Source organism: Pleurodeles waltl, chromosome 3_1 (assembly GCF_031143425.1).
Source record: "Pleurodeles waltl isolate 20211129_DDA chromosome 3_1, aPleWal1.hap1.20221129, whole genome shotgun sequence".
In the NCBI taxonomy this organism is placed as follows: Eukaryota; Metazoa; Chordata; class Amphibia; order Caudata; family Salamandridae; genus Pleurodeles; species Pleurodeles waltl.
Genome location: NC_090440.1, coordinates 377,951,100 through 378,095,278, shown reverse-complemented (window position 1 = coordinate 378,095,278; position 144,179 = coordinate 377,951,100). Strand labels below are relative to the sequence as shown.

The 144,179-nt window shown below is 44.4% G+C and overlaps 1 protein-coding gene across 1 annotated transcript; it reads left to right on the top strand.

Moving 5' to 3' along the window:
- The first annotated feature begins 24,731 nt into the window (after window positions 1-24,731).
- BNC1 (basonuclin zinc finger protein 1) lies at window positions 24,732-141,681 on the top strand. Its single transcript, XM_069222566.1, has 6 exons — window positions 24,732-25,142; window positions 113,132-113,270; window positions 122,220-122,322; window positions 122,408-122,643; window positions 124,130-126,030; window positions 138,802-141,681. Exons 2-6 carry the CDS (start codon window positions 113,214-113,216, stop codon window positions 139,481-139,483), a joined length of 2,979 nt encoding a protein of 992 aa, XP_069078667.1. The 5' UTR covers window positions 24,732-25,142; window positions 113,132-113,213; the 3' UTR covers window positions 139,484-141,681.
- Window positions 141,682-144,179: the final 2,498 nt, after the last annotated feature.

The window sequence follows — 144,179 nt, the reverse complement described above, 5'->3', positions numbered from 1 at the left end:
ATAAAAGACCAGTGCCCTGTTTCAGCGATTAACTTGAAATCACAAGAAGAACAGTCTGGCGAGACTCCCCCAGTAACGATGGTAAATAATAATCATGCGCGAGGTATATCACAGTTATTAAGGATGGAGGACGGGGAGGGGACTGCCAGGTTCCCTCCTATGGAAGAGATGATAAAAAAGTTAGCAGAGGAAATTAAAAAGGTTTTTTTTGTGTCCGAGGCAAATCACGCCAGTATAAAAGAGGCGTGTGAAATACTGGAAACTAAATTTGATTTATTGACTAAAAGAACGCAGTTCTTGGAAGAGACAGTGGAGTCTTTAAAAGAAGATGTAGTACAGATTGAGCAGGATTTGTGGAAATCGAGAGCTTGTGAACAAGACCTACAGGATAAGTTATGACGGTTGGAGAATGCAGCAAGGAGGAATAATTTGAGAATTCTAAATATGCCGGAGGTGGAGGAAGGGAACGATTTAAGTCATTTTTTGCCTCACCTATCAAGAATACCCTCCAGTTGGAAGAAACGGAAAAGGATATTGCTGCGGATATCCAGAGGATACATAGGGACCCGTTTAGGAGAGATCCCGGTAGAAAAAAACCTTGGAAGGTCTTGATTAATTTTTTGACCTATGGTTTAAAGGACAAGATCCTGTTAAAAGCATTAAAACAAAAAACTTGAAGGGGGAATGATTTCTCCTTTGAAGTAAGATAGGATCTTTTGAGAAGTACCCTTAATAAACAGTGTGAACTGGGAAATCGCCTCGAGGATTTCAATAAGTATGGTGCTTCAGCGCAACTCAAATTCCCAGCCACCTTGAGAGTGATGCATAACAAGAAGATGTACAATCTAAGAGATACAAAAACAGCGGATGATTTGCTAGACACGATCAGAAATGGACCATCTTAAGATATGGGGGTTGGGTCCTCCTCTCCATGACCCTCTGGTCAGGTTTTCTTGAAGCGCTCCTAATCTGGGGTTTATTATCCAGCCCAGTTTGAGTCAGGGATGGGTTCCCCAGGGGGGGGAGGGTTGGGGGCACATGGCAGGGTAGGGGGGGAGCACAGGGTCGGGAGCATTAGGGAGGAAAAGAAGAAGAAAATAATAAAAGAAAAACCTCTTTCATCCCAGATACACCAGGATACAATACAGTTGGAAATGAGGAGAAGATACGATGGGTGAAGATGATGAGATTCCGGGTAGGGATAGTAGCCTCCAGCAAGTTATGACATGGAATGTAAATGGGTTAAGAATAAGTGGTAGGAGAAATAGAATTTTGCAGTATTTGAGGGATAATCCAGCGCACATCTTTATTCTGCAGGAGACCCATCTGACGGGGAGAGAATGCTCTAAGTTATTTAAAGCCCAGCAGTGGGTTAGGGATGTGGTGGCCACGGAAAATACTTCTAATATTAGGGGGGTGGCCATAATTATTAAGCAGCAACTCAATGTAGTAGTGTTAAAAGCCATAGTAGATAATATGGGTCGCTCGGCTATTGTTGAACTTCAGATTTATGACATAGTGATAATAGTGGTTGAGCTTTATGGCCCAAACTCTGATGACGTAGAACTAATGAGGAAGATGTTTTTCCACCTCTTGGACTTTCCTAGTCCAGTAATTATAGCAGGAGATTTTAATGTGTTGTTGGATAATGACTTGGATAGATCACAAAGTGCTAGGTCCACAGTTATGTCAAAATCCCGGAGTTTCTTGAGGTCTAGGATGAGAGAACTGGGTTTGCAGGTACTCAACAGGTTTTCTCTTTTATGAATAAGAAATACGGCCACGCATCCAGGATAGATTACTTTTTGATAGATCAGGGATTAGTGGAAATGGTTGACAATTTAGAGTACAAGGCTGCCCATCTGTCAGATCATTCGGCGGTGGTTTTAACAATAAATCTCAACACCAGAAGAGAGGTGAAAAGGTGGACATTAGATCGAACTTTATTGATAGAGAGCGACGTTAAGTCTCAATTGTTTATAGAGACAGAAGAGTTCTTTAAGCTTAATATCGGAACAGCCTCAATTAGTATGGTGTGGGACACGTTTAAGGCGTTTTTAAGAGGCAAAATAACAAGTCTCACCATTGCCAGGAACAAGAAGTATAGGATGGAAATAAGTATATTGGAAAATAAACTGAACAAGTGCGATCGTCTAGAGATGGGTGGCACAGAATCTTTAGAAAAGCTGGAGGTCGTTAGGTCCCATCTGAAATTGCAATTGCAATTGGGCATTATTACAGACTAGGTTAAAGAAAAGATGGGAGACCAGTAAATTGGCCAATTGTTGGCTTGGAAAGCCAAGACAGACATGACAAAAAATGAAATTAGAGAGATTTTTAATCAAATGGGGCAGAGACGAACTAGCTCTCATGATATAAGGGAGGCTTTTCAATTGTTTTTTTCAGACTTATATAAGGGGATACTGTGGTAACGAATGAAGAGGTACGAAGATGGTTGGAAGCCGATACACTCCCAAAAATTACAGCTATATAGAAGGAGACGATGAATCAGAAAATTACGATGGAAGAGATTAAGGCCCTCATTACAACCCTGCCGGTCAGTGGTAAAGCGTCGGTAAAATCGCCAAAGGCCGGCAGTAAAAAAAATGGAATTATGACCATGGTGGAAACTGCCAACATAGACAGCCACTTTAACACTACGACCGCCACAGCGGTACAAACAAACAGCATGGCGGTCACCGCCAACAGACAGGTGGAAGACAATGTACCGCCCACACTATTATGACAGGCCAATCCGCCACCTTTTCCGGGGCGGATTCAATGCAAACAAAAACACGGAGGAAACAGGTCTTGGAAGGGAAAACACTCACCTCTACACACCCCACGAGGAACCAGGACGCCATGGAGCCTGAACGCCAAATACTCCCTGCGATTGTCTTCCTGCTCCTCTACCAGGAGCACGACCAACGGAGGTGACGACCATGGTGAGTACAGCACCTACGACACAGGGGACGGGGTAGGGAAAAGAGAGTGATACACACACACAACACGCAACATGCAACACGCGCACCCCCACCCTCACCTACAACAACACACACACCAATACATGCTGAAACATTACATATAGACCTCCCAACCCCCCTTGAAGAACGCAAGGACCAAAGAAATTATTGTAACCATTGTAATCAATAAACATCCATTAGTCAAAAATGTATATACACTATAAACAAATATGTACACCAAGAATTCAAGTCCAGGTACTGCACCTATATAGTCCTTGGACCACTGGGCCCAAAATGCATGGGAGAGGCCCACACAAGATACCCGATCGAAACTGAGAGAACAATGCAGGGGCATCAGATCGAAATAAAACAGGCACCTCAGGGGGAAGGGAAGAGGGTCACCTTAGCTGGATGAGTGCACGACACCAGCTCCACGAGGGGGCTCCATGCCCATTGATGTATAGCCACAGTCTCTCAAGTCTCTCAAGTGGGTGGGTTGGCCACTGATTTATCCTGGGGAGTGCAAAGCCACAGTCTCTAAAGTCTCTCAAGTGGGTGGGTTGAACCAATGATTGGTCCTGGGGAGTGCAAAGCCACAGTCTCTCAAGTCTCTCCAGTGGGTGGGTTCCCCACTGCTTTATCCTGGGGAGTGCAAAGCCACAGTCTCTCAAGTGGGTGGGTTGCCCACGGATTGGTCCTGGGGAGTGCAAAGCCACAGTCTCTCAAGTCTTTCCAGCGGGTGGGTTGCCCACTGCTTTATCCTGGGGAGTGCAAAGCCACAGTCTCTCAAGTCTCTCAAGTGGGTGGGTTGCCCACTGCTTTATCCTGGGGAGTGCAAACCACAGTCTCTCAAGTCTCTCAAGTGGGTGGGTTGCCCACTGCTTTATCCCGGGGAGTGCAAAGCCACAGTCTTTCAAGTCTCTCCAGTGGGTGGGTTGCCCACTACTTTTTCCTGGGGAGTGCAAAGCCACAGTCTCTCAAGTGGATAACAGTCTCCACTGGTTCTGGAGGGGGATTTGTGCCCAGAGTGCTTCATCCTGCCAAGGACTGAGATAGTGGATGCCTTTCTCCACTGGTTCTGGAGGGGGCTTTCTGCCCAGGGTGCTTCATCCTGCCAAGGACTGAGGTAGAGGAGGCCTTTCTCCACTGGTTCTGGAGGGGGCTTTCTGCCCAAAGTGCTTCATCCTGCCAAGGACTGAGGTAGTGGATGCCTTTCTCCACTGGTTCTGGAGGGGGCTTTCTGCCCAGAGTGCTTTATCCTGCCAAGGACTGAGGTAATGGATGTGATACTCCACTGATGGTGGGGCAACATGGAAGCTGCCCAGGCCCCTGGAAGTGACCACCAGCCACGTATGAATGACCACTGGGGATGGCAGCCATGCCTGCGTTGGTGCCACTGGATAAGGTTGTCACGGGGCCGCTGGCGGGGCTGGTGGCGGTGTCATTAGCGGCGGTGCTTGCGGCGGTCATTGTGGCGGTGGTGCTGGTGGCGGCCTCACTGACTGCGGTGCTGGTGGCTGGCTCACTGATTGCCGTGCTGGTGGCTGGCTCACTGATTGCCGTGCTGATGGCTGGCTCACTGATTGCCGTGCTGGTGGCTGGCTTACTGACCGCGGTGCCGGCAGCGGTGTCTGTAATGGCGGTAATGGTGGCTGGCTCACTGACCGCGGTGCTGTCGGCGGTGTCAGTAATGGGGGTGCTGGCGGCGGTGTAAGTAGCAGCGGTGCTGGTGGCGGTCTCACTGACTGCAGTGCTGCTGAAGGGCTCTGTATCTGGGCTGTTGGCGGCGGTGTCCTTGGTGGCGGTGCATGTGGCGGTGCCGGTGGCAGTCTTGTCAGCCATGCAGGTTGGCGGCGACGTTGATTTGCCTTTCTGCTTCAGGCTCTTCCCCACCTTGGATGCTGGCGCAGCTCTCTTGCCACTCCCCACACTTGTCTTGGCTGAGCCCTTGGTGGCAGGTGTTTTGGCCTTCTCCCTCCAGGATGTTGGCAACTTCTTCTGTTTTGAAGGTGGGGGAATGTCCTTGGTCTCGCTCCTTGGGACACTGGCAGCCCTGTTGCTTGGCGCACTCCAAAAACCGGGTATCGCTGGCACCACTGTGCCCGGTGATGTGGTGGCTGAGGTGCTTGGTTGGGACCTGGAAAGGTGGGCCCTAGGGGACGGACGGGGGGAGGTGTAGGGAAGAGGTCAACATTTAAGAGGAAAAGTTTTTTTGACACACTGGGACGGGTAGATGGAGGGGGTTTGGGAGTGGAGGAAGAGGTAGTGGTTGTAGGAGGTGTTCGTTTGCTGACTTTGGGTGAAGGTGCATGGGCTGGAGGCTGTCGTAAGGTGGATGGCTGTTGGGTGGATGTGTGACTGCGTTTGTGTGGTTTGGGAGGAGGGCTCACAGACACACTGGGAGAGGACACTGGGGATGTGTGGATGGTAGGGGGGGTGAGTGCACGTGAGCGGTGTGTGGTGATGGGCATGCTGGTGATGGAGGTAGTGGCTGAAGATGTAGTGCATGCAGGTGTGAGTGGAGACGTGACAGGGAGGGAGGAGACAGACGTGGAGGAGGGGGACACAGTGGAGGCAGTGGATGTTGGTATGTGTGCATGGGTATGATGCTTGTGTGAGTGCTTGTGGGATGTGTGATGCTTATGTTTGCCAGAGCCACCCTTGTCTGTTGAGGTGTGTGCATGCTGGTCTGATGGTTTGCTTGGGATAGGCTGAGGTACTGGGGATTGGGTCTGGGTGGAGGAAGTTGGAGGGGGGAGGCTGGACACAGGGACAATGGCTGCCATCAGTGCTGAGGCCAGAGCCTGAAATGCTCGCTGTTGGGCTGCCTGGCCAGAATGAATGCCCTCCAGGTATACATTTGTCTGTTGCAACTGCCTCTCTACACCCTGGATGGCATTCAGAATGGTAGACTGCACAACAGTGAGGGATCTCAGGAGGTCAATAGCCTCCTCACTGAGGGCAACAGGGCTGACTTGGCAGGGCCTGAGGTGCCTTGGGCGAAGGAGATGCCCACCCTCCTGAGTGAGCAGCCACAGGACACACACTGAGGGGCTGCTGGGAGGGCGGTGCTGGTAGGGGAGATGGCGGCTGTACCTGTAGATGCGGTGGGCACAGAGGGGCCCACGACCACAAGGGAGCTCCCATTAGATGAAGAGTCAGTGTCGCTGGTCTCAGCTCCTGTCCCCGCCGTGGAGCTCCCCTCGCCCTCCGTCTCACTGGTGAATTCAGACTCCAAAGTCTGGCCCTCCAGGGCCATGTGGGATGGAGCTCCCTCCTGCACCGGTGGCACAGCTCCTCTGCCTGATGATGCTAATGCACACAAGAAAAGGGAGACCACAAAAAGGGGGGGAAGAAAGACATGTTCAGTGCATACAATACCGCTACCGCCGGCTGACAATACAGACACAGCAGCCCTATGCACTACGTCATGCACTTGGAGTTCCCTAATTAATCACAGGGACATGGGGTACATGGCCTATGCCCAATTGCTGCACACATGGAAGTCACAGGAGCCTGACTAGGTGTAGATGGCTCTTACCACTGGTGGGGATGGGGTGCCACTTAGCCTGCCTCACAAAGGGTCCTTGCCTACAAAGCTCGCCCTAGCCTAGGGGAACCCACTGCCCACCTCCCCCACCCAGACACCTCCAAAGCACGCAGTCAGCTGAATGTGAGTGTACTCACCCCCTTGTGGCTGCTGTGATGCCCTCAAGCGCCCATCCAACTCCGGATACGCCACCGCCAGGATCCGGAACATCAGTGGGGTCATGATGCGACGGGCACCCCTCCCACATTGGGAGGCCATCCCCAGCTGGGCCTCTGCCGTCTTCTTGCTCCAGCGGCGAAGGTCCTCCCATCTTTTACGGCAGTGGGTGCTCCGTCTGTGGTGGACCCCCAGGGTCCGGACGTCCTTGGCGATGGCACACCAAATACCCTTCTTCTGGTGGGCGCTGACCTGGAGGAATAGTACAGTGGAAAATGTAACACTTTTACCGTCCGGACCGTCATAGTCATTGTCCCACGTTCCCACCCTTGCCCTGACGCACATACACTCACTATCTGATCATGCAGGCCTCATTTCCCTCCTGTATCTTCCATCCACACCACTCCAAACAGGCATTGCCCATACAGCATGCTCACAGTGTACTCACCTGTATGTCTGGAGGACCGTAGAGTACCATGTACTGGGGAGGACCCCATCCACTAGTTTATCCAACTCCTCCGATGTGATGGCAGGGGCCCTTTCCCCAGACACATGAGCCATCATCTCTTCCAGACTGCGGTCACAGCAGCACTTGCAGTGTAGGTCCTCTCCTGCTGAAGATCAGGTATCAAGTCAGTGAACAGAGAGAAAATGGCGGTCACGTCCGGGGCGGTGCGTACCGTCACCGCCGGCGTACATCGTCATTGGCTCCTGGGACCCATAGGTCCCAATGTTAACCAATGCAGGATTGCGCCGCGGTCTTTGACCGCCTACCGCGACGGTGTACAACGCCAGCGCAGTTACCTCATATCCCCTTGTCCCACATTACAGGTCAGGCAGCCGCCATTTCAGGTGGCCACATGGCATTATTTTTTAATGTGTCACACATATATAGGCCTTGCATATACACAGAGACAGGAACATAGCCTATTGACAAATGTGTGCAATACTATTGTTTTTTTCCTTCCTCAGTGTTGGTTGACTCTGTGCTCGCTGTTCTCATCCACAGGGCACGTCTGCTGGGGCAGGTGAGGAGATGGCAGCATCCTCCGGTGTACAGACCGCTGGTGGACCTGTCGACAATGGAAGAGCGACATGTAATAGTCACCTACAGACTAGATTGTGCCACAATCCAGGAACTGTGTGCCCAGTTGGAGCCATACCTGATGTCAGCAATCCGCCATCCCACAGGTATCCCCCCTCTAGTGCAGGTCCTGTCAGTACTCCATTTCCTGGCAAGTGGGTCTTTTCAAACAACAGTGGCCATTGCATCAGGGATGTCCCAGCCTATGTGCTCCAAGTGTTGTCCAGAGTTTTGTCTGCCCTGCTGAAACACATGCCCAGCTACATCGTGTTCTCTCAGGTGGAAGATTTGCCTACAGTGAAAGGTGACTTCTATGCCCTGGGACATATCCCCAACATCATAGGTGCCACTGATGGTACACATGTGGCCTTGGTAACCCCCCCCGCAGGAGTGAACAGGTGTAAAGGAACCGGAAGAGCTACCATTCTATGAATGTGCAGATGGTGTGTTTGGCTGACCAGTACATCTCCCATGTGAACGCCAAGTTTCCTGGCTCAGTGCATGACGCTTACATTCTGCGGAATAGCAGCATCCCTTATGTGATGGGGCAACTCCAGAGGCACCGTGTGTGGCTATTAGGTGAGGACAAGGACCCTATAGCGTGTGAATAGTTGTGTGGGTCTGGGGTTGTCACTAAGGGTAAGTGTGTGTCTAACAGTTATCCCTAGATATTTGCAGGTGACTCTGAGTACCCCAGCCTGTCATGGCTACTGACCCCAGTGAGAAATCCCAGGACAAGGGCAGAGGAACGCTACAATGAGGCACATGGGCGAACTAGGAGGATTATTGAAAGAACCTTCGGCCTCCTGAAGGCCAGGTTCAGGTGCCTCCATATGACAGGTGGTTCCCTATACTACTCATCAAAGAAGGTGTGCCAGATTATCGTGGCCTGCTGTATCCTGCACAACTTGGCTTTGCGACAACAGGTGCCTTTTCTGCAGGAGGATGGTCCAGAAGGAGGTCTTGTGACAGCTGTGGAGCCTGTAGACAGTGAAGAAGAGGAGGCAGAAGAGGACATAGACAACAGAAACACCGTGATCCAGCAATACTTCCAGTGAGACACAGGTAAGAAGACATCACTGCCTCCTACATCTGATAAACTTGTTAGACCTATCATCTGTATGTCACTTTCACCCAGTGTATGCATCCTGATTTGTCACTTTGCCTTTCAATTTCACAGATGTGGGTCCCACTGTGTGACCTCTGCTATCTTACCTCATGGACTAGAGCTGTGTGACATAGGTATGTAGACATTAGAATGGACATTGGGTTTTTCCACAGTTATTGCAAATACACAATTGTGAAATGGCAGACTGACGCCAGCTTGTTTTGTGATTCAAGGGTGTTTATTTAAGTGCAAAATAGTGGAGGGGGTTGTAAAATGGGCAGGGGTGATGGTGGAGGAACGTCCATGGCAGAGTCCAGTCTATTTGTCTCACAGGTGCATTGTTCAAAGGGGCATAGGAAGTGGAGCTAGGGCAGTTTAAGGAAGGACAGGGTAACAAAGTGGGACAGAAGGATGACATTCAGGGTGGTCTCATTTCTTGTCGGTGGTCTTGGCATTGTTCTCTGTCTTTGTCCTGGATCTCAGGGACCCCTGGTGGGGTGGTTCTCCATCTGCAGGGGGTGGGGTGCTGGTGTCATGGTCCTGTGGCGATGCCTCTTGTCCACTAGCGCTGGCAGAGGTGGTGGGCAGTTCATCGTCCAGGCTAGTGTCAGGGGCCCCTTGTTGTGCTACAGTGTCCCTCCTGGTGTTAACAAGGTCCTTCAGCACCCCTACAATGGTGCCCAGGGTGGTGTTGATGGACTTGAGTTCCTCCCTGAACCCCAAATACTGTTCCTCCTGCAGCCGCTGGATCTCCTGAAACTTGGCCAGTACCGTTGCCATTGTCTCCTGGGAATGATGGTACGCTCCCATGATGTTGGAGAGGGCCTCGTGGAGAGTGGGTTCCCTGGGCCTGTCCTCCCCCTGTCACACAGCAGACCTCCCAGTTCCCCGGTTTTCCTGGGCTTCTGTCCCCTGAACCGTGTGCCCACTGCCACTGCCCCAGGTCCCTGCTGTTCTTGGGGTGGTGGGTTTGCCTGGTGTCCCTGTAGTGGTGGACACACTGCTGCTTGACGTGTCCTGGGGACAGAGGTATGGGCCCGCTGGGTGGGTGCTGTGCTGGTGTTTCCTGAGGGGGGAGACTCTGTGGTGGCCTGTGACTGTGTCAGGGGAACCGACTGTCCCGAGGTCCCAGATGGGCTGGGCTGGTCATCTAGATCCAGTTGGACAGAGCTGCTGTCATCACTGTGGGCCTCTTCTGTGGGGGGAGTGGACATGTCTGGAACCTCCTGTCCGGTGACGTTGGGTAGGGGTTGTGAAGGGGTGTAAAGGCATGAATATTGCATCTGTGTGTGCCATGGTGTGCAATGGGTGGGTGACCCTGTACCCCAGTGCTTACATTCTTGTGTAGGACCTTGTGTGATATTTGGTTTGGGGATCTGTGTGGGTATGTGTAGTGAACAAGCATTGGTAATGGGTGTCCATGCTCTGTTGTTGCATGCAGGGCTTGTTGTTGGGATGTGTGGTTTGTGATAGTGGGACATATGTGAGGAGTTGGAGTGATGGGGGTGAGGGAGGGGGTATGTGATAGCATGCAGGTAGGGTGGGGTATATGGTAGTTAAAGATTTGACTTACTAGAGTCCATTCCTCCAGCTACTCCTGCGAGGCCCTCAGGATGCAGTATAGCCAAGACCTGCTCCTCCCATGTTGTTAGTTGTGGGGGAGGTGGCGGGGGTCCGCCGCCAGTCCTCTGAACCGCAATGTGGTGTCTTGAGACCATGGAACGCACCTTCCCCCCTAGGTCGTTCCACCTCTTCCTTATGTCATCCCGTGTTCTTGGGTGCTGTCCCACTGTGTTGACCCTGACCACGATTCTGCGCCATAGCTCCATCTTCCTAGCTATGGAGGTGTGCTGCACCTGTGATCCAAATAGCTGTGGCTCTACCCGGATGATTTCCTCCACCATGACCCTGAGCTCCTCCTCAGAAAACTTGGTTTGTCTTTGCGTGCTATGGGGTGGTGTGGGTGATGTGTGAGGTGGTGTGTGTTGTGATGTGTGGGGTGATGTTTAGGGGTGTGTGGTGTTTTGTGCGTGGATGTGTATGAGTGAGTGATGGTGTTCTGTGCCTCTGTATGCTGGTGTGGTCTTTGCTTTTCTGTCTCTCTGCTTCTTCCAAATTTTTCGTTGTAAGTGTTTGTGGGTAATGTGGGTGAGTGTTTTATATTGTATTAGGTGTGTGGGAGCGGTGTGTGTATGTGTATCAGTTGTGTGTATTTCAATTTGTTCAATGTGGTAGTGTTTTGTAAATGTGTGTGTATTTTGAGCGCAGCGGTATGTACCGCCAATGGAATACCGCGGTTGAAAGACCGCCATCTGGATTCATGGGTCGTGATAGTGTGGGCGTCTTCCTGTTGGCATGACGGTGGAGGTTTCGTTATCCCCAGTTTATCACTGACCTTTGGTGTGGCGGACTTGTGTGGGTGTCTAGATTTTGGCGGATTCCGAGCTGTGGGATGTAATAGCTGTGGCGGAATTCCGTGGCCGCGGCGGTGTGTTGGCGGTCTTCTGCATGGTGGTAAGCGGGATTTACCACCAACATTGTAATGAGGGCCTAAGTCTGCTATTATGTCAAGCAAGGGTGGGAAAGCAGCAGGACTGGATGGTATTCCAATTGAACTCTATTAAATATTGGGAGATGCGATTGTCCCAATAATGTTGGTTCTGTTCGAAGAGATTTATAAGGGGGAGGAACTCCCTGAATCTTGGAATAACGCTACAATCACAGTGATTCTCAAGCCAGGCAAAAGTCCATTTAGATGTGAGTCTTACAGACCAATTTCACTACTAAATGCTGATTATAAGGTTTTTGTTAAGGTACTGGCGGAAAGATTGAATAAAGTGGTGGGTGCTCTTCTTCACAAAGATCAGAAAGGGTTTATGAAGGGTAGGCATCTACATGAATTGACAGTTAGTTTAATAGGGGCCATTGATATTGCTACAACATTTAGGTGGTCATTACAATCCTGGCGGTCGGTGTTAAAGCGGCGGTAAGACCGCCAACAGGCCGGCGGTAAAAAAATTGCAATTACGACCGTGGCGGAAACCGCCAACATAGACAGCCACTTTAACACTCCGACCGCCACGGCGGTACAAACAAACAGCGCGGCGGTCACCACCAACAGACAGGCGGGAGACAATGTACCGCCCACACAATTATGGCAGGCCAATCCGCCACCTTTTCTGGGGCGGATTCACCGCGGATAAAAACACAGCGGAAACAGGAATCCTGAAGGGAAAACGCTCACCTCTACACACCCCACAAGGAACGAGGACGCCATGGATCTGGAACTCCAAATTCTCCCTGCAATAGTCTTCCTGCTCCTCTACCAGGAGCACGAACGCCAGAGGCGAAGACCACGGTGAGTACTGCACCTACGACACAGAGGAGGGGGGAGGCAAAAAACAGGGACACACACATGCAACACCCCCACCCTCACCCTCACCCACTACAACACACACACTAATGCAAATCAATACATCACAGTTACACCCCCAATCCCCCCGGAAGAATGCAAAGACAATAGAAAATGAGTGCAACCAATGTAATATATTAAAAGCAAGTAGGCAGAAATATATATATACACCATGTACAAAATATATACCAAGCATAGTAGTCCAGGTAGTGCTCTAAGAACGTCCGTGGAACACTGGGGCCACACGGTATGGGCGAGGCCCACACAAGATCCCCAACCATGACGGAGAGAACACTGCAGGGGCATCAGAGAGCAACTAAACAGGCACCTCAGGGGGAGGGAAAGGGGGGGCACCTCAGCTGCTTGAGTGCACGACAGCAAATCAAGGAGAGGGCCACATGCCCACTGTTCCATTCTGGGGAGTGCAAAGCCACAGTCTCACAAGTCTCTACAGTGGGTGGTTTGCCCACTGACATATCCTGGGGAGTGCAAAGCCACAGTCTCTCAAGTCTCACAAGTGGGTGGGTTGCCCACTGACATATCCTGGGGAGTGCAAAGCCACAGTCTCTCAAGTCTCACAAGTGGGTGGGTTGCCCACTGACATATCCTGGGGAGTGCAAAGCCACATTCTCACAAGTCTCTACAGTGGGTGGTTTGCCCACTGACATATCCTGGGGAGTGCAAAGCCACAGTCTCTCAAGTAGATAACAGTCTCCATTGGTTCTGGATGGGGCATGGTGCCCAGAGTGCTTCATCCTGCCATGGATTGGGGTAGTGGATGCTTTTCTCCACTGGTTCTGGAGGGGGCATGTTGCCCAGAGTGCTTCATCCTGCAAAGGACAGAGGTAGTGGATGGATCTCTCCACTGGTTGTGGAGGGGGCATGGTGCCCAGAGTGCTACATCCTGCCAAGGATTGGGGTAGTGGATGCTTTTCTCCACTGGTTCTGGAGGGGGCATGGTGCTCAGAGTGCTTCATCCTGCCAAGGATTGGGGTAGTGGATGCTTCTCTGCACTGGTTCTGGAGGGGGCATGGTGCCCAGAGTGCATCATTCACCCCTTGACTGGCTCAGTTGCGTCAGTGCCCTTGCCGCTCATGGGCCTGCGTTGCTTGAGACGGCGGTGCCCTGTTCAGCGGTGCTTGAGATGCCGGTGGCCTGTTAAGCGGTGCTTGAGGCGGCGGTGCCCTGTGCAGCGGTGCTTGAGATGGCGGTGCCCTGTTCAGCGATGCTTGAGACGGCGGTGCCTTGTTCAGCGGTGCTTGAGATGGCGGTGCCCTGTTAAGCGGTGCTTGAGGCGGCGGTGCCCTGTGCAGTGGTGCTTGAGATTGCGGTGCCCTGTTCAGCGGTGCTTGAGATGGCGGTCTTCATTGCAGGGTCTCAGCTGCTGTTGGTCCTTCATGGCCCAGCGGGGCTTTTGCTGGCGGTCCTTCATGGCCCAGCGGGGCTTTTGCTGGCGGTCCTTCTTGGCCCAGCTGTGCTTTTGCTGGCGGTCCTTCATGGCCCAGTGGAGCTTTTGCTGGCGGTCCTTCATGGCCCAGCAGGGCTAGTGCTGGCGGTGGCCTCCTGGGCAGCTGGGCTGGTGCTGGCGGTGGCCTCCTGGGCAGCTGGGCTGGTGCTGGCAGTGGCCTCTTGGGCAGCTGGGCTGGTGCTGGCGGTGGCCTCCTGGGCAGGTGGGCTGATCCTGGCGGTGGCATCCTGGGCAGGTGGGCTGGTGCTGGCGGTGGCCTCCTGGGCAGCTGGGCTGGTGCTGACGGTGGCATCCTGGGCAGGTGGGCTGGTGCTGGCGGTGGCCTCCTGGGCAGCTGGGCTGGTGCTGGTGGTGGCCTGGGCAGCTGGGCTGGTGCTGGCGGTGGCCTCCGGGCCGGTGGGCTGATGCTGGCGGTTGCCTCCTGGGCAGCTGGGCTGATGCTGGCGGTGGCCTCCTGGGCAGCTGGGCTGGTGCTGGAGGTGGCCTCCTGGGCAGCGGGGATGATGGCAGTCTTCTCCGTCGTGCTGCTCTTCCCAGACTTGCCAGGTTTCTTGTGGCCCTTCCCCACCTTGGAAGGTGTCACAGCTGACTCCACACTCCCAGCGGGACCCCTGGGAGCGGCTTTGGTGGCTGGAGTCTTCCCCCTCTCCCGCGGGGCACTGCCCAACTTCTGATGCTTCACAGGTGGAGGACTGTCTGTGCTGTGGCTCCGTGCCACACTGGCTGTCCTGGTGGGCGGTGCACTCCAGATTCCGGGTACTACAGGCACCACTGGTCCCGGAGATGTTGTGGCTGAGGTGCTAGTTCGCGACCTAGGAGATGGGCGGGGTGGGGGAGGTGTGGGAAAGAGGTCAAGGGTGGACAGGAAAAGTTTTTTGGACACACTGGGACGGCTAGCTGGAGGGGGTTTGGGAGTGTAGGAAGAGGTGGTGGTTGTAGGAGTGTGTTTGGTGACTTTGGGTGAAGGTGCTTGCGCTGGAGGCTGTCGTGAGGTGGATGGCTGTTGGGTGGGTGTGTGCCTGCGTTTGTGTATCTTGGGAGGGGGCGTCACAGACACACTGGGAGAGGACACAGGGGACGTGTGAATGGTAGTGGGGGTGGTGACTGCATGTGAGCGGGGTGTGGTGGTGGGTGTGCTGGTGATGGCAGTAGTGGCTGTAGAGGCAGTGCATGCAGGTGTGAGTGTAGACGAGACTGGGAGGGAGACGACGAGGAGGGGGACACAGTGGAGGCAGTGGATGTTGGTGTGTCTGCATGTGTGTGATGCTTGCGTGAGTGCCTGTGGGATGTGTGGTGCTTATGTTTGCCAGAGCTTCTCTCGTGTGTTGAGGTGTGTGCATGCTGGTCTGTAGGTGTGCTTGGGATAGGCTGAGGTAGAGGGGATTGGGTCTGGGTGAAGGAAGTTGGAGGGGGAGGCTAGAGACGGGGACAATGGCTGCCATCAGTGCTGAGGCCAGAGTCTGAAAAGCTCACTGAAGGGCTACCTGACCAGAATGAGTGCCCTCCAGGAATGCATTTGTTTGTTGCAACTGCCTCTCTACACCCTGGATGGCATTCAAAATGGTAGACTGCCCAACAGTGAGGGACCTGAGGAGGTCAATGGCCTCCTCACTGAGGGCAGCACAGGTGACTGGGGCAGGGCCTGAGGTGCCTGGGGCGAAGGTGATGCCCACCCTCCTGGGTGAGCGGGCACGGGGCAAAGTCTGAGGGGCTGCTGGGAGGGCGGTGCTGGTAGGGGGGGTGGCGGCTGTACCTGTAGATGCGGGGGCACAGATGTTGCCGCCACCACAAGGGAGCTCCCATCAGAGGACGAGTCTGTGTCGCTGGTCTCAGCTCCTGTCCCCGCCGTGGAGCTCCCCTCGCCCTCCATCCCACTGGTGAACTCTGAGTCCGTAGTCTCGCCCTCCAGAGCCGTGTGGGATGCAGCTCCCTCGTGCTCCGGTGCCACTGCTCCTCTGCCTGATGATGCTAATGCACACAAGAACAGGGAGAACACAAAAAGGGGGGGGGACGACAGAAGAAAGACATGTTGAGTGCATGCATTACCGCTACCGTTGGCGGACACGACAGACACAGAAGCCCCCTGCACTACGCCGCGCTCTTGGGCTCCACTGTTCAATTCCTGGGAAATGGCCTACAAGGCTATGGACGACATCTGCACACATAGATGACACAGGGGCATGGCTAGGTGTACTTGGCACTCTACAAAGGTGGGGAGGGGTGCCACATGGCCTGCCTTACGGAGGGGCCTTACCTACGGAACTCGCCCTGGCCTAGGGAAACCCACAGCCCACCTCCCCCATCCAGACCCCTCCACTGCGCGCAAAGTCAGCAGAATGAGAGTGTACTCACCCCTTGTGGCTGCTGTGATGCCCTCACGCGCCCATCCAACTCCGGGTAGGCCACCGCCAGGATCCTGAACATCAGGGGGGTCATGGTGCGACGGGCACCCCTCCCACGTTGGGAGGCCATCCCTAGCTGAGCCTCTGCCGTCTTCTTGCTCCGGCGGCGAATTTCCTCCCATCTTTTCCGGCAGTGGGTGCTCCGTCTGTGGTAGACCCACAGGGTCCGGACGTCCTTGGCGATGGCACGCCAAATATCTTTTTACTGGTGGGCGCTGACCTACATGAAATGTAAAGGGGAAAAAGAGAAGTTATTACCAACAGCACCGTCAAAGTGATTGGCCCCCATCCCTACCCTTGCCATGTGGCACAAGCATTCACTCTCCCCCCTTCCTTCTTACATCCAGCCCTCTCCACACAGGCATAGCCCATACAACATGCTCCCTGTGTACTTACCTGTTTGTCTGGAAGACCGTAGAGTACCCCATCCACGAGCTTCTCCAACTCCTCCGAGTGAAGGCAGGGGCCCTTACCCCAGACACTCGAGCCATTGTCTCTTCCAGACCGAGGTCACAGCAGCACTTGCAGTGTAGGTCTTCTCCTGTCGAAGATCAGGTATCGAGTGATTGAACAGATAGAAAATGGCGGTCACGTCCGCGGCTGTGCGTACCGTCACTGCCGACGTACATCGTCATTGGCTCCTGGGACCCATAGGGTCCAATGTTAACCAATGCAGCATTGCGCTGCGGTCTTCGACCGCCTACCGCGATGGTGTACAACGCCAGCGCAGTTACCTCACATCCCATTGTCCCACTTTACAGGTCAGGCAGCCGCCATTTCAGGGGCCCACATGGCTTCATTTTCAACTGCGTCACACATACCTAGGCCTACACTCTACACACATATAGGCCATCTTTTGTGTATGAATGGGGTTCTGTGTAAACTGTGGGAACGTACCTCTGAGTTGTTTGACTCTGTGCTCGCTGTTGTCCTTCATAGGCACTGTCCGCTGGGACATGTGAGGAGATGGCGGCATCCTCCGGTGTATCGACCGTTGGTTGACCTGTCGACAATGGAGGAGCGACATGTGATTATCACATACAGGCTTTACCGTGCCACAATCCAGGAACTGTGTACCCAGTTGGAGCCAGACCTCGTGTCTGCAATCCGCCATCCTACAGGAATCCCCCTTCAAGTGCAGGTGCTGTCAGTGCTCCATTTCCTTGCAAGTGGGTCATTTCAAACAACAGTGGCCATAGCATCAGGGATGTCCCAGCCTATGTTTTCCAACATATTGTCCAGAGTGTTGTCTGCCCTTCTGTAACACATGCGGAGCTACATCGTTTTTCCTCAGGTGGAGGATTTGCCTACAGTGAAAGGTGATTTCTATGCCCTGGGACACATCCCCAACATCATAGGTGCCATTGATGGGACCCATGTGGCTTTGGTCCCTCCCCCCACAGGAGTGAACAGGTGTACAGAAACCGGAAGAGTTATCATTCGATGAATGTACAGATGGTATGTTTGGCAGACCAGTACATCTCCCATGTGAATGCCATGTTCCCAGGCTCAGTGCATGACGCCTACATCCTGCAGAATAGCAGCATCCCTTATGTGATGGGTCAACTCCAGAGGCACCGTGTGTGGCTATTAGGTGAGCACCTGGAAGCAAGTCAGTGGGAATGGTTGTCTGGGTCTGGGGATATCCCTCCAGGTTAGTGCATGTCTAACAATTGTCCCTTGCCATTTGCAGGTGACTCTGGTTACCCCAACCTGTCATGGCTACTGACCCCAGTGAGGAATCCCAGGACAAGGGCAGAGGAACGCTACAATGAGGCCCATGGGCGAACTAGGAGGGTGATCGAGTGGACCTTCGGCCTCCTGAAGGCCAGGTTCTGGTGCCTCCAAATGACAGGTTGACCCCTATTCTACTCACCAAAGAAGGTGTGCCAGATCATCGTGGCCTGCTGTATGCTTCACAACTTGGCTTTGCGACGACAGGTGCCTTTTCTGCAGGAGGATAGTCCAGATGGTGGTGTTGTGGCAGCTGTGGAGCCTGTGGACAGTGAAGACGAGGAAGCAGAGGAAGAAGACATGAACAACAGGGACTCACTGATCCAGCAATATTTCCAGTGAGACACAGGTAAGAGTAAAGACCGTCCTCCTACATGTACTTTAGCACTACTACCTCTCTACTGTCTGTCGTTTTCACCCAGTGTATGGTCACTGAGTTGTCACTTTCCCTTACGATTTCACAGATGTGGGTCCCACTGTGTGACATCTGCTTAGATTCCTCATGGACTAGAGCTGTGTGACATAGGTGTGTTGACATTACAATTGAAAGAGCATTTTGTCACTGTAATTGCTAATACACTATTTGGAAATCACAGACAGACTCCAGATTGTTTTGTGCTTTAGATGTGTTTATTTAAGTGCTCAATATTGGAGGGGGTAGTGAAATGGTGAGGGGTGATGGCGGAGTAATGTCCATGGCAGAGTCCAGTCTATTAGTCTCACAGGTGCATTGCCCATATGGGCATAGGAAGTGGAGCTGGGGCAGTTTAATTATGGACAGGGTGACAAAGTGGGACAGTAGGATGACATTCAGGGTGGTCTCATTTCTTGGCGGGGGTCTTGGCATAATTCTCTGTCTTTGTCCTGGATCTCAGGGACCGTTTGTGGGGTGGTTCTCCCTCTGCAGGGGGTGGGGTGCTGGTGTGGTGGTCCTGTGGCGGGGCGTCCTGTCCACTAGCGCCGGCGGAGGTGGTGGGCAGTTCATCGCCCATGCTAGTGTCAGGGGCCCCTTGTTGTGCCACAGTGTCCCTCCTGGTGTTGAGTACTTCCTTCAGCACCCCTACAATGGTGCCCAGGGTGGAGCTGATGGTTCTGAGTTCCTCCCTGAAGCCCATATACTGTTCCTCCTGCAGGCGCTGGGTCTCCTGAAACTTGGCCAGTACCGTTGCCATTGTCTCCTGGGAGTGGTGGTAGGCTCCCATGATGGAGGAGAGGGCCTCGTGGAGAGTGGGTTCCCTGGGCCTGTTCGCCCCCTGTCACACAGCAGCCCTCCCAGTTCCCCTGGGTTCCTGGGCCTCCGTCCCTGGACCGTGTGCCCACTGCCACTGCCCCCAGGTCCCTGTTGTTGTTGGGGTGGTGGGTTAGCCTGGGTTCCCTGTAGTGGTGGACACACAGCTGATTGACGTGTCTTGGGGACGGAGGTATGGGCCTGCTGGGTGGGTGCTGTGCTGGTGTTTCCAGAGGGGGGAAGGTCTGTGGTGGCCTGTGACTGGGTGAGGGGAACCGACTGTCCCAAGGTCCCTGATGGGCCGGGCTGGTCATCCAGAGCCAGTTGGACAGAGGTGCTGTCATCACTGTGGGCCTCTTCTGTTGGTGGTGTGGACATGTCTGGACCCTCCTGTCCGGTGACATTGGGTAGGGGTCCTGCAGGGGTATAAAAGGATGGTTATTACATCTGTGTGTGGCATGGTGTGCAAGGGGTGGGTGACCGTGTACCCCAGTGCTTGCATTCCTGTGTGGGACCTTGTGTGATGATGGATTAAGGGATTGTATGGGTATGTGCAGTGGGCATGCTTTAGTGATGGGTGTCCATGCTTTGTTGTTGCATGCAGGGCTTGGTGTTGGGATGGGTGGTTTGTGATGTTGGGACTTATGTGAGGAGTTGGGGTGCTGGGGGTGAGGGTGAGGGTGAGGGTGGGGGTATGTGCTGGCATGCAGGTAGGGTGGGGGATGCAATAGTTAAGATTTGTCTTACCAGAGTCCATTCCTCCACCTACTCCTGCGAGGCCCTCAGGATGCAGAATCGCCAAGACCTGCTCCTCCCATGTTGTTAGTTGTGGGGGAGGAGGTGTGGGTCTGCCGCCAGTCCGCTGAACCGCCAGGTGGTGTCTTGAGACCATGGAACGCACCTTCCCCCGTAGGTCGTTCCACCTCTTCCTGATGTCCTCCCGATTTCTTGGGTGCTGTCCCACTGCATTGACCCTGTCCACTATTCTTCGCCATAGCTCCATGTTCCTTGCTATTGAGGTGTGCTGCACCTGTGATCCGAATAGATGTGGCTCTACCCGGACGATTTTCTCCACCATGACCCTGAGCTCCTCCTCCAAGAACCTGGGGTGTCTTTGCTGTGCCATGGGGTGGTGTAGGTGATGTGTGGGGTGGAGTGTGTGGTGATAAGTGTGCTGATATGTAGTGGTGTGTTGTGTGAGGTGCGTGGAAGTTCTGTGGGTGATGGTGTTGTGTGCCTGTGGATGCTGTCTCTCTCTGGCCTTCTTTCTGAATTTTTGGTAGTAGGGGTTTGTGGGTGATGTGGGTGTGTGTTTTATATTGCAATGGGTGTGTGGGAGTGGTGTGTGTATGTGTATCAGGTGTGTGTATTTCGAATTGTCCAATGTGGCTGTGTTTTGTGAGTGTGTGTATTTTGAGCGCGGCGGTGTGTACCGCCATTGAAATACTGCGGTTGAAAGACCGCCGCGTGGATTTGTGTGTCGTGATAGTGTGGGCATTTTTCTGTTGGCGTGACGGTGGAGGTTTTGTTATCGCCAGTTTATCACTGACCTTTGGTGTGGCGGACTTTTGTGGGTGTCTGAATTTTGGCGGATTCCGAAATGTGGGTCATAATAGCTGTGGCGGAATTTCGCGGCGGTGTGTTGGCGGTCTTCTGCACGGATGTAAGCGGCTTTTACCGCCAATGTTGTAATGAGGGCCTTAGTCTCCTCTTAGTAGCAGTAATGTTGGATGCCTCAAAGTCTTTTGACAGGGTGAACTGGGTCTTCCTATCTACTATTTTAGAACAATATGGTTTTGGGGATAAATTCTGTTGGATGATGTGACAAATTTATTTGAAACCAACAGCTAGGGTCTTAGTAAATGAGAGTTTGACTTTTTCTATCCAAATTTTTAGGGGTACGAGACAGGGATGCCCACTTTCACCGTTACTGTTTAATTTATATATAGAACCTCTGGCCAGAAGAATTAGGCAAGAGCAGAAAATTCCATCTTTTGCGTATGGTGAATGGGAGAAAAAAGTCTCCCTTTATGCTGATGATCTGTTCGTGTGTACATCTGATTTACATGTAGCGCTACCAGCTGTCTTGGATATAGTTAAGAATTTTGGTAAAGTTTTGGGTTATCAGATAAATGCCGATAAGACAGTTATATTGGTATGGAATCAAAGCCCGGAAAATTTATCAATAAAAAGTTAAATGAGGTACCTCGGTATCAAGATAGTACAAGATATTGAGCAAATTGCAGACGCCAATCTTAGAATAGTGCGGAGGGATTGTTCCAATTTGATGAGAAGCTGGATGTATTTACCTCTGTCAATCTTGGGTAGAATAAATGTAGTGAAAATTATAATTTTGCCTAAGGTTAGTTTTCAATTTAACTCAATCCCTTTGCAATTTGATAAAACTTTGATAGCCAAATTTCAGCAAGATATAAATTCATGTATATGGGCACAGAAGGGAGTAAGAATCGCTTGGAAAAAGCTGCGGAGAAAAAGGGAAAATGGTGGATTACTGTTACCTGATCTGCAGTTATATGGTTTGGTGTTTCAACTTAAAAATGTTAGGATCCTTGCCTCCTCCCTAGATTCCACAGAGGTGGGGTGCATGTTTAAGGCTATGCTAGCGGATGTAAAGGAGGGTTTAAACCATTATTTGTTTAAATTTGGAGATCCCAAATTTTTCATCTCTACAAGAAGGACTCCTTGTGTGGCAAAATTCGACGCACAGCCTGCCAGAAGCAATGCACAGCCTGTACCACAGTGAAAATTTCACTGCACGCCGAACCGGAATGACGAAGCCCGACTTTGCATTGAGAAGATGGACTCAGCGCCAGCGTAGCGACCGGAAATTTGATGCACAGCCCACTGGATCGACGTACAGCCGAGCTGGAACGACGCAGCCCAACTTCCAGAGAGGAATCGATGCAGCGCTTGCCATGTGGTAGAAAATTTGACGCAACACCCACTGAATCGGCGCAGCTCCTATGACTTCGTCCTGCCAGCGCAGGAAATCCACTCATCGTCCCCGAGGATCCGAAAACCCTGCAACCTGAAGAGGATCCACGACTGAGCACCGGAAATCGACACACAGCCGTCCCTGCGTGAAAACTAAACAACGCATCGCCGTGTGCGGCCCGAGAAATCGACGCACACTGTCAATATCAGGAAAGTGCGCTCTCTATGGGCGACAAAAATGCAAAAACCCAGTATTTGTGCAAGAGCATAATTCATGCATTGTCTTTATATGCAGTATGTTAACCTTTTGCATTGCAGAGTTTAACCTTGAAAAACACTGTTAATGATGTTTGCAATAACTGTTCATTTGCAAGGTATTGCTGCAGGCTGACTGAGTGTGTTAGGATGTGGTCCCTTTCTAGGACCTTTTAGAAACTTTCCCTGCAGCATGACTAGGTGTGGTTTGTGGGCTGGGCCAGACTCTATATAAGAGAGCCAGCCCAGTTCTACGTGCTCACTATTCAGAGGTCCCAGTGCAGAGCAGCAGCAACTTCCTGAGCTCCTGTTCCGGAGGCCTACCTTGATGTTCCAGGCCTGCCCGCATTATATTGGTGATCCTTGAGCAGGGCAGTAAGGCGGAGTTCAGGCTGGACCCCGACCCCATTCTCAAAGACTCTCGAGTTTTGGGCCTACTTGTGAAACTTTCAGAGTGCGCAATTCATTGCTCTCATGTAAACCTTGGCATTCAGATCTGCAACAGCTTGCGCGATCATTTCATGGCATTTGCATATTCTTGTTCGAATCGGCAGAGTGCACGATTCATTGCTCTCATATAAATCTTGGCATTCAGATGGTCAACAGCTTGCGCGATCATTTCTTGGCATTTGCATATTCTTGTTCGAATCGGCAGTGTGCACGATTCATTTCCAGCATGTAAAACTTGATTTTCAGATTGGCAACAGCTTGCGCGATCATTTCATGGCATTTGCATATTCTTGTTCGAATCGGCAGTGTGCGCGATTCATTTCCAGCATGTAAAACTTGATGTTCAAGTCGGCAACAGCTTGCGCGATCATTTCATGGCATTTGCATATTCTTGTTCGAATCGGCAGTGTGTGCGATTCATTTCCAGCATGTAAAACTTGATGTTCAGATCGGCAACAGTGTGCGCGATCATTTCATGGCATTTGCATATTTTTGTTCGAATCAGCAGTGTGCACAATTCATTTCCAGCATGTAAAACTTGACGTTCAGATCGGCAATAGTGTGCCCGATCATTTCATGCCAATTAAAACTTTGGTGTGTTGTGTTTGTTGAGGTGCACACATTTACCCAGAGCTTTTGGATTTTCTGTGAAGATGCTAAATTCAAAAATGTGACATTCTTTGTGCATATTAAGTCCCTAGTACAATTCCTATTGTTTTCCAGGGACCTGGTCTCCCTGACACACACACCCTTTGATTCCACGCATCTCCTCCTCTACGTTTCTTTGTGGAGATTTTGCAGGCGAACCAGGTACTTTGTGCTGGAAAGAGACTTTGATTGCTTTTAAAAGACTTAAGACACTTTATATCACTTTTACTGTGAAATCTCAACATGTACCTATTGCATTTTGATTGTTTTGACCTGCATCTTATCAGATAAATCTTATATATTTTTCTGTGTGGTGTATTTTTGTGGTGCTATATGGTGTTATTATATGATTTATTGCACAAATACTTTACACATTGCCTTCTAAGTTAAGCCTGACTGCTGAGTGCCAAGCTACCAGAGGGTGGGCACAGGATAATTTGGATTGTGTGTGACTTACCCTGACTAGAGTGAGGGTCCCTGCTTGGACAGGGGGTAACCTGACTGCCAACCAAATACCCCATTTCTAACAGAGTGCCACTAAATTGTGTAGAAGGATGCCTGAAACTATTGACTTTATTTCCAATCCTTATCAGTAGACACCAGTATTCTGGGTCCATTTCACCTGTACTCTGAAACTACTGCAACACCAAGAAAGACAACTTACAACAGTCATGTGTTGACCTGCCCTTTGTTATATGGTTTATTGTGGCCCAAACAAAAGAAACATATGATGCACCCTCTCAGGATCATCCATTAGTTTATCTCTGCTCTAAGGAGTAATGCGGGGCAATTTACCAGTAATCTTCATTAATCCGAGTTGTGAACTTCTGCCTCATGGTCCTTACTAATGATGTAGGAATGGGACGAGGAAGAGAGATAAAGATGTAATGTGCCACATGCAAATTATTCACAATATCAAACTTAAACTAGTGTGGCCTTTAAAAACAGGACTAAGGAGCAACTGTGGTCTCTCAGTTTCTGGTTTGACTGAGTTGTACTTTAAAAATAGAGTGTTTTTAATAACCCACAATGTTTTGTGTTCCAACTGTGTGTTTCCGCTGGAACCTTGTTCTTTAGTTAAATTTCCATAATGGTGGACCCCCGTACCTGTTATTTAAAAAAAGTGTTCAGAAATGCAATCCGTTAGATAATAGTCAAACTTTTTACACAAAAATAAGTTTTAAAAACAAAACAAAAAAGTCCGATCTTCGTGTACCTTATAGTTTGCACGCTGATAGCTCTGTTCTTGGGAAGAAAAAAAAAACAACGCGAGGCCTGAGGTCAGCTGCATTGATTTAATGCATTACTTGGGCTGCCAGAGCCGAGGTAGGAGCTGCTCGTCTGCACCAGGAGTGCCTGAAGCTTCTGCGATTCCGTTTGATCAAATCTCTGTGAAAGATGAGTGTCATGCCCTCTCCCAGCCAGCTGTGCGGGGACTGCCCTGCGTCTCGAGGTATGCCGGGGCTCGGAGGTGAGAGCTGGCTGCAGAGGTGGGAGGCAGGCATGGCTCGGGAGTAGGCCCGAGCAGCACCGAGGGGGAGGATCCCTTTCCACTCCCCTGTGCCGGCTAAGCAGACATCAGACGTGGAGGTGCTCGGAATCAGACAAGAGTGGAGAGGCGTGTGACGGTCCTGCCTTTCTACTTGTACAGACACGAGTCTTTCAAGCGCTCCTTTGTGAGCCCATGCCTGGCAGTCCCAGAGGCACACGCGCTGTGAGAATGTCGGCGGTAAGACAACTTTGAGAGCCTTTCTCACGATATTGTTATGTCTTTTCGGGACAACAAGAAACTTGTATCTGGGTTTACTGCTAGGACTTTAAAAATGTGATAGACTGGGCGGGGTGGGTGTGTGTGAGAGATTTGTGATGCTGAAAGTACGAAAAGCTGTGACCATGTTTGAGTAGATTCATGCACATAGGAGCATGTGTTAGTTCGGCGCACTTGCATTGCGACAGACATGTTTGACAGTGTTCTATCTCCAAGTCCACTAAATAGCAAAACATTCTCAGATTTGTGTCTTGACTGCATTCAGAGGGAAGTGCTTCAAGCAGATATATTTACGCAATAGTTTGTGATGTATAAACGCGTTGACAAGCGGGAAGTGTAATCTGGCACCCCTGCACCCCCCCGCAGTTCAGGGTTAGAAAGTGTTTTGTAACGTGTGCCATGTGTGCCTGTAACGTACGAGCCATTTCCTGGCCCGCGTGGCATTCTGTGAAGGGCTTAATTTTTAGGGCACTTCTCTGTAATGCTTAAGTTTACACTTTTTTCTGGCACTTGTTTTTCTTTAAATAAACATACTCCCTAGCACGTTTTGGTGGTTCCACTTGGTACTAATTAGGAGCTCTAGCTCCGGGTTTCCTTCCTTCTGACATGTAGATCAGATTTAATGATGCAGTAGGTTGTTCATGCACTCAGAACTAGTTATTCTTGTGCCTCTTGGCAGGGGGCATGGTTACACTATTACGTTATTGTCTGTGTTTTCTTTTGGGGTGGACGAAGGGATGTAACAACCCGAGGGACATTTTTACTGGTCTGGTGCAAAAGGAACCTTCTCGAGTAAAAACGTGCACAAGTGCAAGTGTTTCAGGGCGGTTGTTATGCATCGGAAGTCACGTCAAGTAATTTTATAGCTACTGTTATTTATAATACCACGTTAATCTTTTAAAGATTGCTGTTTCTTGCAGGCTAGAGTGCACTCGCTTCAATTGGTTTTCATATGACTGCCCAACTTGCTCTTGTTTGTTTACTTTGGTCATTTTGGTTGTCCCAGTTTGCATTCATGCCTAGATTTCCCGTTAATTTGCTTTCATTCGACTTAGTAGGTTGCTAGAGTGCCTTTGCGTTTTTTGCAACTGCTCTGACTTTCTGGTGTGTATGCTCTAAAGTTTCCGTTTAATGTGGCTGACCAGCTTTCTGATGTGCACTCGCTATACTTTGTTTTTGAGTGACTTCATGTGTCTGCGTGGCTTGATGGGTGCATTATTTGTGTAGTTTCTTTACACGGTTTGCTCATTTTCAATTATGTGAATTTATGTGACTACCTGTAGTGCCTCTGACTTTCTTGGTTTTCTGCACTTTTTGTTACTTTCAAGTGACTGTCGGTCTTGTTGGGGAAAATCTACTTTTTTGCCTTGTTTGCTGGAAACATTGCTTTCATTTTGCTTTAGTCTGATAAGCTAACTTTCTTGTTGAAGTGCAGTTTCCCATAGTGTGCATTCACTTTAGTTTGCTTTTAGGTGACTACCTGGCTTGATGGTTCTTTCTTTTCTGTTTGATTTCATATTACTCCTTGTCTTGCTGGGTGCATTGTGATTTAGATTGTTTGTAGTAACCGCTTCAGATACGGGTTACATTGGTTTATGTTTGCCTGGCTTACTGACGAGCACTCGCCTCAGTGTTTCTTCAGTTTGTTTTCATGCTACTTGTTGGGTTGCGTATTTCTCAGTTCACTCTCATGTCTCTGCCTGATTTACCAGTGCATTGCTTTCATAAGTGATACACAGGTTGGGTTACATTACCTGCGATCCAGGTGTTGGCGGTGAGTTCATCTAACAGTTGAGAAAGCCAGAGCTGCCCTGTTCGTGGTATCAACACCAGTGTGCTAAAGCTCATTACAGCTCCTTCACTTAAAGTTGGCTGCCACCGTGCTCTTAGTTTTTGAGTCAAACTCCTGCCAAGTCAGACCTAGATCCTGGCCTGTCTCCACAGTTGCTCAGGATTAAGGAGCGCCTTCACGTCTGTCATCCCAGGCCCTGCTGTAATGGCTCCCAGTGACCTGAGGATTTACTTTTGGCTCGAGAATCAACTAGCCAAAGGCCCTTGTTCTTATTTAAAGCTTTAGGATGGGCCTGTCACTCAGCCATGAAACGCTCAAAAACTATTCTCAAGAATTTTCCACCTTTACCTTGTGTGTAAGTTGCTCGGTGGCACTGATCATAAAGAGGAACATCCCTGACAGATGGCCCTTCATATTACTCCTCCCTCCACTCCACCCCCCTTTTGCCCTTACTTCTTCCCTCCAGATGCACAGGGCAAAACAACTATAGGGTACACAACCTTCCCACCTAAGGTGACCCAGTAGGCACAACTGCCATCCTATCTAGCGTGTGTGTGCTTGGTTTGTTGGGGGCATAGCCTCCAGTTTTCTTCCATGTAACTGTATGACTGTTTTGGTGCATTGCTCTCAATTTGCTGTTATGTGAATGTCTGGCTTATGAAGGGGCGTTTCTTTCAGTGCGCGTTTGCTTTTGTGTCACTAACTAGTTTGCCCATTGCTTTCAATTTTCTTTCATTTAACTGTTTGACTTCCTTAGTGCATTTCTTTTTATTTGCTTATATGTGGCTGTCTGGCATGCTGAGGTGTTTTCTTCAGTTTCATTGTATATGACTGTTCTGTTGAAGAGCACACCGCTCGCATGGTGCTGACTTGCTTCAGTTTGCTTTTGTGCGCTTGACTGTTTTGCTGGATGCATGCTTTCAGTAACCTTAATGCATTGCTTTCAGTTTGCTTTCAAGTAATTGCCTCTCTCGCTGAGATTTGCTCTCATTCACGTTTCTTCTATGTGGCCCGCTGGCTTGCTCAACTGCGCTTGTCGCAGTGCACACAAGCTTCAGTTAGCTTCGTGTAATTGACTGTCTTGCTTTCATGTGACTGCCTGGCTTGCTGTAGCGCGCTTGTCGCTGGCTCCGTGTCTTGTCTTGTCGCTCAGCTTCAGTAAGCCCGCGCTTGGCTGCCAGTCCCGCAGGCATGTTGTGCTCTAGCCGCAGCTACAAGTGAAGGCAGCTTCATTAGGTTCACGATGGCACTTCAGTGCATGGCTGGTGTTTGCCGCTCTTCCTCCCAGCCACTCCCGGAGTATGATCCGGGCTGCTTGCGTTTGGATAAGCTTGTAAGGATTTGTCAGCCAGATGTGACAGGATTGTCAAGAGGCAAGGGAAGGAGGAGACCTGATATTAATCAGCACATAGCTCGGAGCCAAACTTTCTCAGACGCGGTGTAGTAACATGTTCTCTTCATTTGCTGCCTCCCTTTGTGGTCGCCGAGATGCCACTGTCTGAGCCTGCATGGTTTAAGGGGGGTGCGGGGAAAAGTCTTTAATTGTAGCAGCACCTTTCGGGTGGGGGGGAGGGGGGGCGGGGGGAGAAAGGCTCGATATTGTTAATTGTGCCAGTTAAATAAGGTGTTCTTTTGCTGTCTTTATTTCGCAATCGTGAAAAGAAATGAGCACCTGAAGCCAAGGGCTGTAAAGACACGTGTTTCATCACGTACAGTGACATTTCTAAAATACTAAACGGGTTTAGTTAGCACTTAAGGAGTCCGAGCTGCCGGGCCTTGTGCAATTTCAACTCCAAGGCAGAGGCGTACTGGAGGTTATGACGCTGTCGCCTGGAGTGGGTGTCTCTGTTTACCCCAAATTCAGCAACGAAGGACCACTGAATATAGAAACAATTGCAAGGTTTAATGAGCAGTTTTTTATTTTGTATTTACATTTTTACTGATGGCATAGAAAGACACACATACATGGTGGTGTAGGAAGCCACCCTTGTATGACCTCCTACATACCGAGGCATGTGTGATCCATGTCTGTAGTATGCCATGTGCGTACCTTGAATGCAGTGTGTGTGCCTTGTCATCCGTATTCAAAATGAGCCGTGTGATCGCCGCATATGAGGTGAGTGTGATGACCGAATGTTGTATGTGTTCTTGGTGTGTAATGAGCCATGTATGATGTGTGTAACGGTATTTTGTGCGATAACTGTGCACATGAGCCATATGTGACTGATGTATATAGTAAGAAATGTACAATCACTATATGTAATAAGCCAATACGTTATGTTTGTGTAGTGAGCTGTCGGCGCTTATTGTGTGCTGTCATTGTGTGTAGTGTGCTATGTGTACGTGCCATATATATTTAGGTATTGCGAGATGACTGTGTGTAAGTGAGCCATGGGGCCTCATTTGTAGTGAACCACGTGTGACCGCTGTACACAGTGAGCCATGGTCAATGTCAGTATGTAGTCAGTGGCTAACAAAGGCCCCATAGTCCCCGGGAGATGGGGAGGGCGAACCTGCGGGGGGGGGGGGGGGGGGGGGACGGACAGGGCAGGGGGAGTTAAGTGCTCAGCCATCACCCCGGCCTGACAACTCTTGAGTGAGTCGGTTGGGGGAGCTCCATGTTGTTTGCAGGGAGGGGGTCAAGTTTCGCTACGTCACTGTATGTAGTCCATGTACAGTTGCCGTCTCTAGTGAACCATTTTTGAGCAGTGTATACTGTGACCCAGGCGTGATGTTTGCTTTCTACCAAATTCTGGCATCACAGTTTATGTTGTGCTGCAATGGTCCGTTTCAACCAAAGTTCATTTCGAGCCTTTATGTTTTATCAGTATTCTTTCCTCGAAAGTACATCTAATAATATAAAGTCGAAAGGACCCATAGGAGTGACAAAACACCCAAGGGTCCCGTGGTGGCATTCCCCATGAAGCTGGCACTGTTCTAAAACACATTGCTTCTTAAATGTTGATAGAACCCAAGATGTGCTTTTTAAGGCATCTAGTCATGTGTCAGAAAAAGACTGTTCAATCTGTCCCCAAAATAATGCAGTTTGAATACTGCCAGCAATATCGGCCTTTTTTAAAAGCCACAAGAGTGAAAGTCTCATGGTAAACTACATAAACCTCATATTTAACAAGGCTTTAGTAAGAAGTACAAACGTGCACATCTTGTGCATTCCAAGCACACACACTGCTAAGTGGAGAGGGTGTAATGGAACTGGGTGTTTGTATTTGCACAGGTGGTTGAATGCTTAGACGTTTATGTCTCTGTTCAGTGTGCTTTGGACGATATTTCTTTTTATCTTGCTTTATAGTATTGCTGCAGCAGTGCCATACTTATAACAGTAGCATTATGGTGCACCCCTCATCTGCATGTAACACCAGTGGAGACAGTGTCTTCATGCCCTGAAGCTCGATTGCATTATAGCTGTTGCAGTTCATTGTCCTCTTCTGGGTGATGATTGGATGATCCAGCTTTTATTGAAAGCGTTCAACCCAGAATATAGGCAAGCAAAGCAACAGTTTTACGTTTAAATGAAAGCTGTCAGCCAGAGCTAAACTTATGTAAAAAAAAAATGAAAGTACCATACATTCTCCTTATCAGGGCGCATTAGCAAGTTCTTTGAGGGGTACACAATTTTGGTTCATAAATATGCTGGCTGTGCACCTGTATTTAAGCTTGGCCTAGTCCTTATTGGTCTGTTTCAAGCTGATTGACGTGTGTATTAGGTGAGTATATGTATTTGGATTGATTTAGTTAAGATATAGCACATTCATAAAGATTTCTCAGTGGGTGTGATGCTTCCAGACAGCAGGTTGGTGCTACCTACTTTGTAAGGGTATGATTTGTCTGATGAAGATGTGTGGGAAATCTGTGGCTTGAGCAATATATTCTAAAACTCAGGTTTGTAAAAGTAACTTCGAAATTTTTAATTGTCACTGGGTCCACTCCTACAACAACACACGGCAGGGAAATTCTACTTTTCAAATTTGTGCCATGCAGTTTTATTTATCCGTGTATTCCAGGTCAGAAAATTGAATTTCCCAGAGCGTGTGCATTTTATTATCCATTTCTCAGTGTTGCTATAATTGATGGTAATAGGCTTTTTATATGCTTTTCTATCGCTCACCTAGGAGTCTCAAAAACCTACATTTGTCTACAGTATGGAATTTGTTTTTCAGAGAAATATGATTTTTCAAGGAATGTTTTTTTCTATTAGTAGAGCACCAACTAACAACTGAGATTCCATTTAATTACATAAACCAAATATGGCGCCTTGCCCATAAATTTGTAGTTTTCTTTAAGGGCTCAAGAGCTCCTTCTGCCACCCAAATAATCATTTTGTTTACCTTCCCAGTTTTAAAGTTAGGAACCTGATGATGGATAAGGATTTTCAAACACTACTTGAGATTAGCTTCATTTTTCTACAAAGTAATAAGGTGAATAGACTGTGGAGATCTTATTGATCCAGCTCTACACAAGAATCAAAGCTTGTGGATTCGTATGTTTGTGTAAGCATGTATGACTTGTTTGTGTTGTGCAAACCTAGCAGAAAGACAGTGTAGTGCTGTACAGGGTCAAAGTCGAAGACAGTGTCAATAAATTACTTTGTCTTGTGGTGTCTTAACCTCTTTCATAAATTGTTGAAGGGTTTGTGCTGTCTAAAGTAATGCAGGAATGGCATTCCAGATTGTGGGTGCAAAGATGGCGATAACCTGTTGCCTTTTTTTCTGTTTTGCACCTCATTGTCTCCAACCTGATGAAACCGTGGCTACTGCTGTGCAAACAGTCACTGGAGATGGTGAGTATGTTGTCTAGGAAGGGTGCTGGTGTTGATGACTTTGTGGATAACTCAGGTGGTTTTCAAGAAGGTAAGGGTCAGAAAAGGAAGGGAGAAGAGTTCCATCAGGTCGGAGGTAATGTCCTATTTCTTCAAACCCTTGGTGAGGCATGCTAGAGCACATAGGATGCCCTAAAAAAGTGCCACTGTGGAATTTGGGAGGTCTTAAAGCAGGGGTTTGCCACAAGCCAGATACAACAGTGCAAGGTCTTGAGAGGCTTTTCGGAAGCCACTTTCTTGTCGGAACCAGGCTGTCTTGGTTTTCTTGGGATTTTGTTTCTTATGTTTGAGGTTTGGTGCTTAAGTTGATTCCCAGTGAATTGGCTTTGGGTAAAAGTCGTTGCTCGTTATTCTTAGTAAAAAGTAGAAATGCCATTTTGGAGGGGTTGAGCTTCTGGTTGGTGCTGGACATCCAGGTTCGGATGAGGTACAGGCAGTATTTTAGATGTTAGATGTGTGGCAAGGGGGGGGGGACTTTAAAGCAGAGTTGTGTGCTAGTGGTGTATTGGTGAATGTTGTTGCAATTATCAGTCAGTAGAATCCTAAGGGTATCCATCTAGATGTTGAAGATGACAGGGAACAAAATGGGACTATGGTGGACTCAGTAGGTGATATGATTGTTCTTAGACCTGAACGTACCCATGTAAATGAACAATTGTCAGCTGAGTAGGTAGGTAAAGAGCCAGTAAAGGCCATTGCTAGTGAACCATATTTTAGAATTAAGGGTTTGGATAAGGGTGGGATCATCAATGGGGTTGAAGGTGCATTGTCTGTGATTTGTAAGGTAGCGGCAGCATGCTTCAGCACGATCTAAAGGTGGTTCATACCCTACCCTTTGTGGAAATCGCAGTTGTCTGTCCACTATTTTGTTTGATGACCTTGCTGATGAAAGGTAGATGAGTGATGAGATGGTAATTGGTGAGGTCATTGAGGTGTACTGTGGATTTCTTCAAAAGTAGGAGGATTTGGCCTGTCTTAAGAGTTTCCGGGAAGAAGGCTTTAGTGATGAAGGCATTATCTATGTTGTTCAGGGTTGAAAGCGCTTTTTCAAAAAGGGCTTAGAAGAAGAGTAAGATATCTTCTTCATATGAGGTGGAAGTTGTCAACATTCTTCCTTTTTGAGTGTGCATTGCCTCTGTATTCCTCTGGACACACCTATCATAAATACATTGCCATTTGTGCCTTTGTAGCAACCAATCCTATAGCTAGTCCCCTGTGGACTGCAGTAGCTAAACGTATATGAAGGAATTGTAGCACTGAAAGAGCACATGGTATTATTCCAGCTGGCATAACACTGATATGTAATCCCTCATGGTCCAAACTAACATGGTTGTCAATGATATACACGTTTATTTCAAAAGCAAGTCACTAAAGGAAGCCTTCTCCTAAACTTTGTACTTTCAGTCGTGCCTGGCAAGCAGAGAAATCCTATACAGTTTATTCTATTTTTACATAGGGCAAAATTTAACTCCAGGCGCCTTTAAAAAGTAAGAAATTCCTTTATGATATCGAAACGAGGTTCCTGTTCTTAATTTTTAATGTTTTTGTTAAGTCACAGTCCTTGTAACACAGAGCTGGTGCAGGAAATGGCTGTCTCATTGAAGTCTGAAATAATAGACCTTCTAGTGATCATACAGCCACCATTGAGAGATAAGCTGCAGGTGCTTGACCTCCTACTGCAGTTCAAGACACATTCAAGGAACAATGTTGTTAGTTCACAGACCAAAGTGAGGCCAATCAGCTAAAGATTCTTATTTCAGCAGGTACGTTATGTATTCCTTCTCAGTTAGTCAGTGCTGACAATTGCATATGTTTTTTTTATTCAGTCTGAACCAGTGACTTAAGAGGGTTTAAAGTCTACATTTTGAACTTGTGAAATGTAGTCTTCTTGAGAGCACCCTAAAAAGAATTTGTTTGCAGCTCTTGAGGATTCCTGACACTCCTCTCCCCACAACTGAGACATCCATTCAGGCTATTATTTTCATGAAATTCTTTAGTTTCTAGAGTCTAGGTTTTAGAGTTGTTCATCATTTGTAGACCTGACATGGTGATGACTCGGTAATAACAGTAGGGAAAATGCATTCAGAAGAGAGTGAATGAGAAGAACTAAAGATGGCTATGGGAGAGATAATAAGTGACGGGTAGTAAAAAACTCAAACCTCCTGTTTGGGCATTTCTGTGTATGAGAACTTTTATCTGTAGGTGATCGGGAGAAAGTAGGCTTTATGGGGATGGGAGGCTCAATGCAACCCAGTGTAGATTAGGGTTGTCACATTTAAAATCCTGTTTTAGGGTGCCTTCCAGTGGCCGAGTAAGTAAAAAGGCAGTAACTGTCAAGTCCTGAAGAGAGGTCTCCACGTCCTTTACAATAATCTTTTTTTACCCACCTTGAGACATGTACAACTGATTTGATGTCCGTGTCAAGGAGATTTTCCTAACCGTAAGAAGCACAGTGTTCCAAAGTTTTGCAGCAGAGAAATCCTGCCCCCATATTTGACACAACCAAAGCTGGGCACAGATAGGAGCCAAGCATCCTGGGACCGTAAGATGCGCCCTGGCACATAGATGTTGAATTTCTTTCTCCGGTAGAAGGGACCATTGTGATCAATGACTCTATGCACCAAGCAAAGGAATTTAAAGGTAATTCTCTCTGTCATAGTAAGCCAATGTAGCCTGCCTAAGGCAGAGGTGGAGGCAGACGTACAGCATCTAGGTATTAATTTAGCAGCTGCAGTTTGCATGCCCCAAAAAAAGGAAGTTGTAATAGTCAAGATGACTAAGGGTAATGGTCTGGACATCCATCCACTGGGTGCAAGAGGATAGGAGAGGGACAGTTTTCCTTAGTGTTCTCAGCAGAAAAATAAGCATATTGCCCCTTTTCTCCAAAGACAAACTGTCTTCTAAAAAAAAAAAAAAAAATGCCTGCACCCCTCCCCGCTCACCTCGTCAAGGGACCAGGGCCGCCCATTTGCCAAACGCAACTCCGTGTAGGTCATGGAGCCGTTCACTGCTCCTATTCTTATTTCCCTTTACCCGCGATCAGGTGATCATGCCTACCCTGCAAACAACTAGACTGTTTTGCTTCTATGGTGCCAAAACGCGTTCGCCATATTGAAAGGACGTTGCTTGTCCTCTTTCTCCACGTCCTAGAGAGCGCGTCATAACCGCCGGCAGACAGGCTAATTCGCCCCTCGTATCCAGCTGTACCAATTAACAACCATAATGATAAATGAATTGAATTCCTTCCCAAGCAGCCGTGTCCAGGTGCTGTGAAGAATGTTTTGTTTTTGTTATTTTGCTCGAAAACTCGGAAAGATCACCATGATTGCTCGCCATTTTGAAAGTATACGGGCAAATACGATCCCCAATACTGATGGCCTCTGGATAAATATTGTTTCACTATCAACCTCCACTCTGTCGCCTAGTGTAGTGCAATTCACTAAATACCAGTTGTACTAAAGTAGAAATAAAGATTCTCTATGCATAAAAATATATGCCAATAGCACTAGGTTGTATATTATACACAGTACTATGTTCCATTATGGGGCCATATTGGTCCCAGTAAAATACTTCAGGAATCCCAGTCTAGCTAACCATGTGGGTGGTTTCTCTTCCTTTAATCAGGTAGTTCTAATTCTGTGGTCTACTACAATATACTACATATACCATCATTAGTAAGTATATTAATTGGAACTTTACATGCCACTTATAATTATGGCTATATATAACGCCTATGCCAAACGCATATCATTATGATGCAATACCAAAAATTGGTATATAAAATAAGGCCCTTAGAAAGGCTATAGATGTTAAAGGGGTGATTATTACCACTCCTATCCTTACACAGTACCCCCATCCTATCAACCTCATCTTAAGTTCACACTAGGATGCCCTCAAGTCACTTGGGAAGCTGTGCAAGTACATTGCACTCCGTCCAGTCGCACTAATAATTGCTAACAGTTCAGTTGGTGCCAGGGTTTGTCATCATTTAATCCCTGTTCATGACTTCGGACACAGTAGATCCATTGCTGTTCTCGCCTGAATACATTTTTTTTTCTATCTACTGTGTAAAATCTCCTGCATCATGACCCATTTCTAAAAAGTGGATAGTCATTTTTGTTACTGCTCTCTTACATCTGATATTACTACAATGTTACATAATACAGGTTTTTACCTTACGTGTAGTCATCCCAGTATTGTCAACACCAGAGCAGTACGCGCTCTATTAACGACAAAAATGCAAAAACCCAGCACTCTCAAAACAACGTAATTTATGCATTGTGCTGATATGTTGTGGTTTAACCTTTTGCATTGCAGAGTTCAATCCTGAAAACTTATTTTTAATATGCTTACAAATACTGTTCCTTTGCAATGTATTGCTGCAGGTTTTCAGAGTGTGTTAGGGTGTGGTCCATTTCCAGGGCCTCCCAGAGACTTTCCCTGCAACATGCCTGGGCGTGGTTCTGGGCTGGGCCAAGACTCTATAAAAGAGAGCCAGCCCAACTCCCAGTGCTCACTATTCAGAGGTCCCGGTGCAGAGCAGCAGCTTCTTCCTGAGCTCCTGTCCCGACGGCCTATTTGGATCTTCCAGTCTTCTGCCCTTCATCCTTCATTGGTGATCATTGTTCCAGGCGGTAAGACGGTGGTTGGACTATCCCGACACCGTTATTTAGAATTTTCATATTCTTGGTTTAATTCTTAAATGAGTAACAGATTACTTGCGCGCTACCTTTTCTTGACATTTATATGGTAGTTTACAAATAGGCAAGACGCGCGATTTGTTTCATAAAGGTCCGACTTTGCTATTCATTGCGTGTTACCATTTCTTGACATTGGCATGGTAGCTTAAGAATCGGCAAGACGCGCGATTCGTTTTATGGTGTTTAAACATTGTTGTCCATTGCGCGCTACTATTTCTTGACATTTACATGATGTTTTACGCTTTGGCAAGATGCGCAACTCGTTTCATGAGGATTTAACTTTGTTGTTTATTGCGCGCTACCATTTCTTGACATTTACATGGTGGCTCAAGAATCGGCAAAAGAAGCGCGATTCGTTTCATTGTACTTTTGATCTTGTTATTTATTGTGAGCTGTTATTTCTTGACATTGACATTGTGTTTTACGAATCGGCAAGACGTGCGATTCGATTAATGATGATTTGACTTTGATATTCATTGCGTGCTACCATTTTTTGGTATTTTACATGGTGACACTCGAATCGGCAAGACGTACGATTCTCTCCGAGTTTAATTCATGTTGTTTATTGTATGCCACTATTCTAAGATATTTATTTATTATATAATATTCAAGTTGACAAGTTATGTGATTTGTTTCCTGAATCCATATTGTGTTATTCATGGTGCACAATCCTTTTATGGTGTTTAATATATATATATATATATATATATATATATATATATATATATATATGCAATATGCGCAATTTGTGTTGAAACATTTTAATAGTACACAGAAGGCCAGAGTTTCTAGATGCAATACTGTATGGTCCTAGTATACATTCTCAAAACAGGATTTATATGACTGGTTTAAAATTTAGTCAGAATGTTTTTCTGATTCTCATGTAAAGGAAAGTACTTGAATAAGAAAGTTTTCATTTAATTCATCTTGATTCCCCTACAGGTATCTGGCCATCTTGAAACTTAGTCATTTTAAACTTAACTCTTAGATTGTTCATGTTTTCAGAGTGACTAGGCTTAGAATCATAGTCTAGTATTGATTTCAGGAGATATAATTTTCTTATTGTGTGTTCTAACCTTTTTCTTACTAAATGTCTCCTTCCCAGCTGTTCCCTTCCTAATCCCCTCTTCCCCACTTCAACGCTCTCAGTCTCTGTGATTTATCTATCAGAGTCTTGGAGCTGTTCAGTGGTGGACGTGTTGGGAACGTGCACAGACCCCAAGGATCTGGTGACTCTGACAAGTATATAAGAGGTGGCAGGGGCACTTAATCAAATAGATCACATTTTCAGAGTTGCAATTCGTATGTTTGGTCTGTATCCAAGGGGATGCCAAACCCACATCGACTATCTTAGTGTTCTTCTTTAAAGAACAAACACTGCAAGAGCCACAAGCTGTGTGACCCCCTCACTGGTGGTAGATTCCACATCATGGGTTCATTGTTATTGCACGGGCAAGGAGGTCTTGTATGTATCAGACGATCCCGTATGCTTGCACTTTTCTTAAAAGAGAACATTGGTGTTTCTAAATGAAGGTCGCCTGAATTAATGATTCTCCAGGGTCTTTTGATAATACGTTTCATTTTATTAGAGGCTGTGTTAAAAGTAGTTACACAGATAGGTCGGTCCATTTCTGGCTTTTTCTTCCCCTCCAAAAGCGCATTGCTATCGCATTTTCTTGCTCGCTTTTTAGCCCTTTGCACAATCGCCAAAGGGTAGTCTCGATCCATCAGTTTCTGCTCATGAGCTCTGGATTCCTGTTTAAAGTCAGCCATGTTAGAACAATTTCTCTGGATACGGAGGAACTGTCCAAATAGTGAGTTCTCTCTCAAGGATCTAGGGTGGAAACTTTTAAATGAGAGCAGACTATTTCTATCTGTAGGTTTATGATATACTCTAGACAGTAATTTGCCTTTCACTGGTCTAATGTCCAGGTCTAGAAAAGGTAAAGACTCTTTCGTGATTGTGGCTGTAAAGAGCAATGGTGGATTCCATCCGTTAAGCCATTTAAAAAAATGATCAAGGGATTGGGCGTCTCCTCTCCATATCAGGAGAACATCATTTATAAAACGGCGTCACAGTCTGATTGAATTCTTCCAAGATTGTTCCTGATTGAAAATGAACTTGTGTTAAAATTCTGCCGTATATAAACAGGCCAGGCTCGGCGCAAAGTTACTTTGGGTAGTGTAGGAGGCCATTAATCAAGGATAGATCACAGATAAGGAAGGGATGTAGTAGCCAGGTCATATTTAGTATGGCCAGAATGGTGATACAAAATCCTGCTTAATGGTGAAGTTGGATTTTATATTACTATTTTAGAAATGCTACTTTTAGAAAGTGAGCATTTCTCTACACTCAAATCCTTTTGTGCCTTCCAATCCACATCTGGCTAGGTTTAGTTGACAGCTCCCTTGTGCATTCACTCAGACAACCCCAAGCACAGGATGCTCAGTCCTACTTGCCCACATCTGCATATTGAATGGGTCTTCCTGGGCTGGGAAGGTGGAGGGCCTGATACTTACATGTCAAAGGACAGTACCCTGCCCTCTCACAAAGGACTGCCGCCCCCCCTACTGGGACCCTGGCAGACAGGATGGAACTGAAAGGGGAACTTGTGCACTTCTAAGCCACTCTTTGAAGTCTTCCCCCACTTCAAAGGCACGTTTGGGTATTTAAGCAGGGCATCTGGCCCTACCAACTCGGACACTTCTGGACAAGATACCACTGGAGAAGAAACCCTGAACCAGAACCTGCAACCTGCCAAGAGAACTGCCTGGCTTCCCAAAGGACTCCCCAGTCTGCATTTCTGCAAAGGACTACTGCTCTGCTGCCTTGCTGTCCTCTGGCTCTGCTAAGAAGTGCTGTCCAAGGGCTTGGATAGAGCTTGCCTCTGCCTCCTGTTCCCTAAATTCTCAGGACCAAAAGACTAAGGGGGTTATTCTAACTTTGGAGGAGGTGTTAATCCGTCCCAAAAGTGACGGAAAAGTGACGGATTTACCACCAGCCGTATTACGAGTCCATTATATCCTATGGAACTCGTAATACGGCTGGTGGTATATCCGTCACTTTACCGTCCCTTTTGGGACGGATTAACACTCCTCCAAAGTTGGAATAACCCCCTTAATCTCTGCAAAAGATCTCCTTGTGCGGCAAAAATCAATGCACAGCCTGCAAGAAACGAATCACAGCTTGCCTCGGGTGAGAAAATCACCGCACACTGAACCAGAACAACGCAGCCGACTTCCTGACGAGGAGATTGACACAGCGCCAGATTTGCAACCGGAAGTTCGAATGGCCCACTGGATTGACACACAGCCGAACTGGAACAATGCAGCCGACTTCCTGAGAGGAATCGACACAGCGCCTGCTGTGCGGCAGAAGTTTCCCCACAGCGCCCACCGGATTGACGCAACCCCTGCGACTTCATCTTGCATGCCCAGGATTTCAACGCATCGTCCCCAGGGCGTCCAAAAACCCCGCAACCCAAAGTGGATCCCAGTCTACACTCTGGAAATCGACGCAAAGCCTGCCCTGTGTGAAAACTCGATGACGCATCATCTGTGTGCGCCGGAATAATCGACAAACACCTCCTCATTCTCCACGCAACTCCTCCACTGTGGTCCCTTGCAGAGAATTTGAACGCAAACCAGGTACTTTGTGCTTGCAAGAGACATTGGTTGCTTTTTAAGAACTAAAGACTCCTTATATCATTTTCTAAGTGATATTTCAATGTGTACTTTTTGAATCTTAATCGTTTTGACCTGCATCTTATCAGATAAATATTAGATTTTTCTAAACAATGTGAGGTGTATTTTTGTGGTGCTATACTGTGTTATTGCATGATTTGTTGCACAAATAACTTACACATTGCCTTCTAAGTTAAGCCTGACTGCTCAGTGGCAAGCTACCAGAGGAGGGTGGGCACAGGATAATTTGGGTTGTGTGTGCCTTACCCTGACTAGAGTGAGGGTCCTTGTTTGGACAGGGGGTAACCTGACTGCTAACCAAAGACCCCATTTCTAACATTAGGCCTTCTTTTTCCAACCCTAGACCTCCTGAAAAGTATCCTCAACACCACAGCCAAATTTGTAGCCAAAATCCCAAACTCTGCTAATATCGCCACCATTATCCTAACTGAGGTACCTTATTACCTGCCAAAAAACAGGTTTATATAAGATTGTGCATATGGTTTAAATTTTAAAAGCATTATACAAATTATAATCGTATCTACTTAGTGCACAGAATAAATCAATACAACAGTGAAAAATACACATCCAAATTGTATTCAGTGTTCCTATATGATATTGCTGCTAAGAAGTACAAATTGACCAGAATGCCCAGGCAAGAAAGAATTGCTTTGGCATATTTCCAGCTTTTTCCATAATTTAAAAAGCCCACATTCAAGCAGTTTGTTTAGTTCACATAACCACTGTCTGCTCATCCTGGACCTTTCTAGGCACGTCAACCACACACATCCCAACTACAACACGCTCCTCGTAAATGCACTCTGCTTACGCTACTCACAATCTGCAAATTCCCCTTTGAGTCTATGACTTCCTTGAGTAAACCCTTTGTCATAAGAAAGGCTATGAAGGATTTCTGTCTTTTTATTTTAGTCTGCAGTAAGTGAAAGCAAATTCTATGAAGAGTACATGTGCAGTAGACTGAACAGAAAAACCACAGACTGCAAGGCGTACTTCTTTGCGGTCCACAGGCTGTTCAAGATAACTGGTCTTTGCATGATATGTTGGCTGGTGCCTATTGCTAGTATGATTTGATTGCTGAATAAATGGTGATCTTATTGGCCGCTCTTGCCACCAGCCAGAAGGGGATCCTTGCTTGGTGCTGGTCAGTCAGTATGTTGCAGTCCAAGGAGGTGTGGGTATTGCAAAGAGAGACAGTTTTTGATGTTTTGGGACCCAGACTACAGATCTATTCTTTTCTAGATTTCTCCCCCCCCCCCTTTTTTTTTTTAAAGACATTTTAGACGTTTTTTTTAATGGCTTAATATGTTCTAAGAAAATGTGCATACGTTGCACTGTTTCTGTGTATCAAAATTAAATGTGCATTAACATGTTTTCTGTAATCGATTCAACTTAAAGGTATGGAAAGTACTTTGATGCCCAGATCCTACATGTGGTTTGCAAACTCATAATTAATGACTGAAAAAAATAAGTTACAGCAGTAAATCTAATGCGTCATTCTTTATTAAAAAAAAAAGATAGACTTCAAAATAGAAGCCACCAAATGAAAAACCTATTTATTGCAGTAGTGTTGCCTCTATATGATTATCGCATTATTGGAACATATTTACAGGCAAATCTTCAAGCCCCCCGCCTTTCATCAATAATACATCAAATATCCTTCATTACTTTTACGTTCCAGAGCAGCCACCATGGAAATACTTCTGTACCTATCTCAACTGATCTCTTGTGTGATAGGTATGGCAAATAATTACTAAAGGACTGTATGTGATATGTAAGCTTACATCTGAAACCAGTAACACTGTGTCCTTCCCCCTCATTTTCCTAATGTGTCCCATTGATGAACCAGCTTCATTAACAATTGAGGCCAAGGTGAAGTGTTGAACAAATTGGACAGTTCAGAAGACAGATGTATCCACTGCATTGACTCCTCCTGCAATAAAACCTTTCAGAAGCCTGCATACCCGTTTTGGAGACTCCAACCACAACCTAGTTCGAAGATTTAACCCACCATAAATAGAGTACTTGCAGCTTCAAATTGGCAGCCTATTTAGTGGGTGTATCTGCCAATAGATGACCTGCAAGGTTTTGAAACGGTGTGGAACACCATCAAAAGTATTTGTTTCAGAATGACAGTAGCCTCAACTTGGAGAAAACTACAGCATACAAAACATAAACCTTCTCTAACACAATGCATGTATGGTAATGCATATATTAGTGTTGGATGTAAATGATTTCAATATGTCTTATTTCAAAGCCTTCAGATATAGTTGTTGATTCGAAATGCACCCCCTTTCCCCTACCCCACCTCCATTCTGGCTGATAGCTTGATATTATGTACATATAGTTTATATACACAAAAAGTATTTTTGAATTGGGTTCAAAGCAAGTTATCTATAATCAGGTAATTTTGTCATTGCTTTATTTTAGCTATAAAGAGACATAGCTCCCTCTTGTGGGACCTATGTTCTTTATAGCATACTTTGACCCCTGTCCCTGAGTACCTGTGGGTTCCCTTGTCCCTTATAGCGCATTGCTTTATTTTAGGACAGTTGAAATACTGTATCTGGATTTTGGGCTCTGCAAATGCAACTCACAAACATCTCTGTATTAATTCTTTGTCAAATATTTTCTCATGCTAAAAGGGTACTTTGTGACATATCAAGGATTCCAGTGTTGGTCCTTGAGAGGTGGCACTACCCAGATTTTCAGGATATTCCCTGAAAATCATGGTCATCCATCAACATTGCAGTCCCCTACAGGTTTTTACTGTTACTTTCACTTGGGTGTAATGCCAACAGTCCACAATTCTCTCATGTTGTGTACTTAATGTTGCTAGGTATTATCCAAAAACGGTGTGTGGCAATAGAAGATATAAATGTTTTTTAGAAGAGGCGTGCTGGACCCAGGACAGGCATTTCTGTTTTAGAACTGTTTAAATAGAGACCTTTATCCTTCATCCATGAGTCTTTGCTTTTGAGACCTTTACTTATAAACTTGGTTGAGACACCCTGTGGCTCATCTGCAGTGGCGTAGAATTGGGGTTGAACGTAGCAGATAAGGCCCATTGGAGGTTTAATTTGAAAATTAAAAGGGGAAGTGGGGATCCCTCTGGGATTCCACGTTACCCTATGAGTAGTTGAGCTGAAATCTCCTAATTCGACGCTTTATGTGCATTACAGACAGACGAGTTAAATCAGTTGGTAGCCTCTTTTGAGATGTTTACTACTCTTTGATGCATATAGAGTGCTGTGGACTACTTTATCGAATATAGCTATAGTTACCTATGCCCCTCATACACAATTTCAAGTAAATATCCACATACATTTACTAGTGTAGTTTGTATCTCATGTTTATGTCTGAAAAATATGCATATCAAAATGATCACAAAAGCAGTTACAAGCTAGAAAAATCATTTCTGATCCGTAAAAGGGCTTTTTTACATTGTAAAAGTCCATTTGTAGTGGCAAACCCTGTGGTATTGCAAATTATAATGTTTGAAATCGCTAAAGGAGATTGTACACTAAAGTACTTCATTTTAAATACGTTTCTGAATGACACACCTGTAGCAAATGCTACTTGTATACACATGATCAGTTTGTTGTTTGGAAAACTGTAAAATGATCTTTCAAATTTAAATTTTCTTATTATATATTTTTTTGCATCATTACGCTTATCAGATCAACCGGTCCCAAAGATATGAACATTTGTAACCATTCCTTAAAAGCTTCTCAGCCGGTAGCTGGACCTCAGCATGGTTTGCTGTCATTCCTCTCATGAGGTTTGTGCCACCTCCTACTGTATGAAGAGGTGACATCATTGTGCATGGCTCTTGTTAATTTGGAGGGTAGAGCACTGGCACTTTTCTTCTTAGTACTGTTGGTCGTTGGCTCTCTTTTTCAATGTTCCGGGGGTACATTTAAGCTCCTTGGGTTTATGGCCTTAGATCCAAGCATAAGGAGAAGCTGTGACCCTGGGGATAAAGGGTCAATTTGATACCTGCGATCAGTGTTGACAGCCTTTCTCCCACCGAACACACTTGGATGTTGTGTGGAAGACTTGGAGAAAGCAAATACGGAACACCTTCATAGGTTGTTAAATAAGTAAAAATGTATTTCAGATGCTTTTTTGTGACCTGGAAATTGGTGTGCAACTGTATTTCAAATTTTTTGGCCTTGAGTCTTTTTGTTTTTTTGTTTTTTGATTCTTTTATTGATTCTGAATGAAAGATGGATCATGTTTGCTTCTTTTACGGTCTTTTTGGAGGCAAGAGAAGTATACTGAAAACTCCAGTGGATAGCTTTAACTTATGAAGAATAGAGTTTTATATTGGAAAATGATGGAGCTTAAAATAAATTCCACTGATATTTTCTTGTAAATGCAAATTTCTTCACAAACACTGCAAATCAGCAGTGATGCATCATATACATGGTGCAAATAAACCCTTCCCTTTACTATTTTTCAGTTTTCTGGTGTGTGTTTTTTTTTTTTTTTTTCTATAACCGGACCACCACCTTTTATACTATAGGATGTCACAACTAAAACCTTTGTGTTTTGTAATGCATTAACATCTGTGTTATGTACCATTTACATCAAACAAAAAAGCTGCTTGCTTAGCGGACATCATCACGCCTTGTTATAGCACTTAGGGCCTCATTATGAGTTCGACAGTCCACAGACTGCCAAACTCGTGGTGGCAGTCAGACCGCCGCAGTCCTGGCGATCCGACAGCCAGATTATGATCCTGGCGGTCGGACTGCCAGGAGACCACCGCCTCTGCTGGGAACGGGGATCCTGATGGGTTGGGGGTGGTCCAAGTTGCGATCAGCCACAGTGGTGCCGAGTTCGTCACCACCGTGCTGATCACGACTTCCCTTTCTGCCAGCCTCTTCATAGCAGGATTCCCACCATGAACAGGCTAACGGAAAGGCAGTGGTGGGGACCACAGGTGGGGCCCTGCACTGCTCACAACCATGTCATGGGTGGTGCAGGGGCCCCCCTGCCAGCCCCCTCAGAATACTCACTGTCTGCAATGGCAGACAGCGTGCATTCAGAGGGTGCTGTGTACAGCGACATTGGCCTTGGCTCCGTTGGGGAGCCGAGGCCAATGCCGCCGCACTGTTTCCACTGGGCTGACCGGTGAAAACCTCGTAATACTATGGTTTTCACCAGACAGCCCGGTGGAAACATTGTAATATGGCGACGCTGAGGCTGCCGGCTTCTCAGCCGCCTCACCACCGCTGTATTGCAGTTGTGGCGGTTCAACTGCCCAACTCTTATTAAGGCCATTATTCTGGAAATACACCAGACAGCCACAGAATATGAAAAGCTAACAAAGGACTGTGTGGGGAGTGTGATTAGTAGTAGTAAATCCAACCATCAACAGATCTATGCACAAGCTGTGCCCCGAGCTCCATCTTTAAAGCGCTGGCAATGTCTAGTAACTATATTTGGTCTCAAAGCTTTAACTCGTATGATCCTAAAATATAGAAGTGGCGTCTTTGCCAAGAGGAGAACTGTTATTATGATACTGCTGGTGGGCTCACTCTTGTACTGCCATTTGGTGCATACAAACTTTTCTTAGCCATCTCTGGTTTCCTAATGGAGTTTGGCAGTGCGAAAACCATTACTGGCAGAGACTGAAATAGAACACCAGACCCAATCATTCACAGTGCAGGCCCTATCAAAAACACAGTACTAAAGACTTAGCGATACTGCATGATATTATGGATAACCACAGCTTTAAGGACCCCTGGAGTCAAACCCACCTGAAGGAAAAGGAATATACATTCCTTTCCTGTGTACATGGAACCAGCATTGCGATTGACTATTTCCTTAGTGGTGGGAGAGTCTTGGGCCAATCACGATTGAACTAAGTAATACTACAGCTGTAAACAAAAGATGAAAGATGAACACATCCTGATACAAGCTACCAACAAAGAAAACACGTCTTGGGGGGATAACATTCTTGCATATAAACAAGGGGTCTGTAACATCTCCCAGTTGCTGTGTGTAGCAGGAAAGGCCACAATACTGGGCAACATAATCCGACTTGGCAAAGCATAAGAATAGAGCCAGACCTAAGGAATCGGATGCAAGAGCATACGATGAAACACTTGATCAATACCCACAATTCATTACTGACTCAGGACAACTAACAAATCTTGGAACTGAAAAAAACTAAACACTAATAAAAAGCAGACTATGCAGTGACCCATTTACAACAACACCACTGTGAATGAGGGGGGAAAAAAGCAAGGAGGTAGCTAGCTCAAGCAGAGGGAGAATCTTTCAGCTATACCTGCTATAGTCCTGGCCCTTTGTTATACTTCCATAAAAATTGTTGTCCAGAGATTTGATTTGTGTTTTTGTATCATTAGAGAGGTAATTTACCGTGGGAAGACAATGCTAATCCGGGCTGATTTTTTTTATTTTTTTTTCCCTGGATGACATTTTTACAAATAGCAGATGTGTTGCAGTGATGCAGTGTTTTAGAAACCATGAGACCTGCATACTTCATTTTGGTGTCAAAATGTAGGTTTGGGGGTCAAGTAGTCTTACAGAAAATAACTCCTCAGAGCAACCCTTCTGCCATTTGCCAACATGGCTGCCCTATAATGATGTGTTTTAGCCATCATGTTGGTAATTTATTTAATATTGTTTTGTTTCAGGTTTTCCGTTGATTCAAATTCGGAAACGTGAGCAAAGCAGGTGAGAGCAGAGGATCTTTACCTCCTGACAGAGTGTTGCTAACTACAAATCTGAGAACCCCTTCAACAAAGAAAAATGTGTCATATGCCAAACTATTTTGAAATAAAAGCTAACATCAACTGCGGATGGATAGAAGAGAGTTTGTGATGCTGCAGATATACGGCAAGATAAAGTTCACAAAAGATTGAAACTGACAGGTCAAGAGGATCAAATATTTTATCATTGTAACAAATGCTACAAGGCGCATAAAATGGAAAACAAATCTGGAAAAAAAATATTCAAGAAAATATCTGAAACCAGTGAATCACAACAAGATTTTGAGTCTTTTGAGAAAGCCACAACAACCAAACCCAATACCTTCCACTTAGAACATCAATGGCTACCCCTTGTCCACCTCCAATAACTGATCAGAATGCAGAGGTTATTCAATGTGTTATCAGTGGTTTAGCCAGAACAAGGGCCAAAGGGATTGACAAAAGAACAACCTGCAGAGTATGCAACTCTTAAAGGGCAAACATGTTTTCATCTGCAACTACTTTCTTCCAAGATGAAGATCTCAGCCGAGTAGCTGATCTAAACAGCGAGGTGAATGTATTTGCAGCAGACTTGTATGCCCACCCAAACTGCACGCGTGCATACATTAAAAAAATATGAATATACAATGAGCTCCCAGCTGCAACGTAACCACCAGCCTTCTGTTAACTTTGTACTCTTTGATAAAGCAAAATAAGTTTTAGAGACACTCTTGAGTGCTGACTATGGGTTCGCACTCGTTGAGATCAGAGAAATAATGGGCAACATTGATGAAACTGTATTGGTCCATGATAATGATATGAAGATTTTTCTATTGAGAATGTATAATGACGGAATCCTGATTTGTGAGTCTAAAAAAAACTAATGAGCCACTTATGGTGTTCTCAGCTGATTTAACTCCTAAGTTCTTACTGCCAAAATAAGGTTACAGGATGCAGTAAAATCAGCAGGAACCATTTTAAGAAACGTCCTGAAAGATTTAGAGTTTGGACTTAACGACAAACTTTGTGATGCCCAGAGCTCTGCAGTTCAAGGGAGTCAACAAGAATACCTGATGTTGTCTAACCATTTTGTTACATCATTGTTTAATATCTGCAAAGCAAAAATGCTGCTGTCCGCAAAGCTGATTTAACTGAATTTGTCATATCACTTATTCGGTGCGGACTGAAGGATGAAGAAAAGCCAGTTTCTTCATGGGCTGGAATTCATACTCTGATCTCCCAGAATACCATCCCACTGAAGAAGGTTGGGTTTTAACCAGTAATACCATCTCCAGTCGTAAGCTATGCAAAAGTATAGACATCTCTAAAACATTTCCAAAATCTGCATGCTCAGCTTGAAGACCAGCCTATCCTGCCAATTTTCTTCAGTGACTGTGTTTTCTGTATTGTAGCTGACATTTGTATGAGCAACTCAGTATAACTTGATGACCTTTATCCAATGATGGGCATTTTCCATATGCCAAATGTTGTGTTGCTGTGTGCAGGAAGTTATCTCCGTGGATGTGGCATTGACGATGCACTTATTGAGATTGAAATCTTTGGAAGCGAAACAATGCAGTCCGCATTGAGTGGAACTCATTATGTCCGTTCGTTACAAGGTATGCTCATCATATCTGAGGCTATAGAAACATTGTGTTGGAATGCTTTCTGGAACAAGAATGACAAATAAGGTTTTGCATATCTTACCTCGGTCTTTTGCACTTTATTCAAAAGACATAATGCAAAGCCAGGCAATATTCAATACACAAAGTTGGTACTTTGAAGTTCGTAGAGAGTATCAAAGAATGTGAAGAAATATAAAAACATTGCAAGTACTGGGGAAATGTTTTACACATGATAGCTCTAGTGAAAAACTTGGTATATGCTGATTAGGAAGGTGATTGGGAGCTGCATATGAAGACTGAAGTCACTGATTACTGTGTTTCTCGAATTTGATTGCATAAACTACCTTACATATGGGTCCTGGTATTTGGAAAGAGTGAAGAAGCTAGAGGTGGAAGAACCATACCTCTAAAGAAAATTCACCCAAAGACATTTTGTATTGAAAGAGAGAGAGGGAACGTTCAATGCTGTGGCTCCAGAAATGAAACTGAATCAGACGATCCAGAGATCACAGAAAAGCGCCAAGGTAATTGCTGGTCAGACACGTAAAAGTGAATATGTTGCTCAATGGCATCTAGTTTACCATGAAGTCCTTTCTATTTGCAATGTTTTCAGAAAGATGACCAATTCAAAAGTAATGGGCCATTGTGAAACCGTTCCTCACCATGAACTTGTGGAAAAGAGAGGGAAACATTTTAATAAACATTTTGACAGCCTTCTTCATTTCAGCATGGAAAACCCCTTTGGAAATGACTGAGCTTGTGCAGCTACACAATTTCGTGACCATACAATATGTGGATAACGATAGAAAGACATGTCTACTAGTTATCCTGTAACATGGATTGAAGCTACACGCAGAAATAAAGCAGGAAAGATTTGTATTAAGAGAGAAAAATCTATTTAACATAATCACTAAAGCTAAACTTCTGTGCTTTAATTGCCGTAGTTAGTTTTGTTCATCCAGCCACTACAAAACAGGTTACAAAAAACAACATTTGCAAGCACATTGAGAGATGAATGTAGCAAAAGAAAAGGATGAATTTATTAAGGATATTCTGTTACATGATCTTCCAACAAATGCATTATTTGGAGACGCTGCAACCAAACCAATGAAGCCAAAACTCATACAACAGCTCTAACCCCCCCCGCCCCCCCAAAAAAACATTCACCTGAAGAATTTTAATTTGAAAAGGTGCCCTCTTTGAAAACTTCTGTTGTTGTGGACTATACGTTACAATGGTGAATGGTCAAGATTTTATCCATGCAAAACTTCGGAGAGGTCATTCAGACTGTTCTACAGTTATCAAAGTCTGTGTGCATCTTGCAAGAACTGCACATTGTCTTTGACAGTTATCTTGAATTATCTGTCAAAGAATGTGAGACAATCAGACAAATGTCCACAAGTGGAACAATTGACCTTGTCTGCATCAAAAGTTCGACACCTATAACGGTGCAACTTGATACATTTTTGTCATCAACATCGAACAAGATAAACTTGGAGATGTTAACTTGCCAAAACATTGATGATGCTTTATGAACACTGAATTTCCAATAATTGCAAGTGGAACGATTGTCAATGAGGAGTTGGTGCCTGCAGAGAGAGATTCAAACGTGACCGGCTATATTGTTCAAGAACCTAACAGCAAATTAGAGGAAGCTAACCTTTGTGTTGTGCCACATGTTAAGTGGACTGTCCAAAATGGTTCCATTCGGGTCATTGTACTGTCAAAATGGCACAGATGTTATTATTGTGCTACTTAGATTTGCTGCAATGTTCATAAGTCAAGGATTGTCAGAGTTCTGGATATGTTAAGGAACAGGTGAGAAAAGACACTTAATCCTGCTTCATATTCTGTACAAGAAACTTGACTCGGAGATGCTCAGACCCAGAGAGGCCCAGACCCAGAGATGCCCAGTGTTCTTATCAAGGCACATATTCTTAACGGTGATGACACTATGAGCAACACATTTGGCAATCTTCGATACAGTGAGTTCAAGAGATCAGCCCCACTAAGTGACCTTCCACCGATGTCATATTTTGTACATGAACACATTAAAAGAGTGTTCTACTTGTTTTGGATCATGCATATGTAGAGAAGGATCCATGTGAATTTGGTTGGGAAGATATTGATAAGGTGCTAAAACCTATGAAAGTTTTAGAGCCTTTACCAACAGAACTTACATGTACTTACAAAACTTGTGCTACAAAAAGATGTCCCTGTCAATATGTTCTTCTCAAATTTCCAACATTCTGCAAATGTACCACAAGTGATTGCCAAAACAAATAAATAAAGTGAACTATGAAAATGTGTCTAAAACGGGAATGATAAACATTATTTTTTCATATTTAGATCATAAACATTGTTTGGTGTACACATAAAAGGATTAAAATAATATTTGTTTAATTTCTATATATGTCTCTTCTTCCTCTACTGTAGCTGCCATTTAAAAAATGGGAAAGGGTTGCTCTGAGGAGTTTTCTGTTCGTATAAGACTACTTGAACACCAAAGCCTATGTTTTGACGCCAAAATGAAGTATATTTTGTCTCATGGTTCCTGAAATACTACATCACTGAACGACATCCGCCATTTTAAAAAATGTTGACCAGAAAAATTTGGCGCGATCAGCAATGTCTGCCCAGGCTAAATTACTTTCCTAATGATCCAAAAACACAAATCAAAGATGAAGATCTCTGGACAACTTTTTTATGGATGTATATCAGGAGACCAGGATTACTATTTATGTAATAGATGTGGTCCCGTGCTTCCCATGCCACTGGATTCAAGCTAGCCTGGCTGATGAGGGGTGAAACCCCGAAACCGGTCCCAAGATGCTTGTTTCCGGTCCAGTGAGGACCTGGCTTGGTTGTTCGGTCTGGACTGTTCCCATGAGGAACAGGGTCAAGACTGATTTGCATATGGCTGGGTCCAAACTGGGGTGGCATGGTGAGCAAAAGAACGATGGATTAAACCCAGATCTATGACTGGGGGTGAGTGTTTGACAATGTTCAGCATTCCGTCCATTACTTGTTGTTTTTGCTTTGTCGCCCTAAGTGGGAAGGGTATGCCCAGACGTGGGTCCCGTGCTTCCCATGCCACTGGATTCAAGCTAGCCTGGCTGATGAGGGGTGAAACCCCGAAACCGGTCCCAGGATGCTTGTTTCCGGTCCAGTGAGGACCTGGCTTGGTAGTTCGGTCTGGACTGTTCCCATGAGGAACAGGGTCAAGACTGATTTGCATATGGCTGGGTCCAAACTGGGGTGGCATGGTGAGCAAAAGAACGATGGATTAAACCCAGATCTATGACTGGGGGTGAGCGTTTGACAATGTTCAGCATTCCGTCCATCACTTGTTGTTTTTGCTTTGTCGCCCTAAGTCGGAAGGGTATGCCCAGACGTGGGTCCCGTGCTTCCCATGCCACTGGATTCAAGCTAGCCTGGCTGATGAGGGGTGAAACCCCGAAACCGGTCCCAGGATGCTTGTTTCCGGTCCAGTGAGGACCTGGCTTGGTAGTTCGGTCTGGACTGTTCCCATGAGGAACAGGGTCAAGACTGATTTGCATATGGCTGGGTCCAAACTGGGGTGGCATGGTGAGCAAAAGAACGATGGATTAAACCCAGATCTATGACTGGGGGTGAGTGTTTGACAATGTTCAGCATTCCGTCCATCACTTGTTGTTGTTGTTGGTACATTTACCACACACCCATTAGATAATGACTGAGAGATAAAGATTTTGTCCAGTAGACTACAAAAAGTTGTCCCAAGCCTACAAGTGAGGTTCATATTTGGCTGATTATCTAGGAACCATCTCAGATTATTAGCAAATATGTCATGGGCAGTCAAAGGTGACTGGCAGCATGGGAGCACTCTCATTGACACTGAAAAATTGTTTGACAATATGGTCTAGGATTTCTTATTCCAAACGCTTGCAAGATAGAAATTGTTCCAGACTTCCAACAAAAGTACAGTTGCTGTGTAAATACCCTACACTGTTAAGCATTTCTCTCAAACCCTCTTGAGATTTGTAGAGGGAATAGGCAGCGCATGTGCGGTCTTTTGCTGTAATCACGCCTGTTGCTTTTTATTAGTTTCTTAGTGGCATGCATGCACACACCAGGAGTTTAATAATATAGTTTACATACTGAGGTGTGTTATAAATTAATGATGTGGCAAGTTGTTGACATTGAACAGAATCTGGGGAGGAACCCACCTTGTGTACCAACATTTGACATTCAAAAGTGTCCGTGATTTAAACTACACATGATCATTAGGTCGATCTCTTGAGCGAATGCATAAAACTGGCTTACGCCATTGTAAATTAGACATGCCTATGTCAACAGGATCATGTGAATGGTTCACAAAGAAAGGACTTTGCTGTTTCATTAACACTGCTTGCGAGAAGTATACAGACTACTTGGCACGCGTATTTATACGGTTCGAAAATCTGTGACATTTTGGATGGAACATTTGATAAAATGTTGCTTTATATTTTAAATTATTTTCGCTATCATGTCTCTCTTTCCTACAAACACTTGGTTTGCAGCGCTTCATAAGTGGATCATTCAGGTTAAACTGTAACACGCTGAAAAGTTTGAGAAATGTTGTTTGCAGATTTTTGGGAATCGCAACCAAGTTAGACATGAGTGGCAGTTCAGCTTGTGTGCGTGGAACTTTCCCGACTAGTGCTTTGACACACCCCTCCAAACGCTCAGGCTAAATGTAACTGGAAAACTACCACTGCCTATGCCATGCATGCGTGAGCTGACTACGCAGTCGAATATGGCATGAAATTAAACATTTTTAATGTTTGGTGAAATAGACGTAAACTTAGTTTTTTCAGACCTAGTAAAAACAGAAAGGCCAAGTCCTTTATGATCCAGGCCCTCTGGTGTCAGAAAAAAGGCCAACTAGTGCATGAGGTCCTCACTCCTCAAGCCCCTAACATTGTTCTGCTGGGCATTTGAGGCCAAAGAGGCCTTAGATTCAGGTAGCACATGGTCCCCACAAGGACAGTGTTCGGAAGGACATTTCATAGTGTTCAATTTATGTTTCCCTTCGTGGCCTGCATGGATCTATAATGGTCTATTTCTGGAAAGTGTAGTGCGTGCTATGGCATTGTGCCGCACACAAACCTAAGTGGAATTCTTGATAACAAATTCAGTCCCGAAGACCTTGCGACCTTCAAATCTGCCATCAAATCCCACCACCAACTCATCAGATCCACCGGGAAGGCTTCCCTGCAGGACAGTATCGGCGCCACCGCACCCAACACCAAAGAGCTTTTCGCCATGGTCAAAGAATTTGCCAAACCCCATTTGGAAGTGGCAAACATCCCTCCATCTCAGGACCTCTGCGACAGACTAGCCACCTTCTTTCGGCAGAAAATCAAAGACCTCTACGATAGCTTCGGGCACCCAAGCCCACCAACAACCCTCCAGCTCGGACCCTCCAAACCTTCACAGATCCTGCACTGCTGGAAAACCCTCACCACGGATGAGACTTGCTCCATCATGAACGGCATCCACTCCAGGGCCCCTAATTTTCACAAAGCCAACACCTCCATCACACCTGAGCTCCGCCACGCTCAACTATTCCATGGAGATGGCTACAGAGGAAGCATGCTGAGATCCGCCCACTCCTGAAGAAACCCACAGCCAATCCACTGGACCTCAAGAACTACCACCCCATCTCTGTGCTGCCTTTCCCAGCCAAGGTCATCAAAAAGGCCATCCATGCACAGCTCCGCAATCTTATTGAGGACAACAACGTTCTGGATCTCTCCCAATCAGGTTTCAGAATCAACCACAGCATGGAGACCGCCCTCCTCGCTGCAACAGATGACATCCACTTGCTTCTCGACTAGGCCAACCAGCAGCCCTCATCATACTGGACATATCAGCTGCCTTGGACAAGGTCTTGCATCATACACTCTGCTCGAGACTCCACGTAGGTGGCATCCTCGGAAAGGCCCTACAGTAGATAAGCTCCTTCCTGACTGACCCTTAAATGGATATGCTCCTTTCTGACCGGCAGAACACAGAGAGTCAAATTCCCACCTTACCTGTCAGAACCTACAGAGATCAGCTGCAGAGTTCCACAGGGCTCCTCCCGAACCCCACACTCTTCAACATTTACATGGCCCGCTCGCATCCATCGTCAAGAACCATGGACTGAACATTATCTCCTATGCTGACTACGCCCAGCTGATCATCTCACTGACTGAAAACCTCACAACTGCCAAGAAGAATTTCCACAATAGGATGGAAGCCGTAGCCGCCTCGATGAAGGAAAGCTGCATCAAGCTTAACTCTGACAAGACTGAGATCCTCATCCTGGGACCTTCCACATCAGCCTGGGAGGACTCCTGGTGGCCTGCTACCCTCGGCACTCTTTCAACCCCACCCCACCCCCATGCCCCCCAAGCCCAACAAACCATGCATGCAACCTCGACTTCATTGCTCACTATGACCCGCCAAGTCAACTCAGTTGCATCCTCCTATTACCTCACACTCTGACTTCTCGAGAAGATCTTCAAATGGATCCCATATGACTGCTGCAAAACCGTAACCCACGTTCTGATCAACAGCAGGCTCAACTATGGCAGCGTCCTCTATGCAGGCACCACCCAGAAGAACCTGAAGAAACTACGTTGTGTCCAAAATGCCAGCGCCAGGCTCATTATGGACGTCCCCCGATGCACACACATCACCAGACACCTAAGAGCCCTTCACTGGCTTCCTGTAAAAAAAACAGATAACCTTCAAACTCCTTGTCCACGCATACAAGGCTCTCCATGACCTACGACCCACCTACCTCAACCACCACATCACCTTCTACTCCCCTGCCAGACCTCTCTGTTCCACTCAACAGGCACTTGCCACGGTACCCCACATATGGAAGACCTCGACCGAAGGAAGATCCTTTGCCTTCCTTGTGGCAAACAGCTGGAACACCTTGCCTCTCCACCTCAGGCAGCCACCATCGTTGCCTCAATTCAGAAAGAACCTTAAGGCCTGGCTCTTCGACTGAAGCACAGAGGACTGACCACCTCAGCAACTTGAGGCCATTATGGGTGAGTAGTTGTGCTCTATACATTTTGATTGATTGAGTCTCTCAATCTTCAAAAGTTATATACTTTATCAAAACGTGAGTGTGCAGTTTTGTGCTGCAAATTAACTCCTGAAAATTCTCCTGTGAAGCCCTTGGGACGTTACTTCCGCTTTACTTAAGGCAGGGATGACAGTTAACAAATCCTTATTGGACTGCCTTCAGTGTCTTAGCTCCATGAAGTAACGTTGCAAACCGAGACCTAGAGCCACACTGCCCTGACGATACCCGTCTGCAGAGGCCAATATAGGGGATTTATGTTTGCTGTGGGCAAGAATACTAGCAAGAACAATTTGTAGCATACATGCCAGCATTTCAAAACTGGATAATGTGCTGCATGGTTGAATACTTATAAGGTCCCAAAGGCAAGAGCTATTGGTTATGCCAATGCTTTTTCCCATGTTTTGTAGCCCAGCATGTCACTTAGTGACTTTGTTGTGTGTGAAAGAGTTCCCATTGCTTAGCTAGCTGTTTAGAAGAGATGGTAACCATTTATTTTTCGGAGCACCAGATTTTGCTGTTATTGTTTTGCATTGCATTAATCAAGTGTTTCGTTTGTCTTATGTTGATCAGATTTGGGGTCTTCCAATGCTTTGGTCACCCGATGGTGATACTGCATCTTTTATAGTTTAGTCTTGGGAATTGTTTACATTAACCTGAGTATTAGCTTTTAATAAAACTCTTTAACTTTTATTTCCGCTTTGAGTTTTCATTGTGTGGCCAAAATGGTCATACTGAAATTTTGTGTTCAGTGATTGTGAGGTTAATTGCTCTTATTCCCTGCTTAAGGGGGAAAAGATTTTTCAACCTCCTTTAGAGCATACCTAAAAATGCTCCACCAATATCAACTTAACGAAGGTTCCATGTGGCACAGAACAGAGCTACTGATTCATGATCATTCTGTGAGATGGTAAACTTGGGTAATATGTGGCACATCTCAAATGGACTACTTCATGCTCGGGGACCATAAATCTTTTTATACTTTTAAACAATAATTTTACCATCCTCAAAATCCTGGATATATAGACAATTAAAACATTGGCCCGGTCTCAGTACCAGACTCACCGCTGCTAATATACTTTATAACAAGGGTGAGGTACAAAAGGAGTGCTATCTGGAATATATATCACTCTTATAAGGCTTTTACACTCCCAAAGCAGCGAACAAAGAAAAGCCTTGCTAGACGAAGAATACGCACAAGTGAAATGGGAATCGCTACTACACTTTCACGAAACAACTGTGCTAAAGTTAATGTAATTTAAAATAACCACATTATTTTTATTGGTCTCTGTCAACACTGCACAAGGCCTACATAGCCACAGTCTATGCTGGTGGGAATGAATCTCTGATTGTGGCCTACTGTATGGTTTTATTTGGTCGTGTCCTAAGCTGACTGACTGTTGACACTTCAATGGAGAATGTTATGCTCCAAGTGAATGTCAGTTCACATCATCAGGGAAATTAGTCATTTTGCATGTTTTATTTTAGATTAAGATCACACTACATCTTATGGATGCAGTGCCGCTCTGCCCAGCCAAAATCTGTATTGTAAGACATTCACACACATCTAACATTCTCACCATACAAGAATGGTCGTCGAACTGTTCAGACTAGCAGCCCATGAATGAGTTGTGTAGCGAACTCGATATCAAATGACTCTTTGAGAAGGTGTGGGAACCTTTCTTGAAATTTTGTGACACACCTAGACACGGAGGAACTATTTGAACACTAATACAGGACTGTTTAAGCCATATCCCACCAACATTTACATCATAAACCTTTGTTGCATATATGTAAAACCCCAATAACTCAGCATATCACTTGGTGTTTTTTCCTCATTATCATTAGTCCTATTATCAGCACTATTGTTTTCCGTTATCCTTTTGTTTTTGATGTTCATTCCATTATCCTTCTGTTTTTGATGTTCATTCAAGATTATACTTTAATTCACACGGTTATCATTTGTGTATTGTTTCTTTTATAACATGAAATTGGATTGGCAATACCGTTGTACGTTCTGTACTTGCTATGTTTCTGTTCTTTAAATGCAAATACAATGAAAAATAAAATCCACTGGGGGGTGAGCATTATTTAAAAAAAGTGACAATCGGAGAGTTTTCATTTTTGGTTCTGGGAGGACATCAAAACACACTCATTATATTACACTGTGGTGTCAATAGAAACAGTTATAGGAGTAATTAATGCATAAATGGCGCTTACATGAAATACACGAGTACACCCATTTTGACGTCGGGAAAACATGATTATTATGTTCAGTGGTTTGTGTGTGTGTCTGTGTTTATAATTTAGCAATGGATATTATTATTTGAAATTTTTGAGATCAACACTATGATTCTTATACAAAAATCCCATGAATTCACATAACCTTGCGTTTTTTTTATTTTGTATTCGCCTAATCTCAAATGTCACTGTAAAATCTCGGACATTCATCCATTTTTAGGGTGAGGCCACAAGCTTTCTAACCCTACTTGTTTTTTTTCAAACGATTTTTATTGCACTCAGCACTTTTCTGTAAAACACTTTAACCAAAACCACAATGAAATATGATTGTGCTACCATCACTCTCACACCCTAGAAATATATGTTAATAGCCTTTTGAAAGAGTAGTTCTGTTTCATCCCAGGCTTGGAAAGCCCATGTCTTTTGTGACTATCCACAAGGTTCTACATTGATAGGTGCCCACAAATGTACATGGTCTCCGCCCTCTTTGCACCCATTACACTGATTTGTTCTCTTTTCTCTCTGCAATATACTTCAGTGTATTTTATTTTATGTCATAGCGTCAAGTTTAAAATGCGTATTTAAGCCGGTGAATTAAACACTCAAAACTAGTTCAATGCCTATTTGTTTATTTCAATAAACTGTGAATGTAGTATTTTGTTAATACAATTTCTGTGGCGTGCCATTCCGTTTTAATGATAACTCTGCTTGCATTTACAGATTGGAAAAATATGTTTTATTTCTAATACACGCAGGAAGTATCTTTAACATAATGCACGATTTCTTTGGAAGGCTGTATTAAAGATCCTCTGGCATTCCATGGCAGTGGTCTAAATGAGGAAGCAGGTGATTATCAGGCAATGGCCCCTATAACTACAGGCACCGTGTGAGGTGAAAGCATTTTGTGGTCAAGCCCATCACATTAAATATGAAAAAATAAATTGATAGAATCCTTTGAATTGAGCTAAATCGGTATGCACCATTTCTATGTTTAACACGAATTTGCTCTATATCTCAGAACCGTAAACTGGCAATTTTTTAGAGATAAGGAAAAAGCTGCTTAAAGATCATTAAGGGTGTTGTGGTGGCGCGCACAATAGTGTTGAAGTCCTTCTCTCGCAGAAGTGTTCTTTGGATGAGGTGGTACAGCACAGATCACTGACAATAGATATAGTGTGGAAAAGACTGCATTAATGAAGCAGGTACACATTACATTTTGCAAATCCCTAGGCAACCATGCCTTACAAAACTATAATGCTTCCCTAAACATCATTTCTCATCCCCTTCACACCTTCCGCCATTCCAAGTACTGATAACGCGTCCAGCCCTTATAAATTACCTGTACCTGGACACGTTGGAGGTCGGTGAATCTTTTAACCGAGTCGGGCTCTCCTCATCCTAAAATAGTCGAGTCACTCAGATCAATAACTACTGTAATCGGTAATCAATACTCAATTAATAGATCTATATAACACATCAGAAATCAATAACAGTTGGTATTTCGGCGCACCGTGACCTTTCAGTCATGAATAACCACACCAGTTTATTAAAAGTTAGTGAATTTATTTCCCTATATTAACAAAGCTAGCACAATGTATATATATCTCAAAACCAATTGATATATGTATATGAACATTACTAGCTGTCCATAACGGCGGAAGAAACGCAATCTACGTAAAATCTGAATGATGATACACTCTGTTATAGCAATGCAAATCACCAATGTGACTAACTGTATTTGACTAATTGCATACATTCGGTCAGCATAACAAGATTTCAATTCTTCATGATACATTGAACGAATACCTCGACTAATCTCTAATTAGCATTGGCATGTGGGACTTCATGCAAAACAAATTTAGTCAACACGAATTTGGAAAACTTCTAGCTAGGATCCTATCAAAATAGCAGTTGGTACCTAAAAGGAAAAACACAATGCATAATACATTTATCCTTTCATATTTACCAAATACAATCAGCATTCAAGAAAAGTCTTCGTCCTTCAGGTACCGGTTGATCAGCATGGGGCAAGTTTCAAAGGGGGCAAAGTTAAGGGCAAGCTTCCTTGCAGCGGCAAGGAGAATGGGGCAAAGTTACTGCATGGGCAAGACGGGGCAAATCAAAGTTAAAGTCTCTAGGGTGAGAATTCTTAAAGTCTTTTTCTCTCAGATAGAGAAAAGGGCATCTGGGTGTCGTCCAAAATGGAGTCTGGCATCAGGCTTCAAACTGGCATCGAGGAAAAATGGCTGACTTCTCTTTGTCCGGTGGGTTTAAGTAAGAAAACATTCCGAATTCTGCAGGGTCCTCCATTGGAGGGTTCATAGGTTGGCTTCAAATTGTCCAATGAAAATTGTCCTTTACTAGAACTTATTTGTGCATACATTAGCCTTGGAGCCTTGGAACACAAGTTGTATCATGGTTTGCCAATTATTTTTGGTATCTGTACCTTCATTGTCCGCACCTGCAGAGACTGACCTTGTATCAAAGGGGATGTAACCGGCCTAGCACGAAACCTTGGAGATAAGTGTACCAGCCAGTTTCTACTGGAAAAATACAACTTCAAGCAAGAATATATGTTTCATTAGTTCAAGGAAAAAAAAGAGTCACACAGTTAGAATTTGAAGCCAGGCAACTAGGCCAAAGCCTGTACTAAATTTAAGCTAAGCAAAACAGTTTTCAAACAAGAAATCATGGCATACATTTGTGATTATGACAGATTACTACAATTTTAATACTTCGTGATTAATAAAGCTCGTTTATAATGATAGCGAACTAACCTGAGGGCACAATTCCCCTCGTACATTATTTCATTTACTAAAATCACACTACATTACACGTATTAATCACACGGTGTACATGAATATATGTCGGACCTTCTTTTTCTGCGTCATCAATCCCTCCTCTGATGACTAATTATGTAATCACATCAAATCCACCCACAAATTTTATTCCATTAAAATTCTGTATAGTAATTTGGCACTTCAGTCAATTCCCTTTTTCTTTTAGTTCCTTTTGATTTTTCTCTATAGATTTCCACCATTTTGTTTTCTATTTTCTCCTCTCTCTTTCTTTTGTTCCTTGCTTTTATTATTTTAATAGTTTTCCATATTCCCCAAGGACCTAATAAACAAATTAACACTATTAATATTCCCTTTATTATCTTTAATAACAATCCGTTCCAAACGTTGCTGAGCCAATTTCCCACGGAAGCAAATCCCTTTCCAACCTTCTCCCAAACTCCGGGCTCTTTCAATTCCTTCAAATCTACGCTTTCTTTTGTTAGGTTTGTAAGCATTGTTCTAATCTTTCCACTATTATCTGGTATATAGGTACAGCAGTGACGTGTACCAAGCATTTTGCAAACGCCGCCATCCTTTGCTAAAAGAATGTCTAAGGCAAGCCGATTTTGAAGAGTCATAGCTCTTTCTGCAGCAAGTTCAGCGTCCATCAGGATTATAGCTTCTGAAAACTTTGTCAGCATGTTATCCACAATAGTAGACAACTTTCGTATTTTGATTGAATTCAATATGACTCCCACTGAAGGAATCAATGCTCCAAATATGTCTCCTACCACACCAGAAGCTGTTTCCCTTTTCTGAACACGATGTGATTCAGACAGCTTTGGAAATTTCTTTAAGTCATCTAGTTGGTAAACCTTTGGGAACACTATTCCCAAATAACACCTCCCATACCATCCTTTGGGAAGACGATAATAGGCGTTGAGTCCACAAATATAATATACTCCAGGAATAACTGGATCTTGTCCATTCAGCATGAACGTCCACTTAGATTGAAATGCATATGTATGTTTACACTCACTCGTTCCCACAAAAACTGTGTCATAATATGATGGAAATCTATGTATACAAAATCTGCCTTCATGCAATGTATCTAAAGCTATTTTCCCTTGTGTCTTTATTGCAGCAAAAGCATAATTATCCACAGACGTCCTTTCGTGTAATTCCCTCTCTAATTTCTCCTTCATTTCATTCTTCCTATCATCAGTGCGATCTAAAAATTCTATTTCTACTGGTGAAAGCAAGCATGTAAGGTTCTCCCTATGTGCGTGGGCTGTGTGAAAAGGTGACATTGGTTCGAAGAATTCCCTCATTAGTTTGGCATAATAATCTCGAGCTATCTTACTTAAATGCCCTATTATGGGGACATATGCAAATGTAACATCGTAATTAGTATAGAAATAATGAATGTCCTTTTGAGCATAAAATCTGGAAGCTACTATACTACATGTGATTCCATACTTAAGAGGCATGCTGTGATACGTTACCCCTTCCACTACTGAGGTAGGTATTTGTGTACACACATAACAATCTTTCGCATCCATGGTCTCAACATACTCACTCAGTAAGCGATAGAAAACGTTAGATGAAAGTTCCTTCTTATCATGCAAGTGTCTCTCGTCTTGCTCGAGTCTCTTGAGAGCTGTTAGTTCAGTAACGATAATAGGTTTAGAAGTAGAAGCATCATTCGTCTCACTCTCACTTTTACCATGCATTCCAAGAATTATTGCTACAATTATTAGTACGCATGCGGTTATCAAGCCTATACACATGTATTTACAATACTTCATTTTACGCCCCTGTGTAGTGAAACTAGTCATGATCTGTATAGAATCAGAAAGTTGAAGGCACTCTATCAAAGCGGTTTTGCAGATATTTACAAAGCTGAACGAGTTCAATGTTCACACAGTTTGCTTTAGCAGCTCAGTCTCTTATCGGTTAGCAGCGTTGTCTCAAAATCGGTTTCAAAGTCAATCAAGTTAGCAGTGTCTTAGCCGGTCGAAAAGTCAATCAGGTTATCAATGTTTTCAATCAACAGAGTCCATAGAACTTTTGTTTCCAAAGTGTAGCTTTGCTTCTTCGTTCTCGAGACTGAGGGATACGAATTCGTCTGACCAGTCGTTATTGGCTATGTATGCCCACTTCGGACCGGAATACCTTCTGCTCGGTATCCTTTTTCTTTTCAATTTTGCATCTCTCTTTGATTCTTTCTCACTCGTACTTTCCTCTTTGGCCAAGTCCTTTTCTTCACTTGGTGTTGGTACTACGACAGACACTTCCTTTCTTTTCTCTTTTACTCTTGGCCCTTCACTGTCATTCAACGTTTCTCTAGATCTCAGTTTTACTGGTGATATGCTTTGTCTATGTTTTGCACTGGGTCCACTTGACGGACCTGCAACCTCTTCCGAAGGAGTTTGAACAGTTTCACTTTGTCTGGTTTCGTCTTCTCCCTCTGGGAAATCAATCAGGTTTTCCTGTCCTCTTCCTGTATCGTCTGTTTCTGGGAAAGCCCTCCTCTGATCAGACTCTCCTGCTTCTTCACCTGTTTCGAGCCCTTTGTCACCGTTACTTTCTTCAGGCTCTTTGTCACTCTCAGCTGCTTCAGGCTCTTTGTTACCTTCAGCTGCTTCGTCGCTGTCTGAGGCTTCTCCTTGGTCTTCCCCAAGTGAATCAGTTGCTTCGTCCTCAGAGAATATTTCTCCCTCCTCTATTTCTACCTGTTCGCTTCTAGTCCTTTTTCGCTCTGTCTCAGCGCTTGGCACTTTATCAGGTACTGGTAATTTCAGCGCTTCAACTTCCTCGTCTGTAGGACACAATACCCTCTTTGTGTGACTGGCGTGAATCCAATTGGGAACTCCCGCACACTTCACAGCAGTGGTAGTCGTCAGAATCACTTGGAAAGGTCCATTCCAACGGGGTTCCAAACACGACTTCCTCACGTGCTTCTTTATCACGACCCAGTCACCTGCTTTCAGGGTGTGTCCTGGACTTTGGATCGGTGGCAGGGTGGTTGCCTCCACCTGGTGAGAGAAAGAGCGAACCACATCAGCTAGACCTTTGCAGTAGTCTAACACCATATCATCTGTAATATTCAAAAGTGCATTTGCAGGAACTGCTGGAAGCCTCGTAGCTCTGCCCATGAGAATCTCGTGTGGAGACAGTCCAGTCTTTCGGTCAGGGGTGTTTCTCATTGACATTAACACCAAAGGCAATGCGTCGGGCCATTTCAAGTTTGTTGATGCGCATATTTTCGCCATTCTTGATTTCAATGTGCCATTCATTTGCTCCACTAAACCTGATGCTTCAGGGCGGTAGCTACAATGCAGCTTTTGCTCAATGTTCAGTGCTGCACAAAGCAATTTTATTACTTCATTATTGAAGTGACTTCCCCTATCTGATTCTAAAGAGATCGGGAATCCAAAACGTGGTATTAACTCTCTCAAGAGTAGTTTTGCAACTGTGAGACTGTCATTTCTGCGTGTAGGGTATGCTTCAATCCAGTGACTAAAAATGCACACAACCACCAACACATACTTCAAGCCTCCATGCACAGGCATCTCAATGAAGTCCATTTGCATCCTGCTGAATGGACCCCCTGCCCTTCCAATGTGGCTCAAATTTACTATGGTTCCCTTCCCTGCGTTCATCTGTTGGCAAATGACGCAACGGTGGCGAACTGCTTCAGCAACTTGACGGAATTTGGGGTTAAACCAATCAGTTTTAAATAACCTAATCATGGCATCCCTCCCAAGATGAGCTTGTCCATGGTAAAATCTGGCTATCTGTGTCAAAAGGCTATTTGGAAGAACGAATTTCCCTTCACTTGAAACCCATAATTCATCTAGTCTCTTTACACATTGTGATTTAGTCCACGAGAGTTTTTCATCCTCACTGACATCATTCTGTAGGGATTTCAATTCGTCCATTGTATCTATAACTTTTAGAGCAAATATTTCGCATTGTTCAAGCTATGGTTCACTTATCAAATTCCATTCATCCCTGAGCAATATACAGTTCAATGCGCAAAACCTTGCGACTTGATCCGCATATCCATTTCCTAGGGAAACATAGTCTTGTCCCTTCGAGTGTGCACTGCATTTCACCACTGCTACTTCCCCTGGTAACTGAATGGCATGTAACAATTCTCTTATTCTTTCACCATTTTTCACTGGTGATCCTGAAGAGGTCATGAAGCCTCTCTGTGACCACAATTGTCCAAAATCATGCACTATTCCAAACCCATATTGGCTGTCAGTGTAAATGGTAACTTTCATTAGTGCAGAAAGTTGGCATGCTCTAGTAAGGGCTACTAACTCTGCTACTTGTGCAGAGTAAACCCCTTGAAGCCAAGAGGCTTCCAGAACACCTGTTACAGTACATACAGCGTACCCTGCTTTCAATACACCCAGTGCATCTCTTAAACATGAACCATCAACAAAAATGATTTGATCATTTTCTTCTAATCTGGTATCTTTGATATCAGGCCTTGGTTTGGTGCAAAATTCAGTCACCTGAAGACAGTCGTGCTCGATGTCTTCAGCGTTCTCAATTTCAGCATTTTCACTGGGAAACAAGGTTGCAGGATTCAACGTAGTGCACCTTTTCAGCTGCACATTAGGTGATCCCAGAATTATTGTTTCGTACCTTGTGAGTCTAGCACCAGTCATTTGCTGTGTTCGGGAACGTGTCAAAAGTATCTCGACTGAGTGAGGGACCATGACTGTTAAAGGGTGTCCCATCACTATTCCTTCACTCTGAGTGAGGCTGATACCAACTGCGGCTACGGCGCACAAGCACCCTGGCAGTGCTGCTGCGACCGGATCCAAAGTAGCTGAAAAATATGCTACTGGTCTGTTTACGCCACCATGGGCTTGGGTCAAGACAGACAAGGAACATGCATCACGTTCATGACAAAACAATGTGAAAGGTTTTGTGTAGTCGGGCATACCTAAAGCTGGAGCCCTGCACATGCATTCCTTTAATTCAATAAAAGCATCCATCTCATCTCCTTTCAGCTCAATCTCATCCAACGCATCTTTCTGGGTTAATTTCAGCAAAGGTTTTGCTAGAGTTGAGAAGTTGGGAATCCATTGGCGACAGTAGCTCACCATTCCCAAAAACTTCCTCACTTCCCTCCTCGTCTTCGGGGGACTCATTTGAAGTACACTTGTTATTCTTTCCTTCATTATTCTCCGTGACCCTTTCTCTATTTGGTGACCCAAATATTTCACTTTCTTCTGGCAGAATTGTAATTTTGAAGGAGACACCTTGTGTCCATTTCTTCCCAAATGATTCAGTAGGGCAATGGTGTCAGCTGTGCAGTCACTTTCTGTCTTGGATGCAATCAGTAAGTCATCAATGTACTGTACTAGGGTTGACGTGAAATGTAATTCCAACGCTTCCAAATCTTTCTTTAGAATCTGATTGAAAATTGACGGTGACTCCGAAAACCCTTGAGGAATTCGACACCAACTGTAAACTCTGTCTAAGAATTTGAAACAAAAGAGAAATTGGCTGTCCTCATGAAGAGGCACCGAAAAGAATGCTTGTGACAAGTCGACGACTGAGAACCACTCGGCATCGCAAGGGACTTGAAACATTATCACAGCTGGATTTGGTACTACAGGGCAGCATTTAATTATTATGTCATTTATTTTCCTCAAGTCCTGCACAATTCGGACCTTTCCACTTGGCTTTATTAGTCCAATAATTGGTGAATTACATGGACTGCTTAACACTTCTTTCAGTACTCCCTGCTTTACAAACTCATCAATGAGTTGGGCGACTTTCATGAGGGTGTCTTCTGCCATATGGTACTGTGGGGTCTGAGGAAAGGTTACATTGGGTTTTACAGTCACTTTCACTGGTTCCACTCCTTTCACCAGTCCCACCTCTTTTCCTGTCATATCCCACACTTCTTTTCCGACCGTTTCCTGTAACTCAGCTGGAATATCTGCTTCAGTGATCATCGGAAAAAGGGTAATCAGAGGATACTCTTCATCGACAGTCTCCATCTCATCCCCTTCTACACTGTCCTCTTCTTCCCCATCACTGCTCGTCTGAATTCTAATTCCATTGTTCGAACACATGATCAAACATCCCAATTTGCACAATAGGTCTCTCCCTAACAGTGATATCGGGCTTGAGTCACATACCACAAAATTATGTGACCCTTGATAGTTACCAATTCTGACTTGTACTGGATCTGTGATTGGGTTTGTCAGGTACCTGTTTGCTACTCCCACTACTTGAACTGTTCTCCCTGAAAGTGGCAGATTTGGCACTTCAATGCTCCTAACAGTGGAACGTGTAGCTCCTGTGTCAACCAGGAATGAAACGCGATGACCCATAACTCTTCCCTCCACATACGGACCCTTTTGATCAACTTCCAAAGATGCTGCAAGCACACAATTTCCCTCCTCATCTGAACTTCCACTCTCCCATACATCGTTTATTCCATTCTCGATGTGTAGTGGGAATTGGTGTACTGTGTCATTTTGACTCATTCCCTGACCCGTGACCTGTTGAGGAAGCATTGCTTGCTGCTGATTCATTGGTGCTAAGGGTATTTGCATTTGCTGATTATGTACCATGGGAAACTGCTGTTGCATTGGCTACAATTGTGTCATTTGCACACGGGGCATTTGCACCTGCTGCGGTTGCATGGGTTGTAGACCCTGCATCTGGTTCATATTGTTTTGAAAATTTGAGTTCGGACCTCTCAGCTTCGGTCCTCTCATAGTTTGAAATGCATTGACATCATTGTTTTGCTGACCTACCCCTTCCTGCACCATCATTGGGCACTCCCGTTTCCAATGCCCGACAATTCCGCACGTGTGACATGGCATCACCTTCTTCATTGCCTGTATACCATTTGGAATCATAACGGTATTCAAATCAGGACCATTATTCACAAAACCTCCTCGGCCTCTGCCTCTCATCTGCGGCTGAAACATAGCATTTCCCTGTTGCTGCTGCTGCGGCATCTGTTGTTGAAAACCTTGCAAACCTTGTAAACCTGTCTGAGCTGCTCTGAGCTGCATCACCATCACCTTTTCCTTCAATCTTTTCTGTTTTGTCTCAATCTCATCACTGCAGTATTTTGCATAATTCAACACTTCATCGATCGACTTTGACTACCAACAAATCAAATGCGATTTAATCATCTGGCTAATTTCAGGTCTCAGCCCTTCCACAAACCTGAACACAAAATGAAGCATGTCCTTTGGCTCAATCGTTTCCGTGCCACTGTAATTTTTAAACGCCTTCAACAATCTCTCGTAGTACGCATGTATAGACTCTTTAACCTCTTGGGCTGTTCTGTCAATTCTCTGCCAATCCACATTTTTCGACGCAACCTTGGTTTTTAAGTGCTCGATCACCTTGTGGTACAAACTCATTACCGTAGGTGATGGCGCACCTGTGTCCCTATCTCTCTCTGGTTCACTCGTCGGCCAACCTACAGCCCTTTTACAATCTTCCCACAAATCAGCCGGAACCACAATCTCAAATAAGGTATTCAGGTCTTCCCAGAGACACTTCGCGAGTTTCACAAATCTATTGGTTTGTTGATACCACTTGATCGGTTTTTCTCTCAATTTGGGAAAGTCGTCCGTAAAGGATTGAATATCGCACCTCTGCCATGGTACATGCACAAGTTTTCCCCCTGCTGTCTCTCTCATTGGTAACATGGTTATCAGATCGTCATTCTGTTGTTTTTTCTCACTTCGTTCTGAAGTATTTTCCTTCTTTTTATCCTTTTTCTTGACCCACCTGCTTTCCCACTTGTCTAAACATCTCCAGACCTGTGCACTCTGCAGTATCTCTTTAAGGTGTGTTTTCATCCCTGCGGATCTCATGTGTTCGAAGTCTTTTGTGTCAAAATCTAATCTGTAACTTCTACTCAGGTGTTTAGTCTTACCTATATCAATCTTGTGTCTGTCTGCAATTTCTTGTAATTTCTTATGTATGCTGCTCACTTCTCTTGTAATCCTAGGGCACATGTATCTTAGTTCTTCCTCCGTGTATGATTCTAATCTGTTCAAACCCATTGTTCCCTCAACCAGTTCGTCTGCCTCCATACCCAACCTTATTTTATTCAGGTATTCTTCTCCTTTCCCGCTAGATACACTCTGTGGGGAGTTCAGGCTGTTGAACCATTGTGTCAACTGTTGCGCGTTCAGTCCCATCAATGTAGCAGTTACATCAACTGCCATCGACGGTTTCTGTAATGTTTCAGTCTGTGAGGTTAACGGTACTAATAGTGGTGGATGTGACCTTACCACGGTTGACGGAGCACAAATTGGAATTGGACTAAATTCCGACAAGGACCCAGATCCATTTGGCAGTGCCACTATCGGAGTTGTCTCTGGAGTGGTTTCTATGCATCTTCTCCCTGTTCCATTCTGTATCAATAACCCTTGGTCGCTGGTGCTTGAATTTGCCTGTATGTACAGTGGTACTGGTGGACCTACAGTAATAGGTAGGGATATCGCGTCTGGATTCTGTCTGTTCCCCGAATTCTGTGGCATGTTAATCCCCACATTGTGGTTCATCATTGCTGGCATACCTAACTGGCTTTCTACTACTCGCACTTCTTGTGTCTGCTGTTGGGGCATCGAGAACTGTGTTGATTCAGCTTGAATCAATGTCGGTCTCTGATAGTTTTGCCCTCCCTGCGCCATTGAATCGGAAGTCATTCCCACATTATGCTCATCACAACAATGCCTTTGGACCTGTGGCTGATAGTTATCAGCAGGTTTCAATGTTGGCACGTCTGGGTACATCCTCTGAACCCGTGGTATTCGTGGTGAGAAAGGCATGTCAGAACTGCTCGGCCTCTGAGATCTTCTCAAATTTGGCGTTACATTATCCTGTATTGGTTCTGGAGGGGCAGTACTAATGCTTGAGCCTTTTTCGCTTTCCACATATGGCGGTGGGCGATCATTCAGCAATTGTATAATGAACTCCTCATCATCTGACTCGTCTCCCCTTTTCGAGTTTCTATTGCTCTCTCCCTCTCTGGACTGACTCCTGTTTGTCTTACAGGTGGCTTTCCTTCCTTCCGTCTCCGCTTCCTCGGCAATCGCTGGAAACAATTTAATTCCCTGCAATACGTCTGATCTCCAAACCTTTTGTGTGCTGTCCCATCTAGCATCCGCTAGGGTCTTTTCTACTTTTCTTATTCTTGTCTCAAATTTCTTTTGTTGTTGATTTCTAGCTATTAGCTCCCAAATTGCCAATGCCTCAAACTGTGCTGGCCTTGGGGGTACTTTCATGTCGTATAGCGCAAACCTCAGATTTTCTAAAACCCTTAGGTTGAACGACCCGTGGATAGGGAACGCTACACTTCCATGTTTTTCTGTTAATTTGCACCATTGCTTTAGCCAAAGACATGGCGCTACACCCTTTTCTTCAATGACGATGTAAGCTGGTGTACCCTCAGGCGGTGTTTCTTCTCCTACATTGGCTTTAATATAAACATCTCCCCTCATGGCACTCTTGAATGCTTTGAAAAATGTCATCTTTCCGTCTTTTGTTTTTCTAAAATATGTAATCAATAAGTGACTTTATTTCCCGGAATACTCTTCGCTTGCCTTTCCCCTTCCAATTGCGCTTCACGGACTGCGTCCAATCTGTGCGCGACCCTTCTCACCAACCGACCTATCCCAGCGCGGCTCCTAGTGACGTCACACTCACACACTGCGGCTGACAAAGTCCCGCGGCTTGTCCTCTTTTCATTCGGCTTCACTCATAAACTAATTTCTGCACTATAACGCGAGCACTTAACCAAAAGAGTAAAACAGATCTGTCGGTTTACTACAGGAGAGGTAATACAATCGCTTCAGAAACCTTAGGGATTTTTCACTAGCCTCGGCAGTTATTCCATCTTTCTCGGTTTCCCACTTTCGCAAGCAAAATTTGACCCGCAAACTTTACTCTCAACTGATCAATGAACTATTCTAGTGCACTTTAGAATTCGTCAAATCTCAAAGTCGAAGTTTTCTTTGAGTCTGCAACATTCATACCGACTTGTTGACCACGCCCGATCAACCTATTAAACCGACCGGATCACAACATCAAACAAGTGTCACATGCACTTTTCAACATACTCCGGAGTCTCTTGACCTCGCAGGGCCCGTCTCAACATCAACAACCACGTGGACAATTTTTTTGCTCAAAGCGCTACACACACGTGAAGTTCGACGACTTCCCTACTCTCACACCTTTGGAGGAACACTCCTCTAATATCTTTTAACTCCTTAAATCCTCACAAACTTCTCAATTAATCTGCGGCGATAAGCTGTGCAAGCGCGAAACCCTAACTTCACTCATACCGTCACTAGAAATGCTGAGACCATTCTCATACCTCTATATTCCTCATTCGCAAGCTCCGAGATCCCGGTAAAGTCATTGGGGACTTAGGGCATCATCATCTCTCCGACTTGTTTTTTTTTTTTTCCAAGGAAAATGCTAACCTGACTCTGTCTATTGTTTGGATGGGGTCCCAAAGGGCTAAACCATCAATCTCTGCTACCATCTACTGATAACGCGTCCAGCCCTTATAAATTACCTGTACCTGGACACGTTGGAGGTCGGTGAATCTTTTAACCGAGTCGGGCTCTCCTCATCCTAAAATAGTCGAGTCACTCAGATCAATAATCAATAACTACTGTAATCGGTAATCAATACTCCATTAATAGATCTATATAACACATCAGAAATCAATAACCGTTGGTATTTCGGCGCACCGTGACCTTTCAGTCATGAATAACCACACCAGTTTATTAAAAGTTAGTGAATTTATTTCCCTATATTAACAAAGCTAGCACAATGTATATATATCTCAAAACCAATTGATATATGTATATGAACATTACTAGCTGTCCATAACGGCGGAAGAAACGCAATCTACGTAAAATCTGAATGATGATACACTCTGTTATAGCAGTGCAAATCACCAATGTGACTAACTGTATTTGACTAATTGCATACATTCGGTCAGCATAACAAGATTTCAATTCTTCATGATACATTGAACGAATACCTCGACTAACCTCTAATTAGCATTGGCATGTGGGACTTCATGCAAAACGAATTTAGTCAACACGAATTTGGAAAACTTCTAGCTAGGATCCTATCAAAATAGCAGTTGGTACCTAAAAGGAAAAACACAATGCATAATACATTTATCCTTTCATATTTACCAAATACAATCCGCATTCAAGAAAAGTCTTCGTCCTTCAGGTACCGGTTGATCAGCATGGGGCAAGTTTCAAAGGGGGCAAAGTTAAGGGCAAGCTTCCTTGCAGCGGCAAGGAGAATGGGGCAAAGTTACTGCATGGGCAAGACGGGGCAAATCAAAGTTAAAGTCTCTAGGGTGAGAATTCTTAAAGTCTCTTTCTCTCAGATAGAGAAAAGGGCATCTGGGTGTCGTCCAAAATGGAGTCTGGCATCAGGCTTCAAACTGGCATCGAGGAAAAATGGCTGACTTCTCTTTGTCCGGTGGGTTTAAGTAAGAAAACATTCCGAATTCTGCAGGGTCCTCCATTGGAGGGTTCATAGGTTGGCTTCAAATTGTCCAATGAAAATTGTCCTTTACTAGAACTTATTTGTGCATACATTAGCCTTGGAGCCTTGGAACACAAGTTGTATCATGGTTTGCCAATTATTTTTGGTATCTGTACCTTCATTGTCCGCACCTGCAGAGACTGACCTTGTATCAAAGGGGATGTAACCGGCCTAGCACGAAACCTTGGAGATAAGTGTACCAGCCAGTTTCTACTGGAAAAATACAACTTCAAGCAAGAATATATGTTTCATTAGTTCAAGGAAAAAAAAGAGTCACGCAGTTAGAATTTGAAGCCAGGCAACTAGGCCAAAGCCTGTACTAAATTTAAGCTAAGCAAAACAGTTTTCAAACAAGAAATCATGGCATACATTTGTGATTATGACAGATTACTACAATTTTAATATTTCGTGATTAATAAAGCTCGTTTATAATGATAGCAAACTAACCTGAGGGCACAATTCCCCTCGTACATTATTTCTTTTACTAAAATCACACTACATTACACGTATTAATCACACAGTATACATGAATATATGTCGGACCTTCTTTTTCTGCGTCATCAGTACCACCCACAAACTCCCCCACTTAGGTGATCATCACTGTACCCAATTATTACACCCAAAACATAAAATATTTCATAACTTTCTAACCATACCTTCATGTCTTCCACGAATGTCAGCTTACCCCCGCCTCCCAACTGCTTTGCCTACCCCAACCGTCGATCAAGATATTTATATAATCATGAAATGTTCCTGGAACTCTCAATCAGGAAAAACTCATAAACGAGTTTTTCTGACTCCTCTCCCCCCAACACACTCACCTGAGTACGACAGCCCCAGCATTGCAACCCTAGCTCTTTTTTTTCCTAGACCTTCTCTCAGCTGCATCAAATATCTATCCCCATAGGTGACAAGTGTACCTCATCCACTCGAAAGAACTGCGTCTCCTCATATTTTATGCCTGCGTTGCAAACCCTTCCTATACCCATTTCCTTACAAAATGTCTTAGTTTCCCTATTAATATCAATTGTCCTTCTTGCCTTATCAATTGCCACCAGTCTTTCTGCCCTGCGCCATACCCTCCTCCGCAGTAGTTCTGCCCACATTATATACCTGTCTGACCAGCTTGCTTTAATTTCCTTCAAGGCCTCCTTTGTTGTCCTAAGTAATGCCAAACCCTTCAATCACAGTCATTCTCCCCAGTGTGTACCACCAACAAATCCATACACCATTCCCCTTCTGACATCTTTTGGTCAGCAGTTCCTTACACAGCATCCCCCCTTTTCTAGCCGCTTCACTCAGATTTTTGTCACATCATACCAAGTAGAGTTCCATGTCTCCTTTTTGCTGTCTGCTTCCTATCCTATTTCATAAAAGAATGTCCAACTATCCAGACCAACGTGCTTTCTCTTTCCGGGCCTGAAACTGCACCTGGACCAAATGGACAAAAGCAACAAACTACAGAACCAGATTTGTCCCTGCTCCTAATATCTCTTGTAGCAATGGAAGCCCAGCACCTCTTCTTCATTATCTTTCTTCCTGACCATCCCCCATCTGTCTGCTTACGTTGCCGCCCCCATACAAAAAGAATATGCCCAATACTGCAGCCCATCCAGCCCAAGCTCCTTCAAAATCTTTCTTAACACTACCAACAACTGGAATGGCGTCACCTGAGACTCTGTATCTGCTCCACCAATGTACTGGATACCAGCTCCTCACAGTGTGTCCCTGAAGCAGTATCTATACTCCCCTTGCCCTTTGATCCAGCTTTGTCCTCCTCAGTTGTAAATTTACTCCCCCCTGAGCCCTCTCCACCTCTATATTAGCCAACCCTGGACTGCCTTTTCCTCTTATCAACTCTGAAATTTGAAAAGCCCCGAAAAGCGTCTACAGTAGCAATGTCTAAAACAAACCACTTCTGATTTATCTGCACAAGTCAGCCAAAGTACTACATATATCTAGCCCATCATCACCAATGTCAGTCTTCAGCAATCCATCCCCTTTTCCTTTTTCCCTTGTCCACCCTTCAAAATTCATCCGCCCAATTCTCTGGCTGACTGTGCATAGCTCCTCAGCAACGTCTCTGCAAATGCTATTGCCTGCTATCATTACCCTGGACCAGCCCTTTGTCAGTCATTTCCATTTTGAGCTGGACCACATCCTCCCTCCATCCCCAACCATCCCCATGTTCTTGCCGGTGCGTTTCAGATGCCAAGAATTCCTGCCATGCCAATGCATATGCCTTCTTAGTCGACCGTGCTAATGACCCCAGATCTAATTGTAACATTCATACTCTCCTGTCGCCCAAAGTTCTGCCGGCATTACCGTCCTCTATGTGTGCAGACCGCAGCAAGCCCAAGGAATCTCCTCCACTGCTTACAAGGCAAATCATCTGAAATATCACTGTCATTACCTGACCCATGTTCTTTGAAAACAATCTTGTGCAGAAAACAACACAGTACAAATGTCCTAACACCTAATCTCCCTGGCCAATTCAATTGCCTGTTCACAATGTCCACAACTGCCCTGTTGTTTACATTGAACAGCATTTTCTTGTTCGCAAAGTTGTCTCCCCATAACGCCGTAGTCACCACCAATGGAAAAAATTCTAAGAAAGTAATACTGTTGCCACCGTTCTTTCAAACAGCCAGCCACTCCTCCACACGCCACTTTCCCTGCCAGTACAGACTAGACCCTAACCCTCCAATCATTCCGCCTGTTCCCCAAACCATTCAGAGAGGTGCCATTGAAATGTATCAAAAAATAACAGCACATTCTCAAATCTTCCTTGCCCATGCCGCCACCATACCCTGTGAAATGGCAATGTCAAACCTGGCAAGGCTAAGCCCAACCTTCTGCCTGCCTGCACCACCTTATAAGCAAAATTTAAGTGGGGCAGCAGTACTTGCATCTCTCGCACTTGTCCTTTCTTTTTTTGCCAACATTTCATCAATCAGTTTTACCATGCTCTTCTTTTTCTCTTCCTCCACCCTCGCCTCCATGGACACTGAGTCAATTTCGATGCACAAGAAAGCCAAAACCATTGTCTGTTCAACCATTTTGTCTTCACTCAGTGGAACTCCTAGTTTGTCCATGAACTCTTTAAAACTGCCCACAATGTGCTGGCAGTCTGCAGAGCCAGCGGCCCCCACAATGTAAAAGTCATCCAGGTACTGAGTGACTGTCTTTTTCCCTGTCACAAATGTAAATAACCACTAAAAGAAGATGCTAAACGTCTCAAACAGTGCACAGGAAATAAAACAACAGACCACTTGCCATCAGATTGAATACCCAACAGCTCAAAGTCTGACGGGTGAACTGGTAGTAAGCAAAAACCTGATTGTATGCCGCTCTTGGCCATGTAAGCCCCAATGCCCACCTTTTGTACTAAGTCAATGGTTGTGTCCACTGAGGCATACTGACAGCAGATTTTCTGGTAGGTAATCATGTATTCACTGCCCCTCTGGCCAAGGCAGGTGTTGAATCAAGCAAAAGTATCCTTTGTCTTGCTTGGGTACCACTCCTATCAGTGGCACTGTCAATCTGTCCATAGGGCACACATCATTCCCAAACATCAATGTCTCCTGCACAACGTGAGGGTACTGTCTGACTGACTTAAAATAATCTGCCCACTTCCTAATCCCTAGACTCTCATAGCCCAAAGTGAGACCCAATGGAAAACCTGATAACAATTCCTTTGCTACATCTTTCCTATGGTACCGTTGCTGCCAGTATTCCAATCTGTCCACTTTAATCGGAGTAGGAGCTCTTACCTGGAAGTCCTACGGCCTCCTCCTTCCTCCGCGAGACCATGGCTGAGACAGGACCTTCCCTGATGTCCTTGACCAGCTCCAGTGCCTGAATTTGCAGTGCTTCCAATTGCAATAACCTTTGTTCTATGGCCAGCAGGCCTCCCTTGACTTTTCTGATCCCTGCCTGCTCCCTCCACCCCACCTTGGGTGGGAAACCCTTGAAAGGGCAGGTAAGACACTGGCAGTCCATCAGCTGTAAACACTGTGGGCGCTGGTCTAGTCTGTCATAGTGTGCAATCATAAATCATTGTCCAATTTCCCCCCCACTTTCTTTTTGCATCTTCTGCTATCTGGGCTTTGCTCTCCTTCCTATCTGCCTCCACTGATTCTTCATGTATCCCCATCCTGTGATGCACCTTTGCCCTGTTTCTTCTTTCCTGCCTTCTCTAGTTTCTGACTTCCGTATGGCCTTATCTCCTCCCCATCTTTTCCTTTACCACCCTTCTCCTCAGCTTTGTCTGACCCAACGTCTTTGTCTGCTACATATTTTACTTATGTGTAAGAGGGCATCTGACTCCTTAGTCACCTTCTCTGACACCCCCCATCTACCCGAATGTCCTTTGACACAATCACTGGGAGCCCTGTCATTTCCCTACCCGGCTTCAAGGTCGGGACTCATGCTGAAGTCTGCGGCCCAGCCATCTCTCATGTCCTCTGCTGTCGATCTTGTTTCTACCGGTTGTCTTCTGGCCGCATCTGTAAAACACCAACATCCACCTGGTCTCCACTGTTACACTTTGTCAACCCTTGTGTGCCCTTCTTGCTTCTTTTCACCCCTTCCTCGTCATCTTTCACTTCCAGTTCCTTATCCAAATCCAGGGACTCGTATTCCCCTATATCAATCTGTTCTGCCATCCACTCTGTCTCGTCATCTCTCCAACCTTGTTACCTTTGCACCACTCATGTTTGTTGAACAACGCATCTTGTGCTGGGAAGGCCACACTAGGCCTTTCCCTCTCTGTAGCTGAAGAGGCCCAACCAGACCATCCCCACATCGTGTAGCTCTTGCCCAGCACCACCCTCCGTTTGGGTACTCTGGCCCATGCCATCGCTTCACATTGGGGTAGGCTAGCCTCACTGGAATCTCCGAGCCTTCCTCTGCTATTGTACTCCATATTGAAAACCTCATATGCCGGGGGTAGCTAACCTTCCTGCGGAAACCTCACTGTCCATCGCAACCTACACCCATCTCCCACTGACTCCTTCTGTGCCCACCCCATTATCCTTGTAGGAAAAATCCAGTGGCCTATCCCCTCACTGTTTCCAAGTGTTTGCCTGAGTGACCCCCATCCACCCCCTGCCTCTTTACCTGCAGCTCTCCCCTGGTGCCTTTTTTTATTGTAAATGCTCGAAGCTTTTTTCCCCCTGCTGATCCTGTATGACAAATCTTCATCCAACTCCATGTCCCTTGGCCCTTGTTCTCCCCGTACTCTCCATTAGAGTATTGTTCCTATGATGGCTGGAGCGGACCCCGCTGCGGGCCCTACATTGAAGCCTCCCAGGGTCTCCTCACGTAACTGGGGTGTTAGGTCTCACTCCGACACAGGGGTGTGGAAATTAATAAAATATCTACTTGTCCATGGAACATTTTGCTTCATAAATCTACTTGTTCTGTTAAAAAAAAAAAATCTACTTGTCCCTCTGATGCCATGTAGTGCGGTGACAAATCATGGCAGCAATTTCATTATATAAGAGCTCTGATAACCTTTCTGAATATGCCAGGGCTAACACTATAGTAGGGCTTGAATACTAAAAATATCCTTATTTTCCACCTTTCTGCAGATCTACATATTGGGGCTGGAGGAAGCAGTAAGCAATAGATTCAGGGTTGCAATGCCTTTGAGTCTGTGCAATCGTACTAACTGCATGTTTTACAGATTTTCACCAGCTGTTCTCTAAACCTTTTCCCACACTGAGAAAGGTTGGAAATTTACTCTTAACAAGGGCAGACGTGGACTTTCTTACAGGGTTGGGGGGGGGAAAGTGGTTGGAGGGAAAGTGAACTTGTGAGTGCTACATAGATCTTCAAATGAGCAAATTTACACATGCATATTTGCTTGTGCTAAAATAGTTTACTCCTATTTTCCAGGAGTACTATTTCCTGCTCTACTTCTGTAAATTCTTGTGACTTTTTGGAAGCCATGATTCTGCTGCAATGACATACCATTGGTGCACTTTTGTGACTTTCTTTAAGAATTGGGCCTCTAATTAGGTCTGGTGTTAACCATGATCTTTTGTTTTCATTAAAATTATATTTTTCTTTCTATCTCTCTACCGGTTGTCTTTACTGTGAGTGATAGCATTCTGCTGAAGCAGCTGCTGGACTCCTGTCTGCACTCCCTGCCAACGATAAGCACACAAGCGCAGCCATAGTCAGGACCACATGCTTCCCCCCTCATCCTCGTCCTTACTTCAGGACACTTGTGTGTGTGTGGTGGCGAACAATAAAAAGAAATGCTGCAAGAGTGCCTCTTGGATTTTTCTGTTGCCAATATTCTTCCCACACACCCACTACTCAAACAGTCTCCTACCCTTAGTCTTGCTTTTGTTCACCAACCCAATCCGCTTGTCCCCGACAATACCTTCAAATTCCTCACTTAGCTAATACATGGTCTTTACTTTGACCTGCCTATACCCACTCCATCGTGTCCCTGAACAGGCTCCAAAATGCCCATTGGCCCCACTCCTGCCTGTCTGTAACCAATCCCGCTTACAGCCCTCTGGGCTTTACCACCCACCCAACATGCCCATGAGGGCATACCTTTGGAGGTCGGCTGCTCCCCAAGTCCTTAATGACCAGGCCTCCAGTGCCTTTTGAAAAGTATTGCTTGGTGTTCTTCCCTTTGTCACACTCATTGCTTTCTTATAACTTGTCATTTTTGTGAGCCAAAGTGTTACTTTCTATTGCAATATATTTTGTTTGTTCACTATGAATAGCATGATTGCTCTGTGGGAGTGTTCTGTAAATAGTGTGCAAATTAGTGCAAGGCAAAGTTACACTGAATTACATACCTGCATTGGCTCAAGCAGCATGTACTACATTTTTATAAACTTTGTTTCCTTTAGTTATTGGAAATCTTATTTCACCATTAAATGTGATGTATTGTAAATGTGTAGAGTGCTGCTTGTCACCCGTGAGGGTATCCAGGCGCTGAATCAGATTGTGAAAAATAACTTGGATTCATTTTGCATCTGACTCGTGTGTGATTGTCGTCAAAAGTAGTTGCCTGTAGCTCCTTATATAAGTTTAACTGCTAGTTAATCAGGGACTGTGGTAGTATGTTTGAAGCTCTGCATGTTCTTAAATGAAAAGAAAGTTTGTGATCTAGTCCTAGTATGTTAAAGGCCACGTGGACAAGAAAACTAGGCTCATCCTGCTCAGAGCTTTTTTGCTCTACTGAAAATAAATTCAATGGGACCTTCTGGGAAAAGGGTATTTGACTTTGTGGGGGCCAACATGGTTACAACGTTAAGCCTTGCATTGCTGGAGGATTTTGAGAACTGAAAAGGTGAGGAAGTCTGAAAGTGAAATCTCAGACCAGAAAGAGGCTGCAAAGCAGCACATGTTTAATACAGAATGAGATTACACATTTGTGATTGCAAATGTGCATCCTATTCTGTGCATGGCTAAGAATATATGAAGGTATGCACTTTAAGATATATATGTTTACACAAAGTACTTCCCAAGCAAACTAAGGTCAATATTAGAATGTAACCTAAGCCAAGGAGACCCACGTGGTCTTGCTCAAGCAGTTGTGTTCCGTGAAGTGCTACAGTTTAAGCCCACTATGTATTCCCTATGTATCCCACATTTTGCAGAGATTCCCTGGGTACCTCCTAGAAAGGTATACAGGCATCTTCGGGTTCATGCAGTTGCTAAGACCTTGAGCCCAGCACTTTAGGTCGGGAAGGTCTTCTGTTCACCATTATTGTGCAGTGTCTTTTAAGTACAATATGAAAAACTGCTTGAGCCTACATAGTGGTATCTAGATCCAGTAGCCTATTCAGCAGCATCATTTTAGGAGCAACCTCCTCTGGCCAGCCAAGTGAATAAGGACTTCTCAGTAGGGCTGTATTTCTCAGAAATCTCCTTCTGAATCCCCACATCTTAAGCAAATCAGGGAGGTGTTACATCAGATAGTTTAGAGCTTTGTATGTGTTACATATGCTCAGTGCAGTTAATGGAACTGAATCAGTCAGAACTGAGCCGCCACAGTGGCTACCTCAGGAACATTAAGGGAGCACACTTCTCATCCTTTGAAAGGGAGCCTAATTCTGCCTCCTAAGCCCTTCATAGGAAAGGGAAGAAGTGTTAAGTATTAATCATCAAGGAACGAGAGTAAAGAGATTTCATATTTGTCAATTTCTCACATCATAATGTTGATCTCCAGTGGATTAAAGCCTATAAGGCATTCTAAGGGTTTAGAGGAGTGTTTGTAGGAGCCAAACTTCGACTGAAGGTCTGTGACCTATATAGAAATTATAGGGGTGCAGGTCTCATCATCCATCAATTGGCTGCATAGCTAGGGTTAGAATGTGGGCGATATATCTAGCTGTGAAGCACAAAACAATAATATTCCTGTGTTTCCCAAGCCTTTGCAAAATGTGGATTTAAAGATTTGTTCATTACCACTGTAGGGATACCCTTATCCAACTGGAATTTTCTCATCAGACAATTGTGTTTGAAAAAAAGAGACGTCCTAGGGGATTTAGTAGGGGGTAATTCTGGGGTTTCTATAGGAGTTTATGTAAGGATACCGTTTTAATGATGGTGTTTCACTCATTCATGGACAGCCATGGGGGCCCATTGCACTAGATCTTTAACAAACGATCCACCAATGAGTCCACATTACCTGGCCAACTAGTTGCCTCTACTCTAATTGTTTATCCCTACGTTTGTGAAACAATCACTGAGCATGAGGCCTGGGTAATCTCTGCTGTTTCAAACACCCCCCCCCCCAGTCAGGTACACTAATGATTGAGATATGTTCCTGTTCACATTTAGGGTGGAAAAATCACCATGCACGCATTTAGTATTTGTAATGCAGGAGGTCCCTACCATCTAGGGTAATGGAGAAAATTAATCATCTGCTTTGAGTGATCCTCTGACTTCCCTTGTTCCCTCGGATCCTTGTAGCTGGGTATCAATTCAGAACCATTCCACCAGAATATCTATAGTCGGGGCCAAGAGAAGGGGTTCAGCAGGCATTTCTGCCTGGTACCCATAGAACTAGTGAAGGTCTTGGACTGTATTCCATTTACCTGTACCGTGGCTGTTAGCTGTGTGTAAAGAAGTTAAAGACATGTAAATTAGGCAGCGCCTAAGTTCACCGATCTCAAAATGCATTATTAGGAGAGCAAAGTGGCAATCTAAGCAGTTCACTAGGGCAAGAGAAGTGTGGAGCCTTCTGATATTATGCATAGTGAATCTGCTCGGCATGAGGCCATTTTGATCAGGGAGTACTAAGAAGCCAATGATGTGAACCAGACTATGAGAACTTTTGCTAAGATTTTTCCCTGTATATTTAATGAGGGGAAATGCGTAGGAGGCACAGGATTCCAAATTGTTTTGCAAATTATTGTTATTTCAGTCTCCTGTAGGTCTGGTATTCATCTCTCTCCTATTTCTGATCCTTCAAACATAGCAGTGAGATAGGATAGGATTTTCCCTCTGAGTCATTTAACTAATTTGTTGGGGAATCTATTGTCCTGTGGGTATTGCCTCTTTGGAGTATGTAGAGTGCTTTCTCCAGGTCTGTGAGATGGGTGGTTTTTCAAGTGATGCCCTCACTATCATTGAAAGGTGACACCCAGGAATATATGTGTCAAAAATATGTAGAGTTTATGGAGATCACAGGTCTGATACATAGAAGTCAGCAAAAGTGTGGGCGAGTGTTGGGCGATCCATTATTGTGTACATTGGGTCCAACAGTCTGTCTGATCAATCAACAGAGTTCTTCCCATTTGATTAGTCAATATAGAAGTTTATTGGCCTTTTTACCCTATTGATAGATTAGGTTCTGCACAGCCAAGACATCCAAGCCTCATAGGAGGGATTGTCCCAACAGTGTTTCATCATATTCAATTGGTCTAAGCAGCTCTGGCATGGGAGAGATAGGATACTGTTTTTCAAGCTTGAGAAAAAGACATTCCATCTTTATAGGTTTTTCTTTTTGGAGCCTGCTATGTATCATTGTGCAGCTCTACAGTGGGTCCAAATGGTCGCCGTCATGGTACACCCAACAGTAAGCAAGACAAGGTTTGTGGCATTATTAACAGCTGTAGAAACTGGAAGTAAAATAATGGAACTGTTAACCCTACCTTATACTTCAAGGCCACATAAGTGTAACGCTGCCAGCAGCAGCAGCATCAATAAAGTGCGTTATTACTGGGATGTTTTATTCACGCTTAAACATTCATATCTACCTTGGAATGATAAGGCTTTGGTCTTTGGTCTAAGGCCCTATTTGAATCATTTTGTAGGGTGGCAGTTTTATAATAAAGATATTTCCCTAGAATGCTTGTGCCTCATTATTTATTCTATGATTCTTTAAGTATTTATGCATAAATACATTATTTCATCTTAATCCAGCCCATTGGTTAGCAGTTTCCAGTTATTTAGTATTTCATAGGAGGAGGCAAATCCCATCACTAGCTGGATTATTGGCCTGTAGCAAAGGCTTCTATCTCATTCTCGTAGTCCTTTGAAGAACGCCAGTCTCCTTGCATATACAGAAGGGCTTGTCAGGTTGTCTGCTCCTCCCCTTTTTCCTTTCATTCCCTAATGTTACCCATTCATTACCACAGCCCCACTTATTTACAAATACAGAAGGTATAATAAGAGTACACCTTGTCAGGTTAGCTGCTCTTAAAGAGTTGATTGACATGGCCTGTTTAGATAGAGAGAGGCTGTGCCTGCTTCCACCCTTGTCTGTACGTCTTCAAAACAGATTAGGCTTTCTCCTCAACACTTCCCCAGTCTTTTTGCCTTGGCCTTAGATCATTTTCAGCAGTATAAAGAGTTGGCAGCATATGCTGCTGTCTATCACATGCTCTGCACACTCCTCCCATCTAGTGTTGTTTGGCAGGGATGTTGCAGGTTTTTTTTTCTGTTCTTTTTGTAAGTTTCGGTTTGGGGAAGCTCGTAATTACTCCATTGCTCCAGTGCACCAGGACATAGACTCCACCTTAGATTTGTTTTCCACCATCCAGTTTGGATGCATCTTTGGCTGCTTTGGAAATGTTGTGCTACAGTTCTTGACAGCTTCAACTTCCACGCCTGAAAGCTTACCCTTACATACAGAATATTTGTGCTTATGGATGTTGCATCAGCATTTTGAGTTTTTGTACAACTGCTGACCCCTTTGGAACGGAGTTGCATCGAATAAACTCAACTTTCAATGTTAACACGCAACACTGGTAGGAGTGTGCAGAGCATGTGAACTAATATTACAACCATTTGCAGTTTTACAGTTACATGAAAGTAGCGTTTTCCTTCTTGACCCTACTTCCCTTTAAAGTTATGCTTCACCCTTCTTGTGCGGAAACCCACTACTCTGATCCGACTTTTCATGGAGGATTGCCTATAACACTCTCTATGATAACCCTCCATGTGATTGGGAGCCCAGTGATAGCCTTTCCAACCTGTGAATAATGTTGTCTCTTCAGCAGGAATAAACATACAGGTCTGTGTATTAGAATAAGGGGTATGGTGATCTTTTGGTGTGTGCTGGCCGAAGGTAGGGTGTAACACCCATAGGGCACTCAAACCTGCTGAACTGAGGGTCATTTCCCCCACCTGCAACTCATTCCCTGGTGAAGGGGAAATATGAGACTATAAAAAGCTCTGTGACACCCTCATAGTTATCCAAGAGATGACACATAAAAGGTCCTGACGTTGGTGTAGGGCCAAGCCAGATACTTAGGACAGGAAATCTGCCAGTGTCAGGAAAGACCCCGTTTGATAAACTACAGAAAAGGAAATTGGTTGCAAAGCAAACCAATTATAAAACCCTTTGTCCGGATTGTTAATGGAAAGCCAACCACACAATGGAGCATTATTAGTTGCAATGGTAAAATAGTACTTGATAACATAAGGACTCCACTGCTCATTGGAATGCTAGACGCTCCTTTTCTATAGTTAATGGGGTGGGAGTTTCTGGCTAGCAAACAAAATAGGAGGTGGCCACAATTGAACGATTGGGACAGCACAGACCCTAATCCAATGCCTGAAGAATCAGTCTGTAATACAGATGGTTGAGAATAATCAGCGTAAAGCAGGTTCGAAGCAAAGGGGACCATTTACATCCTTAAAGGCCATTTTCTGTACATGTCATCTGGGAGTTTTGCTAGGGATGGCTTTCTTTAGTGAAGATACAAGGTAAGCTATTTCACGTTCAAAAGAAGGGAGGAAGCATCTGTGTTACTTCACAAATCTGAGGAAGGATTTGATCTGCCTTTGGTACTTGCTTGGGGCATCCTGATCAGTGCTTCTACTTTCATGGCCGGGGACGGAGTAAGCCATTGGCTGGGAAGTATCATAGACACATGTCCAGCTGCAAAAAAAATCTTATTTGCTTTAGCAGTTGGCCTTTCCTATCTGCAAGTGGCTAGTACTACACTGCAGTGTTTCAAGTGCTTTTCCTAAGTGGGGCTAAAGATTAGGATTTTATCCAGGTATGCCGATGTGAACTGCTCATAGAGTCTATGTAATTGCATTTGACACTGAAAGGTTGCTGAAGACCCCTGTAGCCGAAACGGTAAAACCATAAATTAGAGCAGTCCCTTGGGAGTGGAAAAAGCCATCTAGTAACAGCCACAAGAGTGAGGGGGAACCTGAAAATACCCCTTTGTTAAGATTACCATGAGTAGGCATTGTAGTGGGGAAACCTATTTATCTGGTTATGCAACATGCACATTGCTCTAGCTGATTTGTGAACCAGAACAATAGAGAATGACCAGTCACTATTTGAACATTCAGTTATATCCAGGGTTAGCATAGCTTACAGCCGTTTATTCACCATCTTCCTTCCAGCCTCTGCAATTTGGTATGGTCATATTCTGATTTGTGTGCCAGGGTCACACTCAATCTTGTGTTCAGTTCATTAAGTTAACCCTGGTAGTAAGGAATACACTTCCCCTTCCTTCTATAGTAGCATCCTCACATCTTCCTTCTGGCATGTTGTGATCTGAGGATTTCCACAAGTTGTTGCCAGGGTACCTGGGATCTGACAGGGAAAATTTCATCTTGTTAGTTTCAGAGAACGTGGAGATACCCAGGAGGCATACAGGACTAGGCTCTTCCTGTTTCTTTAGCAAGTTGATGTGCTAAGCCTCTGTAATTTGGCTTTCTGTCAGCTTGGTCAATTTCGATAGTTGACCAGACCTAGTACTACCTTTTACCAGGGAAGGTCCATCCAGTCAGCTCCAGTTTATTTTTGGAGTTGGGTACCAGCAGTAGTACTGTGTCTCCCACTTGCTGTGTTACTGCTCTTGGTCCATTGTTATAGTGTGTTTCTGCTTCTTCTCTGGATTTCTTCATATTACTCATAACAAGTTTGTGCATGGTCTGTAGATGTTCTCTTAACCTAAGTATGTGTCATAAATCAACAATCACCATTAACTTTTAAATAAATGAGTTGCTCTTGTGGGAACACTGAATTCACCCATGGCCCTCTTTCTAGAGACAGGTACCTCCATAGAGGTTACTGAATACCATGTGAGTAGGGGTGGAGGCAAGGTGGAAGGAGAATGGCATTTTGCAGTAGAATGTATGCCCAAGGATACTGTGCTACTAGAAGTATCTGAACAATTCTTCGGTATATCTGCAAGACAAGAAAAAATAATCTTTAGTCTATTTCATTTTCTGCTTTGATATCTATCTAAGAAGGACTGCCTTTTATTCTCCTGCTGGTTGTAAGCCCCAAATATCCACTGGATGATTCCTAACAAGACAAACACAAAACATTATTGAGATTTATCCAACTAAGTCATAGCTGTTTATACCTAATCGTCTTACCAGTAAATGAACCCTTTGTAGGAAGTACTTTAACTTCAGGTGTTAGACCATATAAATAGAAGCCAAACAATAATTTACTGTCAAGCGTTTTTTTCACAAAACAAGAACTCTGAACTCGTTCCGTCTATATTGTCAGTTTGCCAGGCCAGAAAAAGTAAAAAGAAAACATTTAAACTAAGCTAAATTAAAATCTAAACTGCTCCATTAAACAGCAGAACGGTTTTGAAAAGGAACTAAATCACAACCAGGCAAGCCAAGAGGTAGTTAAAGGAGAAGAAATCACTCAAAACCTTTAAAAAAAAAAAAATCTGGTAATCCAACAACCAGATCAGTGTTCAGAACCCAAAACAATTAAGTCTCCAGTTCCTATTAGGGATTTCAAGTACAGGAAAATGTTTAGAAAGTTCTGCAGCATGAAGAAGCAGCACGGCTCTCGGAACTCGAACCACTGTATAGCGTGCTATCATAGCCATTCAAAGTAGAAGAGATTTCTGCCCAGCAAACGATCAATGAAAATTCCAGTGAAAGTATGCATGGAGTTAGGTCAGCGTCCGTTGCCCTCCCAGTGCTGCTCCTCCTGCTGCTGCCTCTGCTTTGGACAAACTGAGAGCCTGCCTGACTCTCAGTTCAAGGCCCTCCTCCACCCGCAGGCTCCTGCCTGCACCTCATCCCTAGTGGCCTAGTGGCCATCTGCAAGTAAATATTTTCTGTCTCTCTCGGTCTCTTTACACCTCCCTTTCTTCTGTTTTTACTTCCTTTTTTATTTTTCTGTTCCTTTTTCTTTTTTTTTTTTCCCTCTTGCCTCTTCTCCCTCCTGCACTCTCCCAGCGCTGCTTCCCCTGCGACACCTTTGTCTCCTTCCCCGCAAATCGCTTTTCCTGCCTCCCAGCTGACTGGACCCCCGCCTCGCTCCCCTTCTTAATGGGGGGGCGCATCGCTGTGAGAGGTCGACTCCTCTGACCTCCTGGTCAGAATCTGTTGCCCTCCCTGGTGCAGCTCCTCCTGCTGCCTCTGCTTTGGATGAACTGAGAGCCTCCCTTACTCTGTTTGAGGCCCTCCTCCACCTGCAGGTGCCTGCCTGCGCATCATCCTTGGTGGCCTAGTGGCCATCTGCAAGTAAGTATTTTCTGTCTCTCTTTACCCCTGCCTTTTACTTCTGCCTTTCTTCTGTTTTTACTTCGTATTAAATTTTCTGTCTCTTATTTTTCTTTTTTTTCCCTCTTGCCTCTTCTCCCTCCCATGTTCTTCCAGTGCAGCTGCTTGCCCTTCCCCATCACCTTGCAAAGCGCTTTTCCCGCCCTCCTGCCTCCTAACTGTCTGGACCCCCCTGCCTCCCTCCCCTTCTAAATGGCGCCCGCGCACAGTGGCCATGCCGCTGGCGCACCAAAGGCAAGCTTGTCTGTGGCCGTCCGCGCCCAGCGCCACGGACCCTGGTTCTTGCCCTGTCTGCTGGTCGATGCCAGCACTCTACGCGCCTTCAACTGGGGGAAGATCATCAGTCTGCCAGCAAGCTGACCCCAGGAACACTCATGGACTTTTTTTCTTGCCGCGCCTTTTCCAGCACCCTCCAAGGACCACCCCATGATCCTGCATCAAACCCGGTCAGCCACCTCAACTGCATACTCCTCAACACACACTCCCTCGTCACGGTAGAAATCTGGCAGCTCCTCGACTCAACAGCCCCAGACGTTGCCTTCTTCACGAACATTTGGATCACCCCCACCGCTGCCCCAGACATCGCCACGGCCATCCAAGACAACTACAAAATCATCCACAAGGACAGAGCCAACTGGCCTGGAGGAGGCATTGCCATAATCTACAGGAACAACCTCCGCCTGACTACCACCATTGAGTCGCAGTCTCAGTCAATGCACGTGCACCTACACTTCCAGATCAACCCAAACACCTCCCTACATGACACCCTCATCCATAAGCCACCCAGACCCCAGTTCTGCGAAGAAATCGCCGACCTTGTCGGCTCGCCAAGCACTAGCCCCCTCCAACTACATCCTACTCAGCAACCTCAAATTCCACCTTGATACCCTCGATGACCCCAACACCTCAAACCTCCTGGACAAGCTTACAACAAACGGCCTAAAAAAACTCATCAACTTCCCCCACCCACAGAGCCAGACACATTCTCCACCCCTCTTCTGAGGAGGGGACAACATCACCATCTTGCACACCACTGAACACCATTGGACCAACCATAAGTGCATCTACTTTACCTACACAAAGAACACTGCATGCCACCACACACCCCATCCCCCCAGCAGACGCCTAGACAAAATCACAGCTCACCAACCGTCTCAACCACTCCCTCCTACCGGACATTATGGACGCTAGTGAAAAAAAAAGCAGCCTAGACCTCTGGTACTCAAACTGCGCAGACAGTGTAGCCCCCCCCCCTAAGGAAATGGATTTCCCCCGACACAAGGAAGACAGTCACCTATGCACTCATCAGCAGCAAACTGGACTACAGCAACGCACTCTATGCCGGCATTACCAAGAAACTTCAATCAAGACTACAAAGAGTCCAGAATGCAGCAGCCTGACTCATCCTGGACATCCCCCGACACAGCCGAGTCTCATTCCACCTCCGAGACCTACACTGGCTCGCAGTCAACAAGCGCATCACATACAAACTCTTGATCCACACCTTCAAGGCACTGCACAACATAGGACCAGCAAACCTCAACCACCGCCTCACCCTCTACGTACCCAACAGACATCTCCCTTCCTCCCAGCTTGCCATCGCTGCCATCCCCAAGATCCATAAACGTACAGCAGGAGTAAGATCCTTTTCCTACCTAGCATCTGAACATGGAACACACTTCCCCTCAAGCTCAGGCAGACCGCCTCACTGAAGCAGTTCAGGAAGGACCTAAAGACCTGGCTTTTTGCCTGAGCAGCATGCCTACTTTCAGCGCCATGAGACCCTGTGGATGATAAGCCGCGCTTTACAAATCTATGGTTGATTGATTGATGGAGCAAGCAAGCAGGTAAGTGATCATGGACTAATATTAAGACTTTATTCAGTCTTTTCCCACATCTGCTTTATATTTTTGTTAAACCTCTCTTCCAAGCCTTCGGTTTGAGGATGGTGTACAGCTTTTTTGTATATGCTCTTCAGTAACTGACATAACTGTTAAAGAAGACGACAAATAAAGTTTGCTTCTAGATCAGTAAGTATTTCTGAGGGCAATCCTACCAGGGAAAAAGATTACAGGACGTCTGCTAGGTGAGATGTATTGGTTACAGGAAAACATAAGGCCGCAGGGTAGCAGGTGGCATAGGTCAACAGCTACTAAGACCAATCTGTTCCCGTGCCCTGAATGTCACTGAAGCCCCACATTATTCATGCCTATACACTGAAATAGTGTCTGGATTATGTGTAAAGAATGCAAATGAGCCTTACCTACGCCAGCTGGGTTTTTCAAACGGCAGACTAGACACTGATGAAAATACCTCGCAGTTTCTGCACGAATCCCAGGCCAGTAAAACCATTGCAATACAAGCTGTTGGGTTTTCTCTGTACCATGTAGGTCCCCTGTGATATGGCAGTGAGCAAGCTGAAGAAAGATAATTCTCAATGTCATTGCTACTGATGACTGTTTTGCCCCGTCTATGATACAGCTCGATATACGATTCCCCTTTTTTCTTTGAAAGTAGGGGATCAAATGGCAGTTCTGATGTATCTGTTTCTACATGAGCTCTAAGGCTGGGTCCTGTTCTTCTCTAACGGTCGTTCTTGATTCTATCCTCCAGTCTAGGGCTGAGCTTGTGATATTCACCGCTAGGATTGGTCGTCTTCCTCTTTGTTTTATTTTTTTGGTTAGTAGTCTTAACAATGTTTTTGTTGTGTTTCCCTGTTACTTCTTCAGGCAGGGGAGCTGTTTTCAGCCTTTCCAAAGTTCCTCTGGTTTTTAAAAACTGTGTGCTGGAAATTGGAAGCATCGGTACCTACAACCTTGATCATTGCAGTAGTACTGCAACCTTTATGTATTAACTTTTTCTTTGAACACTCAGTGTCACCAGGGTATTGGAGAAACAATTCTATCTCCACTAATACTAGTAAATGTTGGTGTTTTACTCTCCCAAGTGTTTGAAAGATTGTTTGGGACTGATGACCATTTAGATTCACCCACTGTCATCTAGTTCCCTGAGTTATTTGCCCACCTGTACTTACATCACAGCCATAGACGTGTGCCCTCGTAAGTTTTCCATAGTACGCTCCGACAGCCTTCGTAGCCATAGGATCAGCTTGAATTATCTTTGGACAGTGCACTTCTGCAGTTTCAGTGCACTGGATACCAACATATGGAATAGCTCCCGGCCCCATGATGGATTTAACTGGGATCATCTGGACATGGTGTTCCTTTTACCTGCAATTCCTCACTTCCTGGCCAACTTTTGTTTACTCCCATTATGGGTGGGGAACTTGGCTTTTCGTTAAAAGTTGATGCACTGTATGAAGCATGGAATTAAATCCACAACTCCAGTTACAGTGGAATTCGGATGTTGACACACCCATGCATTGATAGTGGTAAGTAATCAGTGTAATATTGCGGCTATATTATATCTCTAATCATTTCTTTTTCAATAGTAAACAGTTTCTCTGAAAGCCGCTGTCATGACCTTCTCATCAGTGACCAATAACTACTATAACCCCTTTGACCTTGTCCAACCTACCCAGAAGGCTCTACCTGAAAGATCCTAAAAGCATGATATATCCTGTACCACTGCCTAACTGTTTGCGTGGGACAAACTATAACTGCCCCTAACTTCTAGGCTGCCGGGCATTGCGTCGCTCACCAACAACGTGATGTCCAGCAGCCCAAAACTGCTCCCCTTTATATGCTGGCCCCGCCCGCCTACCAAAAAAGCCCCAAAACTACTGCAGTTTCTTGGACTGCGCTATTCGCTCATAAACTCATAAACTGCCCGGGGCAGACTGAGACATCAGCAGCCCCCAAACCCCTATTCCAGGCTTTTGTTGTAAATGTGGAATAAGTTGGCTGAAATGAAGAGGTGAGAAATTCCTCAGTGTTAGGCCCGTGTCTGTGCTTGGCTGTGCTGCACAAGCTTTCGAAGTTCAGAATGATGCAGAGGCACACAACCCTACAATATTTCACAAAGTCACTTGATTAAAGTAACAAGGATGCACATGGTTCATCAGTTCGAGTGATGAGACTCTATTGGTAGATTGGTCTAACACAGGGTTCTGCAAAGTCGGTCCGGGAGAGCCGGGTCCATGCCAGATTTTTAGCATATCCACATTTAGAAAAATTTTGAATTCTGAAACATCTTGTTTCTAAATGTGGATATGCTAAAAATCTGTCATGGACCCGGCTCTCCAGGACCGACTTAGCAGAACCCTGGTCTAACATGATCAAGTGAAGTACTTAGGTACGTAACCAGAACCAGAACACAAGGGTTCATGAGTATCGGCTTTGTTTTCTGTTGTTTACTGACTAACATGACCAAACCATGAAAACTGAAGAGCAGTAAGCAGTGATTGATAAGATAGTTGTAGTGTAGTTTGATCTTGCACTATATTTATGACCGTATGAATGCTTGTTTATCAATAAACATGGTTAAAATGTTTCATTTGGCCCCCTTACGTTTAGTGGCCTAGTACAACTATGATTATTATAAATTTTCATTTACAAGGCCGTTTTGGCATCGTTTGACAAATCTGCACGGAATTAGACACACAAGTAACACATTCCTTGTTTTTGGTTTGTCAGGTAAAGGGGATGAGAGAGACAAAAGAGAAGTATTCCAATGTTAGGCCTATTGGTGTGTTTCCTCTCCACTGTTGCACAAAAAAAAAAGTTTGCCAAAATTGAGGAAGGTAATTACACCAACTTTGATATGAAACTAGTACTACACTCATAATGTACTTGTTTAAATGCATTCAATAGCTTTTGAGATTTTGCTTTAACGAAAGGAGCCATGCAAAATTGGAAGGGTATCTTGACAGTTCAAAAGATGTTTTGTGTTGCGATTATAAATTTAGCTCTGTGTAATGACATTTTTCCAGATGCTTGGCATGTTCCGTTTAAACTTGGTATGTCAGGTTTCTTGCAGATCCGTCAAGGAGTTAAAGTTGTTAGGTATAGTAAAAAATGTTCATTTTCTAATAACGTTTGCTCCGTTTGAACCTGCATGAATGTTGAAAGACTGGTACCATATTATGCACTGACCCAGCAGTGACTAGCAAATTAAATAAGGAGGTGGAGGCGTTAAAATGCATTACATTGGTAATAACTTTGGTGCCATGTGACAAATAGAATTTGCATGAAACGTAAGATTTCAGACCTAAGCTTAACGTGATATATCCATCCCAGATTTAAAGCAGTTTGTCAAACAGTGCCAAAGTTGTTAGAAAACGAAAACACTATTGAACATAGGCCAAGCCCTGAACATAGAGGCTGCTGTGCTTTGGCACAGACCATTTACTGTTAATTTGAATAAAACAATACCTGGGCAGAGGGTGCGCCATAGGCCCTGCACTGCACCCAAAAGCTGGTTTGGATAGGATGGAGCAGTCTGTTGTGTAAGGCAATAGGCCATGTGTAGCTATATTAAAAGAGACATGGGCTCTTTTAATATAGCTACACATACGCTAGGTTACTGCACACAGCCAAAGGTCGAGCACAACCAGTTTGGACGTGACCGGGGGTGGATGTGGAGACTTTGCCAGGCATGTGCTTGGGCCCTGCACACATAGCCAGAGACTCTATGCCGTTGTTCTGGGTGGGACAGGAGCTGGACACGGAGCTCTGTGCCCTGAACGTGCTGGTTCTGATGTATATTTATACTTGCAGATCCTTCATCTCAGGAACTCTTTTTAGGTGCCAGACTGGGGTGGTCATTATGACCATGGCGGTCATGAGACTGCCAGGGCCACGGTGGAAGTCAGACTGCACCAAAGTTGCAGTCCAGCCTCCACACTACGACAGTTTCAGATCCGCCACAGTCGGACCGCTGACACTGCCAGGTTGCTGACAGCCTGGCGGTGCTGGCGGTCTCAATCCGCTAGGGCAGCACTGCCCTGGGGATTACGAGTCCCCTTCCCACCAGCCTTTACATGGCGGTAGTCCCACCATGCAAAGGCTGGCGGAAAAAGAGTGCCGGGGGCCCCATGGGGGCTGCTGTGCTGCCCATGCACTTGGCATGGGCAGGTCAGGGGCCCCAATGGACAGCCCTGTCGTGCTTTTCACTGCCTGAAATATAGGCAGCGAAAAGCGTGATGGGTGCTATCGCACCCAACGCACCGCCAGCTCATTATGAGCCGGCATCAATCCTAAGGCCCTGTTCCCTGCTGGGCCGGTGGACGGAAATAGTGTTTCCACCCGCCGGCCCAGCGGGAACTCTTAATAGGGCCAGCGGGTGGAAGACCGGCGTGGATGTCTTCCATGCGAATGAGTTTGATGGGCGGCCTCCACCACACTCCAAACTCATAATAACCCCCTGGATCCTAGAACATATAAATCATGTCACCATTAAATAAGTGACATTGCCGTATGTGCCATTCCTGCTGCTTCCGAGGCTCTCCTTTGGTTTCACATGATCTCTATTCACAAGGTTTCAGACAATGCACGTTTCTGGGTGCATATGATTGCCTTTAATGCCTTTCAAAAGCCAGGTGGTAATTTGTTCCATGTTTGGAGGCTGCAGCAAGTGGCAGCCGCTCTACACGTCATGTTCTTGAGCAGGTGCAGTAATTTGACCAGGGAAGTCTTCTCACTCTAAGTTCTCACACTATTGATACTGAGAACGTGAAGTGTTTTTTTAAGGTGGTGTTGAATTAGGTGTTTGAAGTCCTGTAATTGCCTTTACCACTGTAGAGGTTAAAATCAACATTCACCTTGTTGCTTTTGTTTTTTTTACAAGACCTTGATGGACTCTGTCATGCCTGTTTTGGAGTTGGCCAGCTCCTCCACCACGTGTTCTTTAGGAGGTGCCAACAACAGGCCCTCAGTAGTCTGGCCTTTTTGTTCCATCATGTGTTTGTGCGTGATGATATGGATGTAGATAAAGGTCCATTGCGTCTCTCCCCCAGAAGTCAGATAGTTCTTATAAATTGATTTGATGGGTAAACTGTGTTCCCCAGGGGGCCTCAGTTTTCGCTGCTGTAATGCTGCATCCTTTCCTGGTCCTTCTACCTCTTGTCCAGAAGTAAGGTAGTTCTTTTAGATCTAATTGATGTGGAAAAACTGTTTGCTTGGGGGAAAGGTGGTAAAGATCTAGTTCTTAACTCCTTCAGTGCCACATGCCTACTGGTGTGCTACTCAGATGGGCGATGGTGTGGCTAAGTGCCGCTCCATGTGAGAGGCTACTTCAGTGAAGTGGTTTGTGATTACTTTGGAGTACCTAAACAGCGTCCTAAGTCTGTTCCTGACACTGTGTACTCTTAGTCGGGTCTATGGGCTCTGCAGTGGTCCGTAGTAGAAATGCCTGGTTGAGATCTTTGGCCTTCACTTGGATGGTCAGACGCATGTGCTATGGCAGCCTCTGATAGTTGGCATCTGTTTTATGAGAAGGCTTGCTCATTTATAGATGATATCACAGTGGATTTGTTGATGTCCATTCATTAGCATTTCCATCCACCACAAACTTCCTCTGTGGATGAGGTGGGTAGCTCAGATGTTTCATTGCACTGCAACCATATGGATGTCACTATCACTCCAGTTCTGATTGCATCTACCTTCCTATGGTTAGAAAGGGCGTGATGCTGTCAAGAGGTAACACTACCAGAAGTTGTAATTTTCAATTGCTGTTCCCCGGCTTCGTATGCTAGCCTATATTAAATGCTTCTTTTGGAGTGCGACATGAAGGGGAGGTTGGGTCCTTGGAACTGTCATATTTGGGCTACTGAGTCTTAGTTATGCATGAGAGTTTCCTCTGCTGCACGCACACTGATTTGATTCTGCTTAATTTCCATAAAAGGGAGTTGCTTCCCTCTGGCAGGATCCCCAATGATTCTTGAATAGATCATATCCTGTGTCTGGACATATTTGGTCATGTGATTGCATTAGTTCTGGCTGTCTGCTTCTTGATAGGGAACAACCTTTCAATTTTTCAGTTTACAAAGTATTTGCTGGTTTGAGGTTGTCTATATATTGGAATGTGCAGGTGTCTTGCCTCTGACCAGTTATTGCTGGTTTACAAATCCATGTGTCTGTGGTTTGGATCTCAAGAGTATGTTCACTGAACCGTGTTGCTCATCTGTCATAATGGTCTGTTTTATACTAGGAACTTTGATCTCTGAGCTACTGTTGCAGGTCAAGTGTTCTTTGTCTTAAATGAAAGGGGTAACCGAGTAGATCAGTTCATGGTTGTTTGCTTAGTTTTCAGGCTATTGATGCTTGAATCACATACCATCTTCTGGGATGTTATGCAGCTGCAATTAGGTTATAATACCCCTACCTTCTTCTTGAGAGTAGGACATTGGATCTGATTGGTAAGTAATTTCTGCCTGACCTGCAGCGGAACAGGTGATGAGAGACCTCTTCTTCATCTTGTCATAGTGTGGAGCAGTTACCGGAAGAGAAGCTCATCTGGTTCTCAGGTTGCTTTTCTGTTGTCCTTAGGGAGGACATTGATCATATTGTCTACAAATCTTTACATTTGGTGGGAAGTTCTGCATTCGTAAATCTGCCTTACTATACGTAGTTTAGACTTTGTGCCTGTTTGAAAGTATTGTAGGGCACATACCATGTGTGTGCTGTGTTAAAAAAGGAAAAGAAAAACACTCTCAGAGGTGTTGACTTTGTTTCCATGTGTTGCTTTGATTGTCATGCCACATAGGATTGCCCCTAGTTGAACGGTTGACTCCTCTGATTTGTTTGCTAGGTCTTGGTACCAGTAGAAGTGTGTGTGGCATAGGACAGCACCCCTCTTCAGTGGGAATGCTCTACCTGGGGTGCATATGCTGGAATGTTTTATGGTCTGGTGAGTCTAACCTGTTAACCTCATAGATGTCTTGTCCACATTGGGTTGCTGTTCCATGCTGTGCTTCTTTCAAGATGCCTCACATTGATTTTGTACTGGATATCTTTGTCCATTCATTCTGTTCTGACTATAGTTCCTGTTGTGCCTGTTTGGCTTGCTTGCTTGTTTTCACAGAGTTGTGCTATGCCCCTTCTTTCTTTGTAGCCTTAACTAGGCTGGGATTGGTTTGTGCTCTAACTCTCTACTGCCAGATGTGCAGTTGTGGTTATGTTGGTAGTTTTCTACTTCATTTGTGTCACTTTTCTCCTGGGTGTGGGTATGTCAGCCCACAATTTGTATTGTGTGTTGTGCTGCTTTTGTTATAACAGCTCTATTTAGGTGAATTTATAAGGGCAGTTTGCACATTTCCTCTTGTACTCTAAATTTATTCGACTCTCGAGGCAGTGGTTACTTTTCAATGTCCTTGTCGAGCTTTGGTGCCACTGTGCATATTGCTGGGCAGGACCAATTCTTTTTTTGCCTACCTGCAAGTATTCCACAGGAGTGTTCACTGGCTTGCTGCATTTGTTTCTTTGCATTCCTTGTGATTGTTCCTGTTTGGTTAGTAGGATTGTTGTAGCACAGTTTTATCTTCTTGTTTTCTCATCCGATTCTACTCTTGTGGGTTATTCCTTTTGACTTCTGTGGATCCCCACTTTATCATTACTGGAACCCGGGGACCCCCACTGAATCATTACTGGAAGCTGGGGACCCAGGTCTACTAACCTGGCAACAGAGTTTCTTGTGTATATTCGCAGGTTCCTCACTGATCCGGCCATTTCCCCATTCAAATGAGTATTCTGTATTTAAAAGAGCTCAACGTTAATTCTTTGCTCTGCTTCTGTGATCACCATCAGTCTCATGTTTACCTCTAATAGGAGTGTGGAAAAAAGGTCATGACTTGAACCCGGGTGCTGCCATATGTGACATCAGTCACATTTAGTGAGGCGCAGATGTCGAGTTGAAGTCATGATGCTGTTTCAGCTTTCTAGATCCTTTCTAGTGCCTAGGGATATTCATGAGATGAAGAATTTGTGGGTAAATACAGCATCCACGAAAAACATTGTTACCAAGTTAAGGTACTTTTTCTTTGGATGAGAAGACATTGGGTACAGTGCATCATGATAAAGTCAGACAAAACATTGTTTAACCTTGTTAAAACCTAATTAATCACTCAAAAGACTAGTGATTAATTATTTAAAACACAGAAACTACCTTAAACAAGTTATTGAAGTGATGCTTTGAAGAGTTTCTCTCTAGAAGACAGAGAGATTAAGATTTTCTCTCTAGAAATCAGACATTTGTCAGTTACAGTTAGCAGCCTAACCATAACCCACCATGAATGCCTTGCTCACGATTCCTCCTTGTTCCGCAAGCTTAGAGTGCACACTTTTGTCTTTCTTGAAATTCTGAAAGAGAACCAATGATAAATTGGTGCTGTCTCTTAGCAATCGTAAGGTAAAAAAAGAAGATCATGAGAGGAAGTCTCTTGTGGCCAAACGCTGATTAGTTTTGTTTTTATTTAACTTGCATATAGTGTCCTATACATTACTTAAAATAGTCAGAAAAAAGAATAATATTGGACTATTAACTTAAGGTGAGGTAACGCAAAGAAAGTGTGATTTGGTTGTGGCAATGTCAGTGGAGCAGACTTTTAGGTACTATTAACAGATACAATTTGAACATCTTCTGGAAACAGCCTCATGGAAATATGACTGACCATTTATTTGCCTCTGTTCTGTTCTCTCTTAATCTTTAACACATTGGCACTGTTCATGCTTAGCAGTTGATTTGCAGATCATGGCAAGATGTGAAGCAGCCTACCATGGTTGATTTTGTAATGTTTGCCACTTTCTTCTCAAATGCCCCATGTATTGTTAAAAATGTCTGCCTCTGTGTAGAAGAAAAAACGGGCACATACACAACACATGCCTGCAGTGGCCAAGGGTCTATCTGTTTCTGATGTAATTTGGGTTTCATATCTTGATTTATTATATAATACACAAGGATGATTCCTGCTTACTTTTATTACTCAACCTTTCAGCAGCATTTGGCATGCTGGAGCATTTTCATTCTTTGCAGGAGTCAATGCTCATGGAGGTTGACAGACCTTTTGACCCGGCAATAAAGTGTGGTAGACTCATTAAACTAAATGCAATCATCATGCAATCAATTAAGACAGTATGTCCCATTTGGCAATGGAAACTCCAATCAAAGATAAGATTGAGATATGTATTACAAACTCGAAATGAAAATCACCTCAAATTAGCCTCAATACGAAGTTATAAACATACATTATCATCAGAGGTGGCCAAAGGCGACAAAATAAGTTTTTAGTCGAACTAACATTAACAAAACTAAGCATTGAAGAAAAACAATACATAACATTAAAAGGATTATCTGAAATACAGAAGTCCAATGTTGCTCAGAGTTAGCAATCATCAGTTTGACAAAATAGTCAATTTAGGCTGGCCAGCAGAAAAACTTTTAACTAACCAAATCGGGGAAATGCATGTGTGGGGTGAAACACATGCAGGTAAAATACAAAAAGGTCAAAACAAATTTGGAAAAATATAATCTCGGACTATAAATCACTAATTAAAACAGGTAAAAGATAGGTGAAGGAGGTAGTTTCAGCATATCAGAAGCTCTATCAAGAGTCTTCTGAAGGGGAATACAAATTTCTAGGTCTCAAAGGGACATCTCAAAAGGGCAGAGTAGAGGGGACGATACCTCTCTAGGGGGTTCAGCATTCATGGGCTCTTGATCGGCAAAGCACTGGGGTCAGGAACCTAAGCAGCATCTCCTAGCATCTCTCATCCCAAAGACCTAATGTCCAACAATATATTAGAATTCCTAAAACATGCTCATTCATCAAAGGTATCCGTCCATGTCACGTTGAAGGGGCATCATCCAATTATAATCAATCACACGACTCCAAATTGTAACACACTCTTCATGAGAAGATCTTCCATCCTTGAGACTCCACACAAGTTTGAAACAATTGCATACATTCTCAGTCCACATTCTGTTCTGGTTTCAAGGTCAATATAATACAACTTTTCCATATTTAAACAATTGGATCTCTTACCTAAAGACTAGACTTCTCATGATAACATAATCTACAAAACATTCACGTAGAAAATTAGTCAGCATTTCTAACCCAATTACAAAATGCAAACTCTACAGGCCTCACTTTATGCTAAGGCTAAAATCGTGACAGTGCACTGAATTAGTGCGATTTATTAAAACACATGTAATATGCAAACTTATAAATACAACATTTATAATGCTTCAAAAATGAGTAATACATTTCATTTTAAATAAAAAGTTTTAACGCATTTCATTAGATATAGCAGAGAAGTGCATTTCTCTAATTTTTGTACGCAGCTCAGGATTTCAAACTCAATCATTAGAAATTCAATATTGTTTCAAAAGATTTAGTCTAGAGTGTAAATTACATTTTAATGCCACTTTTATCCTACTAACATTCAATTTTTTTCTAATCCTACCGAAGCATCAATGGTACATCCTCACTCTCAACTCTTGCCTCAAACAAATGCATCAGTGGATGCCAAACAACGTCCTCATGGTAAATCTTCAAATATCTGAATTTGATACTCTTTGCCCTTAAGCACATATTCAAACTTGACACTGTTCTGCTATTATTAATTAAATTTGATTTCCACCCATCCCTCTTCTCATTTATGAAAGCTTTGGTCTTTAATATTGACAGCACTTTACATTTAACATTGTAACATCAACAAAACCGTCAGATCTACGCAATTCTTTGTACACTTGCTGACAAAAATAAAACACCTTCTGACACAGAGCCATTTGTTTATGAGCTAGTCATTTCTCTTCTGAAATGAATTGGAGCTTTCCTGGCATCAACTTTAAACCCTCTCTACTGCCAAGTTGTACATGTGGTAACTTTGTCGTGCAGTAAGGGAGGTGGCCTTACTCTTTCAGCTACAAAGATACTGCTAAATATCCTCAGAAGGTGGGAGCTGATATTAGACTATCATCACCCCAAGCTAAACAATAGAAAAGTACACTGATTATTGCAAAACAGTACATGGTTTGGGAATTGTATTAATCCCACCGCATAGGTGAGCTGTAGCTTCTACAGATACTGAATAGGGGAGAGTAGGGTTCAGTTAGTCCCAATTTTCAGTCGCTGAGCACATGGCCACAGGCTGATGTAGTCTTCTAAACATATGACAGCAATGTTTTTGTGATTGATTAAAATCTAATTATTCTTTTTGTACTGCAATAACAACAACCTGTTGTTTGTCTTATGACCCTTTAAGATCATAACACTCATTACAGAAGTTAAATACTTAAATTACGTGTGCATTCATGTGCCACTCTTCAACAGTTATTTAGTCAATATCATTGTTTTGTCTCTTACAACGATTAGCAATTCTCAACACCTTGTCTACGTTTTTGTTGTAATATGAATTTACTTATTCTGCTGTGTTTGACTGTGTGTGTCAGCGGGTTGTGATTTAAATAGGAATGAAAGAGAATGGGACATCTGATCAGCAGTGAAGAGGGAGGAGGCAATGAGGGAATGTTTGACGAGCAAAGGCATATTGATCTCTATGTGCCAATTTTCAGGCATTACCAATGAAAGTAATGAAGGGTACAGGCATGTTTCTGTTTTGTGATGCTGTAAACTGATATTACTCTGCTCTGCCAAATAATTTGTAATTTTCACTCAAGTAAAATTGGTGGGATGTGGAATTTAATAAAATATATAATTGTCCATGTGACAAGTTGCTTCATAAATCTACTTCTCCTGTAAAAAAAAAAAAAATCTACTTGTCCCTCTTGTGCCATGAATTTCTGCGACAAATTATGACAGCAATCTTATAAGTACTCTGATAACAGCCTCTCTGATTATGTCACAGCTAATATTATAGTAGGGCCTGAATACTACCAAGTACCTTATTTTTTCATCTTTCCCAAGAGCTACATTCCCGGACTGGAGGTTGCAGTAAGCAATAGTTACAGGGTTGGAATGCCCTTTTAAGTCTATGCAAACCCACTAACTTGCATATTTTGAGGGTTTTCACCAGCTCTTTAATCTTTTTTTCCATACTGAGAAAGGTTGGAAGTTTACACCTGACCAGAGCAGAAGTAAAATGTCTTCCAGGATTGAGGGGAAAAAAAGGCCTGGAGGGAAAGGGAACTTGTAAACGTTCAATAGATTTTCGCATAAGCAAATCTGCACACGTATACTTGCTTGTGCTAAAATACAGTTCAGAAATATTTTACAGGAGTACATTTTCCTGGTCTATTTGTGTACATTTTTATGAATTCACGAAATACGTAAATCTTATTAGTGCAAAGACATCTACTCTAGGTGCACTTTTGTGACTTTAAGAATTGTGTCCCTAATTAGGTCTAACGTTAACCAATATCTTTTGTCTTTTATTAAAATTCTAGCTCTCTTTCTCTCTCTAGTCATGTGTTGGCTGGCTTCACTGTGAGTTATAGCAGCCTGTTCTTTCACAAGCACCATATAGTGCCAGCATCTACAATGTCAAAGTACAATGGTGAGGGTCCTGCAGCTCCCACAACAATAAAGGTTTACAAAAGCCATGTCCAAACAAGACACATATTGAAAAAAACAAGACTGTCCACCAATGTTGGACCTAGTGGCTTTGCCAATGTTTGTTTATTTCATGTTTCCTGTAATCTTGTTGAAATTGGTTGCACTGATTTTCCATTATGAACATATTTTGGAAATACTAGCATAGATGAACACATTTTAGTAAATAATTCTTCAAAGAAATGGTACCTAACAGTTTACAGTAATGTTAGCAAAACATTTTTTCCTAGTTAATTATTTTTGTGAAAATTTTAATTTGAAAGCAAAAAGTTACAAATCGTGCTTTTGAGCTTCTGCAAATATTCGGAGAGCATTCTGGGAGCATTATACGTTATCTCATATTGTTAATCTTTGTAAAACTGCCTACACATTTTTTGTTTACTGGAACCACTGTCAGTACTTCAGTCTGAGCTTAAAACATTTATTTAGAGGGCCTGTCCAAATAAAGATTGTGCATGAATGAACCATAAATGCAAGTTAGGACAGTGTTAATATATGGGCACAAATATTACCTTAACTGCAGATAATTCCCTTCCCTGCACCATAATGTAATTCTGTAAGCTAGCAGCCAAAGGGTTTGTGCTGCAAGGGGCTGGGCCTACCTGTCCCAATGACAAAATAAACTTGAAACTTGCTGTCCTTGACCCAAAACAATATGCCCTGGATGTTGGGCTGTAGGAATTCCACACCCCTAGTCTGACTGCTAAAAATGTGGATTGGAGGCAGCAGTTGTTTCTTTCATACATTTGGCTTGAAATTAGTCTGGAGCCTCAAGTTAACAAAACACTAGGAAAGGTGAATCTATTTGAAGTGCCAGACGAAGTGTCTAAATCGTGAATTGAAGAGAATTGATACGTTGGTTTATTTTGTTTGAACCACTAGAATTCACCATACATGAAGTTAATAAGCATTAAGCAGTAAATGAAACAAACACTATTGTGTTGTCTGTAATGTTACTACAAGACTTGTATGCATTTCAAACCAAATTGCCCCTCCTTAATGTACCTGTTTTATATATTAATAATGAAATCCTTTTCTGTGGCTAAAGTCATGTGCCCTGCCTACCATGTAATACGCTTTCTTCAGAGCTAGATCGTTACTCACTTTCTGTGTTCACCAGCCCGCATATGCACTGGTACACAGCTACAATCAGCAGCCTGGAATTGTGCTGTATGGCTCAGCCGATGTGCCTGCATGAATACTAAAAACAGTGGTACTGAATAATGTTTAAAATGTGTGCAAAATGCCTGCCTGTCTTTATTAGGGCCACGGACACCTTTTTAAAAGAGTGCTATCTCTGACAGTCATGCACAATGTGAGCTAAGGACCGCATCCATGTGGCCCCAGATTCAAGAATTATATGTCCTACTTCTTAGCTCACCTGACTGAGTAATAAACTGTTAGCTGCATGTCAAATGTATTTATTTAATAATTTATTTATATTTGTTTTCTTAAAGCACTGACTAGGTGAGAGCTGTAAGGTTGTCTGTAAAATAAAATCCTGCAAGTTAATTTCATATCGATGAGTATTTATATTGGTAACCCCTTCTGGAGTTAAAAAGCTTTGAGTAGGTTGTCTTCAGTTTTGGAAGAGGGAAGACCAGTGTCCTGTAATAGAGGCTACAAGAGTACTTTCTCTTGCGGCCAGCCAATCAGAAAAATCCGGGTTCACAGACCATCCTTTGTTTCTGTGGACCTAAAATAGAAGCTAAAAGCTTTGTGAGATATTGGGTTGTTGGTTGAGGAGGGGTGTGAGCCCTTCTCAAGCAGCAGTCACAAACCTTGTCCGGATCAAACACAAAAGTCAATAAAGTAACCTGTGCTTAACCCTCTGGTAGCTTGGCGCAAAAGCAGTCAGGTTTAACTTACAGGCAATGTGTAAAGTATTTATGCAGCACACAAATATTAATAAAGGGAAAACATAAGACAAGAAAAAAATCCCACATTGATTTAGAAACGTAAAATAAAATAAAGAAACAAAATGACACCAAAATAACAAAAATCCAATTGTAAAAATGGATATATGCAATTTTAAAGATTTCAATAAAAGTAGCACCAACAGGTGCAAAACACCAACTGAGGGTATCTGGTTGTGCTGACCCGGGACAGTCACAGATTCAGGCTGACCACAATGGAGCGCAGGCCGGGCACAGGACTGAGTTTGACATACTGAGGATTGCACCTTGGTGCGCAGTCTGCACAGTGTTTTGTGGGGCTTCACGCCAGATTTGGTGGAACATTCAGTTAGACTGGGTCCAGAACTGGAGGGGCACCACTTAGAGGCTCATAAGTCACCCAAGCTGGGTCCCAGTGCAGATTCAAGATGGTTGGAGGTTGCGGCGTTTTCTGTCTCTGATCAGGAGGCTAGCCATCTAGCCCTTGGAGTCACTCTGGTAGTATTGGGTGCAAGCACAAAATCAGGTTTCACGCAGCCAGGCAGTCCTCTGGGGGCACAAGGCAGGATTCAGGCAGCAGGGCAGTCCTCTGAAGTACACAGAAGGTGACTTGTCTTAAAAAGAAAGGATAAGGCCTGGCAAAAGGTTTATTTTTGCCAGGTCAAAATGGCAGTGACAGACCATAGCCTCTGCACTATTCCTGTCTTGCTGGAAAAATACACAAGTCAACACACTATTTCAAAAAACCAACAGCGGACCCCAACACCCTTAGCAACTACAGACTCATCTCGCTCCTGACTTTTCCAGCTAAAGTCCTGGAGAAAGCCATCAATACCCAACTCCCAGACCACCTAAAACGCCATCAATCTGGTTTTGGCACCTAACACAACAAAGAAATAGCTCTCTTTGTGCCCACTGATGACATCAGAAGCATACTTGACCAAGGAGAAATGGCCGCACTCATCCTGCTTGATCTCTCGTCATCTTTCGATACAGTCTCTCACAATTCATTAATCAGAAAGCTTCAGGACTTTAGTATCTGTGGCCCAGCCATCAAGTGGATGTCCTTGTTCCTCACAGACAGAACTCATTGAGTTAGACTACCCCCCTACACCTCAGAACCCAAGAAACTCATCTGCAGAGTCCCTCAAAGATTGTCACTCAGTCCAACGCTCATCAACATCTTACGCCCCTCGCAGACATCATCAGAGGCCATGGCATCAACATAGCAAACTTCCCCATCTGCATGAGCAACGTCGCAGCTTGGATGAAAAACAACTACCTCCAGCTCAACAGACACAAAACCAAAGTCCTTATCTCCGACAACAACCCCTCCACATGGGACGCCTCTTAGTAGCCCTCTGAACTTGGGCCCCTAACCCACTCCTTCAGACCATGCCAAGAACCTTTGAATCATCCTAGACACCAACCTCTCCATGAGCAGGCAGATCAACGCCGTCACCTCATCATGCTTCCTCATCCTGTGAATGCTAAGCATGATTTTCAAGTGGATCCCACTCAACACCAAACGAACAGTCACCCAGGCTCTTATCACAAGAAGACTTGACTATGGAAACGCCCTCTACTTCGGAATCCCAGCCCATGTTCTACATTGACTCCAAACCACCCAGAATGCTGCCGCCATACTCATTCTTAACATCTCAAAAAATAACCACATCTCTCCACACATCAACTATCTCCACTATCTCCTGGTTGAGGAAAGATGTAGGCTTAGGCTACTCACCCATGCCTACAAAGCGCTCCATAATGCCAGTCCAGCGTAGCTCATCCACCGCCTCAACTTCTACCAACCCACCAGACACCTTTGATTTGCGTCCCAGGTAAGCTCACACCTCCCTTGCATCAAGAAGACCAGAAGCGGAGGATGCTCCTTCTCATACCTCGCTGCCAAGATCTGAAACAACCTCCCTCAACACTTCAAAACCACCCCCTCACTCCTGGACTTCTGAAGGAACCTCAGGACTTGGCTCTTCCAGAAAAAATGGGCATGATCTCCTCCTCCCTCCACAGGCCTGCCCTACTCGGCGCCTAGGTAAAACTCTTGGGTGATTAGTCATGCTCTACAGTTCCACTTAACATAACAGGCCTGAGGCATGTTTTAGAGGGGCTGGTTAAGTGGGTGGCATTACAAGTGCTACAGGCCCACTAGTAGTTTTTAATTTACCAGCCCTGGGTATATGATATACCACTTTACTAAGGACCTGAAAGTAAATTGAATATGTAAATTAGGTGTAAGCTAGTTGTATCACATTTTGAGGAGTGAGCACAATCACCTTAGCACTGGTTAACAGTAGTACACTGCACATAATCCGAAAACCAACAAAAACAAATTCAGAAAAAATAGGAGCAGAGAAGGCAACAAGTTTGGCAAAGGCCACCCAGAGGTTGATAGGTCTAACAGGCTTCCTTACCTAATCTATATAGAGATTTGTTCCTCCGTTTTACCCTTGATATGCCTTTAATTTTCATTAAAATGAAATAAATTTGTTTTTCTGCATCACAAACCGGGTGGTCTCCTGCATCACTATCTGTGCCATCCTAGACTAGGAAGCTGCAGTGTAGCGTAGGATATATCCGGTGTCTCTAGCCTTTTCTGTACTGATTTGAGTGTTCTGATGAGTGAAAATAAATCATTGTGAGTTAATGAAGGCTAAGCTACTCATGCATTGTTACCAGCTTTAGGATGGATGAACATGTGTGCATATGAACAGGATATATGTGTACAGGTGACTGTCCTATGTACTTGTGGCACAGGACATACATTTTGCCATATGTGTCCCCATTACATGTATAATATAAACTTACACCCAATTATTTTTAAATGGGTATAATTTGAAGTGTGGACAAATGTTCTGCAAAAATGTTCGGACTATGGAAAATTTTTCTGCACCTTAAATTTCTCCCACTTAAAATTGAAAAATGTAGCTAATATCTTAAGTGTGGTACTGTGTCGAGAAAATGAAACAGAAGAGTTAGCTTTTCTTAAATAGATTCTGCTAAATTCATCATTTAAATTTTACCCCATTTCCAAGTGTCACATTTACTAACACTTGCTCCTAGTGGCCTGGAGACCTGGTGCCATATATAAGTTTTTTGCTCCAGGGAATTTTATTGCAGTGTAACTATACAATCAGCCCCTAGAGGGTGCAACCAAATGAACAATGCATTACACATTTTTTAAGCCTTCCAGGTCCTTTAAAACATTTCCATATACAAGGACCATAGAGGGCGACCTACTCCCGGCTGTAGAGTAGAAGCTCCAGCCATGGGAGACCTTAGAAATACATTAAACAATAGGAACAATTATGATTTTGGGGTTCTCCAACTTAGGGTAGGGACAGAGAAGATAACCTGAGGAGAGAGAGCATGTCGTGCTGAGCAAGTTGGTGGTGGTCCCATCAGCCTAGGACCACCACAAGCTGAGGTATTGGTGAAAATGTGTTTAAACTAAAAGGCCCTGCAAAGCTTTATGGGTCGAGTCTCCGTAGTGCGGTGAATATTTTAGCAGCTGCTCTTCTGCTTCATCGAGGAAAGCTGAGAGGAGGTTTTACTTTCGCATTTCTTTTGAAATGCGACCTCGCACTGCATTTTCCAGTGGTTTTAATGGGGGCGCCTGGTCCCACTTGGGCACCCCAGAGATTGTCACTGATGGGAGGGCAGCTCGAGGAGCCCATCCCCAGCTGCCTGCCGTGGCAGAACACGTCTGTGTGCTAACGCGGGACCCTGCTGTCCTTCTGGGTCTAACGCGGGACCCTGCTGTCCTTCTGGGTGTCTGGTGCTCCAGCAGGCAGACGTGTGTAGTGGTGGTTGCCTCCCACTCCCCCCCCAGACATGAGGAGTGGGGAGTGCAGGCGACATGGGGGGTGGCGGTTGGGGTGGCACTCCCCTTGTCCTCAAGGTCTGGTACGGGGCCCAGAGATGGAATCCTGTGCTCGCCTGCACGGAAATACTCTGTCCTCCCGCTTAAATCTGTCTGGGTATGAGGTCCCCAGGTGAGATACCAAAACAGAAGGGGTGCCCCACGCATGCCTTCTCCCCCAGTGTGATGGTAACCGTCTTCTTGAACCAGGCCCTGGTGTACCCCAGGAGAAATCGATCAAACAGCGGAAGAGTCCCCTGCGCTACAAGGGAGGTAAATTAGGTCAAAAGTCACCATACTTTAGAATGCCTGTAACTCTGGCTACATTGGGCTAATTTAGACGATCCTGGGCTCATTTTACTCCTGGTGGTGAGCCCTATCCACCAGGAGCAGTTGCAACAACCCTCCTCACCTCCAAAGTGGGGCAGTTCCTCAAATGTTGGTCCCCCTGGCTCCCTGCACCAGTTTTCTTTTGTGACTTTGTTGGTGGGTGCAGAAAAGTCCAGGGCTTTCTCCAACTAGTTCTCAGAGGGAGTAAGGGGGCCAGCTTCACTGGCCTTTGAGGTGACCCATAGGTCCTGGGATCAACTGGACAGAGTCCTGGGTCATGATTGGGGGTTAGGGGGCTCCTCCTTCCATTATTCAGTGGCAGTCCCAGGATCCAGCAGCGCAGAAGTTAGAAAGTCTGCAGACAAGATAGTCTTGTCCCCTTGTGCAAAGGGAGAGGAAGGTTCCAGAAAACAGACAGCCCTAACCAATCCTGGGGTGCCACATCACCTCTCCACTCTTGTCCTAACCCACCTCACAGCATGTTGGGACAGTCCAAAATGGTGTCATTCAAGAGCCACAGGTCACATTCTCCTGGGGTCTTGGATCCACCCCTCGCTGACCTCACTGCCAGGGAATTGCACACTAGAATTTCAAAGGGGGGAGGGGACCAGTGGGTTGGCTCCAGTTGCCTGGGCTCTCTCCTTGGTTTAGTGGGCTTGGGCAGGCCCATCCCTGGTGCAGTGTGACAGCTTGGTGATTGATAGATCATTCTGCCCCACCCCTTTTTCCTCAGGAGCTACGAGAAGTAATGCTAATTGCTCCTTTTTGTGGGATGGCCTTTGTTCCACTGCTGCAGAAAAAGGAATTGGTGGGCACAGCAGAGTGAGAAAAGCCCTGGGCTCTGACCCCGAGCTGAGCCAGGAAAACATGGAAACTCTGAATGACCCACAAAATATACAGTTATCATTATTTGAGTTACAAATTTAGTTTCCTTGCATAGGTAACACTCTAATTCAAGCCGTCAATGATCTCTGAAGAAGGGCAGTTCCCTCCCTATGTGTATAATGGACTGTTGAGATAGTTAAAACAGTAAAGCACACTGACTTTTCCTAATAGTGTATTCTACCCTCATGAGGCATGTCCCAGGTAAATACCTAATCCTGCAGAGTCCCCATTGCCCCAGGCTACCTGTGCGATACCGGGCTGTGCACGACCATAGTCTCCCACGTGGATCGCACCTGTTCATGTGTAACCAGGCAAGTGTCCCTTACCCTTGCTGTGTTGCAGCGGCCTTATCTTAAAAGTGGACATGGGCGGTAAACACGTGCAGTCCGTTTATCATGTGATTACTGTGGAGGAGACATCAGTAGTGAGGCTCACCCACATTAAAAAGTCCAAAAAACGAGTGATCAGAAAAGTGAAAAATCTGTTGAGTACTGTGGGGGCAGAACCCAGTGAGATAATATAAGTCTCAAAATGTTACTATTTTAGAATAAGGGAGCTGTGAAGGGATGCTGTAGTTACGTAGACTGCGCTCGTGTTAACTATCTTTACTTATGCCTACTACCCATAGTCCCTTTATAAATGCATTATGTTTAAAACTACTAAAACCCATAACTCCCTTCATGTTCATGAGTGCCTCCCTACTCTCACTTTTATCTAGAATACTAAATGATGGCACTCAGATTGTTCATTAGAATTCAGCTACTTGCTAGCAAGCACCGTGGCCTGTGCTGGAAGTACCTGTTCCACTCTGCATGTCAGAATGTTTTACAGAAATTAATGAGGAAGATAATTGAAAACTCATAGGAAGTGTGTCCTCATTTCAACTTTCTAGAGCATGAACCATAACTTCTATGTCAATAATACCCTCTCATTTTGTTGATTTTCTAAAGAAGTGCTTTGTTTTACAGGGTTGAATCCAACAAGATGGCCTTAGGTTTTGGCAAACCGTTTGGCATCAGTATAGAATAGTAGCGCTCTATATGTTCATTAGAGCAATGTGGAAAGCTGCAGTAAAACACTGAGGGTTTAACTGACAGACTGCTGCTTGTGTTGAAAGTACGTTTTACTCAGAATATTAAACTTTTATTCTCACATGGCTGAGGAAAAATAGTGTGAACCGACCGTCCATAAACGGTATGAAAAAATCATGAGAGAAAACCGTTTTCTTCCAAACATGGTTCATCAAATCCCAGCAAGGGTTCAGCATTTTTCACATGGGATAATCAATTGAGAGCTCGCCAGAATTCCAAAGATAGAATAGAACACCACCAACAAGTGATATTGTGACTACAATCTGTTATCACCTCGATACGTGTTTTTTTTTTGTTATCCTCAAAACTTGCCATGTACAATGCATTGCAGTGAGGATCTTGACCCCGAGTCCTTTAATAACTGTCAGAACATGTTTTCCTCGTTGTAGCCAGTCAAGGGTTGTTGGGAGGTGGGGAGGGGACTTCGCACTCACGCCCTTGCCCCATTATATACTTTTCCCATTTGTTTTCTGGAACACAGGGGCCCTGACGTTGAGTCCTGAAAGGGCTTTCACTGTCAACCTAAAAAGTGTAAATTAATTGTCCACGTCATACAATGCACATTAGAGACAGGATAAAAGAAATGTATTCCTAACCTGCACCTCTGATCACTGTGCATATGTGCTTATGTTCCTCAATGACCTGAAATATGTGGGCAGCACTATATTTCCATTGAAAAAACGCATTGTGGAACATTTAAGAGCCATAAAGAATGTTATCACATATCTGGTGGCTAGATACTTTGATCACGCACATCAAATGGGTATGTCTAAATTGTCTTTTTTTGGAATGGACAGCATACAAAGAAGCATGTTGAGGAAATCAGATCACACTGTTAAAACAACTGGAATCACCATATATTTTTGGCCTTCGGACTAAACAACCCAGACTTGATAAAGAAGAGGAAATGGAGGTGCTTGTGGGATGAACAGCTAGTGCACTGTATATGTTTAGTTTTCCTGTTTCTTAGTTGTGGAGCATTATGAAATTCACAACAGCATGCTGTTCATTATAAATCCCTGTGGTGAAACATTTATGATAGATTAATCATTCATTGAATGAATCATACAATGAGTTTATGATATTCATATTTGGCAATGAATTCCGAAGTGATTTGATAGTTGTCTGATTTTGGTATACCTTCCTTGCTTATCTCAAGATTTTTGATAATTATAGTGTTTACTAATGAATTCTGTTTAACAGCCATTTTTATTTATGCACTAACTACTGTTTGAAGGAACTGAGGAAATGGCCACTGCATAGCCCACTTTGGTCAAATATAATTTTGATAAATTGAGAATGTGCACAAACTTTTGAAATGACTACTGCATCAAACTATGTATAAACATTCCATGATGCACCTATTGTTGTGGCGCTCTTACACCAACATATTGTTTCTAGAATTCACCTGTTTATTTTAATTTTATACCGCATGCACTGATATGCTGAGATGACAAAGGGGTGGGGATTCACTGTTCTATTATTCAGTTTTTGGGAAGTATTTGATATTGAAGAATTATCTGTAATCATTGGATAGCACCAGGGACCCAATTCCCTGGGGCTGGCTCAGGGACCATGTTCCATGCTTCCCAACCTCTGGGACAACCAGGAACACAGTCTTTTACCTGCCCGAGAGTGTGGCAGGGATAGTAATGTGTTCTCACCCAGCCAGCTGGAATCACAAAACTTTTCCCTGCCCACACACTCGGGCAAGGAATAAATACTGAATTGCTCCTGGCTCCCCCTTCCATAGCCTCCAATTAGGGATGTGCCGTGGAGTGCCCCGGGTGGGCACCGGTGCACCCCACTTAAAAATAAAAAAGCGGGCTCCTGCAGGGAGCTCGGAGGGGCCCTGTGACTCGCTCCCAGACCCCAAGGCAAATGATGGTGTGGGGGCCTGGGGTGGACACTAGGGCACCTCTTAAATAAAAACAAAAATGGCTGTGTGGTGCCCTGGGTAGGCAACGGGGCACCCCTTCAGTATATGAAGAAATATTGCTGGCCCCTAGACAGCCTAGTGAAATGAGCCCTGGGGCTGTCCCTGTGGCCCCCAATAAATAAGAAAGAGTGAGCGTCCCAGGTGGGACTTGGACACCAGAGAAAATGAAAAAAGAAAAAAAAAATGAAACCGTAAATAATTAATTATATGTCACAGCTGCACCTTCAAAGAGCGCCCCATAATGCTTTGCGAGGGCTAGTCAGATATGGAGTGGGGGGTGTCCCCTTTCCCTGAACCATTTAAGGCCCCAGAGATTCTTTTGATCAATTTACCTGCTTGAATTAATGCAGGCAGGGATTTGGATCAAAATATTGCTCCCGCCGGAGGGAGCAGTATTAGTAGCTGCTCCTTGCCAGCAGGAGCAGTGCCGGCTCCCGCAGTATGTGGGGGAGACGGCTGGGACCATGGGGACCTTAGGGCTCACCACCACCTCCCTCAGCAGTCCCCAATGAGTATGTGGTGGGTACCAGGGCATCCACCTTTAATAGTCTTGGCCCTTTGGAATAAGATCCCTGTGGCTGGAAAAAGCTCAGGGAGGGGGCTGCACGGCACCTTTCCCCTTTTATTTTTGTAGTTGCTTAGGATCCCCAGGATCTCAGAAGGCTCAGGAAGGGGACCATGTGATCTCCCCCCCCCCCCTTTTTATTTAAAAAACAGCCCTGGACGATGCGGTCCCCAGGGCCCAAAAAGGCTCAGGTAGAGGGCTATGTGGCCCCTTCCCCTTTGATTGTAGTATTGATTGGCCCTGGGGGATGGGATCCCTGGGGCCTAACAAGTCTCGGGGATTGGGGGTTAGGGGGGTGGGCTGCACTAGCTATCTTTGATACAGCTGCATTTGAAGGTGCTTCCGACATACAAATTGATGTGTTAACTTTTGTCAGAATCCCTACAAAAAGCTCTTTGAAACCCCAGTCTCTCTCAGGTACCATTATAGTCCATTTGGGATTGGCAATACAGAGAAATTAACTGATAAAAGCAACAGCCAGTTTGTGCCCGAGTGGCAGTAAGACATCTATGTTTTTTTAATGTAAAAAGACTCTCCCCCTCAAAGACTGCTTGATTTTCTCTCAAATGCTGTTCAACCACATACGGTTAAAAGTCTTGCTTACACGAATATGGTGCTGTGAATCTGTTTGTCTCTAGGGTTGTTTATGTTTTAACTTCTCACCATAAAATCAGTAAATTCTTATTAACAATGTAATTAATTAAAATAATTTAGGACGTTTAGATATAACTTAGAAAACAAATCCATAAAATGTAAGTGTACGGTCTTATAGGCCATCATTAACTTATGATCCTAATTTTCTCACCAATACAAATAGTTGGAGAGACAGTGGACATGATGAATATTCACATCCGTCAGGAGAAATCAGAATCCATCCCTTGTGTTTTTGCTGTAATATCATGGCCTCAGTGGAAGAAGCTCCATTTTCCTCAAACCATCATAAAATGGATATTCAGGTAAGCAAGGAAGAATACAAAATCTCAACTGCAATATTTCTATGTGGTCTTGGTGTGTCAAGATATAGGGTTTTAGACAAAATGCTAAATGCCATTATAACTTGAAACTCCTTAGGATTTTCTCAATTAAACAGCCTAGATAAATAATACTTCTTATTCGTGTGCAGGCACTTAAGTCCTGTGTATTAGGTGAGAGCTTATGGAACATTTTAAGAGAATGTATTCGATCCAAGGAAATTCCTAGGTGCTTTTCTGTGTATGGATAGATTGAGAACCCCGGTAATCCAGGTTCAGACACAAGCAGGATTCCATTCCTGAATTGTTTTCTCCAACTCAAACAATGCTGATAGCCCGAACCTGGGAAATACTGCAACCTGTGATATCCGTCTTTACCATGGCAACATTATTGCCCCAAAACACCAGAGGACTCCTAGTGAATGAGAGCTCCTTATTTGCCCCATTGCAGTTGTAGGTGCATTTGGAGGAGTGGTCTGTTATAGCCAGCTCACTTTCTGTTTTTGAGTTATTTCCAATGTGTTCGTACAGTGTCCAGTTATAAGTCTAAATTTTATGGAGGAATGTTTGTATTTCTCCCGGAATGTGATGTGTCTTTTAATGACAGTGGAACACATTAACCAGCATCTCTGGGACATACAACTCGTAGAAGATAAATACTCTTTTAAGCACTACAAAATTCCTTGGTAATTGTCAAAACCTTATATACATTTGCCATCGGCCCTACATCGGCGGTAGAACACCATGCCATGCTTTCCATTCGTTCCTGTCTGGCTTAAATATTTGTAATAATTGCGTTAGGATAATTCGATTAAAAGACAATTGTTCCTGAAATATTACAGGTCTTAATATTTACACGTGACACTGTAATTATTTAAATATAGCGCTCTCTGTATAAACCTGATCTATTGATATTTGTTGTGACTTTTTAGTAAACTCAACATGGACATGTCCCTGTAGCCAGACTAACTATCCCCATTTTCCTTTATGTCCCCCTGAATTTTTAAGAGTAGCTTGCTTGGCAACACAAAGCATGCATCCAGCTGGTAGGTGTGCATTTAATTTACCGGTCAGGGCCAAGCGTTTACGTTCCCATACTCTGAACGCAGTTAGCATAAAACAAGAAAATGCAAAAGAAAGTTTATTTATAGGAGTTCCGATCCGCTTGTTTCCTGTTAAAGAAAAACTAGACACAGCAGTATTGTTTAACAGCAGTTTCAGATCTGTACGAATGTCACCACTTGTTCCTTGAATAGGATCATGTGAGAAGGGGCAATCAAACCGACACCCGCCAATTACAAATATTTCCTCTTTATCACCTGCTAGCTTTATAAAATTACAGCTTGTTTGTCATGAATGATCAAGAGGGATGTCTGTGATTTTTAATCAATGGGCATTGCATACCTAGGGGTTCCTAAACAGGAAAAACCATAAACACAAGCAGTGCCGTTGTCATGAATGGAATTGCTTATAATATCTACAACAACTGTACTCAGTTGTAACGATTTATAAGTATGAGATATTTAAACAACCTTCCAGGTATTTTATTCTTTTTGTGATTTTAAGATAGGCATGTATGTTGCTGCTGCATGAGCCGAAAATCGGTGTTTTCTTTATGAATATTCATACCATTGGTCAGAATTTCATACCACTTACTAGGTATCACGTCATAGGATTCTCGACTTGTTTGCTCTTGGTCTCATTGGACCAAATTAATCTATGAAATGGGGACTCCAATTGAAAGCTTATTGGATGACTGTCAAGCAATTTAATAGCATTTTTCTCACATTAGAGGCAGACGGTACTGAGGACAGGATTGGGTCCCCCAGCTGCAGCAAATCTGTACAAAGCTCAGCTTTCTTACCCAGATCAACAAACGTATCCAAAGTTACATCAGATCAAAAACTTTCCACAGTGCCCTACAGCAGAAGACCACTGTGAAAACCAGAACTAGCACTCCAAAGCAACTAATCTGTGTTTCATTTATAGCTCTTCTCATCCTTGGCTTCCCAGGGTGTTCCCATTCGGTGTTCCAAGCTTAAGAAAAAGAGTAATTTCCTGTATTTTAGGCAGTTTAGGGCCTGCAAAGAGCCTAAGCTGGCGCCTTTCGCCTTTCATCACGTAAGCTATTTACATCTGCCTGCTGCAACACTCCCTGCCAACTCCCAACCCTTGTGCACTCACACGTGCACTATTACAGTTGCAAAACGAACTAGATCGTATATACCTGGTGTAACGCAACATCCTTGACAAAGGATACACAACACTTTGCTTCAGTCACTTACATGGAATAGGAGTTTCCTTCATCAACATCCTAATTTCCGCATGACCCTGGACACTACAAACCCATACTATTCTCAAGTCAGTGGAGCTCCTCACATGCTACTTCCAACTCTTGACCTCCCACACTTCGTTTTTCCACTTGATGTATAGACCTCCGATCACAAAAAATACTTAATTGAAATCTGTGACCCAAACCATCAAATATTTCCATCACATCAACAGCACATTTACCTGAGACTTCAACATGCCTTGTGCCTGGAGCACAAAGGCGACGAAAGAAACCTTTTTCACCCTCATCGGCCCTCAGTACATCATTCATTACTTAATCCAAGTGTACACCAGTGGAACATTTCAGCCTAGGCCTTTCAACCATAACCATAATCCAGTACCACATTCTGATGTCTCCAGATTGGACTGATCACTTGGCCATCCCATTTTTTACTTGATAACAAGAGTCCAACTGAATGGGGTCAACTGAAACACAATAGATCAGTGGTTCCCAACCTTTTTGACTTCTGTGGACCCCCATGTTATCAGTATAGGAACCCCAATTTAATCATCATTGGAATCTGTTTACCCCCCCAGAGAGTCATTACTGAAAGTTAGGGACCTAATCTGTTACATTTTCTAAGCAGCTGTGCACCCCCTAAGGAGGCTTGGCGGACCCCCAGGGGTCCCCGGACCACAGGTTGGGAACCACTGCTTTAGATCCTTTGAGAACATCCCATTAAAAACTTTTGAGCTACCATTTCCTACTCCCATCCTTTAATTTAAACACATGTGAAATAAGTTATGAAAAAGAGTCTGAAGACCAATGCCCCAGTAAAACTTGATCTACCAAACCAATACTTTCTGCACCCCCATGTTGCCAAGACCTTGCTGTGAACAAACTCTACCTGGAAAATAAATGATAAATACCCTGTCCAGGATGACCGAGATCTCAACATCCCATCCGTTTGTAGACTCCTCCTCCCCTCAACTAAGCAACATCATACTACCAGTTAATAACCTCCAGCAAGACTAACAGTACATTTTCAGGTTCCAATACTACTCTTAGCTAATAAAGGCGTCTCTGTAGCCCTCTGTGCACTAAGGGCGTAGAAGAGCATACCCCTTTATATCAAGTTTCAACTATTTATTCTGTAATTTAGAAAGGAGCACAATATTACATTCTCAAGAAACACTTCATCAACTCCGAGAAATGGTTAAATATAAGGATATCCGCCTAACCAAAAATACCCCCTTTCACCATTCTTCCACTATTCCCCTGACTGAGCCAGCTTCTTTCACCTGCTGCGTGAGACGTTCTGGTGAATTACAGCTAGCTTTGCTCTATATAGGGATCAATAAATACATATTCTCTGTACTGTTGTGGTTAGGATTAAGACTACTGAGTCAAGCACGTAATCACATTGTGAGATCCCATAAATAGTGTAATGTGCCTTTGGAACACTTCCAAGTTCTACCAGAAGGGGAAGGGGACTCAGAGAGTTAATCCTTTAATAACAGTTCACAAGTAAAACAACATTATCCATCTTACCAACAGAAGGGAAGGATGTGGTAATGCCACAGTGTGCCCTGGGCTGTTAAGTGTGAGCAAATTCCCATTTGCGTTGGTATTTGTACACCAGTTTCATATGAAAATTGCAGAATGGGGTCCTGGAATATAGAGCATTTAAAATCAGGAGTATGGTGTAGGAAGCTGCCCTGGTGTGTGGTGAACACCTATGGTGTTTGCACCTTATACCACATCAAGGTAAACACTGTTAGTGAATGAAGACAGTGTCTAGGAAGCCAGGGCTCTATAGTGGTAGCTGTGGTGAGCAGCCGAGACTTATCTAGGAGGAGTGTAAAGCACTTCATTAGCACAGCAGTCACACAGTAACTTCTCATACCTCGAAGGAACCACAGAGTGTTGCAAAAATAAAGGTACTTTATTATAGTAACACTGAACTAGTTTACTTATACACAGTAATTATCAGAAATTAGCGTATAGGAACAGCAAGCATTGCCAAAAATTTGTGAAAAATAGTTAGGGCCCTATAGTGGGGCTGAACCACATACCAAAATAGTGGAATGCGAAGTGAAGTCCCTCACCCAAGGATATAGAGTAGTTAGAGGGGAGCAGAGAGAACTCTGGACCCCTAGAGGTGAGTACCTAAGTGACCCCCAGTGATCAGGAGAGCAGAGGTAAGTATCTGGTCTTCCCAATGTTAACAAGGGGACTTGAAAAGAGGAAGCTTGCAAGACCAAGACCAGTCGAGTGGAACACAACAGTGGATCCTGGAAGAAGAGGACCTGCAAAAGAAGGGGACAGAGTTCAGTCCACACAGGAGTGTCCAGGTCGGGCAGGGGCCTCTACTCAGCTTTCTGTGGATGCAGAACCAGGTCAATGAGTGAACATGAAGATCAGCCGTGGAGCCCAGGAGCTGCAGAGAAGTCCTTGGAGACGTGCAGATGATATCCCATGTCCGTCGCCGGGTCACAGTTGGTCAACGGTCAGGAGGCCCACGAGCAAGCCTTGGTAAATGCAAGTCTGAGCAAAAGAAGATTTGCAGGAGGGAAGAGGACCAGCAAGGTCAAGGGGACTCTGCCCTTGGAGGGAGTCCGGGCTGACCTCCAACAGTCTGGAGAGCCTGCAGAAGCAGTCGCAGCCCACACAGGCAACCCACTGACAGCAGGCACAGTAAGTTGCAGTGAGGCCCAGCCAGAACACCTAGAGAGGAGTCCCATGTTGCTGGAGCAGCAGAGGAGAGACTATCCTTGCAGGGATGAAGTGCTAGAGGCTAGGGCTACTTGGAGCATGAAGATCCCTTGCAGCAGGAGTCAACAAGCCTTGGTTGCTGCAAGAGTCGTGGTGCACAGTGGTACTCTCCTGCAAGGAGAGGTAAGGGCTCACCGTCTCCCAAGTTGAACACCATGTAGTGAGGACCAAGGGGACCACTCAGTCCCACCACCTGTGCTGGAGATTCTTCCTGGAGCCGGATGGCAGAAGATCTCAGCAGCCAGTCGTCATTGCGTTAGGTGCCTGCAGATGCAGGGGAGAGATTCCTTCACTCCAAGGGAGAGTCCTTCTTGCTTTGTTGCAACTGAAGTCTTGCTGACCTCCGATGATGCACAGCCTTGGAAATGTTGCAATTGCTGGAAGGAGCCAGAGAAACAATGTTGCAAGGTGAGGTCATCTCAGGAGTTGCAGGCTGGTTTGGTTCCTGAAAAGTCCAGCAGTGGTTCAGATGGCCAGGAGCAGACAAGGTTATTGCATAGGAGTCCTGGTGGAGTCTTGCATGCTGAATTTGGAAACCCATCCACAAGGGAGTCCCTAAATAGTCTGATCAGGAGGATTGGTCACTCGGCAGGGTGACCACATAGCGGAGGGGGATCACTGACGTCCGTTACCTGTCCTGACCAACCCGATGCTCTCAGGTGCCTCTGCACATCTTGTTTTCAAGATGGCAGAATCGAGCGACCTCTTGGAGGAACTCTGGGCACCACTCCTGGGATGGTGATGGACACCATGTGTTTTTGCGCCAGAGCAGGGACCCGGGGATCCCTGGACTGATGCACACAGGGTTATGCGAGGAGGGCACCAAATGTGACCTTCGAAGTAAGTCAGCAGCATGGGAAGGCTACCCCTCGCCAGCCATGTAACACCTATTTACAAGGGAGATGGTTTTGCCTCCATCTCCCACAGAAAATACTTTGTTCTGCCGTCCTCTGCGTGAGCTGGTCAAGCAGCAGGAGAGCGCAAACCTGTCTGAGGGGCTACAACAGCGTGGGCTGCCTGCAAACCCTGGAAGACTGGCAGGAGCAATACTGGGGGGGGTCCTCTAAGGAGCCCCCGGAGTGCATGGAATCCATGCCACCATGATTCCGACATGTTTGATACCAAACATGCCTACGTTCGGAGTTATCTTTATGTAGCTGGACCAAAGGTGACATGTCGCCAGTACATGGATAAAATGGCTTCCCCACACTTAATAAGTCCAGTGCATTGAAACTGGAGTTTGTAGAGGCAAATCTGCTGATGCAGGGGTGCCCTCACACGCAGGAACCTGCATCGTACCCTCTGGGCTAGAAGGCCTACCATAGGGGTGACTTACAGTAACCTTGTGCAGTGTCCAGCAGTGAAAGGGTGCATGCACCTTTTCACATAAGCTGCAGTGGCAGGCCTGCAGACATAGCTTGCAAGGGCTCCCATGGGTGGCATAATACCTGCTGCAGCCCCTGGGGGACCCCTAGTGTACCAATGCCCTGGGTACCTTGTACCATATTCCAGGGACTGACCGTGGTACACCAGTATTGCAATTCTAGGGTGTAAAGGCTACCAATGCAACCATATTTGGAGGAGAGCGCACAATCACTGGGGTCCTGGTTAGCAGGATCCCAGTGAAGATAGTCTAAACACACTGATAAATAGGCAAAAGGTGTGGGTAACCATGCCTGTAAGAGTGACTTTCCTACATATGGGTTCGGTAGACAGTGAAAAGGATAAGATGGAGTGTCAATGGTTGTTGGCACTGAGGCATCTGAGAGTACAGATATTATTTGTTGTAGTTTAGGGTGAATCTTTTCTGGAATAATCGCTCCATTACTTTGCAATGGGAAAGGAGGATGAAGGAATGTTAAGAGTTAGGGATGATGGAATGGTTATGACAAATTCTTTTTGGAATTAAAAGTGGAATTATGGATGAATAGGTTAAAAAGACATTAAGCGCTGCCAGGGGCAACAATTGGATGACAGAAGATTGAGGCCTTTACTTCAAGTAAACTGGATGGTAGAGGAAATGGCCCAGGAAGCATATTTGTGTCTGATGAAAATACTTGTAGGATTAGACGGTTGATAGTTGAGGACCGTTGAATTTGAAGTTTGCTTGAAGGCCTTTTGGGCAGAGGAAACGAAAATTGGAGTGTTGTAATTGAGATACAAACGTTGTAAGAATCAGCGTGTAATTGATGGAATATTGAGTGGCCTTAAGGGGCTACTGTTGCAGGCATTGAGAGAACGAGCAGAGAGAGGACCATATTGGATAGGGGAAAGCATGAAAGGGTGGAAAGTGGGCTCGGCACATTTTGTTCACTGACAAGCATTGGAAAGAATAAATAATTGGCTAGTACAGGTGGGTAGGAAAGTGAACAGGCTAGTGGGATGTTGGTCTCTCAGCGTAGCAGGTGTACCTTAGTAGCAGTATTGAGGGGGGGGATAGTTAACAGGTTTAGCACTTATTTATTAAAACCAGCATCCCTTCAAACACCATTTAAAAAAAAAAAAAACCTTGACTAAATGCCCTTGGCACAATCGTAAATAAATCGTGGCCTGTGAATTTTGTGCTCAGTTTGATTTCAGTCATTTGGACCGGCATATTGCCTGACCTTTCTTGCCATGCAGTGACTATAGGTCCATAAAATCATGGTAAACATGTTTTTGAAGTATACTCTGTTATATCCTTTACAGAAATGAGGCCTCCCATTATGGGTGGATTTTGTTATCTGGTGGAGCATTCTCACATAAAGAGACCCATTGGGTCCTGTAATTTGTTGCCTTCAAAATGAGCCCCAGCTGTTACAACCCCTTAGAAGGAGAATCAATTTTACTCCGCATCCTCGTCCCGAAACAGAAAATAAACCCACCTACTCGGGACAGAGTTAATTTGCCTGGGACCTATAACGTGCACATTGATTACACCATTGCTGCTCGTTCGAAATCACCAAATGTAAGTTAGGTGCAAAAAGTATAACAAAGTCTATTTTTTAGCCAATTGAGCCTTTTGTTATGGTCACATATTTCTCCTGTTGAGACATCTGAATTTAACAAATATTACACTAGACTCTGTGATAAGCATACTGCTTTAAAGGCTTTTCCTCACAAACTCTCCGACTGTGACCCATATGTACTAACACATTTTCCCATGGTTACAAATAATGGGACAAACCCTTTCTTAACCTGGCCATACGATTAGTTTTATGCAGCTTGAGTAAACAGACGTGATCGCAAAGAACAATTTCAGGCCTGGTTGTAGGCACCAAAGCTTTATATTGAAAAGGAGCAGTTTACATCCTAAGAATCTGACTTTTAAACGTGTCTAGCTTCCATAAACGTGGAATTCCTGGATTTCCAGGGCCACTAGAAGTGACTTTACACACCCTTTGACCACCCATTAACATCACAGTATTGAGTTCCCTCTTATCCCCTCAAATTCTCCTATTTGATGCTGAGGGGCTATTCGGAGGGATACAAGTGGAAACTACAGAATGTAAACATAGCTTTCTGCGTTCAGTCTCTAAGGCTGCTTGCATGAGAACAAGAGTTTTACAGGATCGACTAGGGGTGTGAGCTGCTACTTCTGGTTATCCCAGTTAATATGCTATAATCTGGGCCCCAGAACTCCTTGCCGATTATCTGTGCACTTAAGAAACGTGGATCATTCAATCAGACAAGTCATCCTTGGAGAATGTGTGGAATATTTATTTTTTTATCAAGAAAAGCAGTAGTGCTCATTTGCCTCCATCCCGCATGAAGGTCACATTTTACAAAAAAAAAGTGTTTATCGTGATTGCTTTGGCTAACATTAAATATCAGATTTTTATACATAGGATTGCTTTGGCTAACATTCAATATCAGATTTTTATACATAGGATTTTGCTCATTTGCAGGTTATCCGATGCACTTTAGTGAACTGCAGCTGTCCAAGTTATAAGCCAGGAAAAATAAACAACCGACAGTGTGACCAATGCAGACACGGATGGGTAGCTCATGGTAACGTTTGCACCTTTTAAGGGGACATTGTTTCGGAATCATGGGTTAGTTCTTTGCCTGATATTTGTCTACTTTCTTTTTCCAGCCCTTAGCAAATTAAGGATCCCCCATGTATATCCAGCCAGCCAGGTAGAGATAGTCCAGTCGAATGTAGTATTCGATATCTGCAGTCTCATGCTGTATGGAACGCAAGCCATTCCCATCCGCCTCAAGATCCTGCTGGACCGCCTTTTCAGCGTTCTCAAACAGGAAGAGGTGATTCGCATCCTGCACGCGTTGGACTGGACACTCCAAGATTACATTCGAGGCTATGTTCTCCAGGTACTGTAATCGACTATTTGGAATAGAGTGGGAATGCATAAATTGACACACTGGGCTGTATGGTATTCAGAGGCTTGAATACCATATGAAAAGAAAGTGTACAGCGACTGAGAACAGACCTGAGCTAATTCAATATTTTGTATAGGATAGATTGCCGCTCCTTCAAAGAGCCACAAATTGCCCTCTTACGTAAAGTAACATCATGATCTTACATTATGACACAGATCAATATTTAATGATCTTGATAATCCTGCATTTTAGTGTTAAGATTACAAATATGGCATCAATTACCTTGAAACGATCACATGAAATATTGATGACAATACATTCTTCGCCATCTTCGAAACTCTTACATGCACTGTGAAGAATCTCAGTAGGCCATCAAATACATGTGCTGTCATAAAATATTTATTGTAGTGATTGGGAAAAGTTCAGCCTTGCTAGAATTTGAAAGAACTCCAACACTCTGGAGTAATTACAGCTGTGTATGTGAGCGCTGGCAAGCGATCAATACAGGTTCATTTGTTCTCTCTGCTCTTAGTCGCTTGGAAGACTTTTAAACCTTGCAGTAGAATACTTGAGAGAAATGATCGCCCCTATCTAGGTATTAGATTGCTCTATCTCTGAAGTGTGCACTTCGGGGTCTCTAGTTGCCATGATGACTGTGTATATTATTGTTTTACAAACAAAATATATCAATTCGTCATGAAGATAAATATTGCTGGTGATCTAAAACAACCATGGGGGGATATCTTCAAAAAAGCAAAGCCATCACAGATGTCTTTTAAAAAAACGTCTGCATGAAGAATTCTTAAAGGAAATTCAGAAGTGCACCCATTTATTTTACATGCTGGTCCTCTAGAAAGCAAAAAGGGCAATGTGCGCAATTCCCTTTTATATTCACTGATAAATGTTGGCAACATCTTTAGACTGGCATCCATTTGAAGGGAAAGCAGTAGCATGGCAAATTCATAGTTGCATCAGCAAAAACAAATTATTCTGCTAATTTGAAAAGCGGGGTTGCCTGTGAAATTCTTGAGGCAGAATTTTTATTCGGATTTCACAGGTTTTCACAAGAGACTGTTTTCCAGTGTACTGTGAAAGTTATTCTCGCTGGGGCTACATTGTGATATTTTAAGCAATTTTGCAAAGCATTTTACCGACATAAGACGCGAAACAAGGGAACTGGTGTTATTGAGGTTGTGCAAATAGAATAAAGTCAGCATGTCGAGTAAACCCTATCGTGATTTCCTAGGAGGGTGTACTGAGGTCAGAGAGCCACATGACTAAGATGGCTGCAACCCTTAGCTCTAACACAAACAAGTTGATGCTTTCTTTTTAAAATGGCAAGATTGTGCAGACCACCCATTGACACCTGCGGAACATATTATTACTTAACATGAAATGCATGTTGATCATTTGATCAGTTGCATTGTAATTGACGTTGTATCCTAATTATGCTTCGGATGTCCCATTCTTTTTCTAGGATGGAACTGGGAAGGTACTGGACCACTGGACCATAATGACTAATGAAGAGGAACTGGCTGCCTTACAGCAATTTCTTCGATTTGGCGAGACAAAGTCAATTGTGGAGTTAATGGCAGTACAAGAGAAAGAAGGGCTATCGGTGGTAATGCCAACTGTCAGAACTAATTCCGATATCAGGGCATTTATAGAAAGCAGCAGTCACAGAAGTAGCCCAGTGCCTCCTCCTCCCTTAGAAAAGATAAATCCCTCCAACATTCACCACTTTGAAAATATTGTAAACAATATGGCTTTCATGCTGCCGTTCCAGTTTTTCAGTCCGCTGCCTCCACCTTTGTTGGGTTCAACACCCAACAGACATTTGATTCTGCAAGGTCAAAGCAAGGTCAGTGAAAGCAAACAAGATGCTCATGGTGAATTTCCTGAAAGCAGCTTCTTGACTTCCAGTTCTGCTTCATTTCAACTGGAAAATGAAGATACCAGTGTCACCATCCAACCTGTCAACACTAAATTCGAAGATGATAGTCCGCTAAGTGATTCTAGTTCACATGATGCAGGAGCCAAGCTTGAAGTGATGTCGCTGTCCCCCGAAAGCATGAGGGGAGCTGAGAGAAATGGCAGTGGACCACGGAAAGGGCGCGTCTACTGCACGGCCTGCGAAAAAACATTCTATGACAAAGGTACTCTAAAAATACACTACAATGCAGTGCACCTGAAGATAAAACACAGGTGTACCATTGAAGGGTGCAATATGGTTTTTAGCTCTCTGCGCAGTCGAAACCGCCACAGCTCAAATCCCAACCCACGACTACACATGCCAATGAACAGGAATAACCGAGATAAAGATCTGAGGAACGGCTTGAGGATATCAGTGTCAGAAAATCATAAAAGGACAGACTACATCCCTGCACATTCAGACAACAGAGGGCCACCAAACTATGTAACATCTTGTGCAGACTTAAAGGGGCCACCTAGTTTTCACAACATGGGGCAAAATGGCGGAGTCCTGTTCCCAAACCTGAAAACTGTTCAACCGGTTCTTCCATTTTATCGCAGCCCAGTCACTCCACTTGAACTCGCAAATACCCCTGTTACTCTTCCTTCCTTGCCAGTAGTTTCATCATCTCAAACAGAGCATCTTTCCTCAAAAGAAGTGCCCTTTGATTCCCAGCCAAAAAAGAAGTCTCGTAAATCTAGCATGCCTATTAAAATCGAGAAAGATTCTGTCGAGCCAGAAAATGAAAACACAGATCGGTTCAGTTCTGAAGGTGGTCCTCTTCAGCAGGTGGTGCATGATGGTAACATGCAAACAAGTGATGAAAACAATCTAGAAATGCACACTTGCAGTAGGGAGAGCACTGGTGTTCATTCTGATAGCAGTGCTGGGGGACAGCCACAAAAGGAGTCGTCGTCCATTGGTTCAAAGTCTTTCACCGATTCTTCGGATTCTGAGCAAGAGTTGCTCCTTTCAGAGGAAGAGGGCAAGGATGAAACTGCTTTTAAAACAGTCCTCCGTGACAATCCTCATGACAGTCCGAAGGACGTGGACGTTTTTAAGCCGTTGCCTGATCCTCCTTCGTATATAGAAGATCAGTCTGAAAAACCGTTTTCAGGTGACGTGGCATTGCATCAGCATCTTCTGAGCAGGAACTTCTACAGCTCACTCCAAGATAGGGTATCAAGCCTTGCTTCTTATGATGACTGTCAAGGGCTCGACCTCAGTCAGAATGTCCTGGGGACGATGAAGGAAGACAGTCGTTTCCACTGTGAGATATGCAGGAAGACATTTACAAACCCTTACAGTGTAAAAATGCATTACAGGAACGTACATCTTAAAGAGATGCACATTTGCACAATCGAGGGCTGCAATGCTGCATTCCCTTCTCGCAGGAGCAGAGAAAGGTAAGACGAGACATTACCATTTTCAGGGCGTAATGAGCATTTAAGAAAAATACATGTCATTTTGGTGTGGTAATGTAATTGTTTAGATAGTGAACACTGAAATGGGGTTATTGGTGGGGGTCTTTAAATGGAAATGTGTTGCTTCTATTTTCGGGCTCTAAGTGGTCTAACGTTTACTTTTGTTTTCCATTCACATATAATTTAGCTAATGGGCGTGAAAGAGATGCATCCCGATTATTTTTATATATATATATATATATATATATATATATATATATATATATATATATATATATATATATATATATATATATATATGTGTGTGTATGTGTTTCTTTCTTGACCAGTTTTTAAAATAAGACTCTTGTATCAAGGGAATAATTTACATTTTTGGCAGACATAATTTGCCACTTTGTGGACCATGATAAACAGGGCTCTTTATCAGCTGCGTAGTCGGAAGCATATTAGGTGATGAAAGAGTTAACTTCATGCCAAGCCCCTACTGCTTTGAATGATCACTAAAGAAACAAAGTGCAGCCCATCTCAGCTCTATTGTTACCCTGCCTCAGTGTCACAAATCTCAACCATGCAGGCACCAGGCCCAGCGTTCCAAAGTCCAACTGAGACAATTTCATGTTGAGAAATGCAAATATTGGATGCTCAGTATCCTGCGAGTCAAAGAAGACCCCTTTGAGGGGTTTACACCCGTAATTTTGTTATAGCTCTAGTTTAAGAAAGTGCAGTCATCTGAACGCATGACCTTTGTACTGGAGTAGAAGACATAGCTGATTTTGATAAAACCATGTAGTAATTATCATCATGTGTATTAGTGAATTTGGCCCAAAGTCGACATTAAATTGTGTTTACTTTAGGCTCTCTTGAGTTTCCCTAGCCGGTGGGTAACAGAGACAAAAGGCGGTATGATCCCCACCCCATTCTCCCCAGTTACAAAGATTTTCCTTTTTTGTTTTTATGGGTGTTGACTCACCATATGCCAGGGGTAGCAGAAGTGACACCATGTACTCTTAGACCCCTGATATCATCACAGGAAAAGACATCACATGGCTTTGCCTCCTTTGACATGATTTGATATTCTATAACCTTTAACCCGATGACATTTCAGCAAATAAAATCGGTAAAGAAATAAATGCGCACTACAATAACAGCAATATTATTAAGGTACTAATAAACAAAAGAACAATCCTGTCTTAGTATGTGCTGCCATGAAACAGAAAAGGTTAATCTAGATGTGTCAGGGATGCCGCCATTACATACCCCAATATTGATATCACATTCACCAGTGAAAACTCGTATGCTCAATTACTGCCTCCATTACCCAGATGCACCCCCAAACCAGGGCATCGTTTCAAAAATCCTAATATCCGGTCCCAGTGTGAAATGCAGTGGCACAACAACTGCAATACTTTGGCACTGTTGTGAAATGCCTAGGCATAGGTTCGGCACACCTTTAGTGTGATGGGTGCAAACTGGGACAGTGCGTGCTATTACTTATATTGCACTGCCCTCACAGCCAGTCGCGGCTGCTATCAGGAAGGGAATTCAGGGTGTGTGTGAGGGGGCAGTTATGTTTTAAAAAACAAATCCCCCGCTCCCATCCCCCCTGTGATGCGCCGCTCTGCTCCAGCTGCCTCGTCTTCTCTCCCCAGGCAATTACGCTGCTTCTTTTATGCTGTTACACAGCATGAAAGAAGTGCTGCGACTGGCCTGAGCGGGCAGAAATGCCACTCGGGGGGGAGAGGGACAGTGCTTAATTTGTGCTTGTTGTTTTCGATGCAGAGCACCTGCACTTATTTTTGAAGGCTGGCACTTATTTTTTTGCCTCAAGCATTTACCGCAAGCAAAAGGCTCATATGGAAAGACTGAGGAAGAGAAAAATGAAAAAGCATTACGAAGGGAGAAAGGAGAAAGCAGCAAGAGTGAGCTAAAGGGGCAGGGAGTGACTGTAAATGGATTAATGAGGCCTAAAATGGCTTCAGGATTACGCTGCCTCAATATTCTGTGCTCACACATTTAATTGCAGCAGCCACTTGTTTCAGAGGAGAGCTTTCGAAACCAGCACATTTTTATTTACAAATTAAGCACTGGAGTGGGGGCACTGCACTTGGTATCCACCCGGCTGTATTTTACAGCCAGGTGGAGAGTTTCTAAGTGAGCATGTCAGTTTGGCCAGCCAAAATGACATTCGCACTTAATAGTGCACATACCACTCCTCCTCCACTTGACATGGAGGACGCTGGCCCCTCCCCGACCTACGAAGGTGGAAAAATAAAGGGATAGTAAAAAAATCATTTTTCTGCTTTTCTTTAGTGGGGTGACGCTCCTCTGCCATAGCGGAGGGGTTGCCCCTGCTCACAGCTTCCACAGAATCACAGCTGCCTTCGAGGGAAGTGCATTTATAAAATATTAAAAGACTGTTTGAAGCAGCTGCTTTGACTTTCACAGTGCAAAATGCACCCAGTCTGATTTTTAAGGGTAGAAGGAGATCTCCTATAGAGGGATGTCTGCAGGGTGGGTCTATGGGATCCCATTTCCCCCTTTCAGAGTGCTCCCTCAGAGGCACACTGACTGTGTGCCAACTCCTTGTGGCGCACAATCAGTGTGCCTTCTGACCACTTCTGCGTCATTGAAACAGCGCAGGTTTAGAGCGGGGCTGACTGTAGGGCGGTGCTGCCAGTGCAGCCGCACCTGTTGCTTACCTTGAGAGAAGCACTGTGTTAATAAAGAACTTTTGGTTTTAAAAGCGCCTGCAGCTTCCTGTGAGTCCAGCACTTTTCGGGCACCAATACAAAATGTGAAGATAACGCAGGTTTTAGAAATGGAGGCTCTAGTTGGCAGTCAGTTTACACCTTGTCCAATTAATAATCCTCACTCTTAGTCAGGGCACAGGAGAAACCCAGCTCAGATAATCCCTGCTTACCCCCTTGGTAGCTTTGCACAAGCAGTCAGGCTTATCTCAGAAGCTATGTGTAAAGCATTTGCACATAACGCATAGTAATACAGAGAAAACACTTCCAAAGAACACCACACTAGACCCAGAAAAATAGGCAATATTTATATGTAGACCAAAACAAGAAAAATCCAACATACAGTAATAAAGGTATGAATTTTGCAAGAATTACTTAAAAATAGTTTCTTGAAGTCGATAGCTCTGTCTGGGGCTATCACGGCGTTGTGAACAACAAATCCAGCAGTTCAGGCCGACCACGGCGTCGCGGGCCAGCTACGGCGTACAGAAGATCCACAAACAGTACCATGGAAATGCAGGGTGAGGTGATCCTTGTGATGAGATCTGGACTGCGGCGTCACTGGCGTCGACATGCTGAGGTTCCAGAGGTCGGTGCAGGGGTCGTCGGGCCCTTGAAGTCACATGCGTTGCAGATCGAACTCCAGTCTGATAATGAAGTCCGAAGGGCTAGGATTGATGGTGTTGCGGCTGCGGTGCGAAGTGGGACAATGCAACGTGAAGTGCCTGCAGGTCACGGTGCAGGCAGTGGCTTGGTGACGTCGTCTTGCAGCACCGGTAAGACCAGAGCTGCGGTGTGAAGCGGGGTGATGCGACGTGTGCTGTCTCCAGGTCGCTGTGCAGGCAGTGTCCTTGTCGTTGTTGCTTAAGCAATATCGTCGGTAGGCCTAAGGCAGCGATACGACGCGGGGTGGGCTCCGTGCTGTGCCTATGGGTCGTATTACAGACAGGGGCGTCTGTTGACGATGCTGGAGTTGATGGCGTTGGTGGACTGGGGCTGAGGTGCGGGATGGGACGGTGCTTCGTGTACCTCACGAGCAGTGTGCTCCGGCCGCGGTGCAGGCAGCAGTGTTGGTGTCAGCATAGAGCAGCAGCGGCAGGGGGGACCAAGGCTGTGGTGTGAGACCAGGGTTGCGGTGCAAAGCAGGGAATGGCGCAATGTGGCGTCAGCAGGTCACGGTGCAGGCAGTGGCGTCGTTGATGGCATCGTGGGTTTTATTTTTTTATGTTGCTGCACAAACACACCTTTCTCAGTGTTGTAGGCAGATAAATCTGATGTCTTTGATATCCCTTACACTTCCAACAGGAGGCATGCTGAACTTCAATCCCTTGGAGAAGCTTCACAAGCATAATACACAGCAAAGTCCAGTCTTTGTCCTCTCTAAGGCAGAAGCAGCAACTGCAGGCCAAACCCAACAAAGCACACACAGCAAAGAGGCAATACTCCTCCTCCAGCTCTTCTCCTTGGCAGAGGTTCCTCTGGATCCAGAAGTGTTCTAAAAGGCTGTGGTTTTGTGTCCAGTACTTACACAAATTTCTGCCTTTGAAGTAGGCAAACTTCAATGGAAAGTCTCTGTGGTTCACAAGATCCTGCCTTGCCCAGGCCTGGCTCCAGATACACTCCAGGAGGTTGGAGACTGCATTGTGTGAGGACAGGCACATCACTTTCAGTAGCATGTGTCAGCTCCTCCCTCCCCACTCTAGGCCAGGAAGACCCACCAGGATATGCAGGACACACCTCTGCTCCCTTTGTGTCAGTGTCTAGAGGGAATACACAAACAGCCTGTCAGTCTGACCCAGAGCTGGATTCCACAGGCAGGCAGAGGAACAGAATGGTTAAACAAGAAAATGCCTACTTTCTAAAAGTGGCATTTTCAAACAGACAATCTAAAAACCAACTCTACCAAAAGATTTAATTTTTAAATTGTGAGTTCAGAGACCCCAAACTCCAAATCTCTGTCTGCTCCCAATGGGAAACTGCACTTAAGATATTTAAAGGCAGTCTCCATGTTCAACTTTGGGAGGGATAGGTCTTGCAATAGTGAAAACCGAATTTGGCAGTATTTCATTATCAGGACATGTAAAACACACCAGTACATGTCCTACCTTTTGAATATGCTGCACCCTACCCATGGGGCTACCTAGCGCCTACCCTAGGTATGACTTACATGTAGTAAAAGGGAAGGTTTGGACCTTGCAGGTGGATGCACTTGCCAGGTTGAATTGGCAGTTTAAAACTGCACACACAGACAGTGCATTGGCAGGTCGGAGACATGTTCACATGACTACTCATGTGGGTTGCACAATCAGTGCTGCAGGCCCACTAGTAGCATTTGATTTAGAGGCCCTGGGCACATATACTGCACTTTACTAGGGACTTACTGGTAAATTAAATATGCCAATCAGGGATAACCAATCATAATCACAATTTAAACATAAAGCACTTGCACGTTGGCACTGGCCAGCAGTGGTAAAGTGCCCAAAGAACCAAAAAACAGCAAAACTAAAGTTCAGCACACAGTCAAAAACACAGGAAGCAGAGGCAAAAAGACGGGGGAAACCACGCCAAGGATGCCAGGTCTAACGTATGTGGGTTTTGTTTCTTGGCAGGTGTGCTGCCATCCACCCAATAACCACCTACTCCCCCCTTCTCTTGCATAGCTCTTGCATTTACTCATTGGCCCACTTGCTCATTTTTTCTCTTTCAAAATGTGTTTTTTTCTTTAGAGAGCATTTTGGAAATAAGCTGTAGTGCTTGTGTGTTGTAGTTTACATGGTTCTTCTTTTAACTAGGCCCCGGCATAATTTCAGTTAAAGTGGCATAATCTACAATTTTAGGCATTTTGCATTACATGTTGTAAGAAAATTGGTTACTGGTTGAGAGGGGTGAAACCCTAAATTTACCTGTGCTGAACACTCGGGTACCTTGGCATAGAGCAGTCAAGCTTAACTCAGAGGCGACATGTAAAATATTTGTCAAAGTCAAAAGTTCAGGCCAACCGGGATGGAGCGTGGGCCAGCTTTAGGGACCAAGCTAGGCCCGCAGAATAAAGTACCTTCAATTCTGGTTTGCAAAGCGTTGCAACATCCGCGTTGGAGATACTTCAAGCAGGCAAAGCGGTGCAGGGTCCTGTTGCATCGTCATTGAAGATCTCATCGATAAGGCTTTGCGATAAGCAGTCCGGATTCTGGGATGCTGAGCATAGTCAGGGCATAGCATTGGTTCTAAGGAGCTATGAGGCAGCAATGCAGAGCCCAGGGTTGTTGTCGAAGCGGTCATTGGCAAGAGGTGCAAGGGCCTGTGCCAAGCATTCATCACGCAGTGGCACTTCTGAAGGTCATACAGGCTGCAGCGGCAATGCAGGTCTTAGTGACGGGTCCAGTCCATGCAGCAGCGGAGATGCGCCAGTTCTGCTGGATCCAGAGAGACTGTCAGAGCACCTTAGACCCACTTCCAAGTGTCCAGAACTGTGGTGGCACCACCTGGCAGGGTAGCCTCAAAGATGGCAGAGTCCAAGTGCAGGTGCAAGGTTGTTGGAGCCCTCTGTCCCTGAGGCTAAAGTCAGGAGGCCAGCCAACTAGCTCTTGGAGTCACTATGGCGTTCTTGGTTCAGGAGATTCAGGTCCAATTCTTCTTACCTAGGCAGAAGGGCAGCAGGTCAGCACAGCATGATGGTAGTGCAGCAGAGTGGCAGGCTTGCAGCAGTGCAGTGGAGATCTTCCCGGCAGAGTATCCACAGGTCCAGAAGTGTACTGAAGTGATGGTGTCTGATGTCCAGTATTTATACCCAGTTGTGCCTCTGCAGTGGGGGAGAAGCTTCTAGAAGCTCATCTTTGAAGTCCCCAGACATCCTGCCTTTCCTGTCCTGGCTCCAGACTAACTACAGAGGGTATGCAGACCTTTGTGTAGAGGTAGGACGCATCCCATTCGAGTACAAGTGGGTCTGGGCCCAGCATTCCCCCTACCATTGTGCCATTGATGGCCCATCCAGGCACCTAAGCTCCCTATTGTGTTTGGCTGTCTAGCACGAATACACAAAGCTCAACTGTCAGCTGCACCCAGTCAATGGACCCACGTACACCCTAAATGTATTAGATGTCTAAGGCAGGAAAATGTCAACTTCTAAAAGTGATGTTTTCAAAATTGTAATTTAGAAGTCAACTCCACCATTTTAGGATTTTAAATATTTCCTTGTTTTAAGGAGTGAGCACTCACACTTAATACTGGTTAGCAGTGGTGAAGTACCCAGTGCCCTATGGCCATCAAAAATGAGGTGAGCAAAAATGGTGGGAAAGGCAAAAAGTTTGGGGGATCGAGGAGATGGCGACCACCCTAAGGCTGACACTGGTTAGCAGTGATAAGGTGCCGAGAGTGCGAAGGCCAAGCAAAAACAACATGATAAAAAATGGAGGGGGAAAGCAAAAAGTTTTTTGGGGGGGAGAGCCCCTCTAAGGCTGACACCACCCAGTAACCATCTATTCCCCCCTTCTCTTGCATAGCACTTGCCTCCCTTGCATTCACTCATTCGGCCATTTGTTCAGTTTTCCTCTTTAAAAATGTGTTTTATTCTTTAGAGAACATTTCGGAAATAAGCTGTAGTGCTTGTGTGCTGTAGTTCACGTGGTTCTTCTATTATCGAGGCCCAGGCAAAAGTTCAGTTAAGATGCATAATCTCTCACAATTTCAGACATTTTGCATTACATGTTGTAAGAAACTGGGTTACTGGTTGAGCGGGGTGAAACCCTTTTCAAGCAGCAACCATAATTCTTTTCAGGATAAAGTCCCAAGAAAACCTACATTTACCTGTGCTCAACCCTCGTGTACCTTGGCACAGGGCAGGTAAGCTTAACTCCGAGGCAATGTGTAAAAGATTTGTGCAATTATTCAAATAGTAATGCAGTGAAAACACACCACTACAGAAGCCCACAACAGAGTTAGAAAAATCGAGTAATGTTTAATAACTAGAACAAGACCAAAAGAACAAACATCCAAATGGTAGGCTGACCGTTCTCACGTGTTCTGTGAAATTCCTGAGTTTACACCAGTATACCACGTGGCATAATTGAGGTGTCATTATCGTTTGTGCACTGTAAATTTTTATGAGTAACTGTACGACACTGACACTCCACTCTACGACACTCTACGACACGGACACTCTACGACACGGACACTCCACAACACTGTTAGTGTCGTAGAGTGACACTCTACGACACTGACACTCCACTCTACGACACTGACACTCCACTCTACGACACTGACACTCCACGACACTGACACTGACACTCCACGACACTGACACTCCACTCCACTGACACTCCACACTGACACTCCACTCTGACACTCCACTCCAGTCCTCTGACTCTCCACTCTACGACACAGACTCTCCACTCTACGACACGGACTCTCCACTCTACGACACGGACTCTCCACTCTACGACACGGACTCTCCACTCTACGACACGGACTCTCCACTCTACGACACGGACTCTTCACTCTACAACACTGACACTCCACTCCTCTGACACTCCACTCCTCTGACACTCCACTCCTCTGACACTCCACTCCTCTGACACTCCACTCCTCTGACACTGACACTCTACGACACTGACACTCCACTCCTCTGACACTGACACTCCACTCCTCTGACACTGACACTCCACTCCTCTGACACTGACACTCCACTCCTCTGACACTGACACTCCACTGACACTCCACTCCTCTGACACTGACACTCTACGACACTGACACTCCACTCCTCTGACACTCTACGACACTCTACGACACTGACACTCCACTCCTCTGACACTCCACTCCTCTGACACTCCACTCCTCTGACACTCCACTCCTCTGACACTCCACTCCTCTGACACTGACACTCTACGACACTGACACTCCACTCCTCTGACACTGACACTCCACTCCTCTGACACTGACACTCCACTCCTCTGACACTGACACTCCACTCCTCTGACACTGACACTCCACTGACACTCCACTCCTCTGACACTGACACTCTACGACACTGACACTCTACGACACTGACACTCCACTCCTCTGACACTCTACGACACTCTACGACACTGACACTCCACTCCTCTGACACTCTACGACACTCTACGACACTGACACTCTACGACACTGACACTCTACGACACTGACACTCTACGACACTCTACTCTACGACACTGACACTCTACGACACTCTGCTCTACGACACTGACACTCTGCTCTACGACACTGACACTCTGCTCTACGACACTGACACTCTGCTCTACGACACTGACACTCTGCTCTACGACACTGACACTCTGCTCTACGACACTGACACTCTACGACACTGACACTGACACTCTATGACACTGACACTCTATGACACTGACACTCTACGACACTCTACGACACTGACACTCTACGACACTGACACTCTACGACACTGACACTCTACGACACTGACACTCTACTCTACGACACTGACACTCTACTCTACGACACTGACACTCTACTCTACGACACTGACACTCCACAACACTCTACTTCATTCTAAGCCACTGTCCACCATTCTACTTCACTCTGCAACACTCCACTCTGGCACTCTACTCCACTCTATGCCACTCCACTGTATGACACACTTCTCCACTGTATGACACACTTCTCCACTGTACTTAACTATACCACTCCACTGTAGGTCACTCTAATTCCTCTCCACTCTTGTTTTTCCACTCTACAACACTATTCCACTCTTCGCCAAGTCACTCACCTATACACCAAACTACTCCACTCTACAACACTTTACCCTGTGCCACACCACTCCACATCATTCCAGTGTATGCCACTCTGCAACACTTTACTCCACTCTAAGCCGCTCTACTCTGCTCGACCCTACATCACAACACTCCATTCCACTGTAATCGAGGACATTCAACTCCACGACACTTGACTCCACACCACTCTTCTCTACACTACTAACCCATAGCCATGCTGAACAGCAGCCACACTGGTGTAGAACATAGCTAAAACACATTGGAAATGCAAATAGCTCTTGCATAGGCACACCCTACTGGCTTTGCTGAAGCTTGATTATTTTTTTTCAACAACAGTAGCAAGTGAAATCTTCCTTCTCTTCCAACTTCCTCGTGGCAGTTACTCTTTAAATGTTCCTATTCCTTCTTCCATTGCACTCTATCATCGCCGTATAAACATTTTCTCCCTGCATTCATGCATTCGTTGCAGTATTCACTATATATATATATATATATATATATATATATATATACATACACACACATTTCCTTGAAAGAGGTGCTGCCCTCCTCCACCCAATCGCTGCATACCCCTCCTTCTCTTCCATAAATAACCTTTGCCCCCTCTCATTTACTTACCTTCCCATTTTCTAATTTTCCCGCTTTCAAATTATGCTTTCCTCTTTAAAGAGCATTTAGAAAGAAGCTGCAGTACTTGTGTGTTGCAGTCCACATGAATCCTCTTTCAACTACGCCCAGGCAAAATTTCAGTTGTGCTGGCATAATTGTGTTACTCTGGTATGTGAGATTCCGACACCAAGTAGCGTAATTGAAGTACCATTCGGGTGGGAAAAAAACTACTGCAGAAACATGGAAACAACGCGAACAGAATGCGAGCTGCTGCTTTTCTGGTCACACAAAAGTTTGCGCTTCTATGTTTTTTTAGCGCATGTCCTTACTTCCCTATAAAGCGAGCGCGTTTTAGATTAAAAAAAAAAAAAAAAAGTCACAAAATACCGAACCACCAAATTGCGTAATTGCACATAACTTTTGAGGAGTTTTGATTTATGTCTACATAGGACGTTATGCATGTTCCCACGGGCGAGCTTTTAACCCGCAGCACCCCGTACAATAGTGCCCCCAACTTAATCAATGCCATCTTAGAGTGTAATGCAGTCTTTATAAAGTTCAGCACGTTTTCCCCTTTTTAATACGTATGACTTTATTATCCACGTTTTTAGATCTCTAATTTTTTCACAGCTACTTTTCTACTACAAATTGAACACCTGTTAGTCCAGGTGAGAAACATTGGTTTCGCCTTGTTCCCACACAGGCCTTCGAGACTTGGTGGACTTCTCTGGCCTTTACGGCGTTTTACTAATTTACTTCAGTTTTACTTCTGCCACCACTTATAACTTTCTAATATTGCAAGTAGAAAATCAATGTCATTCTCCCTCCACTTACAGAATCACGCTCCCAAAAAGAATTCGAACGGTCTTCTTGTGTTAGTTTAACACAAGCTTTTACTGTCCTCTGACACATAAAGCCTTGTTCCAGAATGCTTTGTCTTGCCAAGGTACACTATAACCAGTCAGACAATGTAATAGAAGTACTTTACAGAAAAGCTCAAACTGGTTGAAGAACTGCAGAGATTTACTGAGACAAATAGACATGGGGAGGGAATTGTACAGTTGTTCCCTTTGCACAAATAGTGCATGCCCCATAGTCCTGATCGGTAGAATATAGTCGGAAGGGCATTTTGCTTGTGATTGAGAACACAGGACCCAGTGACCCCACTGTGTAAATACTATTTTGCTTTGGAATTTGTGACCCAGTCATATGGCCCAAAGTCACATTTTTTTAAGTAAATGCTGTGACAAACTATTAGTGAGCTCGCTGTGGTAGAACAAATATTTCACAACGTGCATTTCCCACATACCAAACCAGCTGGTAAATTTTACATTGCTTTGGTTCACGGATAACCTCTCAGAGAAGAATGCATGCCTAGAAATATGAAATAAGATACGAGATTCAATTGTTGTATGTACTTGTTGTCTGCTCTGAATACCGCAAACCCACCAAAACTTCTACTTTACCCTTTGATTCTCAGTATTTTATATAATATGTTTTGCCCTACGGTTGTCACTTTTAATGTGTGAAATCAATTATTAATTCTGTCATCACACTCTTAGCTGGTTGCCTACTACATGTACTTACTTATGTTTATGAGTTCTAGTGGTATCACCATGCCAGTGCCCTCTCTTGTTTTGGTTTCATATATTATAGTGCATTTATATTGACAAATAGACTTTACTCCAGTGTTGTGTGTATAGCTTTTGGTGACTGGATACCTGTTTGCATCCCCTACCTCTCGCCCTCTCGTAGCAATTGTGATGAACATGCTGCACGCCCTCACTAACATGCTTCTAGTCTGCATTTATTCTGTTGAAGATCTGGCCCCCAGTTCTCAACATGCTGCTCCACATAAGGCATTCTGACCGCATTTGTACTTCCGTCTTCTCGATAAATGAGTTCCTATGCATGCCAAACACCTAGAAAATCCATCACCCCATTATTCCTTTGCTATGTACCAATGACTTTTACTATTGATTGTCTCCTTTCAAATTCCTTGTCTGTTTTAAGTCTGTCCTCATTTTTGACTGCTGACCACCAGCTTTAGGATTACACCCGGTAAAGGTCTGAAAACTCTTGTCCAACACCTATGTGTTCTGTGGTAGGGGATAGGATAGGTGCGCTTGAATTCAGGCCTTTATTTCATTGTACTTCGAAGTACTATAGTAATATATGATGCAGATTGCATACGAAACCTTTTATTGACTAATGTGTTCGTTAGCATACTGCATACTTGCAAGGAAGGCATAATTTGCATGGACTTTTATATATAGTGAACAATTAACTTGCTCAAAATTTAACTCATTCTTTAACCAACCCGTGCATTAATGCCAGCACAGATCAGATAGCACGATTTCTGTGTTTTTTTTTTGTTTTGTTTTAAGCTCCGTTCATTATGCTACTGGGCCTGTGTCATTTGTAACGTTTGAGGGAGTGGAAGGAACACACATCCATATAATTTAAATTGAATATAGCCAGGCTATGTATTTTGTGCTGAAACGCATACCATCTCCCGGGTAACACATTCATTCTTTCTGTTGAAACCATGTAACATTTGTAACCGAATTCACTTTATTTTATCCTTCTAGTGCTGTGAGCATTCTAATGTAATTTTAATGTATCCTTTGTTTTAGGCATAGTTCAAACCTGAACCTTCATCATAAACTCCTGACCAAAGACACTCTTGAAGTCAGAGACAGCAATTTCAGTGCAACACATCTTCTGAAGGACATGACCAAGGAGCCTTATCAAGATGGTGCCCCAAAGCAGCATGCTGGCCAGACCTCTGTTATCTTCAAAGGAATGAACAGAACAGGCAGCTTAGTTTATCCCATGAGTAAGCCTAGAGAGCATTGCTCAGATAATTATGGCTGTGAGGTGGATGATAATGCTGTCCTGGACCTAAGCACCACTCCAAGCATTAGATCTGGGAGCAGCGCTCACTCTTCCTGGGACTCTGATGGAGGGAGTGAGGATGGAAACATGCCGCTAGATGACAGTGATGAAAGCTGTGAAGGAACAAGTTTGATGAGCAGGGAAGAGATGTACCAGAACTTAAATATGATGGATAGAGTTAACTCGAATTTTTCAAACTTGCCTTCCAGCGCCCCAATAACTTGTCATATATGCCAAAAGAACTACAGCAACAAGGGAACCTTCAGGGCCCACTACAAGACTGTGCACCTCCGTGAGCTGCACAAATGTAAAGTTTTTGGTTGCAATACTATGTTTTCATCTGTCCGCAGTCGAAACAGGCATAGTCAAAATCCAAATTTGCACAAAAGTCTGAGCAGATCCCCTGAAAGCCTGCAGTAAAATGCAGGTGTGTTCCTTGCGCTTAAAACATTTCAGATAAGATAATAACATCACATATCTCTCTTGTGTCTAAACATGGGAGACAAGAATGGTTTGATGCTAAGAAAAAAAAACATACCCCAGAAAACGTGAAACTATCAAACTAAGTATTATTTATAAAAGTATTACTCACGTAGCATTATGAAAGCCAAACGGAACCCTGCAAATTCAAAATCGTTTACACTTTAAGCTGGAAACTAGCACTGGATGACTGGAATCAGGGTGATTTGTTAACTTAAAATCTTCTAAGACTGAAGCAAATGCAGTATTATATACATGGACAACACAGTATAAATAAAACACAAGAATTCAGGGACACATTGGAAGAACCAATTAAATCAACCTCTTGGAAATTGGAAACAATACCCGGAAGCACACCTCCTCTTAGAGCCTTTTTACCTTGCTTCTCACCCCTCCCAGCATCAATCACCACAACCAAGAGAGGACTGGCAGGGGTGATAGTTGAGAGAAGCCTATATATGTATAAAAAAAACTATTGCATCAGTAAACAATCAATTGTATGCACTTTCTGCAGCTGATTTTCAGTGTCAGTTTTGCAAGATGAAAAAATTAGTAGACATTCCAAGGGATGTGTTGTGGGCGAATGCAGACACATTTATCTGTAAATAAAGGCATACATAGATTAGTAAAATAATGTATATTTCCCAGAGAGCTTAAACAAGAACAAAATCGATATTTTGTTTGAGAAGGTGGTCTAAGTGTAGGCATTTTCTGCCTGTTATGTTAATGATAGTCACCATGAGTAATGCATATTCATGTTATTTCGTTTTTTTTTGGGGGGGAGGGCTATTGCAGCAAGTGTTTAAGTTATGAGCAGCAAGGTGGCACCTGTGATTTATTTTGTTGTTCGTATGCACTGCTGGTTTCTGGGCGATTGTTGACTAACTGCTTCTCTTGATGAGGGTGGAGGCTTCTCTGTTTTTGCTTGTGTTTAATATGTGTGTCCTAGAAACTGGCATTTGTATTGTTATTCAAATTAATATGCAGCATCCTAATTCGAACTCATGATTGGGTGCTGTGATCTAAACGCGTATTCACTCGCAATTATAGTTTACTCCTTGTTTCTTTAAACAAATATTCGCGTATGTCACTGTAGTTAACAGTATTCAAATCACGTTCTATGCACTTAACATTTCTTGGTCACATTTCACTGACAAATACATTTTTTTTTTACTTTTTAACTTTTCAGACAAGCTGTGTATATAATGAGTAAGGTGTAGACACCTTTCATAGCTGAATTACTTTAAATATTGTATTTCTGAGACCTTTTAAAGCGAATTCTAGATGCCACAACTTACTGTTGTTATTAAATATGTTCGAGTATAACAGAGACCTTTGATTGTTACTAGTACATTAGCTTGATGCTGGAAATACGTGAGTTTGTAAATATCATGTGGAAAGTTTGGATTTCCAGTACAACTGGAATTGTTAATATCTTGTACACTGTACAGCATGAGACCAAACCCTCAACGTTTATATTGTAGGATAACTGTAAGGTAATGAAAATTATGGTTAAATTATTGGAGGACAACCTTTTCTATTGCTGATCTTAAGCGTAATCATGATATATGTTGTATACCGATTTGCCAAGAGCTGTAGATTCAAATTGTGTGCCTACATAAGTCCCTAGTTTTGTACCTTTCACGACCACTACTATTGGCGTTCACGTTTAATATCATATGTTACAGAACAATGGGTCTACACAGTTAATTTATCATCTGTCCTATTTGCTAAAGGTTAACGAGTACTTTAAATGTTATGGAATAGCTATAAACGTAGCCTTTGGGTGACGAATCTTGCTACAGTTTTTGCAGTCTTATTATTGGAGCTGTTAGAAGCCAAGTTTGTACTGTTCTGCGTTGTCATTCCAGATATTTCAGTCTCAAGTGTTCAGAGTTGTGGTAAGTTTATACGTGCACCTTTATTGTTTCCTATGCATTGAAACGCATGTTAAAGCTGTTTTCGTTTAGAATTTGGTGATCTTCGAGCAGTCAATTCTCACGTGCTTTATGTGCATTTACTTCTTCGAAATGTCAACTATATTCAGTGAATATGATCGTGTGACTGCCTCGGAGGGGAACGTGAAACCAGTTCCATTCATAAATGTAGTCAATGTAATAAATGATATTAACATGGTACTGACGTTTTGTCTTTAAATCCAAAAAGAAATTTCATTTTAAATCACTTTCTTGCATTACTTAACTGATGCACGGCAAATGACTAACTCCTTGCCAGCGGTTCATTTGGTCTTATGCCTTATTATGGTATTTACCCACCTCTAAAGATTCATTCCTTTGATGCTGTTTCTTGTTTTTTGGTTCTTTCAAATTGTAAGGGCGTTGTTTTCTGACTCATTTAGATCATGGTGCCCTTGAACGCCACTTTCCTTACCTTAACTTCTATGTTTGCTAAATAAAGGTGCCATAAATATACTTTGTGTACAATTCTGCCATCTGCTGGTTCGCTTCCGAAAACGTAATTTTTCCTCCACGTTAAAAATTGTAGTTATCAAGTGTGGACAAGTGAAACTATCCTTTCAAATCAATTGCATTCAACTGCACCACGCATCAGTGACAATTTCAGATTTTTTTTTTTAACGTAGCAGTTAACTAGGTTCATTCAGCACCTGCTGAGATATAAAATTGCCTACCAGTGAACACAGAACGCTTAGACTTAATTGGCTTTTTGGCCTCTGAATTCTTACATTTATGCTTTGCAAGGTTTTATCTAATTCTGGCTTATTTCCAGGGTTAAGTCAAGTCGATATGTTTAGTCATACTGATAATCAAAACAGAACTGAAGAAATAATCGATGACTGACTAAATAGTGGTTCAGAAGCACCAAGGCAAAATACGTATCTTTACATAGGACTTAAGGGAGCAAGAGTTATATTCTGCCCAGCGTGGACACGTCATGTCGTATTTCTGTTTAGGCTCAACATTCTCAACAGTTTAAGTCCAGCACAACTTACAATATATTTAAAATACATTAAAATGCAAGATCATACACTTCACACCAGCTAGATTGTATTTTGGCACAGTACTGTTGATTACCCAAGAGTGAGAGAGGAAGGACCTGCAGATCAGCAGTGGAGCAGGCATGTAAAATACATTACACATGTCCGCTTCAGCAGTAACAGTTGTGGCTTATATTTGTCGATGCTTTACAATAGCAAAGAGTGGCCTGCATGGTTAAGGATCATGAAGAGGGGTGAAGGCACAGGGGCAAGATGATAGAAGGATACCAGGGAAATACGCAGTGCCAAGTCACTGATTTGACGTGGGGGGCGGGGAGGGGTCAAACCAGACAAATGACACTGAAAAGCGATTCACAGGCAGAGGACAGAAAATAAATATATGGGCTCGCATCCCATTGACAGTCCGGGGAGACAAGTAAACAATAATAGAGTGGAGTAAGACATGAAGGGCAACTAAGATGAGCCGAAGGGATTTGCGCTGATTAAGGAAATGACAGAAAAGGGTAGAGACAAAGAGGGGAGAAAGAAAGAAGACGAACAGGAGTGAAGGACAAAAAAAGAATATGAGCTGCTTCCAAAAGCAAGTAGGATGGGTCAGGAAGGTGGTGGTAGTCATCTCCAAATTAAACAAAACATATGATATGAGAAAGGAAAGGACAATAAAAGGGCCATAAGGCACATGGGCCCAGATTTACTAATTGAACCTGTGCTTGTGCTCCTGTTGTGCAAACAGCGCAATAATAAACTGTTATGTGCATAGTCTGTTTTCCCCTGAAAGTTGACACTTGTGCAGCAGCAGAACCTCTTAATGCCAAGTACCTTATATTTTATGCACAGCAGTGCAAAACAACAAAAAACATGGTGCAGAGCCCAGATCTACTCAAGTAACATGCGTATGCGGATTGGGATCAGTCAAAAGAATAGAAATTAGTACATGATAAGGCTGCTTTAATTGAGCCACCAGTTCTGAATTGCTCCAGTAGAGCGCTAGGAGGGGCAGCACCTGTGATAAATGTGTTCACTGTGGCTGAGACAGATGAGACAGTCAAACAAATGAAGAATTGCAAGGCGAAATTATAATTCCAATATATAAGAAGGGGAGCAGGGATGCGCCTTCTAATTATAGACCTATAAGTTTAATTGATATAAGCCTGAATTCTTTTTTGCTGGCAGGCCCTTGCCAGATTAAAAAGTAGGACGACCACATCCTTGTAGATGTGTAGGCAGGCTTTCGGAACTGGGTTGGAACCCCCAATCAGGTCTTTTGCTTCAAGATGATATGCTGGAAGTATGTTACTTTGAGGCATGATCATCTTTATGTAGCTTTTATAGACCTGAAAGGGACATTCAACCTTGTTCTGAGGGCTAACTTGTGGAGGGTATTGGAAAGGTATAACATTCCAAGTGGCCTCCTTTGAATATTGAGAGTTTTTTTGCATGATGACACATTCGCAAGGGTAAGGTGGAATAGGAAGAGGGATCTTACTGATAGGATTCCAATAAATCGGGGAGTGAGGCAAGCATGTGTTCTTGCACCAGTGTTGTTTAGCCTTTACATTAATGGGGTGTGGAGTGGCTGAGCAACTGTAAGCATGACTCGGCCAAGTCCGTTGGAGACTCTACCCCCCTTTTAATGTTCGCTGATGATTCCCTCTTAAT

What these genes read in the sequence shown, in the direction of transcription:
- BNC1 (XM_069222566.1), top strand. Translation starts at nt 113,214, where the DNA reads ATGGCCTCAGTGGAAGAAGCTCCATTTTCCTCAAACCATCATAAAATG. An exon ending in TTCGAGGCTATGTTCTCCAG is followed by an intron (nt 122,644 to 124,129) that starts GTACTGTAATCG and finishes TTCTTTTTCTAG; the next exon opens with GATGGAACTGGGAAGGTACT. An exon ending in TCTCGCAGGAGCAGAGAAAG is followed by an intron (nt 126,031 to 138,801) that starts GTAAGACGAGAC and finishes CCTTTGTTTTAG; the next exon opens with GCATAGTTCAAACCTGAACC.